At 54.1% G+C, this 132,244-nt stretch overlaps 1 protein-coding gene across 1 annotated transcript; it reads left to right on the plus strand.

The window, feature by feature from the left end:
* The first annotated feature begins 12,864 nt into the window (after positions 1-12,864).
* Positions 12,865-118,769, plus strand: Cacng2 (calcium voltage-gated channel auxiliary subunit gamma 2). The gene is made up of 4 exons (XM_027929643.2): positions 12,865-13,075; positions 102,415-102,498; positions 117,057-117,197; positions 118,234-118,769. Exons 1-4 carry the CDS (start codon positions 12,865-12,867, stop codon positions 118,767-118,769), a joined length of 972 nt encoding a protein of 323 aa, XP_027785444.1.
* The last annotated feature ends 13,475 nt before the right edge of the window (positions 118,770-132,244 follow it).

Consider the following 132,244-nt stretch of genomic DNA (forward strand, 5'->3'; position numbering starts at 1 on the left):
GAATTAAGTTATGCAAAAAGAAAAAGAAACATCAAAAGAGGGTGACTTTGCAAGAGGCAAAGACCCGTCATGTGGCGTCAGAACTGAATTCATCACAGATGAAGTTGCGCCGCAGAGCGCGGGAAACTGCGCTTCAGTGATCTCTGAGCCTCTAAATCCAATAAACGTCATGAAGCGACGGAGACATCTTAGTTCACTTGTTTAAACCTCGAACACCTTCCTGCGTCATGCAGGGAGAGCTGGGACGTCCACACGGCTCACGCCTCTCTGTCCTCGTCCACGTGCTCCGCCCGCTGGGCTTTTGATCTCAGGGCTCTTGCACATACCGGTTCCTCTGCCTGAAGGACGCCCCCAGACCCACGCAGCCGCCTCATCTTCACACAGGTCTCAGCTCCTGGGAGGGGACTTCTCTGATCACCCTCACCTTCCGCCCCACCTTCTCCCATGTCCTAGTCCCTTTCCTGTTGCTATAACAGAATAACCAAGACCAGGGAATTTGTAAAGGAAAGAGGTTTTGCTCGTGTACAGTTCCAGAGGCTGGGAAGTTCAGGATCTGGAGACTGCCTCTGGTGAGGGGCTCGTGCAGGAGTTGGAAGGACAAGTGGGTGCAGTCACAAGAGGAAAAGAGGGGCTCAGACCCCATGCGAGTGAACCTGTCCCCCTGAGAACACCATTCATCCATTCATGAGGGCCCCACCCCAGGACCCAGCACCTTCCACCAAGACCCACCTTCCAGTGCCGTGGCCCTGAGGAATTCAGACTGCAACCTAGCCAGGCACGGTGGTCCACACCTGTAACCCCAGTGCCTCGGGAGGCTGAGGCAGGAGGATGGCAAGTTCAAAGCCAGCCTCAGTGGTGGTGAGGCACTAAGCAACTCAGTGAGACCCTGTCTCTAAATAAAGTACGAAAACTGTCTGGGGAGGGGCTCGGTGGCCGAGTGACCCTGAGTTCAATCCCGGTAACTCTCAGGGACACCCCCACACCATGGTATCCCTCGGCTATAGTCCTGCCCTGTGTCCTTCATGGCCTTTCTCCAGGTGACACCACTCTCTTCTGAGCCACTCTCCACCTAGAGCTCATGGGGACGAGAGGTAGAGGCCCAAGACAGCGGAGGTCCACGGCGCCGGAGCCCCCGCCACTGACCGTGGCCTGCGGGTCCTGGATCCCGGGGCCTGTCCTATCTGCCGGGCAGGAATGACAGTTCCCACCCACGCGGCTCTGCTGAGGACTGGGCGGATCCGGGGCGCAGGGCAAGGGGGGCTGTGCTTGTGCGCATTTTAAGAACTTTTTTATTATGGAATATTTCAAACACAGACCACAGCAGAGGAAGCAGGATCCTAAGTCCCCTCCAACCCTCCTCGGAGCTTCCACAGTTACTGAATCAACCACATGCTGTGCCTGTGTCCCCACCCCAGGCCACTTAGAGGCAAATTGCTACTTCCTAGATCTGCATCCCTAGCATTTCACCAGGGACTAGAGGGGACTCTTTCAATACGTCACCACAACATCATTATCACACCAAGAATAATTAACACAGGACCACTGTCACACCCTGACAGCGAGCCTCTGTCTGCCTGGGCCACCCTGTACCCCTGACCCCAGCTCAAGGCCTAGCCCAGGACAGGTCTCCATAAATAAGTGTCCTGTAAGAACGTGGGTCATCTCTCTGCCTCGGGCCTCACATGTGACAACCCTCTAAGGTCTCAGGCCTCTGAAGCGTCCTCCATCCGGGTCCGTGCTCTGTAGACCTTTTCATGCTAACTCCATTATTAATATAGTCCCGGGTGGAGGCATAGAGGGACAGGGGAGGGGAAAGGCTGGCGTCACTGTTCCAGAAACCTCCACTGACAACTGAAGGCTTGACCCCGTCTTAGGCCCTGGGATCAGCAATAACTAAGATCCTCTTGAAGAAAATAACCTAAAGTTCATGCAGAAGAAAGAAGAACGTGGGACTTCTAGATCATAAGGAAAAGAATTTGGGGAAGAGCTTGGATGAGGACGTGTTGAGGCGTCCCCAGCCACTAAGAGCTGAGTTGGAAGCGGCACACAGACCAGGGAACAGACAGAGCACTCAGAGCTGGATCCGAGGATGCTTGAGAACTCGTTCTGTGGCAGAGATCACATTTCAATTCAGTTGGAAAAGGAGCAATCGTTTTATTGATGGTGCCAGTACAAGAAGCTATCTTGAAAGAAAAGTTGAAACCTCATCTTACATCAGACGTATAAATAAACCCAGATGGATTGAAGAGTCAACAGTCAAAGAAATTAAAGCAAGAAATATCTTGAAAGACCAATCTCTGGCATTTTTGTAAAAAAATCATATTTAAAAGGCATATTTTATTGCACAAAAATGACTTCTGTGACAACAGATACTGTTCACAAAGTCAGTATAAAAACAGATGATTGGAGTGTAAAACCATTTGCAAAGCAGGTGTCAAACAAAAGGTTAATATTTACATATACAAAGCTGCTACAAAAGAATAAATGGACAAAAAGGTCCATTTATTTGCCTCCTAGTTGGGCAAAGGTAATGGGCGACATGGCACAAATACTGGTCAACCAACATGAGAAGAGGCCACTGGTTGTAAAGGCTACTGAAGTTATAGTTCCTATGAGGTTTCCTTTTGTCCCCATCGGACAAGCAAAAATTAAAAATAATGCTGACACCTATTGCTGGAGTTGATGCAGGGAAACAGTAGGCTTGTGAATCGCTGGAGAAACTCAGAGTGTCACAACACTCTGGGAAAGCAATCTGGCAACAGCAGCTAAAATCAAAAGTACATATGCCCTTCAATGGAGCAGTCCCACTCCTGGGAATGTATCCCACCAAAACCAAACTCCAACTGGAAAGATGCGTGTTCGAGGGTGTTGACTGCAGCACTGTTTAGAGCAGAGGGGGGAAAATACAGGAAACGAAGGGACGAAGCTGTCACCGCACGTCCTCGCCGTGAAATATGAAGCTGCCACTCAGAGACTCGGTCAGAGCTACTGCAACCAACTTGGAGGGTTTCCCGGGTGCCGAGGTCTGAGTGAGTCCGATAGGCTGCGGGGAGCTGCTCCCAGAACCCCACTTTGTAAAACAACGGCAGGAGAAAGGGGTGCGGCAGGACCTCGATGTGGGGTGCCGGGGAGAAGCTGGGCATGGCAGGCAGGGGGACATGAGGGGTGAGCTTGGGGCCACAGGCAGGGTGCGGGGGCTGTGCAGCCACGGGCTGGAGGCGGGGAAGGTGCCACCTCCGACCTCCCCAAGCACCTGCGCTGCCTCCAGGTGCTGGGTCAGATCCACCCACCTGCCCGATGAAGAAACTGAGCCCTGAGAGGGGGACACAGCGTCCATCCCTGAGGTCGCTGGGACAGTGACCCAGTCTTTGGGCTCCAGACCCCGCTCTCTTTCCACTATGTCACTGGCTGCGGCGTCTGTAGGGGACACACTCCCCTGGGCAGCAGGACCGGGCCTGGGTGCAGCCCGGGGCAGGCTGGCGAGGAGGCCAGGGCTCCCACCTGCTGTCACAGAGTCACTGGAAGAAGAGGAGCAGGTGACCCCCACCGCTCCTCCCCTCTCTGGAACCTGGATCGTGAATTGGCCGGGACTTGGCCAAGCTGTAAGTTGTGGCTCTACCATCTGCTGGCCGTTTAGCTCGGCGTGGTCACTCCCCAAGTCTCTGTGTCCCCGGGTTTAGGCAGCATTAAAGGAGAAACTATCCAGCACCCAGAAGGTGATCCATTAACATGAAGCTCCATGGCGCACGCGCCTCAGGACTGGAATCTTGACTATCACAAACTAGCTGTGTGACCTTGGGCACACTGTTTAACCTCTCTGTGCTTTAGGTTCTCCATCTGTAAAATGAGCGAGATGATGGACTCTCCCTCGGGGCTGCTGTGAAGATCCAGTGAGTTCATACGTGGTGAAGCGTTCCTGGCACAGTCTGTGCCCCGCGAATGCCCTGGTACCTGGTCAATAAGGTTCTCCTATCGTTAAAGAGAATGTGAGGTCATCACCAATTTTTTCTCTCCCTCCTCCCAGCCACTCCGACCCCATTATGAGTGACGGGTGGAGGCCTGCTCTGTGTCAAGCTCTACACCTGCAAATAGTTCTCGGGAACTATTTGCAGCTCAAGGGAGGGACGGAGACCTCGCCGGGCCCTGGAGCGGGGGCGGGCGCTCCCCTTGGAGCACCTGGAAGCTCTGTGCATCCCGAGGTAGCAGTGGCTCTGCCACCAGTGGGCACATTCTGGCCCCTGTGTGTCACGGGAAGCCACCTCAGGAAAGAGGACCAGACCTCCCAACCCAGCAGGGACCAGGAGTCGGGTCCTCGTCCACGCGCTACGGCTGTTCCTTCTCAGGCCTGGCGGAGACAGGAGGCTGGGCTGGTCCCCCCATGGGTGCTCAGAACTGATGATAATGACCACTCCTGCAGGTCAGCTGGGGTGTGGGGCTGGCCACACTCGGCAGACCTGGCCCTGAAGCACCCCACGTGAAAACTCACCAGGGAAAGCCCTCGTCCAGGCCCCGTCATGACAGCCCCCAACACGGCCACCACACCCATTTGACAGATGGACAGACTGAGGCACTGAGAAGTGGAATAGCCCATCCCCATCTCTACTGTCTTGGGAGAGAGGGGCAGACATCACTATGTATGATGTCCAGGGCCCTGGGCCCTCCCACCACCTGGGCCCAGGAGGAGCTGACGGTCCCCCGCACACTGGCCTTTGGGTCCACATCTCCACAGGAGGCCAGTGCCTCCTGCACTGTGTCCAGGGCTGGAGGAGGGACTCTGCCAGGCTCAGGACTCTTTGCTACTGAACCTTCAGCCTGGAAGCCTTTGGGCAGGGCAGATGGCCCTGGAGAGCAGGAGCAGGCAGTGGGTTTGCCCTTCAGTTGGAGGGGATGGCGAAGGTCACCTCCTCCACGCAGCCCTCCCTGCTGTGCCCCGACCTCCTGCAGCAGTCCTTGGACCTGCTGATGGCAGACTTGGTTTGTTTTTCTCTGTGTCGATGGCACAGAGCTTGGCACACAGCAGGCGCTGGGCTGGATTCGAGTCCCCCCGACCAGGTCTCACACAGAGCACTGGCCACCACCACCCTCCAGCGCCTTAGAGACAGAATCGTCACAGACTCCCTGAGCTTCCATGGTCGCCACTGAACAATCCATCATGCAGGCGATTTAGCGTCTCCTCCCTCTCAAGTCCTGGAGGCAGAGATGCCGCCCGTCTCAGGCGCTGGTGTGACTTCAGCACATAGTAGGTGCTCAACATATTTTAGTTCCACACCCCATATCTTTGGACCCACTGGTCACTGTGCCCAGAAGATCCTCCCCTGGCCTTCTCTGCCTCCTTGGCCTGGGCTCACCCATAAAACCCCAGCTCGGCTGTCACCAGTCCTTCCTGAGCCCCCAGTGGTGTCCCCTGCCCTCCAGGTGCACCCGCCATGGCCTCCCGCCACCCCCCACGCTGGGCTGAGCTCCCTTGCTGTCCCTCTCCACATCCTTCTCACTTTTGCATTTTATTCCTGTCACATAGCCCCCAAGAGCAGCTCGACATGCAGCTAATATTTACTCAGGCTTACTGTGGAGTAGTCGCTGGAAGTATGTGTCCCACGTCACTTTATTTAATTATCAGAACAGCACCTCAAGGTAGGTGACGCTACCCCCATTGTCAACAGCCTCCCTTGAGGTCACCTCCTGGGGCCACACTGCCTGGGTGCACCAGGGCTGGACCCTGATCCCCAGGGTCCCCTCCCCAGCCTGTGTGTCACCGAGCCCCGCACCCCGGGGGTCACCACCTTGTTGATGTGCTGGAACGCACACGGAGGGGTCCCCTCTGTCACCTCCTATGTGACACTCTCCAGGCCCCACGTTGCCCAGGGACCTCCAGAGCCTCAAAGAGGCTGGTCTGGCTGGAGGACAGAAAGGGAGGAGGGGGGCTGTGGGTACCGAGCTGGCCCCAGGCCATCGGGACCGTCTCTGTCCCCCCTCAGTTGCTCTCCCGGGGCTGCTGCTGGCCTCGCTTGCCCCGCCTGCTTGGGTTTCTTCTCCCCTTCCAGCCAGGGGACCCTCTCCTCCTGCCCTTCTCCCCTCAATGTCCTCTACGTGACATGGAAGGTGGTGTTTTCTGCTCTGGAACCTGGTCCTTCATCTTCTATCATCACTTTCATGGGGCAGCTGGTTCCTGCAGAAACGCCGCACCAGCCTGCTGGGCAGCGTGTGGCCACGCAGAGCTGACGGGAGGTGGCAGCCCTGGGGGGACAGTGACTTCTCTGCAGGAATTCTTGACACTCTGCCCGTGGGGCTTTGCTACCTGTTCGCACCTGGCTCAGAGCTAGCCACTCCCCCCCAAAACAGGGCACCCTTCCTGGGCTGGGCCAGCCCTGCTCTATGGTCCACGCCCCTTGCCACACACACCGGGGGCTTCCTGAGGCTTCTCGGGCTGCGTCAAGGAGGGAGACCCACATCTCCCACCATCTCCTTCCTCCTGGCCTGTGGCTGAAAGCCCCACTCAGACCTCTGTGCCCCAGAGGTTCCAGGATGGGGCTGAGCGCTCTGTACACGGCCGATTAGGGCCTTTCCTACTGCACCTGCCTCCCTCAGCCGATGATGGCCGGCTCCTCTGACTTCCACTTGCTGACGCAGGCCTCCCTTTGCTTCATCCCAATGATCTGATTCGTGCATTCAGAAAACACCCACAGAGCCCCTGTGGTGTGCCAGGAACTCTCCAGGTACTGGGGTCCCTGCAGTGAACGAGAGAGAGCTCTGACATCCCCGGGGAGGCAGGTGGGTGTGAGAGACTTCAGATAATCCACAAGAGAACATCAGGCTTCAACCAGCGCCACAGAGAAAACTCAGCAGGCCGATGCCATCTAGAGTGACCACTGCAGTTGTGTGGGCAGAGACGCCCTTCTGGAAGCCATACTGACACCAAACTCATTGATGAGCTCACAAGGACTGCACTGGGGCAGGGAAATGGCACAAACAAAGGAACAAACAAGGCACCATTCCCACATTTACAGTTGAGTAAGTTGAGTCCAGAGAGGTCAAATCGCTGCCTAAGGTCACACTGTGAGTGAGCGGCCAAGCTGGATTCAAACCCAGGTGCACATCCCTCCACAAGCTTTTACCCTTCCCTCATTGCTACGGCCCAGGCAAAAGCCACCAAGCAGTAAGGCCAATGCCCGCCCCACAGCCACAGGCCCAGCAGTCTCTCTGGCCTCAGCTCAGCCTCCCTTCCATCTCCTCCAGCCGTTCCAGATCCTCAAGGCTCCCCATGTACAGCTCCATGCCTCTGCATCTGCAGGGCACACCTATTCACTGTCCATTCATTCATCAAAAACATACCACAGACCTACTATGTGCCAGACAAGCTCAGACATCAAAGAGCAGCTCCAAAGACAGGGAAAAGTGCCACAAGAGGAAAGCACAAGGTCCCCAGGAGCACACAGCGGGGACTGTCAGCCTCCACAGCTCTCTCCCAGGCTGGCCAGAGGGTCCTGGATTAGCTGTCTGCTTGTCGCCCTCCACCATGTGGGTATTTTGACCGCATTTGCATCCCCAGCACCTCAGCCCAATGCCTGGCCCAGAGAAAACATGCATTTGGGCTTTTATAGCAGTAAAGTAATCCATTTTTATTAAGCACCTATTATGTGCCAGGCATTGTTCTGAGGGCTGCAAATATGAATGAAGCAGACCAAAATCTCTGCCTTCAAGATGCTTGCATTCTAGGGGCACCAGAATGCAATGGCATGAATTAGATCCATTCCTAATTACTTAGCTAGCACCCCAAAAGTGAGAGACAGGAACAGGGCAGGAAGGGGACAGCATGTGGCAGACACTGGCTAAATGACCAAAGCAGAGTTCTTGGCTCTTTCCGGCTCCCTGCAGCGCCCACGTGCCGGCCTACGCCTTCCTCACAGTTGCTCATCCCGCCTGGATCAATTCTTCCTAAACGCCTCTGACCACCCCCCCTCCCCCTCCCCACTGCCCACACCGGCCCCAGGCCTGACCCTCTGGAGCGTGGAGACACAGCACCCGCCTGACAGCCTCCCTGCCTCCGGGTTTGGTTCTCAAGCCTCCGATCCCCACCCGCCTCCCCCAGGTTGCCCCAGCCTCCACTCTACGGCCTCCAGGTGCTTAGTCTAGAACATTCTCATCCTCGTCTCAGGATCCACCTGACTTAGTATTTTGTCCCCAAACTGCCAGTCATCTTTCCCACACCTCTGAGCCTTTGCACCGGCAGCTCTCCCAGCCTGGAGCCCCCTCCCGCCCACCTACCCAACCCCCCTTGACCTGGCTACCTCTTCCTCATTCCCACGCGGCAGTTTAAATGTCCCCTCCTAAAAAGAAAAAAAAAAAGATGTCCTCCCCACTGCGGTTGGTGTGGCCCCACAACATCCCGCACCGGTTCCGTCTCCTGGGCGTGGACTCCCAACTCTCTGCTCCTCCTGCTCCTCTGCAGAGCCTGGAGGCAGTGACCATGTCTGCCCTATCACCCTCTTGGGCATTGACACACAGTAGGTGCTCAATTCTCTGAATGAATAATGAATAAAAGGATCAACTTTGGACTTGGTGCTAACAGAACTTGAAACCCTGCAGTGTTCATATCTCTGCCGTTGCAGGACTTGATGTATGACCTTGGGATTTGGGATGTGACCTCACCGAGCCTTTGTTTATTCAGCTATAGGAAAAGTCATTACCGAGCGTTTGCAGGATGGTTTGAGAGTCAAGTGTGAACATCTGTGTGAAAATGCCTGGCACCTGGAAGTCACTCCATAAATGCTTGCAAATCTGTGGGTGCAAAGTAAACAGCCCTGTGTAACGTGGAGAGCTTGTCTCCGGGGCCAGGCTCTTGAGTCAGGCTGCTGGACAAGGCGCCCCACTCCTCCGGTCACTAACAACACAACCACGTGCCAGATACGTGAACCCTTATGCAACTCAGTTTTCTCATCTGTAAAATGGGAATGATGAGGGTACCTTCCTTACAGGACTGCTGTGGGGTCCAACTCAGGTGAGGGCCTGGCGACTGCCCGTGCCCACTGAACACTAGCTGGTGTCATCGCTACCCACATGGAGCACTGACCACCGCATCCTGACACCCTTATCCATGCTGCTCCTCGATAGGCAAAGAGGCCAATTTCCAGAGGGGTTAAGTGAGGGCCCAAGGTCAAACAGGAAACGGCAGACTTGTGCTTCAAGGCCAGGTCCGCTGCGCCCAAATCCCCTGTTATTTCCACTCCATCAGAGAAGCGGCTCAAAATAGGCCTGTGGCATTTCGGCTAATTTCCTCTAAGCCCTTCCCAAGTAACGAACCGTGGGCTCACAAAGCTGCTCCCCCAGAGCATCCATTCAGCAGCACTAAGTACGTGTGCCTGGCGGGTCCCAACCTTCTGACGGGCCCATGCCAAGCCAAGTCTTGCCGGGTGGCCTTGCCTTCTCTGCAGAAGGGACCTACAGGGGACAGCTGGATGGGGAGGGGGAGGTGCGTGGCACCAGCGTTCCATCAAAGAAACTGAAGACGCTCTGCATGTAAAGTGGGGGGAAGAGGAAAGCTGCCCTTGCTGAGCATCCGCATGTGCCGAAGCCGTCACTGTCTTCTACCACCCGGTCCTCACTGTCACCAGCCAGCTTCCACTGGGACCAGCCCTGCGTTAGGGCCCAAAGATGAGATAGAGGAGGAGACCCAGACTTGACCTCCAAGGTGATGAGGGACCACACCCCCCCAATAAAGAGCCGCAGACGTGATCACAGAGGTCTCAACGGGTGGCCGTGATGGGAAGCCGGGAGCCATTTCAGAACAGGGTGGGCAGGTTCTACGGTACCCATTTCACACACGGTGAGACTGAAGCTCCGGAGGGCCAACTTGTTGGGAGCCCTGCGGGCACCGAGCAGCGGGGTGAAGCTGTGCTCCAGGGCCTGCCCGGTCTCCAGAAGTCTCTGCTCTCTCCCTGCAGGCAGCTGAAGAGCTGTCCCCCCCCCCCCCCCGTGCTTTTCTCAATGATGATCTGGCCAGAAGATTAATCAAATGCTGCTAAAGCTGCAGCCAGCATCGGTGGCTTGGGGCGAGCTGTTTCTACAGACAAATGGAGGTTTCAGAGCTCCTGGTTCCTTTTAAGCAGAAGGTTCAGGGGTAGGGGATGAGAAGAAGGGCCCTACCCCCAGTGTGAAGGGACTTCCTGACGGTCAAAGGCATCCAAGGTGACAGGCATGAGTGAGGGCGAGCCTCCCAGGCCATGTGACCTCACCCAAGGCTCTCTCCACCCCCCAAACAGCCCAGGCGACCTCAGAGGCCTGGGTGCCTGCCCCTCCTGTTTTCCTCAAGGACAGCAACCAAGGAAAATGGCCCACTGGGGCCACTGGTGAACTGCTAGGTCCCCTGCCTGGTGGGATCCGCAGACCAGCCCCTCCCCTCCCAGCTCCCAGCTCGTCCTCACAGGACAGAAACCAAATTGGAGCAATCTTTACCCTCAGCCTGCAGGCACTGGGCAGAGCTGAGAGAGTCCCGGTTCTTGTCTCCTCTTCCTGTACCAGAAGCAAAGCCACGGCCCCTCCTAGGAGTCCTTCCCAGGAGGAGGGTGGAAGAAAGGAAAGTTCTGTGCAAGGTGGAGAAACAGGTAGTTTTTCCACACTGAAAAGAACGCACGGGCCCTACCTGCCAATCGGCTTGGAGTCAGGCAAAGGGCTTTCCACGCTGAAGAATCGGATTTTAATTCAGTCATTTTATTCATCTACTCTTCCATAACCACCAGACCACTGAGAACTTATCAGGCAAATGATCTCAACACAAAAAGTGGGGAGAAAGGAAAGAAAATAGGGAAGGGTTGAGCTTTGAGATGGAAACATCTCGAACCCTCCCCCAACTGACCCATCAAACTCACCGCTTCTCTCCAAGCTCCCCCCACCAAAAATAAATAAAAGGCACGCACCCACGTCACACCCCATGTGCTCTCATTCACTTAACTATGAAACTGATGGGGGGGGGGGATGTCATCACCAGCAGCAGGAATCAGTGTGCTGCTTTTTCCCAGGGTCACATCAGAGGAAAGTTGCACATAGAGAAACAAGCGGTGATGCTGGAGACCAACCCAGGGACACGATTCCGCTGAGCAGGGGGAGGGGCGCTGAGGTGCTCAGCTGTTCTAGCTGCGAGATGCTTTCTCTCTTCCAAGCCCCGTTTATGAATGACAGAGGAAACTTGGAAAGACACGCATCTCGCCCACTCCCCCTGCAAACATGTTTATCCTCGAAATGAAAATCATGGCCCAAACCCCAGTTACCAGTCACCCTTTCGCACCCTGATCCATGAATAATCTTTCCAAAATGTCTGCTCGTAGAAGCAAGATTCGGGATTTCACGGGAAACTGCCGAGAGACACAGACAGTACAATGCGCACCCCCTGATCGCCGGGGAAAGACAAAGAGGGGAGAGGGGACCGACCAAGAGGAGGTGCATCTACCAAGCCCATAAACCCAAACAGGTCCACCGAAAAGCCGCGAGGACAGAGGCTCTAGAACAACACGGGGCGCGGGTCGGTAATTACCATGCGGGTCCCATTGCCACCACTTCCAGGCAGAGGAACGGCTGGCTGAAGTTTGGTGCCCGTCTGCTGGTGCTGGGAGGGTTGTATTTGAAGCTCTGGGCACGTAGGGATGGCATGAGAAGGAGGCTGAGCTGGAAGGAACACCAAGGGGGGAGGGCAGGGAGAGTGCGAGCGAGGGAGAGGGCGAGGGAGCTAGCGATCTCTGGCTACGCCTTCCTCTGAGCTCCGCGAGCCCGGGAAGCGCTCATTCGAGGCCGGGGGAGAGGAGCAGGAGCAGGCGCGCGGCCCCGCTCGGCCCTGGCCCGGCTGCCCCGCGGGAGGGAGGACTCGGGCCGGCGCCCCCCTCCTGGCCGGCCGCCCTCGGGCCGCGGAGCGCGGCGCGCGCAGGGAGCTGTCCAGTTCAGCACCGCGGGGAATGCAGTAGGTGGCCGCGCCTCCGCCGGGGGCCGCGCGGGCAGCGAGGGGGCAGGCGGCGGCCCATCCTGCAGCAAGACGCCGGCTCCCCGGCTTCCAGGAGCTTTGCAGATAGGGGGAGGGAAGCCCGCCTCGACTCTCCGGGAGAAACCCCCTCCCTCCCCCACTTCGCCAACACTGCCCCCGCCACCAACAACAATACCCGCCGCCGCTGCTCGTCCTGCCGCCGCCGCCGCCGCGCCTGCCCGCCCTGCCGCCGCCGCCGCCGCCGCCGCCGGGGCCGAGCCATGGAAGGCGAGACCCCCGCACCTGTGCCGCTGAGATCAAGGGCTTACCGAATACTGGGCAGCCGGGTCTGAAACGCCAGCGCCCGGGACCCCCCAAGGAAGAGAACTGGCGAAGCCAAGGATTTTCATGGCGCAGGCCGCAGAGCCGAGAACCAAGAGCGAAGGTTGCATCTGGGCTCTTCGGATCTCTAACTGTCCAGGTCCCGACCATGAGAGATGGTGTTGAGCCCTCGGCCGCTGCCTGGTTCACTGTGGAAGCCATCTCCAAATTAGCTATCACATATGGAAACTGGAGACCAGAATTTTAGGAAAAGAGATTAAGGCATCTCACTTGGGGGGGTGGGGGGTGTCTTTTTATTTTTATTTTTTCTTTTTTTTTTTTTAATCACTGCAACTGGAACAGTTTCTGATCTCAAAAGGCAAGCCTCTCTTCCCGTGTGATCTTTATAATTTACACTCTTCCGTGAGCTTTCTTACCTTCCTTTTTTTTTAATCTCTCCACACTCAATTCATACATCTATCCATTTTATTATCAGTGGAATTATCTTTAATTTTTTTTTTTTGGCGTTGGTACTCGCACCCTCACACACACTCTCCTGAGAACCCGAAGTCGGTTGGGTGTTTATATAATGAAGAATTATGGGGCTGTTTGATCGAGGTGTTCAGATGCTTTTAACCACCGTTGGTGCTTTCGCTGCCTTCAGCCTGATGACTATAGCTGTGGGGACGGACTATTGGCTGTACTCCAGGGGGGTTTGCAAGACGAAAAGTGTCAGTGAGAATGAAACCAGCAAAAAGAACGAGGAAGTTATGACCCATTCTGGGTTATGGAGAACCTGCTGCTTAGAAGGTATTTGATTTCCCATTTCCTCCTCCCCCGCCCCTCCCCTCCCCATTCCCCCTCCCCACCCTCCTCCAAATAAGTCCCCTTTACATTCCACCATTTTCTTACTTCCCTCCCTTCCACCACGGATCAAGGTTGGTCGGGTTAGTTTCAGAGGAAAGAAAATCAATAAGCAAAAACCGTACTCCACTCTCTCCCCTCCACCGCCCCCTTCCCCGACCTCTTCATTGGCACCATCCATGATATGATGGAAACCAGAGAATGTCTTTAAAAGTCAAATGGGCTCTGCCTGCACCGGAATCATTAGGATTTGCTTTGGGTTTAGCCCTCCATCTATGAGGAGGGGAAATAATTGCTTCCCTCATTGATGCTCATCTGCTGGCAATGAAGAATTCAAAAACGTCCTCCTTCTCCTCTCCCCTGACTCTCCGAAAGTCTCAGACGCATCGCCCTCTTTAAATCTCTTTCTTTTTTAAAAAGAAAAAAACCTGCTATTTCTAAGAATCCTTATTTGGTAAATCCTAATTATTCCAGGATCTCAGGCTGAGTTCAAGAGCATTTCGTAATGTCTATGAGCCACACAGATCGTTCGAGGCGGCTGGCTGCGTGTGCATGTGTGTGTGTTAACGTTTACAAAGTCTAAAAATACATACGTCTCTCACAGGAAACAAGCCCAAGTTCTAATAAACAGCAATTCACTTGCGGGTTAGGCTGAGGACCAATTCCCTTTCACACAGAGTGACATGTCTGTCATCCAGCAGCGAGTGGAGTCAGCATTGTGCAGGGAGGGAGGGGGAGGGAGGGAGGGAGGCGCGGGCATGGGGAGGTTGAGGGGAATGGGGGAGCAGTGAGGCCGGGGAGGGGGTCAGTAGTTGGCGCTGACCACTGAGGCGTGTGTGCAGGGTTCTGTCGGCCAGGGGGGCCCTCATGGTGTCGAGGCTGTGAGACCAGGGTGTGCATGAAGGCGTGTGCCGTGGGACACACAGAAAAAACTCTGCGGGTCATACGAGCTGCATTTAGCAACAGACTTTCATGTGAGCGAGGGCATTTGCATAGCTGTATGTCTGTGTGCATGAGCCACCCATAGGGAGACGTGCACCAAGGTGCATATGTGTCTGCGTGGAAAGCGGGGTTTATGTGCTCTGCTTCTGATGTGAACCAAGACTGGAGGCCAGGTCTGGGAAGCAGGCACCGCAGGATTGTTTGCTAAGCTGGACATGGGATGGCGATGCAGGGAGGGAGGCCAGGAGGTGGGGGAGAAGAGGGAGAATCGGACGGCAGAGGCAGAAACTAATGTGGCCCCAGGGTCTGACCCAAACTGAGCCAAAGCTGCTCTTTGGGAAATGGTTACGTCTGGGAGAGAGCACAAATTCCATGTCCCCTTCCCAACATTCTTGGTGAGAATGGTTGAGTGACGGCTGAACATGTTTTGAATAGCTAAGTGACTTCATTGAGCCATGGTCTGTTTGACGCATACTGCATTTGGTGCCCTCTCTCCATCCAAGCCGCTGCCTTTAACATATTCTGCAGAGGACCTCTATGCTGAATGCCACACGCTCTCCCAGCCAGAGTCGGTTTCAGGAAATTAATAGAGACTGTTTTAAACACACTCATACACACCCCACCTTACCAAAGGAAAAGCCTGCATACCGCTGGTCGTCGGCAGTGAAAAGACTGTTTTCCTCTTAATGAAACATTCATGGCAGACTTTTATTCCCGAAGAGAAGGGAAGGGAAGTCAACGAGGAGTGCTTTAGGGAAGTGATCTTAGCGCCGATTTGCCTCTCTTGGATTTTAGTTAGATGGATGGAGATAGGTGGGCAAGAGATTAGAGGAAAGACAGGATATTATTTTAGGTGAAGTATCATCAGATATTGGTGACTTGGTATAAACAGACTTTTTTAAATCAGGGTTTTATTTACAAATGCTCAACACTGTGATCTTTGAAACATCTTCTAATTCCCAGAAAGCGAGGGGTCTAGAGGTGGCTGTGGGCCACTTGTGCATTGTAAGGCTTAAGTATGTTCATTGAAATTCTGTCTGGTTGGCGTCCGATCTCCAAATGTGCTGGCCACCCACTTTAACTCGCTCCAAACCGCACCCCCTCCTCCAGCCTGGACCAGCTGAAGGGTTAGAGTCGCAATCCTTCCCAAAGGTCTTGTGATGCTCACAGAAGCTGTGGGTTTGGCACTGTCCAGTGGTCTTCCCGGGTGCCCAGCCCCAGGCACTTGCCTCCAGGTGGCGAGGGGGGGGCTGGCCAGGTCTCTTTAGGGCTGATGTTTCCTGTCCACGTGGATCCAAGGCCTGCCCAGGGAGGGCTGGTGCTCAGGGCCCAGTTCACCTGGCCCTTATTTTCCAAAGCTTCTGTCCGTATTTGGGGCTTTGCGGGCCTGGGACCATCTTAGGAAACTGGATCGTGGCCACTCGGTGAGTCATATTTTCAGGCTGCAATGATTTCCAAAGATTGTAAGTTCACTTATTTCCAGAAGTTGGCGTAGACGGTTCTTGGAGATGGTTGGTGTGATTGCTTTTCGGACCAAGCATTCAAGACAGAGCCGGCCTCTGGGGAGGTCAAGTTACCAGCGCTTCGGGTTCTCCGACCTGTGATTTTTTGTAGGTAACTAGACTTGCCAAAAAGGTCCCTCCATGGCCTCTTTAATTATGTGTTCTGCCCACACCTGAGAAGTTGTGAATGGATTTCAAATCGTCTCTCCGAGACGCTGCTAATAACTGCAGATGAAAAACAAGCCCGTCTCCCTCTGATCTCTTTACCCTTTGGCTCCTACCAGGGCTTTGTTTTTATCTCCCAAGATGATATTTTCATTCACCTCTGAATGAAAATAAGAATTAGGAAATATTTCCTTGCTTCTGTTGCTGCTTTTGAAGTTCATTAGTCTACAGAAGAATCAGAAGGGACACGGCCACCTGTTAGGACAAACGGGGGGGGGGGGAGGGACAAGAATCAAGAGAAAACAACCTTGGCCCTTACCTTTCCCCCTGCAGAGTAGATACTGAAATGTGAGCGTGAACTTGAACTTCCAGCAGGCGGTGTCCTGAGTGGGACTTGAGGAAGGGGGTGAGGCTGGGGGCAGGTGTACATGGGTACAAAGGGGCTGCCGAGGGACAGGAGGAGTTCTCAGACTTTTCAAGAATGCTGCAGTAGGTGTCTAGGTGGGGGGACGTATCAGTGTTTCAGGGAGGAGCTTGGTGCAATCCACAAGAGGACACTGGGACCGGCTGCTCCGAGGGAGGCGTCTCTGGGCCTGTGGTGGCTTGCTGATCAGGGCATTAACCTCTGTTAACCCCTAAAGGAAACTTGGTGTCCAGGGGACAGCAGGTTCACTCGGTTAACTCTCCTGGCCCCTCTCCCCTCTGCCCTGCAGAGGAGGAGCTGGTCACTGGGCAGCAGGGTCCGGAACAGGAACACACCTCCGGGGCCCTATTCTCTCCTGCCCCTTTGCCTTATGGTCTGAGGGGCAGCAGGAATCATGCTGCCCGTCCAGGCTGACTGGGTCCCTCTGCCCACTTCTCTAGCTCCTGTTCCCTCGGCACTGCCACCGTGTCCCCTTCACAGCTGACAGCCATTCTAGGTCCTCCCTCTCGTCGAGCAAGCAGTGTCTCCATCGTCCCACACGCTCTTTCCCAAGTTCATAGCTGCACAGCCCTGGAGCAGCCTGCACGGGGTGGAGTGTTCTAGACTCTGCTCGGCCCTGGCTCTGCCGCTCCGCAGAGGAAAAGGAAACGGCCTTGGTGTAGGAGAGCCGGCAGCCTCTCCCGGACACTCTGGCCTCCAAGCGTGGACGAGCTTACAGACGGCCCTGCTGGGCCTCCACGCGGCGTGCGAACTGCTTCATGATCCCTGAGCTAATGGGACTTTCTTTAGCAACTCCACACACAGTAGGTGCATCAGAAATAGTGATCAATGGATGGGCTCAGAAATTCTTTTAATTACTGAAATGAATGCAAACATCAAGTGAGAGAGAGAGGGAGAAAGAGAGAGGGGAGGGAAGAAGTCAGAATGATTTGTTTGTTCTTCCTGGAACATCTTTTATTTAAAAAAATAATAATAATGAGTCATGAGACTATTATTACAAAATAAGAAAATTCAAAAGGAGCTAGCCACCGGTGCTTCACGGATCCTAACTGGTTAAAGTAGAGACCAATTATTCAAGGAAAGTTAAAGAACGCCCAGCCTCCGCAGCAAGGAAGACAGCACTAGCCCATCATCCTCCGGTTTCTGCTTTTACACTCACCAAAGCTGGGTTTCATCTCATCAGTACCAGGCGCCTCTGGGCAGAGAGCAGGCATTGTCACGGACCAGGCTTATTCAGCTTTTCCAGAACCTTCTATGTCCTAGTGAACCTCCCATCTAATTCTCAGGACCCTGAAACTTTCCCCAGGCCTGTCTGGTTCTAAGTGGCATTTCCCATACAGCCAGGTGGGGACCCCACCCTTCTCACCCCCACCTGGGCCCGACCTGCCCCTTACTTACCTGTGGGTCCCAGGGTTGGCACCCAGGCCGGCCCTCGCTGCCTCTCCACGTGTGAGTGGGCTGCCGGCTGAGGTCGCAGGCCCAAAGTGTCTGAGCCAGACTTTATGGGGCCCTTGGGACCCCGGACTGTATTTCCCTGGAGACTTCGAGGGCTCTGCGCCATCCACCTGGCCGGTGACTGGGATTCTGCTCTGGGTGCACCCCCTGCACCCCATCCCCCAGCTGCCATCTCGAGCACCGGCACCTTTCGGGGTGATGCCCTCTGTCCTAACTCCTCTGTCCCGCGAGCTGAGGCCCAGAGGCTGAGGGAGGCAGCACCCCATCCCTCCCACCGAGCTCAGGTGAACACACCCTCCGCCCCTTCATTTTCTGCCCTTCAGTCTGGACCCGGCCTCGGTGTGAACGATCCGTTGGTTTGGGGTTGGCAAGTGTTTTTAAAACAGCAAATTTACGTCCCCGTAACTCATGGAAGTGTGCAGAGAATGTCCTGGGGCGTAGTTGAAGGGATGTCCCAGCCCCACAGACCCGGGCTCACCTGAGGCACCATAGCCTTCTGAGCCATGTGACGTGGGACAGCTGGACCTCTCCAGGCCTTGGTCTCCTTTTCTATTAAAAGAGAGGAAGTATCCTAGTCTCCTCCCAGGGTGGCTGGTGGTTTAGGGATCAGATGAATAGATGTCCTCGCTTCCTGTCCCCAACCATCTTATTTGAAATTGCTCTCAATCCCCCAACCACCCCTCCTACATCTCCTTACCCATTCTGGTGTCTAGCAGGCACCTGCCACCTCCTCAGCCTCTACCTTTGCTCATCGAGCCTGTCTCTCACCACTAGACACCAGCCCTGTGAGAGCCAGGTTTTTCCTTTCCTGCCCATGGCTGGGGTCCCAGCATTCAAGACATCGCAAGATGGAAACCACCTTTGTTGGTGACCAAGCACATGCCCACTGCCTGCCACAGGGTGTCGTTCAGAAATGGTGGCCCCTCTGGTGCTCAGGGAGGGTTCTTTGAGTGAGAAATGGTGGAAAGATTTCTTTTTTTTTTTTTTCCTGATATTCTGAAAACTAGCAGAGCTCAACACAGGGGAGGGAGGGAACATGGAGGGGAGAGAGAGCTCAGCACACAAGGGGCCAGAATAAAGAGTGACAAATATAGAATGTGCTTGGAGAGAAAACAAGGGCCCGGGGAGGAAGAGCTGGGGGTCCAGGCGTCCCCCCAGGGCAGATCCCGGCCACGCTGTCCTTCCCCACCCAGGGCCTCCACAGACTCTCAGGGACGTCCTCCCAGGACTGTCCACCTTCTGGTGGTGGCAGTGGGGAGAGAAAAGACCTAGGCAGACTGAGATTTTTTAATGTATCAAAATTCAATGACTCTTTTTAGCTTCAAATACCTTTTTTGCCCCTAAAGCCAAATTCACATGAAACCCGCCCGCGAGTTTCCGCCTGGTTTCAAGCTGCCATCCGGCAAGGCCTGTCCCGCGCTCAAGGAGTTGCAAGTGCTAGGCCAGGGACGGAGACGTCACAGGCAGCAGCGTGGTTCAGGGGCCACTGACTCGGGACCCCAGAGCCTGCTGGAGGCCACAGACCCCGGCTCCAACGCGTCTCCTGCGCTTGTGAAGTGAACTGTGGCCGCCGCGGCACAGGCTGGGAGGGGCTGGGAGGGGGTGGCATTGGGTTAGGGTCTTCCCTGAGGAGGAGGGACGGGCATGGAGAGCTGGAGGGCCGCCTGGAGTTAACGGTGACAGAGAAAGAAAGAATGTTCCAAGTGGGGGGACATCCAGTGCAGAAGTGAGACCAGTGGTGGGAAGCCAGGCGCTGGAGCCGGGTGTCCTCGGCTGGGGCTGGATGGTGGGAAGGGGATGTGAACGTGATCTGAACCCCCGAGACCTTGTTAGTCTTGCTGAAGGCTTAGACTTTCTGTCTCTGGCTTCTGGTGTCTAGCTGTGTGACCTTGGACTACTTAATTCAGTCTCTGTGCCTTCCTCTCACCATCTATTCACTGGGGATGGTAACGCCTGTCTGCAGGTTGCTTTGGGGGTAGGACAGCCCTTCTCTCGCCTTTGCCTGGCGCTCTCCTCTTGTGCCCCAGGCTGAATGCAGGGATCTTTCTGCCTCCCAGCTTCCCGGGGCCACCGTGCAGAGGGCGGGACAAGGGACTCCACTGAATTCACTGAATTTCCTCTCACTAAGTGCAAAGAGTGGGGGCGAGGACGGGGACCTGGTGCCAACTCTGGGAAACACAGGAAGGCAGTGGCGACCGCTCCCCACCTCCGGGACCCTGGGAGGGAGCCCAGCGGGGATCCTAAGAGCAGGCCGGGGGACCTTCCTCGTTGTCCTCTGCCACCTGTGGCCTCTCCTTATCACCCTCCCACGAATTCCAAGGGTCCCTGGCTCCTTTTACAGCCAGATAGGATCTTGGAGATTTGAGCAGGAATCTGGATGAAGCTCAGTTACAACCTGGAGACTTTTTTCTTTTAATATTTACTTTTTAGTTGACGTTGGACGCAGTACCTTTATTTCATTCATTTATTTTTATGTGGTGCTGAGGATCGAACCCAGGGCCTCGCAGGCGAGAGCTCCTCCGCTGGGCCACACCCTCAGCCCCATCACCTGGAGACTTTTTGAAAATAGGAACGGGGTGGAGAAGGGCCCTGGCTCCTTCTCCCGGGTGCAGAAGTGGCCGTCTCCTCCCTGTTCCGTCACCTCTGGGTTCTGAGGCACCGCTGATCATAAAATTAAGATCTACCTAAAAACAGCCTGGGGGGGCAGGTTTAATGTTCACGTTGATTACAAGACACATCCTGATTTCAGAAACCTTGAAATTTAAACTGCGGGTCTTAGAACCGAAGGAAGATGGAAAGCCCATTGCGGGCAGGGAGACCCCAGGCAGGTGCAGAGGGAGCCCCGGGGTCTCTCCAGCTTGCTGGGGCCCAGCCTCGGCCTCGGGAAGCAGCCTGGGGCAGAGGAACCTGGTTTCCCCGCAAGTCTCCTACAGGGGCGGGGTGACGGTGCTCTCTGCTCAACAGCGTGTCCCTGAGCGCTGCCAGGTGCTGTGAGTAGAAGGCTCAGCCGCCGTCCTGGAGGAACTCAGCTGTGGAGGAGCTCTACCAGTGGACAGAGACGTCGGCCGGCACACCCCGAAACCGGCACAGAGGGCTCTGGGGACTGGGGGCACAGAGATTGGGGAACGTGGTACAGGGAATCCGGTTCTGAAGGGTGCAAAGTGTGGATGAGCAGGCTCAGGAAAGGAGGGGCACTTCAGACCGAGGAGTGGCATGCCCCGTCACACAGGAGCCCAGGAGGAAGCCCTGGAAGGCAGAAGGCTGAGGAGGGCCGGGAGGTGACAGGGGACAGGGAGCGCGCACAGAGCAGTTCTGCATTTCAGCGTGGAAGAAAGGGAAGCCCAGAGGGTGGTGAGCCAGGAGGGCCACACCGGGCTTTCCCATTCTCTGGGATGAGAGATTTCCTGGGCAGGCGCTGGACACAGAGAGCAGGCCGCCCGGGGAACTGGGTGGCTTCATGTGAGTTACAGTAAACAGAGGGTCAGGAGAGGGGAGGAGGTAAGAGTGGTCAACCACAGGAGCCCATCCAGACCCCCCCAGTCTACCTAGCTTTACTGAACTACTACTATGTGACAGGTGCTTCAGCTACCAACACGCACGCAGACAGCCAGTGCCCGGACGCCCCTCCCTCAGGAGGCCTCCTGACCACCTTAGCTGCAGCAGGCCTCAATCCTGTGGCCCTCTTTTCATTTTTTCTTTGATTTTTCTTTTTATTTGTCTTCTTTCTGAGCATCCGCTTGCTCAGATTCGAGTCCCCTGTAGGACTGCATGCTCCACGAGGGCGGGACCTGTCTGCCCAGCTACCACGGTCCCCAAAGCCTGGTCTAGAACCCGGCATGGACAGAGTGCTCAGGGATGTGACAGTAAAGGCCAGGGGGCTCCCAGTCTAGCCCAGGGGACTGACCAGCTTGGGAAGGGAGCCTCCCAGCCACCTCTGACCAGCCTCTTTTCCCGCTCGGCTGGGACAGCCACCGTCTGCAGAGCCCGTGAGACCAGCAGGGCTTCCCCCGGGCATCCTGCAGGGCCCCCAGGCCACCGCCTTGCCCTAAAGCTTCAGGAAGTAGCCAGGCTGGTCTCCCAGACACCAGGCCCGTTCCCCTGGATGAAACCCTGGTCGGTGGCCGCCTGGCCCAGGGACTGGCTTCACAGCCTGGTGTGGCTGAGGAGCGCCACCCTTGCTCCTGACACTCGGTTGGTCTTCCAGCTGCTACGAAGGTGCCGAGGCCTCACCCTCCGGGGACTGGACCCTTGCTTCACCTCCACAGTCACCCACAGCTCAGGACCCAGCGGGCCTCACTTGGCCACGGCCAGGCAGAGCTCCTTGGAGACCTGAGTCCTGGCCCCAGACCCTCCTGCAGCCCGGCTTTGCCCCATGGCACTTCCCCCTGGCTGTCCCTGCTTACAGTGTCACTTACTCCCATGTCACCTCTCCCCCGCCCTGGGCTCTGTCTTCCCCTCCTGAGGGCAGGTCTCATCCTTTATCCTTGTTGAATTTTCCCTAAGATTGAAAACTCTCCCACCCCCATTTCTTTTTTCTTTTTTGTTTCTTGGTTTTTTTTTTCTTTTTTCCTGCGGTGCTGGGATTGAACCCAGGGCCTCGAGCCTGCGAGGCCAGCACTCTACCAGCTGAGCTGTATCCCCAGCCCACCCCCCATTTCTTTTTGCCCTACAGGACAGCCATTCTGCAGAGGTTGGTGGTAGTGACAACGAGAAGAGTCACTCACTGAGTCCTTCTTTTGTGCTAAGCGCTGGTTTAGGTGCTCTCCAGAGGTTAGCGCTCATCTAATCTCCACATTTCCTCAGATACCCATTGTCTCCATCGGAAGGGGATCAGAAAAGTTAACCATCATGCCCAAGGTCACACAGCAAAGTGACAAAGCTGGAATTCCAACCCAGGTCTTTCAAATCCCAGAACCTGAATAAGGCTTCTGTTACACTGATTATGTTTACAATTCTTCCTTGAACCCCAAATCTCTAAACACTTTTTTTTTTGGCGTAGTTGAGGGTGTGCTGGGTGGAAGTCACTGTTTCTACTCCTGTGCACGATGAACTAGTCGACAGTTAGAAAGTTCAATTGGGACATGCTCCTTGCCCAGAGGGAGGGGGACATCAGAGGGGTGGACAGATTTTCTCATTGCTGTGAACACAGAGGGGGACCTCACAACCTAGGGACATTTGCAGCTTGTGGGGTGGGGGTGAACCTTGCTGCTCTCCTGCCTGCTGCCCAGGGGAGGACCCGCCATGCCGCTCTGACCCATGGTCCCAGGGTGTGCGCAGCAACCTCACGCTCTCCCCAGCCCCCTCCCCAGCACCCTGCGCTCCACCCCAGCCAGGCCCCTCCTGTCAGCTCCGCCTCCAACAGCTGGGTCCCAGCCCTGCTCACCAGCTCTGTGCCTGAGGCAGGACTCTGACCTTCCAGGTCCATCTCTCACCTGGGAAGGGGGCGAACCCTGCATCTCCCTGGGAGTGGGCACGAGGTGCTGCGGGGTTATTATTTGTCATCCTCGCGGGTGCAAAGAGCGGTGGGGAGGGAGTTGTGCGGGGCCCTCGAATGCTCATCAGCTCCAGAACTTTCCTGCCAAAGACTCTGTAACCCCAGGCCCAGGCCTGCTGGGCAGCAAGAAGGGGAGCTGGGCACAGATGTCCCTTCGTGCAGGCCTGCATGTCCCCGAGTCCCCACACTCCAGAGCGTCCCGAGTGGCTGCTTGGCTGGGTGGCCTTTGCCTGGCTCCGTGGGCGTCTGAGTTTGCAAACTCGACTCCGCGCCGGTGGCAAATTGAAGGCAGAGTCTTTGTCTCGACAGCTGAAAGTGTCACTAGAGCCACACCAGGCTGCAGGGGCTGGTGTCACGGAGGAAGGCAGGAAGCCGGGCAGCCGTAGATAAGTGCCCATGTCCACCCTCCTCCGCGGGGCGAGCCTCCTCCACTCCCCTCCTGGGTGTCCCCCGAGCTGGCACTTCAGACAGACGAGTCTCGCCTCTTGGGTCTCTCGGGAGCTGCTCTTCCAGAGGGTGACATTTTCTAACCTTGACCCCAGCCTGGGAAGAGCTCCCTGTTGTACCGACCAACCCCCTGCCAGGCGCCGTTCAATAACCAAATGCCAGGTGCCTGGGAGGCAGTCCCCGCGGCCACTATCCCCGGAGGTGGGGGACTTGCTGGGGGACCCTGGGCTTCAGAGAGAAGGGGGAACTCAAGGGTTTCTGAGTAGGAGAACATTGCCCAGCAATGGCCCAGGAGACACTCGAACCTCAAGACACACCGCGTGGTCGGGGAGAGCGCCCAGGTCCAAGCTGAAAGCTGGCGGCTCTGTGCTGCGTCCTGGGTCATAGATGGGCCAGTCCCCGGGGGGACGGCTGCCCCCTCCAGCCTCTCCTCCCTGTTTGATTTTTCTCATTATATTTATGTTCTCTGGATCCGTCTGTCTTCGGTACCTAGTAACCAGGGCTGAGATCAGCACCTGGGACATAGTAGGTGCTTCATAAATGTTTGCTAGGTGTCAACAGATGTGCCCCAGCTCTGAAGGAGTCAGTGAGCGGGAATATTGGCAAAAGCACATGTGAGGCCACATAGAGTGGTGCACACCCGTAATCCCAGGGACTCCAGAGGCCGGGGGAGGAGGATCACAAGTTCAAGGCCAGCCTCAGCAACTTAGTGAGACCCTGCCTCAAAATAAAACAGAGAAAGGGCTGAGGATACAGCTCAGTGGTAGAACACACACACACACATACACACACACACACACACACACACAGGCCAAGGAAGAGAGTGACTCCGTGTGAGAAAGTCAGGAAAGGGATCCTAAAGGAAGCGCCGTAGGCAGTGGGCTCTGCAGGGTGAATAGGAGTTTGCCAAACAGGACAGAAAAGGCCCTAAGCAGAGGAGGAGAATGGCATCGCCCAAAGCTGCCCAGAGGGTGGGGTCAAGGAGAGAGTGCAGTTCTGGCCCAGGGCAGCAGACTCCCCAGGGACCTTGCTGGCCGATGCTGACTCAGGGCAGGGTGGATGCTGAGGTGCTGCGTTCCCAGCTCCCGGGTGGGGCTGGTGTCGAGAAGCCAGGCTGCGGGGCACGGCCAGCGGGGCCTGGGGACGTGGACCTAAATCCCACGCAGCCTCTGGCGAGCGGCCTGTTTCTTGGCCTCGACCCTGAGGACAAGGACCTCCCTCCCAGGCCCAGCCCGTCGCACCAGCGCCTCAGCTTCCCTCTCCCTGGCGGGCAGGGGTGGACCAGAGGTGCGAGAGGAAGGAGGCCTTTCCCCACGAGGGCCGGCCATCCACGGCTCGGGGGCTGCTGTCAGTGTCCCTTACCAGGAGGGAGGGGGAGGGGGCTCTCCTCCGAGCACTGCTGGACCCAGGGACGGTCGCTTAGTGACGTCCAGCGAGGCAAACGTAGGCGCTTGCAGTTCTGGAGGTCAGAGGTCCGAGCGGGGCCCTGGGCTGCAGTCGGGGTGTCAGGGCCGTGTGCTCTCTGGGGTCTCTCAGGAGAACCTGCCTGCGTGGCGGGGGGGGGGGGGCTCCATTACCTTCACAACCAGCCACCTGCCCAAGCCAGCGGCCTCCAGTCCTCTCAGCCTCCCCTCCATGCCCAGGGGCCCTCGAGGTTACACGGGCCCCCCAAGATCACCCAGGATGATCTGGCTCAAGGTCAGACGACGAGAGGGCTGATTCCGTCTGTGACCGTCACTCACCTTTGCTGTAGAGCATGACCCAGGCACTGGTTACAGCGACTGGGATGTGGCCATCCCTCTCCTCCCACGGGGAGCGGGTCCTTCAATAGCTCCCGAATGCCACAGCACACCTGGAGGGAATCAGAGCTTGCATCAGGAAAGATTAGACATGACTAACAGTGACAGAAAAATAGAATTGGCAGTGGCTTAAACACGAGGAGAGATTCATTCTCTTTCGAGTAAATGGATCTGGAGGTGTGTAGTATAAGGCTGGTCTTGGGGACCCACCAACTGGTCAGCAGTGCAGATTTCTACAGTATCCAGCTCCACCACCTCTACAGTGTAGCTTTCAACCTCACAGCACAGCATGGCTGCCAGAGTTCCAGTCACTGCCTTCACATCTCACACATCAAGGTAGAGGATGGCACAGAAGGACAAGGGCAAAGGGCACCTGTCACCTGGCTCCTACGGAGGCTTCCTGGAAGACATCACGCAACATTTTTACTTTAGTCCCAAGGGCCACAGGTTTCCAACATGACCCTACCCTAGCCACAGCCTTTATTCCAGGTGACCACATGCCCATGAAACACTGGAGAGTCTGTGGCTACAGGGAAGGAACGCAGGGAGGGAACCAGCCGAGGGTCCACAGAGCTCCCCTCGCCCAGCCCTTCATCTGACCCTCCAAGACCTCGAGGCCCAGGAGGGAAAGGGCCGGCCATGCCACCGAGGAGCCAAGAGCCCAAGTGCCCAGCCCTGGGCAGCTGGTGGCACAGAGCCTGCGCGGGGACTTTGCCACTCCACCACACCCTGGGGGTCACTCTGGACCACAGGGTCTGTTGCGGCCTCTCTGGGGGCGGATGAAAGCCCCACCTTCGGGAGGCCCTGTCCTCCCGAGGCTCCTCAGCCTCCTTCCTCCTGCGCCTCTGTTGCTTCTGCCCTTGGTGAGCTCGAGGCTCCTCCGTGTGTCCACAGAGTCATCGACTGCAGGGGCCTGTCCATGCCGAGGGGCAGCAGGTCTGGCACTGAGCAGAGAAGGCCTGTCCCTTTCCCTCTGTGACAGGGGACGTCTCCTTGGAGATGAGGCTTTCTATCTGAAGCGGGTTGTGACAGGGACTTTCGATCGCCTGGACTCTCTGCGGGGTTTGTTTTGACTTGGGACAGCCGGGGGCAGGAGCAGCGCCGCCTTCTCCTGTCAGCAGCAAAACCCAAGCGCAGCCGCCCGGGCACCCACTGCCCCCAGGCACCAACCCGCGTGGAGAGCTGGGTGCTGCCTTGAACTTCCTCTGTGGCTTCAACCAGGCGAGAAAGCTCCGGAGACAGGGATGTGTCAGATGGGGCTCTTCCCCTGCCTGTCACGGTGCCAGGCACACGGCGGGCACATGGTCCTCCAGTGGGGGACCAGCCGGGGTGAGGTAGCCAGGCGGCATCTGGCATGCAGTAGGTGCTCAGCAGAAGTTTTTTGATGAAAGAAAGAAGGAGCGGAGGGAAGGAAGGGAGAGAGGACGGAGATGGCCGGGAGACCCAGCTGGTCTGGGCCCCGGCTTCCCGGGAACCGGCGGAAGCTCAGAGCTCGGGCAGCTTCCCGGCCGCGGTCCTGGAACAGCAGAAGCCTCCCCCGCGGCCTGCAGGAGGACAAGGACCTGCCCTGGTGCCTGCTTCACAGAGCACTGAGCCTCTGTGGCTTCTGACAGGCCTCCTTGGCCGGGGCCTGGCACCAGGGCTGCAAGCCGAGCCAGAGGGGTGGGGGGACAATGGGAGGGGCACAGGGCGGCCGTACCTGGCCACCCTGTCTCACTGGGTGGCCTTCAGGTCTTGGGAGGACAAGAGCCCCTAAGGATGGCAGAGGCTGCCCCGGGGCAGGAGGCCTGGGCCCCAGGGCCTCTCAGAGCAGATGAACAGGCCGCTAGAGCCCAGAGGGTCTGTGACAGTTGGTTGGAGCTGGGGCAAGTGGCACCATGATTCAGGGAGGGCCTGCCTCCCCCCAGGCAGGGACAGTCACCCCTGCCCCACAGATGCACGGCCCAGGGAGCACCCTCTGCCCACAGAGGACACAGAAATGCCAGGCCGGGAGGAAAGGGGTGTGCACTGAGTGACCAGGAGCAGCCTCAAAGCCTGTGGCTGGGACCCAGGCGAAAATCACCCCAGGGCCACACCCACAGCTGCCTGGGACCAATAGATTTTCCCTGGAACCCAACCACTTCCTGGCCTAGTTTCTCTCTGCATTGATTGGGCGGCACCAACCCAGCGGAAAGAGCGGGTCTGAGCCTCAGGCGGGCCTGGGTTTGGATCCAGACGTCCTGAGCCCCAGGCAGGACGCTCCTGAGCCTCGGACTCCTGTCAGCCAGGGAACGGAGTGTGCTAGAAAATCCACTTATGTCAGGGGCTCGCGGAGCAGAGGCCGCGGAGATGGTCGATGTGTTAAAGCCAGACTTGCCTCCCGCCAGTCCTGGGGACCCGGGGGGTGTTCCCACGTGTCCAGACGCTGCCCCTTCTGCTGCTCCCGAACACCTTCTCCACGCACCCAGCTTTGGCCTCCACCTGAGTCGCAGTGTCCCAGGAATCCCGGACCCCATACCCTAGGGATATTTTTAACACACATTTAAGACATTCAGCTTCAATGTGATCAAACGTCCATCCCAGCACCCCTTAAATTCATCCCGGACACACAGCGGCCACTTCAACAGCTCATTATGACTCCCAGGACACCCCTGCGCAGAGGAGAGAACGGTGGCCTTCTATTCCTACCACGGGGCAGCTTTTCCCTTTGGGTGGTAAAAGGGCTCTGGGGGAGAAAGGGCAAAGGTCAGAGGCCAACCCACAGAATCGCCTGGACTCCAAGAGCCTTCCTGAGGCATGGGGGACACTTGGGGCACAGGTACCCCGCGACCTGTTCTCCACGGAGAAAGGACAGTGGTGCAGGCGGCCGCCCTGGGAGAGATGGTGGTGTCCTCTGGTGTGTGCTGGGGGCTTTCCCTTCGGCCTCCTGCAGCACCCTTAGGTGATGTCCCCTTCTCAAGACTCCTTCAGGGCAAGGGGAATCAGCTTTTTTCTCTCCAACCCAGCGGTAAAGGGATTTCTTTGCCCACCTGTGAGTCTTTGAAATACAGATGATTCCCCCTAGTCTGAGAAGTACAGTCACCCCGGGCATCCTCAGGAGACTGGCCCCTGTGGACATAACCAAATAAGCAGAGCCACTCAACTCCCCTCCGTGAGATGGCACAGTATGTGCACATCACACGCACAGCCTCCCGTCTCTAGACCTCTTACAATACCTGGACCACGTCGATGCTCTGTGAGCAGTTGTCGTACTGTGTCGTTACAACTAGAGACAGGAAAAGGGTCTGCCGTGTTCAGTACAGACACAATTTTTTTTAAAAAAGAAATAGTTTTGATCCACGCATGGCCCACTAAGATGGCCCGCCAACAGCTTTGGCTTAAAAGAGACTTCAGAACTTCTCAGCAATGACGGCACCACGGCGGGAGAGCAAGAGCGGCCGTCTAGCAATCATAGTAGAAAGCACTCAGAGAAACCAGGGCTTGGGAACGTGCCTCCAAGTCTAATAACGATGGTCCAGGTGACCAGAATCCAGGTGTCGAGTCCAGAGGGGCACAGGTTACCCCTTCCCTAGCCAGGCTTTGCCACTTCGACCCGTGGGCCTGTCCCCACCCGTTATGTGTGCAGCGAGTGCTGGACCTGGGCCTCGGGCTTCACCCCAGGAGTCTCCATCCTAAAGATCCAGCACAGTCTGGTTAGACCCTCGCCCGCTGAGAGGAGGCGTCGTTATGTCTTACACAGTCGAACGGATCAACACATTACTAAGCAGATAAACTAATTTCTGGACACTAATGTGGGGCCTGGAAATAAATCACAGAGTCTCCTGTCTAGCAACAGTGAGGGACCAAGCTGGGGTGCAGGATGACCCCCAGGAGGAGCAGAGAGCCCTGTGCCCTCCTCTGGGAGAGGCCTGGGCTGCCGCAGGCTGGTTGGCCCCCAGGACCCCCTCTGGGCAGCAGGCGTGGGGAAGCGCGTGTTCTCGAAATGAAGCTGATGGGATTTTAATAGGCAGACAGATGGCCTGGGAAAAACGGGAGATTTTTTTAAATGAGGGAAAACACTCCACTTTCCTTCCATTAAAACAAAGTGAGAGCCACCCAGGCCGGGAAGCTCTATCACCATCATTTGTATTGTCAGTTTGGATGTCTTCTTTTTAATAATTGCACGTGGAGACTTGATACTCAACTAGGGCAGTGTTTTAAAAGAATTAGAGGCGGGAACTGTCTGTGAACTCTCCATGTGATTCTTACTATTTTGTCTTCATCTGATTTTACAGTTTCATAAATGATCCTAAATAGCGTTCCTTAATTCCTCCCTGTGCACACGGTTTCCACTAATTCAATTCCTTAGTGACTGTCGTGCCCAGATCTTCGGTTCTATACCACTGGTCCTGGAGCAGCAGCACCTTCTGACAGTCTTTATCAAGAGAGCTGGGAAGAAGGAGGGAATGCAAGGAGAAAGGGGCAGACAGAGAAGGAAAGGGAGGGAAGGACATCTAGGCAGGGTCCTCCTGGGGGCCAAGAGTTTCACTTCATCCTCGCTGCAATCGTGCAATATCTGCTTTAGGATCCCCAGTTGGTAGATGAGGAAACCGAGAGGGGGGAGAGATTCAGTAACCAGGGCAGGGGTGAGTGGGTCTCAGGTGCCCTCTTCTCACTTTCTTTGCTCCATCTCGAGCTCTGAGCCCAGCATCTTCTCCTCCAGTCATCAGCCAGATGTGGGAACCGCCCATCCATTCCTGCAATTAGTAAAAGAACAGCCCGGGACGTGGGAACCCTGCAGAGGAGGGGAGAGCAGGTCTCCCAGGAAGTGTCCAAGTGCTCTGCACACACCTCCCTTGGAGACCTAATTTCATCTGATTCCCATGTAGCCCCAGGTGGCAGGGATTCCCACTGCAGAAGCAAGACCAAAAGAGCTTAAGTGACCTTCTCAGGTTAAGTCACCAGTGGAGCTGGAATTTAAATCCTGGTCCACCCAGTGGTGAGCACAGTGACCCATTTATTTCAGCTTCAGTGTCACGGATTTTAATAAAAAACAAAAGGAAGGAGTGGGAGAGATTAGGGGTGTGGCCTGAGAAGAGGTTTAGAATAAAGATGAGTGTCCAAAGGGCCGTGGACCCAAGTCCTTTCCTGTCTGAATGCTGACGCTCAACTTTAATTCAGCAACGGCAGGTGCAGATCACGGTGTGGCAGCCCAGGTGCTGGCTCGAGATCTGCATTTGCTGTGTTGTTTTTTAAAACCTTTGACTCTGAGTAAAGAGATAAACTCCTGAACGTAGGTGCCCTTCTCCAGGCGGTTTCCAGAGGAGAGGTCTGGTCTCTACGAGGCACTTGGAAGCATCCTCTGTACCCTAAAGTGCTGCACCCGTCACTTTGAACCCTCAGTGCTGATCCAGCTGAAATGGGTCAATGAGAACTTGAGAACTTGAAAGGAAACAACAGATAGATACATAGATAGATGACAGGTAGGTAGGAAAACGGATCTTTAGTATCTAACATAAAGAAAACAAAATTCTTATATAAAGATAGGGATTTTCTAGTTTTTATTTTATTCTTTTTAAAGGATAAATAAAGAAGTTGACAGGAAGAAAGTAATTTGAGGGGTAAAAGTCAGGATCAGAATTGCTCAGATAAGATGACCAAGATGAAGCTGGGGATGAAGGTGGAGGTGGAGGTGGTGGTGGAGTTGAAGGTGGTGGTGGAGGTGGAGGTGGAGGGGGAGGGGGAGGTAGAGGTGGAGTTGAAGGTGGAGGTGGAGGTGGAGTTGAAAGTGGAGGTGGAGATGGAGGTAAAGGTGGAGGTGGAGGTGGAGGTGGAGGTGGAGGTGAAGGTGGAGGTGGAGGTGGAGGTGAAGCTGGAGGTGGAGGTGGAGGTGGAGGTGGAGCTGAGGCTGGAGGTGGAGGTGGAGGTGAAGCTGGAGGTGGAGGTGGAGGTGAGGCTGGAGGTGGAGGTGGAGCTGGAGGTGGAGGTGGAGCTGGAGGTGGAGGTGGAGGTGGAGGTGGAGGTGGAGATGGAGGTGAAGGTGGAGGTAGAGGTGGAGGTGGAGGTGGAGCTGGAGGTGGAGCTGGAGGTGGAGGTGGAGGTGGAGGTGGAGGTGAAGCTGGAGGTGGAGGTGAAGCTGCAGGTGGAGGTGGAGCTGGAGGTGGAGATGGAGGTGGAGCTGGAGGTGGAGGTGGAGATGGAGGTGAAGCTGGAGTTGGAGGTGAAGCTGGAGGTGGAGGTAGAGGTGGAGGTGGAGGTGAAGCTGCAGGTGGAGGTGGAGGTGGAGATGGAGGTGGAGCTGGAGGTAGAGGTGGAGATGGAGATGGAGGTGAAGCTGGAGGTGGAGGTAGAGGTGGAGGTGGAGGTGAAGCTGGAGGTGGAGGTGGAGCTGGAGGTGGAGGTGGAGCTGGAGGTAGAGGTGGAGATGGAGGTGAAGCTGGAGGTGGAGGTAGAGGTGGAGGTGGAGGTGGAGGTGAAGGTGGAGGTGAAGGTGGAGGTGAAGGTGGAGGTGAAGCTGGAGGTGGAGGTGGAGGTGGAGGTGAAGCTGGAGGTGGAGGTGGAGGTGGAGGTGGAGCTGGAGATAGAGGTGGAGGTGGAGCTGGAGGTGGAGGTGGAGGTGGAGCTGGAGGTGGAGGTAGAGGTGGAGTTGAAGGTGGAGGTGGAGTTGAAGGTGGAGGTGGAGGTGGAGGTGGAGGTGAAGTTGAAGGTGGAGGTGGAGCTGAGGCTGGAGGTGGAGGTGGAGGTGGAGGTGAAGGTGGAGGTGGAGGTGGAGCTGGAGGTGGAGGTGGAGGTGGAGGTGGAGATGGAGGTGAAGGTGGAGGTGGAGGTGAAGCTGGAGGTGGAGGTGGAGGTGGAGCTGGAGGTGGAGGTGGAGGTGGAGCTGGAGATAGAGGTGGAGGTGGAGGTGGAGCTGGAGGTGGAGGTGGAGGTGGAGGTGGAGGTGGAGGTGGAGGTGAAGCTGGAGTTGGAGGTGAAGCTGGAGGTGGAGGTAGAGGTGGAGGTGGAGGTGGAGGTGGAGGTGGAGGTGGAGGTGAAGCTGGAGGTGGAGGTGGAGGTGGAGGTGAAGCTGGAGGTGGAGGTGGAGGTGGAGGTGGAGGTGGAGGTGGAGGTGAAGCTGGAGGTGGAGGTAGATATAGTAATGGGGATGGAGGTGAAAGTGGTGGTGGAGGTGATGTTGGAGGGGAAAGTGGAGTTGGAAGTAAAGCGGGAGCTGGAGGTGAAGATGGAGGTGAAGATGGAGGTGCAGGTGGATGTAGTAATGGGGATGGAGGTGGAAGTGGTGGTGGAGGTGATGGTGGAGCTGGAGGTGAAGCTGGAAGTAAAGGTAGAGGGGGAGGTGAAGCTGGAGGTGGAGGTGGAGGTGGTGGTGACACAGACCGTGATGAGGCTGGTGACAATTCCAATGACAACAGGGATTCTCATGGTAACTCACGTTTGGAACAATTCTTTGCTGTGCCCCAAACCTCTAACTTGCATTTCTTCACATCAGAAGAAAAACACGATTTTCCCAGACAACCACTGTTTCAATCTGGTGTCGCCCGTGCAGCCGCGTTCAGGGGAGGGAGGACTATAGGGGCTCCCTGCACCACCCCCTGGGCAGGAGAGAGGGATGAGTGGACTGCTAGGGAAACCAGGGCCCTGCTACCTACGCCCCTCCATCTTCCCACATCCGATTGTCCCCACCCCAAGGTCATTCACCCAAATCAGTCCCAAAAACTGACAGTGCTTAATGCCCTTGTCATCTGAAATACACAAATAATTACAGTCCATTTCTGGTGGATAAATAAAATTACCACTGCCATCATTGAAACATATTTACTTTTTAATTAGGCAGCAGCCAAGTAGGAGGCACCTGCGGGAAGCCATCTCCCATCACCTCCCGGGGAGTCACACTGTAGTGGCCAGCGGACTGGGTGGCCTCCACACCCCTGACAGGCTGCTGTTCTGCCTCGGAATAATCACATCACTTTTTTAAAAAAGAGAATCCAAAATGCTGACAGATAGGCTGCTAACGAAATGGCTTCTTTAAAACTAACCTGATAACTGAACAGAAGATGCGGCCGCCCAGCTGCGCGCTCGGGCCTCGCCAGGTGCCGCAATCATCGCGGTGCGGGCCTGGCTGGGGCTGTGATCAGGATGTGGCTGTGTCGAGGGCTGGGTGCGCCTGCAGTGACCCCAGCACGTCCTTGGGAAGGGGACGGTGGTGAGGTGGATGATCCTCTGATCCTCACTGGGGAGGGAGAAGCGGGAGGCCAGGGTCAAAGCCCGGACGCACCTGTCGGGGGAGAGGGTGGCTCACAGGTGCGCTGTTCCTCACAGCGTTTGGGGAAGGGCCTGGTTCCATTGCAGGGACGAGGAGGAACAGGTGCGAGGGAGCAGCCTGGGGGCAGAAACGAGGTCAGGTCTGTAGTGTGGGAGCTGTGGGGGGAACTCGTGGGGGGAAGGATGGAGGCAAAGTGGGTCACGTCTTTGTGGAAATGATGAGAGAATTGGGTCAGAACTGTGGGGGAGAAGGCTTGAGAATTGGGTCGAGTCTTTGGATAGAAGGGGGAAGTGGGTCAAATATGGACGCGTGTGGAAGGGGACAGGGGAAGGTGATCTTGAGAGTGGGCTGCTTGCCTGACATCAGAGGGCAGCACGAGTGGCTTTGGTCCCCACAGGGGCTCAACAAGGAGCTGCCGGGTTCTGGCCCTTTCCTCCTGATTCCGTCGACCTGCTGGCTCAGGTCATATTAGAGTTCAAGTCCATGTCCCTACTCCTACCCCAAGTTGCGTGACATAAATCTCAGGCAGGACAGGGTGTGCTTCACTCTCCTGGCACTCCGCAAGCCAACCCAAATTGGCATTTGAGGAGGTCACGATTCCATAACTTTATGTGGCCTCATTTTACGCAGGCTGTCAGTCCAGCCAGAGGTCCACCCGCTGTGGTCCCAGCAGACCAACCAATTCAGCACTGTTTCTCTCCCCTCTCTGACCGCCAGCATGGCTGGGCGACTTGGAGCCTCAAAATACATGTTGTCAAAAAGAGCCAAAAAATAAGTTCATTTTCACGCCTTCCAAACTGGCTTTGTTCAGATCCGCGCCACCACAACAATACTCAAAATTACACTTAAAAGGAGTGTATGGTCCTTAATCAGCTCCTATTGGCCACCCAGCTGAATGGAAGGACTCTCAAAGCAGACACAGAATGCGCGATTGACAGATGTGCTAAACCCACAGAACTTCGGCAGCAGCTGGGGTCAGCACGTGCCAGCGCACATCTCTCTGGGGATTTCAGCCCGTGTGGGTTAAAGAGGATTTCTATGAGAGCATATGCTCATGACCTCCCGGCTCCTCTTGAGACCTATGTATGGAGTTATAATGAATCTGATCAGATAAAGCCACATTGATTAAATGTGCATTTGGGCTTCTTCCGAGAATTCCCTTCTACTGACATGAATCACAGTAATTAATGAGATCAACGCGTACTTGGCATCTGGGGTGTGTGGCCCTCTCTGAGAAGCACATGAGACAGTGCGGTTTAGGAAACCCACGTCGTTTCTTGCACACCGAAGAATGCCTCCGTCTCCTTGGAGAGGAAATGACCAACCAGAACAGCAACGCGCCTTATTCTCCAGGTGACATTGGTTAATGTGCTGGAATTACTGGGATATATGCTGGTAAATAGACTTTCAGATCAAGTAATCGGCTCTGGCTTTTTCTAGACTCTCAGAATCTTTGAATGTAGAAGAATCTGGTAGACGCAAAAACCTTCTCCAGGAAATGCAGGGAGAGGGGCACTAAGCAGGCGTCGTTGCCTCTGCAATTCAAATCAGACCTTCATTTCCTTCCACAGAGTTATTTTGAGCCATTCATTATTACCTTCCCTCTGAAGCGGGGGCTGTTTGATACTGTAAGATTTTGAGAATCAAAGAGAGTAAAAAGAACACTGAAGAATTATTCTTGCTGCAATTTCAGATGAATTTGGTGCTGACAAAAGATTTTTTCAACACACACACTTTGTATTAGAAGCAGGAGAGAGAGAGAGAGAGAGAGAGAGAGAGAGAGAGAGAGACACAGCTCCTCAGGCAGCTCAGGGAGATTTGATCCCTGCCATTTTTCCAGGGCATTCTTGGAGGCCAGACCTGCAGATGTTCCCAGGCGGTGGGGTGGACTAAACAGCCCCAGATGTGGAGGAAGAGAATCTGGGCTGGAGGCTTTCTGTGTCTTCCACTTCTGAGCTCTGTGACCTTGGCTGAGGCTCTTAACCTCTCTGAGCCTTCCTTTCATCCTCCACAAAATAGAGGCAGCAGATAACACCTCACACTTCAACAGCAAGGTGCGGCTCACAGCCCGGGGAGGAAAGCAGTTTATGCTCAGTGCTCCACGGCCGGTCGGCCAGTGCTCCACAGGGAGGTTCCAACTATCCAGTGAGTTCAAATAGAAGTCAGCTGAGGAGCTTAGGCAGAGCTTTAGCCTCTCTGAGCCTCACATTTCTCGTCTGCAAAATGAACGATGTTGCTTTTCAATGAGATCCTCAGTGGAGACATCTGCCCAATGCACAGGAGGATTCCAGACCTGGTAGCCACTTGCCTGTGTCCCAGGTGGTAAATAGAGCTCCCCTAAAGACAGTCCCCACCAGAGAAGCCGATTCTGCCTCCAAGTTTCTGGCGAATCTCAGTAGTAATTAAGGAAAGGTTAAAAGTGTCATCACAGGCGGGGCACGATCGGGTGTCTGTGGACACTCCTGTTGGGACAGCAACATAGCCTACAGCTGGCCTCGCCAGCAGGGAGTGGGGAGCCCTCGCTGGGTGTGGAGGAGCTGGTGCACCCCACCACTTACCAGCCCTGTGTCTCTGCACCTCCAAGTTAGGAGTGGCACCAGGATGCCACTCAGCAGTCCCGACAGAGCCCTCAAGGACCCGCCGTACCACAGGCTGCTCCTGACCTCTTGCTATTACTGATAGGCACTGTTGGGCGGGGGGCGGGGCAGGGGGGTAAAGAAGAGCAAACCCAGATTTTTTTTTCCTTCCTCCTTCCCAAATATCTCCCCACAGAAAGTGAAAGGGGAGGGAACATCAAGTTCCAGTAACAAGGAGACGGGTTGAAGGCAGGAGGAGGGTACAGCACAGGGCACTTAGGAGCCAGGACACTGACCGGGCAGGCCAGGCCTTCAAGGCACAGGGTGGCGTGGAAATGCAACCTGGCCGGCAGGCCCCCAGTGATAGAACCCAATTCCAGGACGTCATCTTGGAAGTCCTCCAGGCTGGCGGGAAAAGTCAACACAAAAGGAGGACTATGTGTAGGGCAGGGTGGACGTCAGTCCCTTGTGGCTTAGAAAATGACCAGAGGCCACCTGTTGAGTCAGGAAAGAAGAGGGGAGGGACTAATATTTCTCGGTGATGACCCGCCTTGTGTATTACCTCATTTCATCTTGCCAACTTCATGAATAATAAGAGCCAGGATTTAATGAGCACTTATTATGCGCCAGCTGTTCTAAACAACTTATTTGTATTATCTCATTTGGATCCTCACGATGACCCTTTGGGCAGCTCCTATAATCAATAAAGTCAAAACTGAGGCTCAGGGATGTTTGGCCACTTGTTCAAGGACACACAGCCAATTAGCAGAAAGCTGGGGTTTCAGTCAGGCTCAGAGCCCACACTGAGCCCCTTCCTCTCCTGCAGTGTGGCGCAGCGGGTGACAACATGGTCCCCGACTCACACTGCCTGTGTTCAGCCCAGCTCTCTCAGTGGTCTCCAGTAGGCCTCAGTTTCCTCGCTGTAAGAGGGAGTGTAAGAATTCTCGTCTCTGGCAATAGTTAAATTAAAAGAACATGAAGTGAATTTGCCCCCAGTTCCATGCTGAGGGTGGGGGAGCAGGGAGAGGTGAATAGTCGCCCCAAATTTCCCACTCCCAGTGGTCACCCCTCTCCCTGGAGAGAGGCAAATAGAGCAAGATGGCGGCCTGGGTTTGAGCCGCCGTGTGGCCCCTGAGCCAGGACGGTCCCCCTGCAGGGAGCAGCTGCAGGGAGGACGTCCAGTGGGCCACCTAGGGCTGGTTGGCCAAGCTTGGTCACCCCAGGCCTGTCTTGCCATCATGATGGCTGCCAGCTGCCCTAAGCCCCCAGTGATCCTGTGCAATAGACGGAGGTGACGCAGGCCCTGTGACCAGGTGGCTCTGGCCCTCCCTTCCCCACTCGCACTCCTACCTGTCTAGAGAATTTTCACTCCAGGAAGAACAAGCGTTGTGAACTGTGAAGTGGTCTCCACGAGAGGTGGAGGCCCCACACAGAGGCTGGAACTTGTGCAGAGAGGCCAAAGCCCTCCTCCCCAGCCTGTGGTCACCTGCTCTGACTCTCGTGGCAGTGGTGGTGGCGGGAGGTGGCTGGCTCCCATTTGCTCTCTCCCACGACGGCGATCCACACCTTCTTGACTCTGCCCCTCCCCCAGAGCCTCCCGGTGCCCGCAGTTGCCTCCGTGTTTCCTTCCCCTGGAGCGACCCCATCCACAGAGACCCATCTCCACATCAGAAAAGAGGGCACTGTGTGTGTCCTGGGGGCTTCCCCGTGGGCAGGCCGCTGTCCACATAAAGCTCTTACCGAGTTCTGACATGACGAGGGTCCAGAGGCCTGGCTTGCAGACTCTTCCACCCCCTCCTGGCCCCCTGCCACTCAGACGGATGGACTGGCCCTTTCCCTTCTCTGGACCCCTCCTGCCCACATCGAGTCTGTTCTCCCAGAGACTCTTTCTTCTCTCCCATGCGTGTCTCTGAAGGCCCATGGGGCGTCCAGCCGGAGCTTAGGGATACAAACTCAGCATGATGGGCGCCGTCCCCGGCCCTGGCCTCCAGCCCTCAAGTCTGCTTCCTAAACGTCCATGCGCACAGGGCAGCTGGGTCTGGAGAGAGCACAGATGCGGTTCAGGAGGTCCAGGGTGGGCATCACGACGGGGAGCCCACACGGAGAAGAGTCTCGTCTAGACAATGACAGGGACCACGGGAGCCGGAGAAGGACTGGCCGAGTGAACTGGGAACTGGAAGAGAACTGCTCCCAGGTTCAAGGTCACCCCAGAACAGGCGGGGCGGGGAGTCTAGCACCCCAAGACCCAGCTACATAGAGTGGCCACTCTGCAGAGCCGAGCTGGCCGGGGGTCAGGAAAACTTGCTGCCTGAAGTTCCTCAGTCCACACCACCCTGGCCTTCCCCCCACCCTGCCGAAGGTGGCCCGCCTGGCCCGTACCTGGCTCTCTCCATCGCACGTCACTGTGACCGCCCGGTGCCCCAAGCTCTGCGTTTACCTGATCTCTCCTGCTCTGGTTCCCCAGAAATGTTTGACCCTGTTTGAGAATGTGACCCGATTCTCTCTTCCCATCACTCCTAATCTGCCCTCTTTTTATTGATTGATTGATTGATTGATTGATTTTTTGGTGCTGGGGATTGGACCCTGCAGTGCTTAACCACTGAGCCACATCCCCAGCCCTTTTTTATATTTTTAATTTTGAGATGGGGGTCTTGCTAAGTTGCTGAGGCTGGCCTTGAACTTGGGATCCTCCTGCCTGGGCCTCCCAAGCTGCTGGGATTAGGGGTGTGGCCACTGCGCCTGGCTCTAATCTGCCCTCTTGACTGCCTTCTATTGAAGTGGTCCGTCTTATCTCGCCTATCCTCATTCCATCCCTAAACTCTTAGTCACAGGAATATATCACTTCTCTCCTCTCTTTAAGGGCCGCTGCTTTGCCCAACTAGAAGGAGAGGCTGAAGCACCCTTTGCTCTGGGTCCCCAATGGATCTGGAAGGGTAACGGTGACAGGCCCAGGCAGGGGCTCTGCCAGACCTCCCAGCCGGCAGCTTCGGCCCAGGCCTGTCACTGAGAAGCCAGGCGCCTCCCGACCAGGTCCCAGAACCGCGGTCAGGCCACTCCCTTTGTCAGTAGATACCTGGGGTGCAGGAGATCTTGAGCACCCCAGAAGCAGCCCACCGAGGATTCAGGGCTCTGCAGAAGGTTGGAGGCCTGAGGGCCCTGGGGGTGTCCGTGTGGGCCTGTCTCTATTGCACTGGGGACTGTCACAGCCCGTAATCACCCGTCCGTCACAGCCCATCAAGCCAAGGCCAATGGGAAGCAATAGGCTCACAGAAGGGCATGAGTTATCGAGGCCAATCAGCTGTCGATGGGGAACAACTGTGGGGTCAAATTCAAGGGGAACACAGAGTGGCATTTTTCAGGCTGCTTGGACATTGTCAGTTTAATTTTTACTTATTTATTTCTGACCTTACAGAAAATGCATTACCACAAGGTCAAAACATTTCTCTCTATATATATAATTTTGGAACTTCAGAAATAGAGAGAGAGAAAGCCACTGAGTAAAGACTGTAGGTTTGGACCTGGCCTGCGGTTCCAGCTGCTCTGCCCTTTGGGCAAATGACTTGCGCACTCCAAGTTTAACAGTTTGTCAGTTGAAAGGAGGGGGACTGGGGAATGACATTGATCAAATCACATACATGCAGGAGAGTGTCACGATGAACCCACATTATGTACGGTCCTAATGCAGCGATTGAGAAAGATTGTATCAGTTTCCCCTTCAGAAAAATTCCGTATAATGAGGCCTTTCCTGCAAGGGCGTTGGGGACATTAAACAAATTGCAAGTGAAGTCTGAGACAAAGACTCAATTATCTGGCTACAATGATAATCATTATTTTCATAACGACCCAGCAAGATTGTCACATTATAAAGACAATAGCTTAAAAATAGACCCCTCCACACTAGCCAACGGTGACAAGATGCTCAGCTGTATCTATGTTTACATTTTAGATTTATTTGTAACTGACATCTTAATTTGTTAAGTCAAATATTGGAATTATGCAGCTGTGGGTTTGGGAAGGTGACCCAGCCAGGTCCACTGGTCTCCCCTTGATTCTCTTCCACATCTGCCCGAAACCAGCAGTCCGTCGGCAGCTAGCCCAGCGGCCAGAGCTGTCTCGGAACCTGGTACACAGGGGGTGATTGATACATGATTGCTGTCGATGTTTTGAATGAATGAGGTTTGCGAGCAGAATCTTATGGTTAGATGGATGCTCTGTGGAACTGAGAGACAGACAGAGAGGGGCCGAGAGAGGGAGAGAAACTTGACCCCTGCATTCAAATAATCTATCATCTAAGTATGGGAAGGAAGAAGCCTCTGGAGCACACACACCCGTGCAAATCCGTGCTCGTGTAAATGTGGCCGCTAGATGTTCAAGCGGGCAGCTTGGGCTTGGGGTGCGCCAGGATTCAGGGAGAACCTCCTCGCAGAGTCTGGGCCTAGCCAGTACCAGGGTGTGGGGATCAGACCCAGGTGGGCAGGCGGCAGGGGGGCGATGTTGTGGTTCATTTCTGTGTCCCCTGGCCTGGGCTAGGGGACTCCCAGAGAGCTGCAAAGACGTCCCTTCTGGATGTGTCTGTGAGGTGGTTTCTGGAAGAGACTAGCATCTGAATCAGCAGATGGAGGAAGGTCTGCCCGCTTCAGTGTAGGTGAGCTCCCTGTCCACAGGGGGCCCAGAGGGCGAAAAGCTGGGGAGACGTCCCTGGCTCTCTCCTGGGTGGACCTGGGACACCCATCTCCTGCCCTGGGACCTGGGGCTGCTGGTACTCGGGCTTCAGACTCAGACCAAGACTCGGCCTCCGCTCTCCTGCTCAGACCAGGTCCTCCTCCGGCTGCAAACGCAGATTGGCAGCTCGTGGGACTTTGCGGCCCCATAATCCCATGAGCATTCCCATAACAATCTCCTCTCATAGCTGTGTGCGCCCGTGTGTCCCCGTCCCGTCATTCTGTTTCTCTGGGGACCCCGACGGATGCCAGTGGGCAAGAGCCCGGGAGGAGACAGGCCCCTGGTCACCTGGAGCTCCCGCCTGTCCTGGGATCCAGGGAGCTGGAGGCCCCCCTCGGACCTGGGGCTGAAGCTTCATCTGCTGAGGGTGGTGGAGGGTCCAGGGGGTCGCTGCGGCGCAGGTGCCCAGAGCCACGCGGGCCGCAGGCAGGCCAGGCGGGCGCCGTCGGAGGCGGTGGCGACCCCAGAGGAGCTGGATGAGCTGCTCCGGGAGGCCGAGTCTAGCAAGGCAAAAAACCAAGATAATTACCAGATATTTAGGCCAGGGAGACTGATGAGCATCGCTCCGTGGGGCACACTTAACGACACCCAGTGACCTAATTTCTCGAAAGAGAACCGCAGATCCTTGCTTTATACCTCCCCGTCCAGAGGCCACGGGGGCAGAAGGGAGCAGCCCCTCCCCTGCTCCCCGACGCCACAGTTGTCACCAGGGGAACAAACAGCCTTCCAGGGTCCTGCAGGGACCTAGTACGTCCCCACTGTCTGGACATGACAATCACAGGTCATGAGAGCCCCTCCCGCTGGCCTGCTCTCCTTTATTTTATTTCTATTTTCTTATTGTCATTATCTTTAGGAGTCAGGACCTCGAGAGACCCCCCTGCCTCAGCCTCTCGAGAGGCAGGGTCCTCAGGTTCACGCCACAAGCCCAGCTCCTGTTCCCCTTGATCCCCTCCACACTGGGCCAGCCTGAGGTGGTCAAGAAGATAAGGCCCCGACAGTCCAGTGGGCAGACTGGCCACATAAGCCATCCTGAGTGATAGGTGACGAGGGGATGGGACCGAAATCCAGCAAGGGGCTCTGTGGGGGCAGGAGCAGGGGAATGGAGCATCCAGGCCAACAGAGGGCTCGGGAAGTTCTCCCCAGGATGGGACTGAATTTGCAATCCAGTCCCACGTCACACGCACAGGAAGGAGGTGGCCGCGCAGAGGAGGGCGAGGACCAGAGGGGCGGGGCCTGGTCCTCCGGTCCATGGGCAGCATGGGGCTGGGGATGACAGCCATGGTGCAGAAAACCAGGGGGCCCAGCCAGACGAGGCAATGAGGCTTCCTAGGACAGTGGAGAGCCCTCGTGGGATTTGGGGGTGTCTTCCTCAAGGTTTTATCATAGTAAATACAAAGAATGTAAAATTCACCCCCTCAACCACCCCTGAGTGTCTAGGTCAGGCGCATTAGAGAGCTTCATGTGTAGCTTTCACCTTCATCTCCAGAACTCTGTAGAACTAAAACTCTACACCACTAAACACCAACTCCCCCTCCCCCTCCCCAGCCTTTGGCCACCATTTTGCTTCCTGCCTCTGTGAATGTGACAATTGTAGGCACTTCATAGAAGGGGAATCACACTGTATTTATCTTTTAGTATCTGGCATAATGTCATCCAGGTCCACCCATGTTGTATCGTGGGATGGGATTCCTCCCTTTTCAATGCTGACTAATATTCCACTGTATATGGACATATCACATTTTGCTTAGATGTTCCTCTTTTGAAGGACACTTGGGTTGCTTTGGGGTTTTAGCCATTGTGAATAATGCATTGTGAATAATGCTGCTGAGAACACAGGTATAGAGATATCTCTCTGAGACTCTTTTGATTCTTCTAGAAACACAAAATGAAATGGTTAACTCATATAGTAATTCTATTTTAAATCCTTTGAATAACAGCACATTGTTTCCCCCAGTGGCTGTACCACTTTACATTCACACTAATTGTATAAAACACAGGGTTCCAATTTCCCCCTTCCTTGCCAACACTTGTTACTTTCTGTTTTTTCAACAGAAGCTATCCTAAGGGGTGTGAGGTGATATCTCATTGTGGTTTTGACTTGCATTTCTCTGATGTTAATGACGTCCAACATCTTTCCTGTGCTTATTGGCTATTTAGGTATCTTCCTTGGAGACATGCCTGTTCAAGTCCTTTGCTCATTTTTGAAATGAGTTTATTTTTCATACTCATGGAAGTTAAAAAAGGGGAGTAGTATGAGCCAATTTAAAATAATGGCAGCTGCTCCCATTAATTGAGCATCTACTATACTCCTATACTCCAGGCACTGAAATAAGTGCTTGGTGCACACTGGCTCACGGATTTGGATGCTCCCGACACCCCTGAGTCTGGCACGACTTTGGTCCTCACTTAGAGAAGAGGAGGAAGCCAAGTGGCTAAGTAAGCTGCCCAGCAGAGAAACAGTCTTCCAATCCAGGCAGCTTGGCTTGGTTAGAAGCCCATCAACAGGCTCTATTTTGCTAGAAAAATCCCTCTGGCTGCATGTGAGGGTGACCCAGGAGTGATAATCTGGAGGCTTGGAGAGGAGAGGGGAGGCGTTGGAAAAATCCAGTGGCCTGCCAAGTCCTCTCTACCACCGGCCACCAACTCTTCTTCCTTTAAACAAGACTCTTTCCTCGACCTCCCTCCCCCATCCTGGTGTCCTTCACGCAGGATCTTCCAGCCTCACCAGCACCCTGTGGGTGCCAGACTGGCCTTTCATGGGAGCCAGGGCCACTCTCCCAGGGCCCCAGGCATCCCTCATCCGAGCCAAGTTACAAAACCAGGGATCGATTTCTTCTGGGTCTGTTCTCTTTGCATTTCGGCCTTGAACACATGCTTTTCTACCTGGAAATTACTGTCTTAATTTTGCTTCCTGGTTCTGTCCACACTAGAGACGAGGCTTCTCGGAGAGAACTCTGTTTTATGACCCTGTAGTCTAGCAGCCCTAATGGAATCAGGCAGTGTCTTCGAGCCGGTCCCCCTCCCCGGATGCACCATCCCTCTCAGCTTGGGGCGTGGGGTTGGCTTTGAGCAGTGAGTAGAAAGAAAGTCGGCCTCACATCTCCTTCAGATCCCAGGTCCGCGTCCTAGCATGAGGCCTTGGACGGGCTGTTCTCCCTGCAACTCCAGAGGGAGGGAACAGGGAGGGGGACAGGGAGGGTGGCGTCCTGTCCACTTTAATCACGTGGCTTTCAAGCAGGGCCTCTGTGAGATCAGCCCCCGTGACTGGCCTGGCACCCGGGAGTGCGGAGTAGATGATCAATAAGCACTTTGAGTGGATAATGAATGAGCCACCACTGAACACTTCCTCAGCCTCGGGCCTGTGCGCGAGACCCTGCGATCTGGGCATGTTGTCCTTCCTGTAAAGCCGTTAGTGCTATGGCCCTCTCCCTCACCTACCTTACAAGTGCTGGGGCACCGCGTCAGTGGAAAGCGAGCTGCTGACAGCAAGTTCTAGATTTTCCTGGCCACTCTCCTGCATGTCCAGCCTCCAGGAAAGAGACCAAAAGAGGCCCTCAGCCAGGCGGGGGGAGGAGGGCGCCGCGAATGGGAAGCTGGGCCCTGGTGACCCAGGGTTCTCCTCAGTGAACTCAGGTGGGACCCCTCCCAGGCATGATCTGTGCTTGTCCCTGAGACCGCCAACCACCAGCCGGGTCCCTTCTGAGCCTCTTCAGGGCATCAGTGCCCTTGGTTGGAAGCGGGCCCACGTGACCGAGGCTGTGTCCTGAATTTCCCTGCCTTCCAGCCCCCCGCAGATGGGAGCCGGGTTAGGGCGGCCTTGTTCTTGCCCAGGACACAGCAGGTCCCCGTGACGCGCGGCCCTGCTCCACTCTGAGGGGCCTGAGGACGCAGAGGACTCGCAGGCCGTGTCAGCCCTTTGGTCGCCTGCCTCTGGCAGCGTGTGGGAGAGGCCCCCTCGCGACGCGTTAATACGGATTAAAGGTCCCTTCAGTCCCTGTGATCTTCGCCGTGTCACAGGGAAAGAGTCGTTTCTCTGGTCTCCTCTCTGTCGCTTATTAATATTACAGGGTTTTGCTCTAGAAAGCAGAGGTGCGGTGGGTCCTCCGAGGGCTCTGACTCCAATATCGCTTTGTCATTTCTTGCTTACGCTCGCAGCAGTCACCCGAGATCCAACCTCCCCAAGTCTGGGGGTAGGGACAGCCCTTGCCTCTGGGCAGCCCTTGGTGTAAATCAAAGACGCTCGGGGGCCCCCGAGGAAGCCTGGGCTCATCAAGAGCAGCGCAGCCCGGGTGACCAGGACACAGGGGGGAAGCACCCGCCAGGGCACTCTGGATTTTCTGGGCACGTCTTCATGGCAGGACTGGGACGGGCCCCGGCGGCCACACGTGGGCAGGCTGTCCTCTCAACAGGCTCCTGCTCGGGATGAGAACAGGTCTTGGACCACGGCGGAGGCTGGGAGCCCGGGAGACCTCACTGAGCGCTTTTTGCTTCTGTTTAACTATTACTTTTACATGTCATGAGAGCTCCGGATTCATTCAGCAATGAGTGTTGGAATCCCTACCTGCAGGGCCCTGGGGATCAGAGGTAAGTAAGCAGGATGCAGAAGACAAGGAGCAGGAGAGCGGGAAGCCCCGTGGTAGGACAGAGTTCAGATCCCAGCTCCTCAGCTGAGAGCGGAGACACACAGGGCAGAGTGGGAGGATGAATTGCAGATGCAGTGGCAAAGGACCTAGCACTGTGCCTGGGAGACAGAGCAGGGTCTGTGTGTTCCACCTTGACTGCTCCGCCGTGCATGCTGGGTAGAGGCGCGACCGGGCTAAAGCGTCCAGGAGGGAAGGCTCCCTGGAGAAGGAGGTGCCTGGGGCACAAAAGATACACCCCTTGAGTTAGGCAGAGGCCAGGAGGGGGATGCTCCAGGCAAGGGAAGCACACAGGCAGAGACACAGATGGGCCTGGTGAGTTTGAGGTTCGGTCACTGTCCCTGTGCAGGTGGGTGGAGAGAAGGGAGCAGAGGCCGACCCCGGATGAATGGGCAGGTGACTGGCCTCTCTGTGCCTCCTTTTCCTCACCTGCCAAGTGAGGTTGTGACAGCTGTAACCACTTCTCCAGGTGACTTAGACAGCACCTGGTCTGGGGGGAGTGGGAGCTGTGCTAATCTCTAGGCTCCCAAGTCACCTGCGAGACGTGACGGTGGCCCCCTTCTCCAGGTGAAGAAACTGAGGCTGGAGACGCTCAGGAACTTGCCTGAGGCCCCACGAGCAGTGAGGGTGGGAGCAGCCCACAGTCCGCTGTGTCCAGGCCCCTCAGGCCACCCCGACTGTAACCCCACAGGTTTTTGTTCTATGACAAGTTCTGGACCAGAGTCCCCACAGCTGGGGACTGTCAATCCCCGTATCCCTTCCATAGGTGACATACAGAAGAGCTAGTTACAGAACAACTCTGTCTTCCACGGTGGACACTGTGGTCTCTGACAAGACCCTGGACATGGAGCAAGGCAGGACCCTCCCTTGGGAACAGAACTCTGACTTCAGTGGCAGGCCTCGGCCCACGCAAGCCCCCTGCCCCGTGGCCCACCCAGGACGCCTTTGAGAAGGTGCCTTATCAACGCCGTTCTGTGATGTGGACGAGGGCACGAGACGCGTGGCTCGGCCAGGAAGGGGAAGTGCGAGAGCCAGCCCACACTCTGTCCCCTTCACCAGCCTGAGGAGTAAATAGGTCTCGGTCTAAAATGCGTCCTCAGGAACCTGATGCTTAAGTTTGGCCCAGCGGCCTGTGCAAGGGACCAAAGGGCCACACTTAGGCCAGCAATGCATCCGCCCCATGCCATTTCCTGACCTGGGGGGACAGGGCATGTCTGCTCCCCTGCGGTGCCCACCGGGGCCGATTTCACAGTCCTGGGGCTGATGAGAGGGCACATCGCCCAGGGAAGGCTGAGCCCAGGGGGCGTGCACATGCTGCTGTGATCCCCAACAAGGTGGTCAGAGGCACTGACCGCTCGCTCTCACCAAGCACCGCGCTGGGCACCTGACTCTGTCTCATTTCATCTTCCTAAAGGTCCTTGCCAGTGTCACTTCCATTTTCCAGATTTGAAACTGAGGCCAGAGAGAGTCAGTGACCTCCCCGAAACCCCATGGCTGATAAGCTGGGCAGAGGCCATGATGTGGCCACGCTCAGCGAGCAGGGAGTTGGCAGGGACTTGGTGCAGGACAGGCCCAGGCCATCCCACCCCACGCCCACGTGCGCCCCAGGCACCCTGTGGGGGACACCACCCCCGAAGTGGGTGGCCCTGTGGCCCCCACACCAGCCCCGCCAGACACACATGCGGCCCTCCTCTCACCCGGGCAGGGAGGGGACCCAGGCTGGCGGGAGGAAGGAGGCCACCGTGCTGAAGTAGGTGACAGGGCCACGTGCTCCACCCAGCTTGGATGGTGCTGGCAACGGCTCCGGAGCAGCGTGGGGTTCCCTTGTGATTCTCCCAGGCGGGAAGTGAGAATGGGCTGGAAGGAACCCAGCACCCCAAGCACCTGGAGGAGAGCGACTCTGGAATGTGACAGATGCCCTGTGCGCAGGGGGGGCACGGCCGTGAAAGCCACCGCAGGGTCACGGCCCGGCACGCGACGGGCCTCGGGCAGGGCGGGGGCTCCCGTTCCGTCTGGAAAGGAATTGAGCAGATATCTGCTGAGCAGCCCCTGGGTTGTGCCAAGGCCCGTCACGAGCACTGGGGACAGGAGATGACTCAGGCAATCCCTGCCCTGCAGGAGCTCTCGGGAGTAATGACACAAACACGCAACTCACACAAGAGAGCAGCCGGGCCCACACTGGGGACAGAGCGGGGCCTGGGAGGCTGAGGCTTCTGCAGGTACCAACAGCAGAGTCATGACAGGAGCGTCCCCATCTGTTCCCAGAGGAGGCTGGGCAGTCAGACGAGCGGGGAGGTAGCAGGCCACTGGGCCACTGTCCTCCTGCAGCTCCAGTGGCCGGGAGCCAGGGCAGATGAGTCAGGGCTTCTGGGGGACGCACACTCAGGCTGCCCGCTGCAGGCGGGCCGAGGGGCCTCCCAGGGGGCGGCATGGGAGTGGGACGGCGCAGGGTTCCATCTGCTGCTCGGATCCTAGCAGGTGGCAAGGCCGGCCTCAGCACCCAGGCTCTCCATCTCACACACGACCTTTGCTCCTTCGCCATCCCAGCCCTGCTGTCCCCTCCCTCTTCCAGGTCCTGCTTTCTCCCCCACCCCTTCCGGTCCTACCTCAGGTGCTGCCACTCAGCCAGGTTGACAGGAAGGAAGGAGGGTGGGGGAATCAGGGAGACACTGCGCATGCTCACCAGCTGAGCCATCTTGGGCAGGTGCCTTGACCTCTCTGAGCCTCAGTTTCCCCATTTGTAAGGTGGAGAGGGGAATTGGCCTCCGTGAGGTGAAGCATGTCAAACACGCAGTGTTCATTGCACAGATGGCCCCGAACTGAGGTCAGCTGCCTGCCCCCTCGCCTCCTCCTCCCTGAGAAATAACATCAGGTTGGCCATGGGGGAGTCCGGCCGCCCTCTTCCCCTCCCCAGCCCCCTCATGGCCCACCCCAGCCTTCGTGATGATTAGGAATCTCCCAGAGGCCTGGCCTGTCCTCATGGGAAGCGGTGCTGTCCCCGCCTGTGCTGTCTGGACTCCGTGTATAAAGTAGACCTCCTCCCCGCTACGCTGCCCACACGCCCCTCCCCTCTGCCGGCACCTTGTACGCTAACCCTGCAAACCCCTTCCCTCCCTGGGACCTGGCTGTCCCCACCCTTCCCACAGGGACTCCATCTCCTCCATCTCTACACAGAGCCTGTGCGGCCCGCACCTCCCAGCCCCGCCTCACTCACCCCGGCCCCGGCCCGCCAGGTCCACCCGCTGAGAACTCCCAGCTTTGTTACTTTTCCCTTGTGCAGGACCCCCAGAGCCTGGGCGCTCCAGGAGGGTGGGAAGACCCCTGCTGTGGTCACTGGGCAGGGCGCAGAGGCGGGCAGTGGGTCCCAGGTCCACACCTAGAAGCCACGGGATGGTCCAGAACTCTCCATCTGGCTTCCGAGCCTCATTTTCCACATCTAGAAAGTGGGACTAAGGGCAACCCTGCAGGAGCTATGTTGAAGGTCTCTCACCGTGAAGCACCCAGCAGGTGGTGAGCGCTCCTGTCTGCCCCTCATAACCACCTCCAAGTCCGCCCTTCAGGGCCCATCACTCCCCTGGCCTTTGGCGAGGGCACAACTGTGACTTAGCGTGAAGATTCAGTGTGCCCTGGCCTTAGGGCTTGGAAGGCACAGTTCAGGGCCTGTCTTCCTCCAAAACAAGGTCAGGCTACTTCCCCTGCGCCTGCCCACTCCAAGTCCACAGGCCGTTCTTCACCTGTTTGCCCCAGTGGCCTTATAAGGTCTTGTCCATTATCTGTCTCCCCGGATTTGTTCCTTAAGGAGTCCCACAAACCACACAGCAGCCCTAACACAAGCGGGTGTGCGCTGTGCTACTTCAAGGCCACACTCCGTGTCTGCCAAGTCCGTAGGCACATCCCCCAAATGGAGTCTGGGCCACCCCAGGTCAGGGCTCTCCTCAGGCCCTCAGAGCAGCCTGGAGGCGGATGTGGGCTTGAGGTCGGCTGTGTGCAAAGCCTCAGGGGTGATACCAGGAGCACCTCAGGAGCCTCCACAGCCTGACTCCCAGGGCCAGGCCCTGTGCCAGGCCCACGTTCTGGAACCAGAAGCCTCCTCTCCCTGGGTCACGGCAGGAGAAATGCGCAAGCCTCAGGACCTCCTCACCACACCACTGTCCACTCAGGCCAACTCACTGTCCCCAGTTAAAAAGAATTAATAGCTGGGCGAGGTGGCACAGGCCTGTAATCCCAGTGGCTAGGGAAGCTGAGGCAGGAAGATCACAAGTTCAAAGCCAGCCTCAGCAACTTAGCGAGACCCTGTCTCAAAATAAAAAATATAAAAAGGAATGTGGCTCAGTGGTTAAGCCCCCGTGGATTTAACCCTTGGTACAAATAATAATGATAATAATGACAATTTATAAAAATGAAAATGGTACAGGTTAAAGAATTGTAAGAATTGAGAGTAAATCCTTGAGATTTAGGAAGGGAAGCTTTAAGATAAATCCTCGGTTCAGAGGACACTTCACCACATAAAGGCCGCTCCAGCCCCCGGGACCTGTAGCTGGCTCCAGAGCAGCCCTCACGCCGCCCTCCCCCCCACACCCGCTCCCTGCGAGGCTCCCAAGGCCCCTCTGTCCTGGCTCTGGGGGTGCAGCGTGTCTTCCAGGTCTGAGGCGCTTTCCTTCAAGGCGAGCTTCCCCGTCCTCCCAAGTCCACCCAGGAAACATCCTCCACAGGGTTTCTCCTTCCGTTGACTGCAGACTGGTCCCTCTCCCTTTGGTCCCTTGTCCTTCCACATCCAAAGCCCCCGACCTCTCCTGAAGAAGGAAAAAAGGCAAGACATGTCATTACTCCTCAACAGCTGAGCCCCAGATGTTCCGTCCTCACCGGATCCTCTCGACGCCGTCCCAACAGACATTAGGAGCAGAATCACAGGCCCCGCGAAGCCACCACCCAATGCCCAAGAGTCCCCAGTGTTGACACCACGAATCACCACGGAGCATTAGGAAAAGAGCTAATAATAATAATAATAATAAGTTCTTACTGCTCTGGGGCCAGAGCAACAGGGGTGAGCTGGGTGCACGGAGGCTAGTGTCCCCGGAGAAGGGCAGTAGGGACCAGCTTGGAAAGACTGGCATTTTGCTCTGGGCATGGCGGAGCCACTGGAGGACATGAGGAGAGGGAGGTCATGATCTAGCTGGGGGATGGACAACAGGCCACAGGGACTGGGGTGGAAGCGAGAGCCCAAGTACAGGCCACTCCAACAGCCTGGGTACGAGAGGGTGCAGCCTGCCCTTGGGGTGGCGGAGGAGGGCCTGAGGAGCGGTCAGGTTGGGTTTGCATGTTGAGGGTAGAGCCAACAGGATTTGTTTGTGGCTTGGTTGTGGGTCATTAGGGAAGGACAGAAACCAAAGATGAGTGTGACTTTAGGGACCCACTTAGCATGTGTCATCCACAAACTTGCCAGTGCTCAGTCTTTCCCTTCCCTGAATCATTTATAAGAAAGATAACTACAGGAGCCGAATACAATTTCCTGGGAACATTCATTTCCTAACTTACGCGGTTCCCAGAAGCAGTGAAGCAGTCTCGCTGTGGGACGGCTCCAGCCTAGGCGGCCGGAACGTCTCCAGGAGCCCTGGGTAGAACCTGGCTAAAGAAATCTGCGAGTCCTAATCCCACCCTCGGTAGCTCATTCATTCATTCAACAAACATTGACTGGGTCCTCATTCGGGCCAGCCACCGTGGTCTTAGTCCTGGGATGAATCGAGAAAGAGCAACAAAACACCTTTGATCCTATTCCACAGAACCTTGTGGCCAAGGAAGAGCGATGAACCTCTAAATAGGCAAATTGCCACAGGACGGACGGTGTGGCATGGTGTGGGGACATCCAGAAGCTAGAAGGGCTGGAGGGTGGAGGGAGGCTTCACCAGCGAGGTGACACCTGGTCCAACTCCATTTCTCAACCAGGACCTCGGGTGGGACAAGAGCTATTGTGCATCTGCTGAAGGCTGACCTTGTGTAACCCTAACACAACGTGCAGCTCCAAGTGGCTCCGTTGGTCACATACTAAGAAGCCAGTCAAAGAGTAAGGAGGAAGCACTTCCAGTCCAGACTCTACTTTTGATCCTTAAAACAAGGTTCAAAAGGACCCCATTCATGGCCCACAGAAGCATGTCTCCCTTCCGGGGTCCCCCTCCACCAGTGTGGGGATTCCCCAGCCGTCCCCAGTGTCCTGTTGCCATCCGTCCCGACCACAGCTCCCCGCAGTCGTGACGCTGTCTGTTTCCTCCTCATCTGTCCCCGTTCATCCTCCCTCTGCTCTTCTCAGCCCTTTTCCTGGTTCCACACAACAGCGATCCAGAGACCAGCTTGGCCAAAACTAAGTCGGGATGGGGTCGCGTTAGGATGGGGAAGAGACGGGTCACGTCCAGGGTCATGTGGTGACACTAGGTTGCCTACCATGGAAAAGAATCTCAGTAGCCAGAACTTCTGGAAGATCCTCTTGAAACTCTTGTCCACAAAGATCCCTCTGACATCCTAACGGGGGTGACTTAAATTGAAGCATTTCCCAGAGGCTGACATTGGGCTGTGTCTCTTGCTGGACTGGCACATGGGGCTCCTGACCTTGAAAGGCTCGCCTCTCCCAGGGTCTCTCCAATCGCTGCAACCGTGAGCAGCGTGAACTGCGAGAGCCGGGCTTGAAAAGAAGAAAGGGTACAGACAGAATGGGCATGTGCCTCTGCCCCGAGTCCTGCTGCAGTAGGTTGGGACCAGCAGAGAAGGTCTTCCCAAGAGAAAGAGGGACTCTTGAGAATATGGGAAAGCTCACTAATGGGAGGCAGGTATGAATTTTGTCCACAGTTCTTGTATGTAGGACCTTATTTATTCTCAAAAGAATTAAATTCAACTCTGAAAATGTGCACCCCCTCCAGTGCACATGTGTGTGTGTGTGTGTGTGTGCGCGCACATGCACACGTGCATTCACACACACACACACACACACACACACACACATATACACTTCTTATTGGGGTAGCCAAGAAAAATAACCTAACCTTTGTCGGGTTCTTGGAGCCTCTTTCTCTTCCCATTTCGTGTAAGAATCCTGGCCATCTTACAACAAACCCTAGAGAGGAGCCTGTAGTCTTGAGACCATCTCCTGCCCATGTCCTCCTGGTCCTGAAGCGGGGTAGCTCCATTCCTTCTGCAAGCTTGGCCACAGGGAGCCGAGCTAGGGTACCCCACAGAGCCCAGCACCTTTAGGGTGTGCAGAGACCTCTGGCCTCTCCAGATGGCTCTCCCTGACCTCTCCCTGCCCCCCCCCAAGTCCTTCTTATTTTAGATAATCTCCCTCTTTTGTCACCATGGTCAAGGCTGGACATCAGAGCCCCTGTGCCCAGAGTGGCCGGGTAGCAGATGAAGGAAGGAGCATTCCATGTGGACAGCGGGAGCCCAGGCCCCGGTGGGCAGCCCCATCCACTCCCACAACTCACACTGCAGGCTAAGGCAGCTGGATGCTTCCATTTTTCAAAAGAAGCAAAAGATTCAAAGTTTTATGTGAATCCTCCCACTTTTTCAATGTTAGCAACTCATCCAAATTAAAAAACAAAAAATATCATGTGGGCCAACTCTGTATTTACCAAACAAAACATCTCTGGTGGTGCACGCAGCCCAGGCCCTTCAGCTTGGGGACTGTCCTCTGACACCTGGTCCTTTACATCTTGGTCTTTCTGCCCTCATGCCACTAAAGTACCTGCCTGCCTGGGGGCAGGGGTTGGTAAATAACCATCAAGGCAAAGGTGAGGCCTAAATTAACTGCTCAGCAGGGGGGCTGCCCCACGGGCTCACCCAAGCAGCAGTACCCAGTACCTTATGTGCTTGGTGGCCACTTGCTGAATAATGGCTCAAAGATCTCAGAGTTGCTGTCCTGCCCTCTGACCTTAGAGTCCCACAGGCAAGAAGTGTCAATCAAAATGACACCTGGTAACCACGCCGGGAAGAGGCGCAGGAGCTGCTATACAGACGAACCGAGGGAGATTTAGTTCTGGGGGTCAGGAGAGGGGCTGAGGTTGAGAGTGAGCAAGAATCAGAGGCTGCAAACAGTGTCTGAAAACAGGACAGGCAGGTCACATGCGAAAACCACAAAATACGTTGGTCAAGTCTGCAGGAGGCCAGAGGGGGCTCGGCTGCAGAGAGGGGGCGGGAGGTGGCAGAAGGGCCAGCTGGGCAGGCCTTGAAGCCTCCTTCAGGACCGTGACCTTCATCCTGGGCTCTGCAGATAGGAGGCCGGGGCTGTGGGAGATGGCTGAATGGGCAAACGGGGGACATTCAGGAGGCAGGTGATGAGGAGGCACCAAGTAGCTCCGCCGAGGTGGTGAGAAGACGGGGAGTAGGGGGAGCAGGTTGAAACGCACTTGAGAACCTCCCGGAGGAGGGGGGAGACCCTGGTGATGACCGTATTAACCCCTAAATTAACATGTCCCAAAGGGACAGAGGAACAGACCCAGGGGACGAGGAATCAATGATAATACCTGGGAGAGGGAGGAACTAAAGCAAACTCCAGGGGAGCTGCAAGGGGGCGGGGGGGGGGCTGGAGGCGGAGCAAAGCAGGAAAGGGGGTGACGGAGACATGTCACATGGGCCAGGACCTTGGGTGAGGCGGGAGCCCCAGAGGCTTTCAGGAGGCCTGGCCTGACTCAGGGCCGACCTCAGCTGGGCCGAGAGCTGGGGGCGGGGACGGTGGCGCTGGGCGAGAACCAGAGCAGCCGCACAAGGGCAGGTTAGGCCACTGCCACCTGCGGGCAGGAGCTGGGCGGCTTGGGCCCTGTGCTGCAGGGAGGTGGTGGCTCCAGATTCGGGGCACATTCTGGAAGCGGAGCTGACAGGATTTGCTGGCTGCCTGGGAAGGAGCGGGCGTGGACTGGGGAGGAGTCAGGGTGACCGAGTCTCACTGCCCCTGCAGCTGCTCTTCCCTGGGAGGGAGAGGCCAGGGTGGGGGGCGCCCAGGAGCTCATCTGAGCACATGTGACATGTGAGATGCCCCGAGGGAAGATGTCCAGTGGGGAAGATGGAATGAGCGTGGCAAGAGGCACTCGTGTGGGGCCCGCAGGTCCTGCAGGGCTGGGATATGCCCGGCCTGTGAATAAGGAAAGACGGGCGCAGAGGCCCATCTGATCTCCTTCTGGAAGGTCGCACAGCCACAAGGGGAAAAAGGCCAGCTGCAGGAAGACCCTGGGGAGGGCGAGTCAGGGAGGCAGGGCCAGGAGTAGGGTGGGCCCATTGGAGAAAAGGGACAGATGGGGACAAGACTTGCTGGTGGTGGGATGTGAGCGGGGGGAAGGCATGGGGGGCCACCTACTGAGATGGCAAAGGGAAAATGGAAACGTCAAGCAGGTGAAGGAACGCTGTCGGGTAAGGCCAAGTGGGGACAAGGTGGGGACAGCAGGAGGAGAGAGGTTGGGAGTTCAAGGCAGAGAGAAGCTCATGTTCCCAGGGTAGACACACTTGGGACACTCTGAGGAGGGTGGCGCTGGCCTGGGCGACCTGAGGGTCAGGCAGCGGGGCAAGCTGGAGGTGCAGCAGGAGCTCAGTCACTTCAGGGACAGCAGCAGGTGTCGAGGACCCGCCAGGCTGATGGAGTCCGGCTTGTTCATTTCACTGATGAAGAGTCAGCAGGGGCAGACACGTCACACAGCCTGTCTGTGGCTAGACTCTGGGCCTCTGGGACACTCGCCACAGGCTGATGGGATCGTTTCATAAAGGGCTGAACTTAACACTGGGGGAAGGACAATGGCGTCGTTTCTCGGGTTGTAACCCAGCGTTTCCCGTGGCAGAGCTGGGGGATGCTGTTGACCAGCACGTGCCTGCTCCGTGGCTGGAATGCAGAGGTTTGGGCATAAGGGCCCTTGGTGCTTGCTTCAGTAGACAAAGATCTTAGTTCTTCCTCAGGGTCATTCACTGATGCAACAGTATTTTTAAATGTCTGTTTTGTGCCTGACATGCCTAAGGGATTAGAGTGGGAAACTATGGCCCAGTTCCTGCCTGTGTTCATGGAACTTACACACACTCACACACACACACACACAGAGTACAAACTGTGCTAAACATTGTGAAGAAAACACGTGGAGAGCCAGGAGAGTGTAACGAGAGGCTTAACACCCTGGAGGAAGACACTGGCATGGTAACTCAGTGAAAGATGAGTGGATAGAGTGGTCCAGGCTGAAGGAACATCATATGCAAAGGTCCAGGGGCAGGAAAGCAAGTTGAGATAATTAAAAGCCCCCCCAAAAAAAGAAACCTGGAGTTGAAGTCATCAGATTTGCATTTTAAAAGACCCCTCTGTCTATAGTGCAAACAGTGAAATAAGAATAAATTAGAGGAATTGAGGATGGACCTCTGAGGAGGCCACTACTGCTATCCAGGTGAGAGAAGGAGGTAGCCTAGACTAGGTGAGGACAGAGGGAAAGAAGTAGAAGGTTTTAAGAGGGTCATCAAGAGGCCTGACACAGCTAAGTAAATGTTGGAATCCATCAGAGTTTAACAAGATATGTCAGGGTCATTGTCTTATTGATGGGGTGCGGTATGACCAGCCCACGAGGAGCAAAAACCCCCCGGAGTCGCTGTGAGCTGACGGCAACCAGATGATTTGAGTAAAGAGTATCACTGCCTGTCCCCTGCCATCAGACCACCACACCACCACAGGAAGGAAATGTAAAATAGGGGTCCCCACCCATGATAAGCAAGCTCCACTCATCCATTCATTCTCTCCTTATTCACTATCACATGAGAAACCTCATCCCATGTGAGAGATGGTGGGAGACAGCATCAGAGGCTGCGTCTGGGAAGGGTGGGGCAGCCGACACGGACCCCCAGCCGAATCAAGAGCATCCATCTAGAAAATCCAGGTGCTGTGTGGTGTGGCTGGAGCTCCCAAGAGCTGGTGGGAGATTCAAAGACGGCCATTATCCCAGGTCTGGGTTTTACTGTTATTTGTATAAAAGAGGCAAGTGTCTGCTCAACTTGACAGACTAAAATAGGCTTCTTAGATTTTCAGGGATTTTAAAAACAAACATAGCTTGATTGCAAATCAATTTTTTGTGCAGCTCTCGATAAAACCAGGCTGAGAATCTGCTGGCGGTAGCAGTGATTGCATTCTGATCTCACACCAACTCTGGCTCCACGGAGCAATCGGAGAGGCTGGCCTTTCTCCTCTGTGTGGGGCTACATTTTAATTCCAGCACACAGTGTTTCCAGAATGCCAGGATCAGTGTCATTATTTCAAACCTGGGCTGAAAAACAGGCATGTTAAAGGAAAGAGGCTAAGTCTCATCCAATAGTGGTCCAGCAGACCCGGAAGATAGGCGTTTCCCTACAGAACTGGGGAAAGTAGATAGTAAGAGAAAACAAAACTAAAAAATAAAAGAAATGTGTAACCACAGAAGATATTTCCCAAACGTAGGATTCTACTAATCATTTTTTAATAAAATCTGTCCTTTTTTTTTTTTTTTTAGCAGCAAAGTACTGGGGATTGAATTCAGGGGCACTCGACCACTGAGCCACATCCCCAGCCCTGTTTTGTATAGACAGGGTCCCACTGAGTTGCTTATCGCCTCACTTTTGTTGAGACTGGTTTTGAACTCGCAATCCTCCTGTCTCAGCCTCCCAAACTGCTGAGATTACAGGCGTGTGCCACCATGTCCAGCTCTAGTAATCATTTTGCACAAATTTTTACAAAATTAAGCTAAGCCAAGATTTTTGGTGGCTTTTTAGGTAGAGGAGTTCAAATATCCTTTTAATTATTTCTAGACCTACCTTCCTTTGTCTCTGCTTTGAATTTTGATTTTTGACCTCAAGTTGCTAATTTTTTGTATAAATTAATAGATGGGTTCTAGCCAAACACATCGAGTCTGTGTAGGAAATTTCATACTGAAATATGCATTTGGGCTTTTGAGGCTGGGTTGTACATGGCTGTCGTTGTAATGTTTCTTTTCACATTTGTTTGTGGGAATCAGAGTGGAATGAAGGGGAGGGCGGAGAGTAAAAGAAAAAACCTTCAGGAGATCCCTGTATCTCTGGAGATACAATGTCTCCAGAAAGTGATTTAACATCCATAAATGCCAACTTACAGGATGTCATCCATTACCATCCAGGAAGAAAACATATTCTCCCTCTTTCCTGCCCAATGAGTAAACTTTGAACACAATTACAAACACATGCAATAATAATACATCCACCTGCATTTCTATCGCAACTTGCACTAGAAGATTTCTCAGTTGCTTTGCAAACAATAATTAATTAGACCCTCTGACATCCCTGAGAGGGAGCTGAGATGTGGGTGACACCAACTTGCTGTCACCTCTGGGGTTGTTTAACAGCTGTTGTTTAAAGACTGCACAGCACACAGAATTCAAAATTCTAGAACATGATTGAAAGACTTAGGATACTGACAGGCAACAGAAGATTGGACGTGGGGCAGGCTTCTGTCTCAGCATGTAAATGTGATAGAGGGGGAGAAGAGGGAGCTTCTATTTTCTATGTCACCGGCCATCGCTCACCCCCTCGGGCTCAATTTACCCTGTGACATGACATAATTCTTCTGGGCTCATCATCCTGGAGCTGACCCCATTACCAAGTGATTTTTCCTTAAGGAATGTAACCAAATTTTTTTAGATATTTACTTATAGGTGGACACATATCTTTTTTATTTTATTTTATTTTATTTTATGCAGTGCTGAGGATCAAACCCAGGGCTTCACGAATGCTAGGCGAGCACTCTACCTCTGAGCCACAATCCCAGCCCCATGTAACCAAATTTTTTAACAAACACACAAATATATAGGACCTATTGTTTCCCAGGCACCATTAAAGTGCTCAGTAACTTGTAACTCATTTGATGCCCTTATCGACTCTTTTCGGAATGGTATTGTTATTATTGTTGCCTATTATAGTTATTATTATTGTCTATTATTATTATTATTATTATTTCCCTTTTACAGGTGAGGAAAGTGAGGCCTAGATGCATTAAAGTCACTCGGCTACACTACCTCCCCGGGTTCCATTACTGTTAATAAATTTGAAAGCTTGCAAATTGGTACCTGGCCTCCACTTGGCCACGCAGGTTGTTTCCCTTTTCAACCTGCTAGAATGCTAACCTGGTTACTAGGAGCAGAAAGCAAGGGCCAGGAGCCAATCTGAAAAGATAGGGGGTTGGGAGAGCGCCATCTGCTTCAGCACCCTGGACAGCACCCGTGGCCGAGTGGCCCAGCACCAGGGCGGCCCTGAGGGTCCCAACCAGGATCCACCTGACCTGGAGGGAGGCTGAGGACAAGGGGAGCCGGCCTGGCAGGGACTGTTCCCACTCCTTCCTTTTACTAAGGCTGTGCCCCTATGACTGCGGGATTTCCAGGCCCACTTAGGCCAGGACAGCTCCAGCTTTCCCACTGTATTGTCCCACGCCATTGGGATGCCATCGGCCTAAAATCTGACCAGCTTTGTACTGTGTGCTTAGTGCCCCCACTGGATAGGGATGGGCCTCTCTCTTATTATTTTTCCCCAGGTCCCTGGCAGGAGACTGTCTTCCAGGACAATTAGGCTTTCACCCAGGGACCATGAGGGCACTTTCTGGGTTCGCCCTGCAACAGTCCTGGCGAACATGCCACGGAGCACAGGCTCTGAGATCAGACCACCAACAATCCCTCCAGCTCAGCCACTGTTCAGATGTGACCTTGAGCAAGGCGCTTAACCTTTTTAAAGACCTGGTTTATTTCTGTGTGTAAAATAGGGCCACCAATGGTAACTGAACCATGAGATTGCTTTAAGGCTTAAATAAGGTAATATGATTGGATAGCACAACTTATCCTGAGAAAAATCAGGGGAGGCAGTGATATCACCTTATGAACAGGAAGACTCGTGCTCCTGCCCTTTCTGCCCCTCTGCTTTGACCATCAGCAAGCTTTGGGCCAAAGCTCAACTTGGCATTATCGACCCCTTGGTGTCTGCACTGCGGCCTGCCCCCCCCCCCGCCCCCCGAGTGCCTGCCTTCTCCTGTGGCCCAGCCTTCTCTCCTGATGGCTTATCCTTTGATCCTGACTCTTGTGACTTTTGTTGCCTGTGTCATTTCAGGTCACTGCCTGAGATGGAGAGACAGATGCAAAGCATTAGAATCTAGTCCCAAGTCAGGAAAAGTTCTGTCTGTCTTCTTTGTTGCTGTCCCCAAATGACTAGGGCAGCACAAGGCATGTGAGAAAGGGGCATGGGAAGTATTTATTGTAAAGTCTAAAAGTTGAGGAGAAGGAGGAGGAAAATAGATGGCAGAAAGACAGGTGTAGATAGAGGAAAGAGAAATAGAGGAAGAGAACAAGGGTAGAAGAGAGGGGGAAGGAAGGAAGGGAGGAGAGGGGAGGAGGAGAGGGAGGGAAACCTCTCTTGCCAGTTCTTTCTGAGTTCTGACCACACTCCTGTCTCACAGCTCACTTTGCAAAGGTCGCCCTGGACACCCCATCTCCCTTCTGACAGCTGCCCATCAATGATGCTCAGAAGAATCCCTTTCCTTGGACTCGCTCCACGCTCTCACCCAGTACCTTTGGGCAGGTGCCCAGCAAGCTGGCCGCCCCTCTCCACTCATCACCCGTGACAGTGCGACCCTTTCTGGCAGGAGGGTGGCAGTGGCAGTTTCTGAGCCGGGTGCCTCGAGGGCAGTCTGTCTTGCCCCTGTTCTCCGAGGACAGGAGCTGAGGCGTCGGGGTAGAGGCTGGCAGGAGCCATTCCGGTTTTCAGGATAAGCAATCTGGAGCTCTCAGCTGTGCCCACCCCTTCCCTAAAGATCTCACAGGGTTTCACCATGTGGTGGGAAGAGAGTAGCACGATTAGTGGGAGCCAAAGCGTGGCCCTGTGACTCAGAGCCAGCGTGGGGGCGGAGCTGCGCCACATCCGACAAGGAGGTTCCCCGGGAGGGCTGGAGCCTTCCCTGTGACACAGCCAAAGGCGTGGACGCTGCTGGGTATCAGTGACAAATTATTAGGCAATATGACTGCCCTGGTGCGGGGCGGGGGTAGCTGGGCAAAGACTGGTCACACCCCATCCAGAACGTGGCAGTGATTGCGGCTCCCAGCCCTCTCCAGCTGTCTTCAGCTCCAACGGCTCTTGGGTTGGAGTGTGTGCTGTGTGCTGAGGAAGAGAGACCTGGGAAAGGTGCCCCCACGTGCCCCCTTGGTCCCCACCGGTCTGTCTGTCAGCCTCGGTCTTAGGATTTTAACACCCGCCCGAGTCAGAGTCAGCCTCCTTGGGATTTCTGGAAGGAGTCCAATCTCGCCTCCTCTCTCTCCCAGCAGGGGCGGCACAAACAGCAATTGCAAGCAGCCAGGGAGCGGGGTCTCCTCCCCCTGCAGGAGACCTTGCGGCTCTGGTCTGGTCATGAGAATCCCGCATCTGAAGTCTCCCTGGGAATAAACACACATTTCTGATACCTCTCAAGATTAAGCCAATGAAATAAAAATTCATTTTTGAGACATAAACCGTACATGGCCAGGATTTTCCAGGGAAGCTTGGCACTTCGGTGGTGGCACAGAGGCCCTTGGGTTGACAGTAATTTGCTGCAGTGAGCCAGGCAGACGTGAGCCACTCAATAGACAAGACATCATCAAACGCCACATCTGAGTTCTGTTCATAGCATTAGAATGAAAGGGTAAAGCGATCCCACCGCCTGGAGGATCGGGGACCCCAGGCACACACAGAGCGGGCCAGAGGCAAAGCTGCTCAGGAGCAGTTGGTCTTCCAACCGGCTCCTCCCTTCTACAGGAAACCCAGTGAATTAAATCAACCTGTTGCCCCTCCCAAGGGGGTGTGCTTTTTCAAAGTATTGACAACGAGGGACTTAAAACACAATTATAGAACACCCATCCCCGGAGCAGGCACGTTTCACCAACATTGTTAATCCCGACGGCACACCGTGTGTGTTCATTCATTGGAAAATATTTGTGACTGTCTACTCTGAGCCCAGAACAGTTCTAGGTACTAGAAATCAGCAGATTCGAAGAGACACAGACCCTCCCGCCTGAGCTCTACAGACAGAGGAGAGAAGGAGGCATCCACAAACGCCTACATGTTTGTCAGGTGATGAGCACTCTGCAGAAAAATAAACCAGGGCGAGGGGACAGAGAGTGACAGGAAGGGGACACCATACAAGACAAGGTGGCCAGGTAGGGCGTCTCACAGGGGATCATGGTTGAGCAGCGTCCCCCAAGGAAATGAGTGAGCAAGCCATCGTGATACCTGGGGAGAGCATTTCTGGTGGAAGGAATGGCCGTGCAAAGGCCCTGAGAGCACCCGGTTGTATCAAGGAGGTGAGTGGAAGGGAGCACAGGGAATGAAGGGAGAAGTGGAGGGGACAGGGACAGAGAAGACATGGAGGAGACACAGAAGTGCACACAGGCTGGTGAGGACTCTGGAAATGACACTGAGGGACGTCAGGAGCCATTCAATGTCCAAGCAAAAGAGTGACGTGGGTGGCTTGGGTTTCCAAAGCTGCGCTGGCTGTGCCACTCAACGCTCCGAGGCCAGGGCGGGGGCTGAGACCCCACCCCCAGGGGGAAACACTGAGGCAGGGACAGGGATGGAGGCTAACCAAGGCCCGCAGAGCTGACAGCCTGCTCTGCAGCGGCCCTGGCTCTGTCCTCTGCCACAGCTTGGTGGCTCTTCTGTCCCCATGGGATGAAAGCCACTGGTGCTCAGGGAAGGAATGTCACTCCTGAGGGAGCAGGAAGTGGGTTCCCGGAGACTGGGTTTTCCTGGCTCCTTAATCTCACTCCAACCCTTCTACAGAAAGAGCGTCACCAGCAGTGGGACGACTGTCAACCCTCACCAGCTGGCCCATGGTGCCCAGCCTTGCAAGGGTTCCCACTGGGTCCTGCAGCCACCCTAACCCGGCTGTGACCCGGTTCTCCTGCACAAGCTCCTCAAAAGCTGCCCGTCCTGGCTGTGCCACACGGGGCAGGCACACTGACACTCACGTGACTGGCACCCACTTCAACTGGCACTGACGTGAACAAGGGGGCCGCGGAGAGCCCATGCGGGGGTGGGCAGCCTCTGCTCAACGTGCTATGCTGCCTCCTCCCGGGTGGAAGCAGCCGAGAGGGCCTGCGGCTCCCCATCCATCTTGAGCAGCCAAGGACACCCTCAGAGTATGCGGCAGCCTGTCCGTCCTGGGCACCAGATTCCCGGATGCAGGGAGAGAACGGAGCTGTCATTAATAAAACCACGGCTGCCAACTCCCGATTGGATTTGATGGATGACAGGGACATCCCCAACCTTTCATCCTTCCCAGCTTCGAGGAAGAAAGGGTGACCAGAGGCACAGGCTTATATGGGAAGGAACAGGAACGAGATCTGGAGAGAAGGAGAGGGCAAAGGGATCAGGGTCCCCAAAAGACACGCCGGACCATTCTGGAAAGGAGAGGAGTGCCTGTCCCTGGAGGGAGAGAGAAAAACGGGGAGGACAGAGTCTCAGAACACCACAGTCCCAGATCCCACACACAAGTCCCCGAAGGCCTGCCCTTCCCGCTCCGCCTGCCTCAGTTGGGGGCTCACCCAACTTCATGCCCCACTCAAGGAATAAGTAAGAAAACCACAGTGTCTTCTCTCCACAGAGTGCTGCTTTCACAACCTTCTCATTCCGTCAGCATCAAGTTGACCCTGAAAGATGAGTATCATCGTTTTCATTGTATGGATGAGATGCCCAGAGCTCAGAGAAGTGAGGTGACTGGCTCAAGGTCACACAGTGCAGCGCTGGAGGGTCAGTGTCGGAACCTGGGGTGACCAGCTTTGCCCTACCTATTTCCATGTCTCCCCCGCCCGCCCCACCCGAGTTACTGGAGGGCTGGGGCGCCCTCACCCACTCTGCCTCCTCACACCCAGTCGGTACTTAGTAAACACCCATGCAATGCGTCACGGAGGAACACGGAGCCAGGCTCTATAAACACACGCAAAACACGCTCACACACACTTACCCCGACACAGTGAACACGGCAGACCTTGAGAGCCACTTATTCCCTTGGCGAACTTACCAAGTGCTTTGACTAAAAACCCACTGTGTGCAGGGCAGACAGAGGTGAGGTGCTGGGGATCCACCTGATCTGTCACCTTGAGCTGATCATAATACAGGGGAGAAGAAAGACCAAAAAGAAACAGCCAGTCATGTCGCAAAGGAAGGGATCGTTGCGCGTCATTGAAGGGCGACGGGGGCTGGGGGTGGAGTTCAGAGGTCAGGCACCTGCTTAGCCGTGCAAAGCCCTGGATTCTCTCCCCAGAAACAAACAAACAAAAAAAATGATGACATAGGTAAAATATAGGATACAGAGGAGCAGGGTATGATTCAACAGCAAGCCCAGAACATTCTTTGAGGAAGAAATATTTCAGGTTGAACAGAAATCATCCAGGTGAAAACTGGTGGGGAGTATTGCAGGCAGAGGTAACAGCATATCTCTGAGGCCCTGAGGTAGGACCAAGAAACTAGAGACTTCCGGAAAGTACCAGAAGACAGGTGTGCTTAGAGCTAAAGTGGGGGACATGGAAGGACAGGCCCAGAGGCATGGGCAGCAGATGCAGAGCCTCGTTAAACATGGAGCACTCGGGCCTAATACACTGGGGAGCCTTCAAGGGCATGAGGCAGGGAAGGGCCCCAGTTGGGTCTGTTCCTGCTTAGGGACATGGGAAGCCATGGAGGAAACACGAGGCAGGGACACTAGCTCCAGGGTAGTGTCAGGAAATGCCCAGTTTTGAGATCTCTTTTGGAAACAGGGTATTAAGTACATACTGTGACGATGGCTCAGCCACATCCACCAGTGGACCTGGGATCAGATAAAGACTGTGGGGACTGAGAATGGAGAGATCCTAACCCACCGTCTATCTTCAGGACAAAGTGGCTTTAGGCAGGTCCCCCAGCCTCATCTAGAAATAAGCTTCAGAGAATCGGCCTCCCTGGCCATGTGGGTGACGATGTGGCACATCGTCAGCCTCCCCCAACAAGCCAGCATCCTCTGCCACCACCGGGTCCCTGCAGACCCGCTTCCCCTCTGCTCTCTGCGCCACTGGGCTCTCTCTCCCGCCTCAGGACACACTTTAAAAGAAAATTAACTCCTATGACTGCGCCAAAGAGGAAATGCAGAGTGACCTGCTGCCACCTGCCAACCTCGCACCGCTAATACTTGTCTCTGGCCACAGCCTCTCGTCACCTTAGCAGTAACTCAATTACCAGTCCCCAGGAACCTCCAGGCAGGGCGTCTTTCCCGTGGGTCTCACTGCTTTCCCGAGAAGCCCAGGTGCAGGTCAACGTCTCAGCTCTAAGGGGGCTTTTCTGGACCTGACTTCACTCTTGCAGTGTGCTAACTGCAGCCTTCGCGCCACCCACACTGCCTCCCAACCAGAGGTCCCAGCCCGCCAGGAGGTGCCGCGTGGGCTTTGGCACGGGAGCCTCCGTAGCAGATGTTGCCACCTTCAGCGCTGGCCCAATTATGATGTTAACACCCTGGACGCTAATCCCTGGGCCCTTGCCAGCCAGGACCTGCTCTGCTCTCTGCTTTAACAACGCGAGTCCTCTGGGGGATCAAGCAAGAGTCTTGGGAATGGCACACTTTTAACTGCTCAGATTCAAAGCCTGGCTTATCCCCCGTATCACATCCAGGCTGGAGATCTCCAAGCATCTGAGCAGCATGGAGCCACCCAAGTCAGCACAGGACAGCCAGGAAGGACTGGTCGTGTGGCCGAGACCCAGAAAATTAAATGTCTCACCCAAGAAATGAAACCCACTGTTTCAGGAGCACCTTGAATACAGAGATGCTCTCCTGGTCCCCAGGGCTTTGCCACTTGTTAAATAAGTGGCGAGTTCCACCAGAGTAGGGGAGATAGCCCAGTGTCTGGCAGAGCGAAGAATTTTGGTAAGAAAGATGAGTCCTGATTCAAATTCAGCATCCCATCTATGACCTGCAGTCCCAGGCCCAGACTCTGAAGGTGGAATGTCCACTCTGTATGATCAGTGACTTTGTGAGCATGTGACCCCTCCCTACCCAGAACGAGCCTCAGCCACCTTTGCCCGATCCATGCTGGGAGTAGAGGTCCTAAAGAAGGTCCTGGCTTCCTGCAGGACCACAGAGGGCTTCCCCGGGTGGTCAAGCTGGGAGAGTCAGGATACACAGGTGTGGACCTGGCATTGGTGCATTTGCTGGTGGGAAGAAGAACAGGCCTTGGAAACGCCTTCTGAGCAGAGAGAAGAGCTGAGAAGTGTCCTGTGGGTTGTGCAGGAGGAGAAGGAAAGGAACAGGATGAGATCAGGGTGGAGAGAGGCGGGGCTCAGGCAGAGGCTCAGTGGTCACCTTAAGAATGTAGGTCGTTGTTCTCAAAGCAGTAGGAAGCCACCAGACAGTTTTGGAGGTAAGGAACAGCAGGGGTAAAGTGATCAGATGTAATGTAATCTGTCCTCTGATCTCGTACTGACAGCAGAGGAGCCCAGCATGCTCACAGGAAGCCCCACTGGGAAGCTAAGTCCTGACTTGGCAAAATAAGATGGCGGCATAGACCAAGGAGGCAGCTAACAGGGTGAAGAGAATGGATTTAAAAGATGTGGGACCTAATGGATCATCCACGGGGATGGAGGAAAGGGAAATATCAAGGAGAGTTCTGGAACCCTGACTCCCAACTAGAAGGTGTTGGGGGGCCACATAGGAGGGATGGGAGGTGGTCTGGGGAGCAGAGTCCGTCAGAAGCTCAGATCTGAAGTGGCTGAGGCTGAGATGCCCTGGAGACATCCAGGTGGTGACATCCTGTGGGGAGATGGAGTGTGAGAGTGGAGTCTGGAAAAATCAGAGCCTGAGTAACCAATGTGGGGATCAAGAACCTGAGGTGGAAACAGAAGCTGTGGACTTCGCCGGGATCTCTTAGGGACGCATTACATCTATCGCATGTGCCGTGAGTTGCTGAAGCATTCTCTCACTATTGGATATTTGGGTTGTTTCTGTCTATTGACATTATAAAATGGCCCAGAAATGAACATCCTTGCCCTAATTTATATAGCTTTTTCCATATTCTAGGTTAATTTTCTAAGCAGCCTACATTGCTAACGTGGTTAGCAACGAATGTCTGCTACAAAGATGAATACATCATGTTCTTCCGCCCCAAAATGAATCAGAAATTCTTTTTTGATTGCCCATAATTCGTAGTGGCCTGGGTACTGCTGTCTTCTAATATCTGAGTGATTTATTGTCTCCCCTAACTAGCCAAAGGAACCTCCTTCCTTTGAATTCTAAATGCTAACCCGAGGACACTGGCTCTGATCTCAGGATCTGTCCACACAGGGAGGACAGTTGTCCTCCTACCATAAGGATCTGGAACTCAAAAGCTGAGACTATGTTTTCTTTTCTTTGAATCTCCCTCAGAGTGTGGCAAAAAACCCCGCAAAATTCCATGTGTAATGATTATTTTTTTAAATTTTTTATTTGTTCTAGTTAGTTATACATGACACCCCCCTCTACCTAATCTAAAGTACCTCTATTCTCCCATAGTCCCCTCCCACTTATTGTGAATGGGCACCTGTGTATCAGAGAAAACATTCCACCTTTGTTTTTTGGGGATTGGCTTATTTCACTTAGCGAATTCTCCAACTCCATCCATTTACCGGTAAATGCCGTGATTTCATTCTTCTTTAAAGCTGAGTTATTTCATCGTGTATATATATGCACCACATTGTCTTTATCCACTCATCTGATGAAGTACACCTAGGTTGGTTCCGTAGTTTATCTATTGTGAGTTGAGCTGCTATAAATATTGATGTGGCTGTGTCCCTGTAGTATGCTGATTTTAAGTCCTTTGGGTATAAACCAAGGAGAGGGATAGCTGGGTCAAATGGTGGTTCAATTCCAAATTTTTAAAGGAATCTCCATACTGCTTTCTAGATTGGTCGCACCAATTTGCAGTCCCACCAGCAATGTATGAGTGGACTTTTTTTCCCACATACTTGCCAACACTTATTGTTGCTTGTATTCTTGGTAATTGCCATTCTGACTGGAGTGAGATAAAATCTTACAGTAGTTTTTATTTGCATTTCTCTAGTTGCTAGAGATGTTGAACATTTTTTCATGTATTTGTTGATTGACTGTATTTCTTCTTCTGTGAAGTGTCTGTTCAGTTCCTTAGCCCATTTATTGATTGGGTTATTTGGGAGGGGGGGGGGGTTAAGTTTTTAGAGTTCTTATATATCCTGGAAATTAATGCTTTATTTGAGGTGCCTGTGGTAAAGATTTTCTCCCAATCTGTAGGCGCTCTCTCCAGATTGTTGATTGTTTCTTTTGCTGAGAAGATTTTTAGTGTGAATCCATCCCATTTATTGATTCTTGATTTTACTTCTTATACTTTAGAGGTCTTGTTAAGGAAGTCCGATCCTAGACCCACACGGTGAAGATTTGGATCTACTTTTTCTTCTATTATGTGCAGGGTTTCTTTTCTACTGCATAAGTTTTTTTATCCACTTTGAGTTAAGTTTCATGCAGGATGAGAGATAGAGGTTTAATTTCATTTCGTTACATATGGCTTTCCAGTTTTCCCAGCACCATTTGTTGAAGAGGCTAACTTTTCTCCAGTGAATGTTCCTGGCACCTTTGTCTAGTATGAGATGAGATAACTGTATTCATGTGGGTTTGTCTCTGTGTCCTCTATTCTGTACCATTGGTTGACATGTCTATTTTGATACCAATACCATGCTGTTTTTGTTACTATGGCTCCATAGTATAGTTTAAGGCCTGGGATTGTGATGCCTCCAGTTTCACTTTTCTTGCTAAGGATTGCTTTGGCTATTCTGGGTCTCTTATCTTTCCAAATGAATTTCATGATTGCTTTTCCTCGTTCTAGAATGAAGAATGTGGTTGGGATTTTAATAGGAATCGGCATTCAATCTGTATAACCTTTTTGGTAGTACGGCTATTTTGACAATATTAATTCTGCCTATCCAGGAGCAGGGAGGTCTTGCAGACTAGCTAATTGGATAAGAGGAGATATTTAAGCCGATATTTAATAAACCCTGGCTACACAGCGAGACCTGTGGCAGGAGCCTCAAATGCAGTGTATTTCAACCTTTCAAAAAGGTTTTGGAAGCCCATTTTGCAGAGCTCTCAGAGTCACGCTGTCTGATGAGGCAGCTGAACTCCCAGCCCCAGGGGCCCAACACACACGTGTATTTCCCACTCCTTTTAAGTCCACGTGGACGGCGCCTTTCTAAACGCTGTTGCAGGAACTCGACTTACCAGTCTGATGGCTCCACTACCTTTAGCACGGGGCTTCTAAAGCCACCATGGTCCTCTGACCCTAGCCAGGAAGAGGTTCTCACTGACTAGGCACAGGGGTGGCACAGGTTGCCTTCGTCAGACCAGGTTTGTGCCCCGCGTTTCACTGTCTCCTCCCACGGCCAGAACTCAGTCACGTGATCTTACCTCGCTGTAAGGAAAGTCGCGAGATGTAGTCCTGCTGAGCGCCAGACCCCAGGTTTGGTGGACTCATAAAAGTCTCTAAAGGCAGAAACCAAAGCCGAGAAGTTAAGTAACTTACCTGGCGCTGCTCAGCTGAACACTGCAGAGTTAGGATTCACTCCCAAATGCGCAATTGAACGCCTCTGCTTTTCCACTACATCCTGGGGATGGGCAACCCCTGGGGGGGTCCCGTCCTTCGGGGGGCCTCTGAGAGGCATCTCTGAATCACCTTGGCAATTGCTTAATTTCACAAATCACCCAGCTTCAAACGGCAGTGAGTGACAGATCCACCCTACGCCAAGCTCCCGATGCAGTTTGCAGACTCGGCTCCTGGAGGAGCCCATCAGCTCCCCATGTGCCCCCGCATCAGGCCGGTGCGCGCTCCTGTTCGAGTCTGTGCCTCCCGCACCGGACATATTCAGATGTACCGCTTTTATCGTGAGTGAATTAAAGCTCTTAAAATGTCAGAATGTTTTTGTTTCATTTGACATTCTCACCACAGGTCAAACTACCTGCGAAACAGACAAGTCTAAGTGGATATCTAACTGTGTGGCTCAGGGTGGCGCCTTAGGAGGTCGGGGATGCCCAGGAGCATCCGTGATCCTGTTAGGATCCGTTCCCGTGGATGCCATGGGCATTCCTTCCCTGTGTTTCGGACCCAGGCTTTGGAAAACCCAAAGGATCCTGGAGGTCACCGACGCTGCCTCCTGCTTTGTAAGCCCCGACCGCAGAGCCTTAAAGTTGGAGAAAGCAATGGCCTGAGTGCTGACAAGAGCCGGTGGCACAGTGAGCGCACTCATTCCGCAGCTCCTTAGGAGTCCCACTCTGCGCCCGACGCCATGTCAGAGACGGAAGGCACAACTGTGCACAAAACAAGGTCCCCCGTGGAGCTGGCACTTCAGTGGGGACAGGGGAAGAGCTCGCACAAATGAACACACACAGCATCACGTGGAGACGAGAGCCATGAAGACAGAACAGCAAGGGGACGGGCTGGGGCACTGCTGGGTCAGCAGGGTGGCCGGCACGGGGGTGTCCCTGTGACATTAGGAAAAGACCTGAAGAAGGGAGATGGTGCCACCCCGATGGCTCTAGTCAGTGGGAATGGTGAAGAGAGGTTTGAGGGCCGCGTCTCGGCTGCTCCCCCACATTAGGGGGGAGGTAGGGGGCGAGAGGGTGAGAAGGAGCTAGACCAGCTGAGAGGGCAGAGCCCATGAGGGGGAGGAGACCAAGGAGGCGGCCATCAACCAAATTAGATGCCACCAGTTGGTCAAAAAAGATGACAGAAAATGGACCATCAGATCCAGAGGTCACGGGTAACCACATGAGCTGAGGACGCTGGAGACGGCAGGCTGGGGAAAGAGAGAGCTTGGGAGGGGTGGAGAGAGGGGAAGAGAAGGGATCTCTCTCTCTCTCTCTCTCTCTCTCCCCCTCCCCCCTCTCTCTCTCTCTCTCTCTCTCTCTCTCTCTCTCTCTCTCTCTCCCTCCCTCTCCCTCCCTCTCTCTCTCTCTCTCTCCCTCTCGCATTTGGTAGAGTCTCTCATACAACTTCCCCATGTAACCAGGGCACCACCCTCCGGGGCCTGGTTGTCTCCTCTGTTTTATAAACGAGGTCCAGGGAGATGCCACAGCCCAGGTGTGAAAGCCAGTGCCACCCTCTCGTGTGCCAGCCCCGGAGCTCCCTCTTCTCTCCCGAAGCTGGTCTCTGTCTCTTAGAGGTCACCTGGGCAAACAAAATGAATTCCTACTTTTAAAAAATCTCGGAAAATAGGTCACTCAGCTTCTCTTTGAACAGCGGCCGGCTCCTTCTAAAGATGAGCATCTTCTTTGATTTTAATTATGGGGGCTCCATAAGCCACCCCCAGACACCAGCACCAGGTAGCACGTTCTCCAAGAGACTTCTTCCTCCCGGTGCTCCCCTTCCCTCCTCTCTTCAAAACAGAAAGGCACATTTAAATAGGAAAAAGATCCTGTTGGCACCAAGGAAAGTGTTGAGACTTTCCTCTCTGTGTGAGCGACAGAGGTCTTTCCCCTCTTGGATCCCACCCGAGCTGCAGCCCCAAGGGGACAGAAACCCTGGCAGCTGCTGGAAAGGGCCCCTTTGGGCGGTTCCACTGGTCCCAGGATCTGTTGAGCTGCCTGGAGAGAAAACAGCTGGAGCTGGCAGGAAGGAAGGAAGGAAGGAAGGAAGGAAGGAAGGAAGGAAGGAAGGAAGGAAGGAAGGAAGGAAAAGGCCCGCACAGGAAGCCAGCCAGCGGCTCCCACACGTGTGTGGCCTGTTCCTCTTGCTGCCCTCGGGGAAAGCACATGCAGGGCTTTGGGCTGCACCCCCAAGAACCAGAGGTGTCCCCAGAAGCCTCCAGAAAAAACTCCTCTGGTCCTCTTGGCATGACCACTCACACTAGTCATTGGCCAGGGCGAGATCGGCAGCCTGAACAGCAGACCAGCCCCAGAGCCAGGATGGGGTCAGCTTCCCCTGAAGGACGTGGCATAGGAAGGGGCAGGGAGGCGGTCGCTGAACAAGAACAGGGTTCTGTGAGGAGGGAGGAGGTGCCACTCTGTGCCTGTGGATGCCAAGGCAGCAACACTGTTAGTGCCACACCCAGGAGCGCCTCGGCGTTGCCTCCCACCCTGCCCCGCGCCAGGCTGTGCCAGGTGAAAGACGCGCCTGGGGACTCGCAGGCCCTAGAAGCAAGGGTCATCTCTCGTGAGCCGCCCACACTGCACTTGGCCTTCCCCCTAGGAAGCAGCCCGGGAATGTGTCCACCCCTCTCTGTCCCACCCTCCCCAGGCCATGGCCACTCTGCCAGGCTCACCCGGGGCACCTTCATCTGTGGCTGTAGTTCCTCACACCCACTTCCAAATACGTGCCCTGGAAGCTCATGCCCCAAAGAAGACCCAAGGGTTGTGCCCTGCTCCCTGCGAGCACTGGCAGGACCCTACTGCCTCTGCCTGGCCCCCGGGCACCTCCCGCCCCTCACTGTAGCCACCATGCTGAGCCAGCTGTGGGCCCCCAGGGGCTTGGTTTCCCCCTCCAAGCAAAACTCCTCTCCCAAAATTCCTGAGTGATCCTCGAGTCTGCTCCCCCTCTCATCACATCTAGTCCCTCCACTGACAATGCTGACTCGACAACAGAGCACAGTCCCAGACTGTCACCCCCTGTCCCCAGCCACAGCTCCCACCTCAGCCCGAGCCAGCTTGGGTCTGCTGCAGCAGCTGGCCTGCCTGCTCCTGCCCCTCTCCAGCCAGCCCGCAGGGACCGCAGGAGCTGGCCTGCCTGTCCGGCCACGTCACCCATCTGTGTCTCCTGCCTTGCTGAAGCCTTCTGATCCCATGGATGCCAAGCTTGCTCCTGGCTCACACTCCCCGGTCTCCTTCCCCAGGTCCTGGCTTTGCTGGCCCATGCCCTCTCTGCCCAGCGCCCTCAGTTCCCAGCGTCCTCTCTGATGGCCCAGCACTGTGGGAACCTCCCCTTCACCAACGCCGTGCCCACTCGCTCATCGACTGCTCCCCTAGACACAAGCCCTGGGAAGCCAAGGGCCTTCCCTGTTTCATCCGCTTGGCCCTGTGGACCCTGGGAACTTGTGAGTGGTACACAGCAGGCACTCAATATATGTGTAGAATGAATGAGGGGACAAATGACTGCTCTGTTTGTCAGGTTTGTGAGCTTCTGGGAACCTCTGGCTTTCATCTGCCTGTCTCCTTCACATCCTCACGCCAGCTCTGCCCACTACCATCCCAGGCAGGCGAGGGCACGGGCACAGGTAGTCCCTCTCCACCTCCACAACGACACCCAGCGTTGCTCTTATCCCTGGACGTCACATGCTGCATTATTGCTACGGCCCCTCCCCCATGCTCTGAGCTCCCTGGGGACGGGCTGTGTCCTTCCCTGCCCCGGGGAAGGCAGGGGTGGTGCGGAGCCATTAAGGGAGTGGGTGAGCCTGTGGACACTTCCGGCTCCGGTTCTGCCTCAGGAGACAGAATTAGATCCAGTTCTCCCCATCGGCCTCCACGTTGGAGATTCGAAAGGCGTCCTGCTTCCCTCTCCGTGTCCCTTTAAGTCCTTACTCTCGTTGTAACGAGCTGACCCCACTCTGAATTGTCTGGAACCAGAGCTTCCCTCACCGTCGTATTTCTGATGGGCTGCTATTTGTTTTGACAGTTGTCGGATATTTTTTTTTATTTATACCAAGCTCTCCCTGGGGCTTAGTTGACTGGATGCTCTCAATCTCACACCTAGAAAGGAGAGGAAATGACTCCCTGTAAATCTCCTTTATTGAGGTGCTCTATAAAACAGGCCCGCTCTCCCCTCTCGCTCTCCCCTGAGATTTAAGGATCCTGGGCTTTCCGCTTGTCTTTACCACTCGTTCCTACAGACAGAGCAGCAGGGGACGGGAAAGGCTTCTAGCCCCACCCAGGAGGACCCCTAGGATCCGCACTTTCTGCCAGGGGACCCAGATGACAGGAGCTTTCAGGAGGGTTCTTGACAGTTTCATAGCATCCACACACACGGAGCTGAAGACTTTGATTTAATGGCGCACAGCCACACAGCCGAAAATGCGGGCAGTTTTCTCCTACCTGTCCCTTCTGTTTGATTTCTGGCTGATGTCCCCTGGGTGAAACTGCCAATTTCCCCTGGGAAAGCAGAACCCTAAATAGAAATAAGAGGATTCCAGAGGCTGCTAACAGAGAAATGCCCCCTGGCTCACTTCAACCATGCGCCCAACTCTAAGGGTTAGTACCGAACTGCGGCTTTGGCAGGAAAGGAACATTCCAGAAACACAAGCGCTCTGCCCTCCCGGTGCTCCCCCGCCCCACTCCAGCCAGGCTAGATTGTTGGTTAAGGTCGACAGGAGATGGCTTCCTGTCCTGTTTTGCTGTGCCTGCCCACACTAGCCACCGTCCACCTTTCAAACAATCTCATCCTCAAGTATCCATCCATCAAATATCCAATAAATAGTGTGTATTATTCTCTGATTGTATAGGCAGGATACGCTCGTTATTCAAACTGTAATCAATACAGGTAAAACAATTCACAGCATTCTCGCCTAGAAATAAATAGTGATAACACTTTTGGAGAAATACCGGAAGTTTTCTCTTTTTTTTCCTATGGATTTCTATTTTAAGATTTAGATCCTATTGGATCCATAGTTGGATGTTCTCTTTCTTAGTGTCACATCAAAATTTTCCATGGCCTGTGGCACACACCTGTAATCCCAGCAGCTCGGGAGGCTAAGGCAGGAGGATCTTGAGTTTGAGGCCAGTCTCAGCAACTTAGTGAGGCCCTAATAAAAAAATAAAAAGGGCTGGGGATGTGGCTCAGTGGTTGAGCACCCCGGGTTTAATCCCAGATACAATAAAAAAAAATCCCATGCCCTTAGTCTTGGAAAATATGACTTCAAAATTGTCATATGTTGATACACTTAAAATCCATCTAATATACAATAGACCCAAAGAATCCTCAGATGACAACAACCCAGCTACCCTGAAGGGACCAGGGAGCCCAAACTTTGCAAATGAGTAGCTCCTGGTCACTGCTGTTGGGTTGTCTCCATGGCAACTGGCCAACAGGCAGGACTGAGTTTCAGGTGGGGGCTGAGGACCGAAAACCCCCAGCCCAGCTAAGGATCACCCTTCCCTCCAGACGGTAGACGATGGTGGTTTTCACTTCCTCTATGATCCCTTTCTGTGCTGCCTAAATCTGTCGCCATGAGCACGCCTTGCTTTACAATCAGAAATAACCATAATGCTATTTTCATTTTGGAAGCAAACGACACCTAATTATATATTTATCCTGGTTTTCTCTCTCCCCCTCTCACGTCTCCTATGCACACACACACACATGCACACGTGTCCCCACCCTGAGCCCATTTCCCATGCCACCCCCGCTATCCAGGCACACAGCCTCCCCTCCCCCGCCTTGGTCCTGGGCGAGCGAGGTGGGAGTGGGGGCCTCTGCCCCCATCCTCTTCCGGCCTGGCTCTCGTCCATCTGTCTCAAGCCAGGAGAGGACATTGCTCAGCAGAAAACAGGTGAAACTTTAGTGGAAATAGACTTTGACATCAGAAGAGCTGCGTCACTTCCTATCTGTGTGGCTCTGGCCAAGTCACTGAACCTCTCGGAACCTCAGCGTCCTCATCTGTAAAATAAGGACAAAGATACCCAACTTGCAGGTTTATAACTGATGAACTGTGGTCAGCTGGCCCCACGTGAGTGCCTGGGGACACCCTCTCACTGGCCGTTTGAGGCCTCTGGCAGTGTAGAGGTCAGGCCGAGCTCCCCTTAGCCACAGCTGAGGCTGGACCTCTCTGTTTGTATGAAGCTGCCTTTTACTGTGAGAACCAGATGCACCCGCAGAGGCTTCCAGAGCAGTCCACTGAGTAGCCGGGAGTGAACTATTCCTGGGAGTCCTGAGGGAGGCCCCCCCGGTCAGCGGAAACACAAAGACCCTCCCTCCATGGTGTCTTCACTGATAGAAGGAACTAGACCCACGAGAGCCCAAGGGTCCCCACCTCTGAGCCCAGGTCCCACCAGCTATAAAATGAAGAGGAAGAGGAGGGAGGGAGAGGAGGTTACAAGTGGGAAGAGTGGCCTGGGTCAGGTGACACTGTCTCAAAGGAAAGGAGCCGCAAGGCGGGTGCAGGATGAATTAGGTCACTGCTGCTGTCATCCTTGGCCAGAGAAGCAAGCTGGGGTAGAGCAGGGAGGTGACTCTTTCGGAAGCTGAAGCAAGACAGCGTCCAAAATAGGACTGGAACTTGGAGCTGGTGGTCAGTCCGCCACCGATCCTCACGTGGATGGTTCCAACGTGACCCGGAGCCGGGGTCTAGGGGACTAGCTTGGCAGCTGTGTTTTTCGTGCCTGTGCCTTTAAATTCCCGAGCGGCCTTGCCTGTGCTGAGTAGTATTTTTTTTTCTTTTTTCCAAGAAAATGACTAGAGGTAGAAAAACCCATATAGTCAAATTACTGTCGGAAGGTTTTACTAAAAATTAGTGTTTTTTTTTAAACTGCAGTTAAAGATAAACACGGCTGAGCTCTTATATCAAGTCAGACAAAACATAATACAGTTTCTTTTCTTAAACCCAGATTAGCTGCTATCGGCGGCGATTATCTGGGAGTCTTGCGTTACCGTTTGCAGAACTGAGCAGCCTGCCACATGCTTGGCGGCATTGCTCATTCATTCAACAAACCCAGAGTTTGTGAGAGGTGCAGTCTAGACCCTGGGGACACCAGTCAAAGTACACAGAGGTGCCAGTCCTGAAGGATTCCACCCTCCAGCAAGGGCCTGGGCAGACACACAGCAGCCTTGAAACAGTGTAATCTCCAAATTCTAAAGGCAAGAAAGAGCATCTCAGCTAAAAGTAATTAAAAATGAGGCCCAGAGAGGGGATGGACTTGTCCAAGTTCACAGCAAGTTGGTGCGAGAACCAAAATGAGTTTTCAGACTCCACACCTGGTGTTCTTTCCTTGGCATGGAGAGTCAATTTGGTTTAATTTTTATATGGCCCACTGTCCCCACGCCTGGCACCATGCAAGGCCGTGTGGAGCTACAAGATGTTTTTTAGCACATTCTAGGACACTCAGTTCAAAGAACAGTACATCTGGAAGGGAACCCCAGAGTCACCTGGTCCTTTGGTTCTTAATCAAGTGGCCGTTTTGCCCGAGAGACACAGAATCAGTCCCGGGGTGCCTGAACCACTTGGTCACCTGAAGGCATCTGTCTAGACCAACGGTACGAGGAGCGGGCCTGGAGGGGCCAGCAAGACCGAGGGACAACTGGGAATCCAGAAGAAGGAAGAAACATTGACACAGTCCAAGACGGTCTTTACTGGCATAGGTCTGGGGGACAGAGAAACTCAGGTCAAGACCTGGCCTGGCCGTCTAGCTGGGTGGCCTGAGTGGGCAGCCTGACCCCTCCGGGCCTGTTTCCTCATTTACACAAGGAAACTGCGCATTCCGAGCTCCCAGGTTTGCTTCTGGGCTCAGGGAGCTCAGGAGCAAGCCCTGCGACTCCGGTCAAGGCCAGCGCTGTCTCCAGGAGTGGCCTGAGGGAAGCCCCTGGCTCCCGGCTTGGCTGGGCCCCTCTGCCTCCCACGCAGACCCACAGGGTTTGCAGCCTCGGTGGTTTGCAGCCTCGGTGGTTTGGGCGTGGCCCGTGGGTGCCTGGAATCCCAGGGAGCCTGGTTCACTTGACATCTGAAGCTCAAGGGCAAGAAGGCCCTCATGCTGGGGATCCCCAAGGCCCTAAGACCTGATCCTGTCCCCAGACCATCAGCCCTTGGGAACTCATTAGGCAAATCCTCTGGCTTCACACTAAACCAGTGAAGCAGGAATATCGGGGGCAGAGCCCCCCAATCTGTGTTTCCACAAGCGCTGCGGGAGGCCTGGGCACACTCACCAGGAGACCTGCTGGTTTTCTATTTTGTGCCACACCTAGCATGTACCTAGCGCATAGTGGGGCTCAGAAAATGTTGGTTGATCCAACTGGCCAGTTCTGATTCCTACCCCGCCACTCAGTAGCTGAGCAACCTCAGGCAGGTCACTTAACCTATCTGTTTGAGTTTCCTCATCTGCAGACAGCGAACGATGGCAGCACCTGCTCTGCGGTTGTTGAGGGTTAAATGAGACCTCAGGCAGAAGATAGTGAGCAGGGGACAGCAGGCATTTAGAGGTCATCTGCTGTCCAATTGTCATTGTCATGGGCCAATACATAAACCAACGCATGGACCTAACAGGGTCTGCAAGGCAAGCCATGCCCCATCGGTAGCTCTCCTGGCAAACCCGGAAGTGTGTCTAAAATGACTGAAGCTCTGGTTGTTCGTTTGTTTGTTTGTACATTTTGTGGTCCTGGGGATTGAACCCAGGGGCACTTTACCACTGAGTCCATCCCCGGCCCTTTGTATATTTTGGGACAAGTTCTCACTAAGTTGTTGAGGCTGGCCTCAAACTTGCCGTCCTCTCTCCTTAGCCTCCCAAGTCGCTGGGATTACAGGCGTGCGCCCCACACCCGGCTTCTGGTTATCTTCTTAATTCAAGAAATATCTACTGAGCAGCTGCTGTTGGCCAGTGCCCTTCTCATTCTGTGACGCCAGGACATATAAGACTCTGCCTGCCGAGCGGCAGAGGTGGGGAAAGGAACGTACCGTGTCACGGAACCTGTGTGAAAGACTCTGGAGGTGTGTGAGCGCACACGTGCGCATACACACACCCTGATGTATGCACTCACACTCTCTACCTAATCTTTGAATTTTTTTTTTTAAGTAAAAAGCTCATCTGGGTTTTAGGGATGGAATTCATTCTATTCTCCTAATTTCTTTATCGGCTTCAAGATCAAGTTCAATGCCTGGAGATATCTGTTAGTCGTTCATCCAGGCACCAAGCTCATCCAAAACAAGGCATCTTGGCTCTCAGCCGGCTCCGGTCTTGTAAAACGTAAGATGACTGAAGACGAAATTCAGGACCAGAACAGTCAGACTTGGGCGAGTGGCAAACCAGACAGCCAGGGGCGGCTGCCCAGAGGAAGGTGGCCTGCTCCAGACACCCGGATGTGGGGAAGGCTCCCGGAGGAGGCACAAGCCAAGCCAGCCAGGAAGGCCAGGACCCGGTTGGTAAATACACATTCCTACCGAGCCCCACCGGCCTCAGGCAAGATGCAGGAGGGAGGGTTGACCCCGCACGATCCCACACAGGCTCTGGACTCTGCAAGGCCCCACATGGGTATTTAATATATGCATCACATGCCAGCCCCACAATGAACCCAGTAGGAGGCCACACATTACCGCCAGCACCGTTTTACAGATGAGCACGAAGAGGCACAGAAAGGTTCACTGATCCATCCAAGGTCACACAGCTAAGTGCTATTCCAATCTGGGAAGCCTAATTCCTAAGTCTATGCTCTTAAACACTCTGCTGTATCACAGACCAAGTGAACAGACAGAAGGGACCAGAAGTGGTTTTCTATGTGGCAAATGTTTATTTAAAAGAAAAGGCAGAAAACATTAGGATCCTTTTTCTTCAAATGCATCTGCGCGAACACATTTCCTTCCCTACTGTAAGCCTCACTCCTGAGCGTGGATTTTGCTATCACTTATTTGAGAGTCATTCAATTGCATCCCAGAGGACTTCCTGCCTTAAGCTCTCCTGCCATAAAGGAATGCGTCTCTGAGCCACTTTCCTTCTGCAGACAGATTCGGAAGATTGGTTCTGAAAGGTGAGAGTCCAATTACTGGTCTTTTCTGGCCTGCTCGGCTTTAATCTGAGCGAAGTCACAGAAGACAGGCAGGATTTCCCAGTCTCTTCGTCCTCCCAGACCCGGCGGTACCAGCCCCGTGTGTGTGTGTGCACGCGCCTGTGTGTTTTCTAGTTGATGATAATCTTTTAAAATCCACTTAAGCATAACTGGCTTATAAGGATCTGTAGAGGCGCCATCCGACCCGGCTCGGCTGCGCCACCTCAGTGCTGGAGTCTGTCTTTGTGTTTACACAAAGCAGTGACCCCCAAGTGACAGCATTTAACTTTTAACAGATTGATAAACATGTCCAGCTGCCAGGAGGGTGGCACGCACTTTCTAGTGATGACAATCGGCCCTCAGATTGAAACCCGCTGCCTTATAAAGGCGACACTTCTCTCGCGCCGTCTGTGTCTCTGCAAAGTCGAACTCAGAGGAGACGCTTCCTCTCCCGAAATTGTTGCGCTGAATCGAGACTTTGATTTTCCACCACGAAAGTAGCATCACGGAGCGGGAAATGTACATGGGTCCCCAGCTAATGAGAAAAAAAAAAAAAACAGGGACAAATGCAGAGATGGGACCACTTTCCTCTGAGGGCAAATGACATTGTGGCAATCTCCATGTGGGCGGGTCTTGCGTTATCTCCAAGTAAACACAGAAATTCCAGCAAAACAGCATCTCCGCCCCGTGTGGTGGCGCACACCTGTAACCCCAGTGACTCTGGAGGCTGAGGCAGGAGGATCTCGAGTTCAAAGCCAGCCTCAGCAAAAACAAGACACTAAGCAACTCAGTGAGACCCTGTCTCTAAATAAAATACAAAATAGGGCTGGGGGTGTGGCTCAGTGGTTAAGCGCCCCTGTGCCCTGAGTGCAATCCCCCGTATGGGAAAAAAATAAAAATAAAACACCAGCATCGCCCATTGCTTTAGCTGCTGCTGCTCATTTGAGTTGGTGTGACAGCTCCGAGGCTCCACAGTAATTCTGTTTACATTCCACAATGCATGAGAGCTATAAACATAAGGAATTTGTACCTAGTGATGTATTTGCATTTTGAACATCAGAATCTTATCTGTCACCCTGCAGTGCCATGATCATCCTCTTCCCTCGACATGTCCCTACCCCTCTTGGTTGTGAGCAAGCCCAGTCGGAAGGCTGAGCAGGGAGTTGGGCACCTGGTGGAGCAGAGCTGAGATTCTGCCCCTGCCATAGAGACACTGTGATCTCGAGCAAGCCCTTAACCTTCAGCAGCCTCCATTTCCTTGTCCAAGTGCGAATAATAACCTGGCTTCTCGAGTGAGCTGAGAGGGTTTCAAAAGCTCTCTGATGGACAGTGCCAGGCACACAGTAGGCATCACAACGAGACCATGTCCTGCCCTCTCCTCTGGGCTCCCCCCCACCATAGGACGCCTGTGTCCCTCCTTCCTTTCAAATGTGGAGAAGGGCCAGCAGCAGCTGCAGCCCTTGCCCGTCGTGATCATCTCCTCCTTGCTGGTTGAGGACCTGGGCGGGCGGCGCTCCAGGCCAGCAGGAAGGCAGCGATGGGGGTGTTCAGCTGCCACAGGCTCCCCAGGAAAGGGACAGCCATGGCTCCTGAGAGGGCAGCAAGAGGACCTGGCAGCAGATTGGGGCCACTTCTGCCACCGGGCTGTTCCAGAGGAGCAGCTGCCTCCAGGGCCCCCGCAGGCACACTTGGCTGCTCCTCTGGGCTTCACCCAGTCTCAGTCCAGCCACAGACATGGCCATATGGCAGCAAGCTCCCCCTTGGGAAGAAAGTGGAGGTCAGTCTCACCAAGATCCAAGGGGCAAAGCCACAGAGGGGAGGGCAGCAGCCTCCTGGACCCATCCAAAAGCTACCAGGTGTCACCAGCAGCCAGCTCAAAGTTCACACCTGTCCTTCCCACCTCACCCCACTCCACCTAGGACGGAGTGTAGCCACAGAGAAGAAGTCATTCTGTGCATGTTTATTGATCAGCTACTACAACCAGGAAGACACCACAGGGCCCTCTTGCTCACTCTCTTGGCAAGCAGCTGAAGCTACAGGGCTTTTCTGCTTTAGATGGATGGCTAACAGTTACCAGCCCTGAGAAGGTGGCAGGTGCTCGACATAAATTATCTCAACTAATCTTCCCAGAAATCTTCAGAAGCTATTACCCCATTCTGCTCAGAAAGGTGAAGCCCAGAGATGATAGAGCCAGAGTCTAATCCCTGGACCTCCTGATTCTAGAGCCCAGGACATCTTACCAGACCATATCACCTTTTGAATTTCAGATGGGAAACAATGACTGGTGTTTTATTGAACACCTACTAGGTGCCAGGGATAAGGATTTACATAATTTCTTCTTATTTTCATAAAAAGCCTATGAGAGGGCTGGGGTTGTGGCTCAAGTGGTAGAGTACTCGCCTAGCATGCATGAGGCACTGGGCTCGATCCTCAGCACCACATAAAAATAAAATAAAGATATTGTGTCCACCTAAAAACCTAAAAAAGTAAAATTTTTTAAAAAGCCTATATGAGATTAATACAATTATACATCCTCTTCAGATGAAGAAATGGAGGCTCAAATGGCTTGAGTGTAAACCCTGGTATGTGACAAAGTCAAGGCCCACATCAGTTCCACCTTCGTCCAGAAGGTGGGTATTTCCAAGGTCTCAGCTTCCACATGGATCCCTCTGGAAAGACTTCGCTAAACACCCAGACTAGGTTACACCTGAGCTACTCATCTCCAGGAGTCCTGGGCTTCTCCTTTCTAATCCCCACCACAGAAATGAATAATGAATGAGTCAGGAAGGATCTCAGGATGGAGGGGTTTCAGTTGTGCCTTGAAGAACTTGGGAGACTCCAGAGGATCATGAGAAGGTAGAGGGCAGTCGGGGAAGGGAAGGCTTCTGGGACAAACAGAATAAAAGGGCATGGGGCCAACTGGCTACTCTTGTGGGGAACAAAACGTATCTCGCTCCCTGCCTCACACCATACAGAAAAAAATCAACTCCTGATGGATTGCAAGTACAATGAGAAGAACCCCAAAGCTTTGCCCAGATCTCTGCTAGCAATACTCTCTCATCTCCAGGGTCTCATGCCCTCAGGGTGGGGACAGATCCATGAGCAAGTGGAGTCAGGAAGGCCCAGTGATCCTGAGGCCCTAGACTAGGGGGTGCAGGCTTCCCGGGGCCAATCTCAATATAAAAGATGGATGTTTAACGAAAGTCCTACTTCAAAAGGCAATCCCATGAAAAAACTCAAGGATAGAGTTCCAAAGAAGGCAGATTTCCATCATCATTCAGTATTTAAATGATCCAACAATAGCTGACACTTACAGAGTTCTTCAAACATGCCGGCCCTTGTCCAAGTGCTTCACCAAAGTACACTTACCTCCACATCACAAAGGAGGAAACCAAGGAAACAAGAAGTTAAGTAATCAAGGACATTGTCACTTGAAGGACACCAGACCTGGAGTCAGAGTACCTGAGTTTCTTAGTTGGGAGTCTTTTTGGCAAATGATTTTATTTCTCTGGGCCTTGGTTTTGAAAGATGGGGGCGGGGGGGGGGGGGAAATGAGGATTTTACCCATGGTGCCTGTGGTTGGGAGGAATAAGTGGGGGGGGAGGGGGGGACATAAATACACTCTCCTACCTTGAAATGCAAGACATCTTTCTTTATTTTAACTAACATGACGGTGACATCAGTTCTTTGAAGCAGAAGCTGAATCAGACAGTGTTCAAGAGATGTACTCACACACTGTACAAATATTTACTGAGCACCTGCTAGTGCCAGCCATCGCTGAGAACACTGGTGCTGTCAGCGGTGAGCAAAGCCAAGCCCTGGCCCTTGTGGCTCTTCCATTCTAGTGGCAGGGATGAGAGAAGGCACCCAAGGAAACTGTGGCCCAACATCAGCCAATGATGAGAAGCCATGAAGACCAGCTGAGGAAGTAAAGGATCACAGTGGCTTTTTATTTCTAAATAAATACTAACCTGTGTGAGATCAGCTGATTTAAATAAAAGCATCCATAGCAGCGGCAGTTCTGTAAATGATCAGATGGTTTTTTATCCGAGACTTGAAGGAAGAAGGAGACAGGTGGATTCAGGGCAAGAGTAAAGGCGCAGAGACCGCCGCTGCCTTGGGGTGTTGATGGGGAGACAGGAACCTGGCACCGCAGGCTGAAGTAGGAAGACCTGTATGAAGGTGCGGCTCCCACACCCCTGGGGCTCCCCGTCGACTCCAGCCAATCACTGCCTACACTTTCCCTCCTGGCCAATCAGAGCAGCCTTGTATGCCGTAGCCTGACTGCGAGTGCGTTCATTCAGTCCGTTCCCTCCCTGACGTCGCACCTGGCTGGGCGACGGAGACACGTGTGGTCCAAAGACACATAGTGAGTCTCCTTTCCCAAAGCAGGTGTCCCCTAGAGAGGAAGACAGGGAGTCCACGGAGGCATGGGACCTGCTGACAGGGGCCGGGAGATGCTGGAGAGGAGAAAGTGGTTCTGCCTCCAGACTCCATGGCCTCCTCCTCCTCGGGCAGCAGGCTCAGGACAAGGGTCACAGCTGGTGCCAGCGAATGGGTCACTGCAAACTGCGGCAAACGTCTGACCCACGTTTCAGTCCATAGGCGCCACCTCCTCCCGCCACCGCCTTTCTCCAACTCTGCTAAATCAGCCCAACTGATGGTGGCATCTGGTCCCCGCACTGAGGGCTCCCACCGCCCCGCCGCTCTCTGTGGACACGGTGGTGAGGGCTGAAGGGGACCAGGAGGAGGCAGGCAAGGAGACAGACCACCAGGGCATTCCACTGTGTCGTGGGACACCTCACGGGAGGTGGGGTGCTGTGGGAAGCAGTGCAGGCCAGCACCTTCTTTGGGGTGATGTGGGGGGAGCACTCTCCGGGGAAGCACCCTGGAGGAAATCTGCGCAGAGAGGAGAGAATGGAAGGAAGGACAGACTGGAGCACATGGAAAGGTTGGAAGATGGGGTAGAAAATGATGGGGCCCGGGGCTCAGCTTCTGAAGAGCAGGGCATCAAACTGTGATGGGTCCTGGGGGCCTTGCCACAGTTTGCACCCATCCTGTAGGAATGGAGGCAGCTCAGATCTTGCCTTTTATAAGTCATGACTAGCCAGGTGCAGTGGTGCACGCCTGTAATCCCAGTAGCTTGGGAGGCTGAGGCAGGAGGATCGTGGGTTCAAAGCCAGCCTCAGCAACTTAGTGAGGCCCTAAGCAACTCAGCAATACCCTGTCTCATAAAATAAAATACAAAAAGGGGCTGGGGATGAGGCTCAGTGGTTAAGCACCCCTGAGTCCCCCCCCAAAAAAAAAAAATAAGTTATAACTGGTGCGCATGGCTGGTCGAGGTTGGAGGTTGTTACAATAAAACAGAGAAACTGAACAGTAATCCAGACTAAAGAGTGGATGGTTTGGAGCAGGGAGAGTGGAAATGGGAAGAGAGAAATCGAGGACAGCCTCCAGACTCGTAAGCTTGGAAATGGCTGGATGAGGCATGGTGTGAAGAAAGCCTATGGGAGGACAATCTGTGGGGCAAACAGACATCAAGCCCAGGTGGAGGTTCAGACATCTGGGCTGTCCACGGGGAACGGCCGGTGCACTCAGGAGTCTGAGGCGGAAGAGCAGCCTGGTTGGATATAAAGGCAGGGGGGTCATCGGTACACAGGAGAAGACTGAAGCCAGCAAATGGGATTCTCCAAAGTACATGGTGCAGAAGGGGACGAGGGCCAAGGGGAAGCCCCAGGACACAAATTACTCGATAGTCAGAGGAAGAGGAGCTCGCACAGGACTCGGAAAATGAGCAGGAGGAACTAGGCAATAATGGGGTCCCAGCTGCTCAGGGAAGAGGGCACAGGAGGAAGCCAAGGGGGCAAGCGGGTCAACTGATGTCAACTGTAGAAGCAAGCGGCTGTAGTCGTAAGGACCTGTGTGGCAGTGCCGCCCTCTCTGTGCTCAAGGGGAAAAGGTTAGAAACCTTCATACCGACTTTTTCATTACCCTCTGCTCTGCGTGAAAGTACAGGTGCGAAACCCGAAATTCATTTAGTGCGTGTTTACCAAAGGGTGATTAAGGAATTGTGCTCCATGAGATGAAAGACACACATACACACACACACACACACACACACACACATGCATGCACAGAGTCTGTGGCAAAACGAATTTTTGGAGAGACTGTGCAATGTATTCCCATGTTAGAGTTTGATAATGCAATTAGCAAAGTCAAAGCCCAGCCCCAAGGAACCCTGTTTAACCTCATTTAACCTAGCATTGCCCAAACTCATTTGGCAATGGAATCCCTTCATGATATATCTCCTACCAGCATCTCCCGGGGCTGGCACCAGCAAAACACACTTTGGAACTCGCAGGGTTAGTGGGAGGGGAGAGTCTAACTGGTGAGGTGTCTGCAGCTATTAAGTCTCTGGCAAAGCCATCCCTGCCAACCTTGAGAGAAAGCTTTCCTTGGGTTGGGTTCCTTCATTCATTGATGTAAAATTTATGAGGTACCCATTAGGTGGTGGTATAGCCTGGAGTTTCAAAGGTGGCACATTTGAGGAAAAGAGAATTGCAGAGACTGAGGAGATCATTCTTTGGACATATGTGTCTGTTCGTGGTGGAGAATATGGTTAGCCAAATAACCAGCCAGATGCTGGCCTCTTGGAAGGGAGAGGGAAGAAGCATCACCATGAGGCAGACTTCTCTTCTCTAGGAAGTTGGAAGATTCGGAAGGACTTTAAACTGTAAGCAAAACACTGGGGGATAAGGGCTATAAAGAATCCTGGGACTTAGGGTCCCAAGGACTTAGGAGCCTGGGGGCTCCTACTTGCTGGCAGAGTGGAAGACCATTCTCAGTGTGGTTGCAACCATTTATTTAGTACCTACTATATGCCAGACAATTTATATACTGATAATAAGAATAATAAAGCAATAGCTAAAACTTACTGAGTTCCTACTAGGCACCACATTCTCTTCTAAATCTTTTACAAATGCAAATTACTGACTTATTTAACCTTCTAACAACCCAGTAGATATTTATATTAGATTTCCATCGTCATAACAAAAATACTTGATATAAATTACTTCAAAGGAGGAAGGTCTGTTTGGGGTCATGGCTTCAGAGTTTCAGGGCTTGGTCCCTTGTATATGTGGTTTGGGGCCTGTGGAGGGGCAGAGCATCATAGTGAGGAGTCCGTGATGAAGGAGGCTGCTCGCCTCACAGCAGCCAGGAAGAGAGAGTTGGGGGCTGGGGTCCCAATGCCCCAGTGACCTGATTCCTCCCACTAGGCCCCACCTCTGAAAGGCTTCACCCCCTCCCAATAGTGCCACAGGCTGGTCACCAAGAGCATGGTCTCTGGGGGACATTCAAGGCCAAAACTGTAACAATACTAACCATCTCAAGAAAAGTGAGGCACTGAGAAGTGATGTTCTCGCCCAAGATCATGACTAGTAAGTGACAAAGTTGAGATCTGAATCCTGCCTGGTTCCTCCAGATATTACACCCTTAAACCTGACACTTCCTGCCCCTTAAAAATGTCCTACTGGTACTTAATTTGGATTGCTGGAGTCTGAACCTAATCTGATCACTCCTAACCTGATCACTCCCTGCCATCACCCACAGTGTTCATGTTCTTTAATCTTCTCGTGTTGATGTGTTGTTAACCCAGTTTACAGAGGAGGCTTGGTGTGTTGTTCACACAGCCCGCAGAGGGCAGCACTAAGACCCCTAAACCCGGGGAATCTGAGTTCCCAGGTCTGCACTTTCCCATCACACAGACGGCTTCATTTTTCAAGCCAGAATTGAGGGAATTGGGGTCAACAGATTTCATGGTTGCTGAGGCCTGGGACCCACTCACTGGGAGAGGGAGGGGCACAGGCGCTGGCCGTGGTGCTGACCCAACCAGGGGGGCTGAGCACTGGCCGAGGTGCTGAAACTGCTTCCCAGCGACACCCTGCTGGGCAGACTCAGTCCTCTAGGTGATGGAGAAGGCCAAAAGAGTTCAGGCAGGGGACTGGGTTGAACCAGCAGTGGGAAGGAGGAGGTTTGGGGTGTGTGGCCAACAGGCATCTTACCAACCCACCTCTGACAACTGGCGTAGCCATAGCTGTACAACCTGTGGGACGTCAGTCTGGCTGGAAGTGAAAACAGTTATTTTGCAGTTTGCAGCAGCCTTGACCTTTAAGGACTGGACTCAAGGCCGAGTAGACTTAGAGACAGTTCCCCTGTCCAAGGTTGGCCTCTGGGAACCCTCACCCGACCCAGGGTCATGGTCTTGAACCTTAAGTAGGTCAGGACCATTTGCATCATGCTGCAGTCACAAGCCGCAGCCCCAACGCTAGTGAATGCAGATTTCCAAGCACAGAATGGGCCAGGACCCTCCGCCTCCACTGCCAGGACTGCCAAAAAGCAGTGTCCTTGAGCCAGAATCTGCAGAGGACAGGCCTCCAGGCCAGGAGGCTCCATCCCAGCCCCCACACCTCTCAACAGAGCTGAAGATCCTCACACTCAAGACCCTTAAGTAGCTCCTAATTGAAGGGCTTGCCAAGCCCTCTGTGCATTGTGGATCTAATTAAGTTCCGACATCATATCAAATTGAATCCTTTTATTAAACGTTTATCTTCAGATTCCAGAGTGTCACAACACCATTGTTTTAAATGACAGAAATGCAAACAGCATTTGCCTTTTCAACAGCCGGCAAAGTGCAGACCAGGGCAGTGACAGGGTGCCTCTTCCCAGAGCCACGCTTCCCCAGCAAGGGTGGCAGAGACCTGGGCCCCAAGAGCTTGCCTCCAACTCTTCCAAACATGCAATTACCCATACAGCCAGCTCAGCCCCCTGGCTTTGCAATTTCTCACAGTGACTTTTCTCATCTCTTGGGAACTCCTTTTATCTTGGGGGCTTTGGTAGGGAGGTGGGAGATGATCCTGCTCTCTCATCTGCTCCCATCTGGGCATTGGATCCACAGATCCTTGGGTCCACCCCTCTGTCCTCCCCTCTGGGATGGTGAAGCCTTCAGAAAGGATCCTGACATTCTCACCTCATCTGCCTCCCTAGCCAGTGACTGGCACAGAGACAGCTGCCAAAGTGCATTGAATCAAATAATTAATTAATAATTAAAGACCAAGTCTTGTTCTCCTCTTTGTAGTCCCTAGCACGTGTCCCAAAGATGACCAAGTCCTGAGGGACCAATTCCTGCCAACTAGACTCATAAGAGACCCACATTTCTGTGTGTACAAATAGCTGCTAAGGCAGAACACTCTCTCCTGGGGAGGGGACAATACTTAGGGCATCAGATGTTCTGCAAGTGAAGAGTCCTTCTCCCTTCCATATGACCAAACTGGGTCTTGCCAAACACCTAGAAATGCTAAGGCTTACATTCTGTTTGTTCTTTTTTTTTTAATTCAACAAAGTCCCCATTCTTGCCATAGCACAAGGATCATGAGAGCCTATCTTGAGAGCTTTACACGTACAGTAACTTCTTCACCCTTCACAAGAAATCACAAAATATCTAATGGCATCCCACTTTACAGTAAGGAAACTGAGGCTCCAAGGGGGTACACAACCTGCCAAGACCATGTGCCCAGACAATCGGATAGTATTGGTCCTGGGTCTCTATTAAAAATAGTAGCCAACGTGCTGGGGTTGCGGTTCAGTGATAGAGCGCTCACCAGGCACTTGCGAGACCCTGGGTTTGATCCTCAGCACCACATAAAAATAAATAAATAAAATAAAGGTATCGTGTCCAACTACAACTAAAAAATAAATATTAAAAAAATAGTAGCTAACATGCATCGACCCATATGGGCCTCCAATTCTTCCCCTACAGCATGGGCTCATGAATAGAATCTACCTGAGGGATTGATGTGATAATTAAATCAGGTGATAAGTGAAGTATTGGCACAGAGAGGGTTTTTAATAAACATTAGAGTCTTACAAACCCGCTGAGAGAGAGAGAACAAAAACTCTGTAGTTCAATTCCTGTCCTCGATGCAATTCTATTAGGGAAATGACACATGAAACTTGAAATAACAAGACAAGACAGCAATACAAGAACTGTCATGAGGTCGCCGGTGGTTAATTGCCAGATGAGTGATCTTGGAGGTAAAATCAGAGATGAGAGGAGGAGGAGGCAGCCCTGGACTGTGGGGACCTGGGAAGGCCTCTTAGAATCCCAGCTTCTATGGGATAGAAGAACCTTGCAGGCCCAGCCCCTGTGGAAATGCCTTCTTCAGCGTCTGTGAGAAGCAGCCAACGCTCTGCTGGAACCGCTCCCGGGTGGGTGGCTCCCTGTGGTGGGAGCCGTTCACTGCACTCACCCAAGTCCTGGCCGGGCATCTCCTCCCTACCCACCGCCAGGCTAGGGTGACATTACAACTGGAAGGTGTTCACTGCACCCCTTGAAGTGGGCACCCAAGGGCCCCTCGCCTGGTCCCAGCCCTGCCTGTGTATTCCCACCCACAGCCCCCATCTCTGCTCCTCCAGAATGAAATGGGCATTGTCTTAGATGGAGAAGAGGGCACACTTCACCAGCTGGGAGAGAAGGTGCTGGAAGAGGCAGAGCAGAGCAGACGGAAAGCTCTAGGCCTGGCTGGGCTGCCTGGCTCTGTGAGGCAGGCCACAGGAATCCTGAGGGCCTGGGAGCAGGAGTCTCTGGCTCAGCAAGGAGGGTGGCTAAATGGGCATCCCCAGGACCCTGCGCCTCCTGCGTGAGACAGTTCTGCCTGCGTGGTTCAGGCAGAGGTGGTGTTTGAGGGCCCTGTCCAGCTCTCTGCAGCCAAACCACCTGGGACCAAGCAATGAACACGACCCAGCAGGGGTGGGCATCTGTGGCCGGGAATCTGGGCGGATCGGGCCAAGCAGTAAAAGCCACTGGTGTCTCCTCACTTCATAGAGGAGCCTGGACTAATGGCTCCTGGTCTTGTCCCTCCAACCCGTTCCCCAGTCAGGCACCAGGATGTCATCCTAAAGCACAGATGAGGTCACATTAGCCTCCCACTTACCACCCCTCAGTGGTTGGTCCAAAGTTACACTTTGAATGACTCCTCAGGCCCAGAACAAACCACCACTGCTAGCTCTCCCTACTAACACAGACACATGCGTGTGCACACACATGCACACTCATGCAATGCACCAAGCCAATCTTCTGGTTCCAGACCTTCAAACAGGCCAAGACACTGGCCCCAGCCCTGTCCTCCCCTGGGCTGGCCCTTGCTCTCCTCCCCAGGGCCTTCCTGCCCCCACCTTCATCTGCCAATTTCGCCTTCCTTTCCTGGCCATCTGACATGGTGCTTCCTCCAGGAAGCCCTCCTGGCAACCCACCACCCCCCAGGCTGGGCCATGTCCCCTCCCCACTCCCAGCAGCCTCTACCCTGCTGGATAGCAGAGGAGTACCCTGGAAGCCCCCGCCCAGCAGGCCTGGCATCAGGACCCAGCTCTGCACTGGCCCTAGCAGGGGGTTCTTAGGGGGTCCTTCGCCTAGCTGAAGCTCCACTGCATGTCTCTAGAGTGGAGGGCACTAGAACCTTCCCAGCAGGCTTCTGGGGACTCAAGGGCTGTGCTGAGCCCTGGCTCGTGGCAGCGGCTCCGGGGCTACACTGCCGTGGCCTTGTGGTTTTCACCTCAGGTCGTGTGCACTTATTATTTGTCCAGGGCCCTCATCTGACCCCAGTTCTCAGGGACAGGGACTCCTTCTGCAGCCCCTCTCTATTTTGGAACCTAGCTCAACGACACCCACCGAGTAGGCCTCAGAGAAAATCCAGGACTAGTTGAAAGACTGAACTGAAAGACGAACAACTAGTCCAAGAATAAGGGTCACAAGCCAACAGGAAGAGGACTCTAGCTCCAGCTATCTTATGAGGGGCAGTCACTACACGCCGGGATGATGAATTTAGAACACATGACAGCATTTCTCCATTATCCACCCACCCCCGGGACTCGGTACACAGAGTCCTTTGGACAATTCTGTTCGTAGGATCCAAGTATCGACAGCTGCTGTAACTGCCTGGTGTGGTCTCTGGAGTGTGACCCTGGTCTCTCCCCTGCCCATCAGTGCGCTCCTCTGTGGGGACTGTATGTGATCTATCTGTCCCAAGCATGGGACCCTGCAAAGGGCAAGGACATGTGCCACTCACAGGGTATCTGCTAGTGGCAGGCAGGGCACTCGGCCCTCACAGTGCTGGGGTTTATGCAGTTCTACCAGCCCTCCCAGGTAGGTCGCACTCTCCCCCCGTCTGACAGCTGAGGAGACCGAGGCCCAGAGAGTGTCCCTAGTAGGCCTGCATGAAGCCAGGCAGCGGTCTCCACACCCGTGACGCTGACCTCAGATTGTCACTGCTCTCTAACACTAGGAGTTGAGCTGAATCAACTGTGTTCCCTCGTGGCCCAAGACCACCCCCAGGCTTTAGGCTTGCTTCATGGGTTCCAGCTGGGGTTGGCCTGTACCCTGCGCAGAGGCCACCAACCTCGTCAGTAGAGCTTTGGCTTCCACTGCAGTGTGGACCGATCTGAGTTTTTCCTGGTTACCGTGAAACTGCACAGGGTGTATGTTCACTTCTGCCCCTCGGGGGCCTGCTCTAGTGTTAGTTCTACCCCCCCCCCCCGGGGGGGAGTGAGCTGTGAGGTTGTGACAAGAAAGACCTGAAGTTCAGAACCCAGAGCGAAGTCCTCAGTCTTGGTGAGGTCAGGCACACGTCAACCCACCAACCAGGGAGAGCAAAGCTGACTGAGGCCAGACACTGCAGCCCCCTGCCCAGCCCCATGGTGTGGCCCTGACCACCTTCTCTGGGACCACACCACAATGGCTGACACCCACAGATCTTGGTCCATTGACCTTTTCTGGGAGCTAGATGTTCTTCCTTCGGCTGAGGTCAAACCCACCATCTTGAGCCCCTTCCTGGCTCCCTGGTTCCCTGGGTCGAGGCCGCCCCCCCACTTAGCCTGTCTCTTTCTCAGACACACCCCTCCTGCCTCTTCCCGCCTTCATAGCGACAGCTGGCACTGAACACAAGTAAACTTTATCCAGAACAAGAGGTCATGAGGAATACTGGGACCCCTTTTATTCATTTCATTGTCAAATAGTCAGTAGACATTAGTGAGCACCTACTACACGCCAAGCATTGAGGGGTCAACTGATCATCTTCTTAAGAATGTTTTTTAAAATGTCTTAATATTCAATACACACAAAAAGGCTGTTTTAACCATCAACAAAATGAAAAGGCAATCTAAAGACTGGGGAAAATATTTGCAAAGTATCTATTTCATAATATCCAAGGCTGTAAAGAAAATCCAGGGTTAATATCCAACATTAATATCAAACTCATATAACTCAATAGCGAGAAAACACACAACCTGATTTAAAAGCGGGCAAAGGACTTAAATATACATTTCTCTAAATATGACATAAAAATTTCCAATAGATACATTAAATAGCGCTCAGCATCACTAGCCATCAAGGAAATGCAAATCAAAACCACTCTGCAACACCACCTCACACCTTTAGGGTGGCTGTTCCCATTAGCTGTTTCACTGCTGTGACTAAAAGACCCAACCAGGACAATGGAGAGGAGGAAATGGTTATCTGAGGGCTCACAGTCTCAGAGGTCTTAGTCCATAGAAGGCTGGCTCCATTCTTCGGGCGCCAAGGTGAGGCTGAACCTCATGGTGGGAGAGTGTGGCAGAGGGAAGCAGCCCACAGGGCAATCAGGAAGCAGACAGAGGCTCCACCCTCCAGATACAAAATATATACCCATAGCCACGCCTCCAGTGAACCACCTTCCCAGCCATACCCCACCAGCCTCCAGTTACCGCCCACCTACTCCCACCAGGGATTAACTCACTGATTAGGTTAAGGTTATAGCCCAATCATTTCTCCTCCAAACCTTCTTCCTTTGTCTCATACGTGAGCTTTTGGGGGACACCACATCTAAACCATAACAGTGGCCATTACAAGAAATCATAAGAGACAAGACACAATGATTGTGCGTGGACGCAGAGGAAAGGGAATCCTGGTGCGCTGGTGCGCTGTAGCTGGGAAGTAGACTGGCACAGCAATCCCTGAAAACATCACAAAGGCCCCTAAAGAAATTAAACACAGGACTACTACAAAGCCAGCAATGCCTTTGGATATCCCCCAGAGGAAAGGAAATTAGCACCTCATAGAGGTATCTGCCCCCTCGTTCATTACAGCAACAGCAATATGCAGAAACAACCTGGGTGTGCGTCCATGCGTGGACCATAAAGAAACTGAGGGATGCGCGCACGCACACACACACACACACACACACACACACACACACACACTGGAATAGTATCCAGCCTTTACAAAGGAAGAAATCCTGCCTTCCATAATGCAGTGAATCTGGAGGACATCATGTTAAGTGAAATAAGCCAGACACAAGGGGGAAAATATATATAAATATAAATATAAATATATCACATGCTTTCACTAAATGTATAATTTAAATTTTAAAAAATGTTAAATATATAGAGAGAATAGAATAGAGATTATTAGAGTGGGAGGGGATGGGGAGGTGTAGACAGAAGGATACCAAGTAGCAAATATGTAGTAGGAACTAGTGGAAAGATCTAATTGGCAACAGGAGGGCTGTCCTTGGGAACAGTGTGTTGCATTCTGGATTTTTGTTAAATAAGTAGGGCATGGCTGCTCTTGCCACAAAGCCTGAGAAACGGGTCATGGTGAGATGATGGGTATGCTCATTTGTTCTGCTATAGTAGCTGTTTTCCTGCAAATAGGCATGCATCCTACAACAACACATTGTAGACCTTAAATATACACAACAAAAATTTATTTTAAAAATATATAAGATGAAAGACTATTTTACAATAGAAATGGGGAGAAACGGTGGGCCCTCCACATCTGTAGAAGTCACATCTGCAGTTGGCTGAAGGGAGTAGAGCACCCTCAGATTCTGGTACCCTCAGAAGACCCTGGAACATCAGTTCCCCATGAGTAATGAGGAACAACCTATATTTCTAAATGATCTATAATCTGGTTGAGGGCCAGGGGTACAGCTCAGTTGGTAGAGTGCTTGCCTCGCATGCATAAGGCCCTGGGTTCAATCCCCAGCACCACACACACACACACACACACACGTTTCCTCAGTCAATATAATCTGGTTGCATCTGTTCTTAATTTCATAAAAATGAAGTCATGCTGTGTGTATTTTTCTGCAGTTTGATTTGTTGGTTCAATGTTATGTTTTGGGAATTCATCTGTGTTGAACAGGTGTACCTGTTCATATACCAAAAGTAGCTATCACTTTTCTGGCGATAGAAATGTGGCTGATTCCCAGTACGATGCTGTTACAAGCTTTCTCATGTACATCTTCTTATGCATGTGGGTAAAGGTTTCTCTAAGATACATTTCCAAGAGAAATTGCTGAGTGGTTGCATATACATATATCTTGATGTTGTCAAATTACTTTTTTGTTGTTGTTTTGTTACTGGGGATTGTACTCAGGGGCACTCAACCACGGAGCCACGTTCCCAGCCCTACTGTGTATTTTATTTAGAGATAGAGACTCTTAGCACTTCACTGTTGCTGAGGCTGGCTTTGAACTTGCAATCCTCCTGCCTCAGTCTCCTGAGACACTGAGATTACAGGCGTGCCCCACCATGCCCAGCTTCAAATAACTTTTAATAAGAGAAGTACAGAAGATTCTGGTGCCCAAGGGATTCTAATATTTGAGTTCATCTAATATTTGATGTTTGGAAGCATGGAAACATGTAGCACACTCTGCCCTCACGTGTGTGTGTACATACACACTGACTAGTGTACTTGTTCAATAAACTTTTGTCAGGTAGCCATTATCATTGATTAAAAGGCATAGCATCAATGTAATAATGATTTTTCAGGACAAGAGACATACACCGCTGTAAATGAATAAATCAATAATAAGACAAATGCCAATTTCAGAAACATTGAAGTGTGCATCTAAGATTAGAACTGGGGAAAGTGTGGTATCTTCAGGACACTCTCTAGAAGAAATTCTATCTTTGAGGAGTTTGCAGACTTGCAGTTGTTTGTTCTCAATCAACAATACCAGGAGGAAATGGCATCACAGGCAATGCAAAGTGCAGGACAGCCTTGCTGACCCAACCCAAAGCAGGGTCCATGGAGGAGCCTGGAACTTATGAGAAATGCAGAGCCCTTGGGCCTTCTCCAGACACATTGACCCAGAGTCCAGCTTAGCATGATTCCCAAGCACTTCTGTGCCCAGGAAAATCTGAGAAGGCCTGCACAGGAGCACGGGGAAGAAAGAGTCTTTCCAGCTGAGGCAATCCAGAAAGCCTTCCTGCAAGAAGTGTCCATTAAGCTGGGTGCAGTGGTGCATGCCTGTAATCCGAGCAGCTCAGGAGGCTGAGGCAGGAGGATCTCGAGTTCAAAGCCAGTCTCAGCAACTCAGCAGACCCTGTCTCCAAATAAAATATTTAAAAGGGCTGGGGATACGGCTTAGTGGTAAATCACTCCTGGGTTTAAATCTCTGGTACAAAAAAAAAAAAGTGTCTATTGAAAAAAGAAATAGAACTACATTTATTGAGTACCTGTTCTGGGTTAGGAACCCATTGGGCCATTGGGACCTTCACTTCTGTTATCTGATTGAGTCTTCAGAATTAACCCCTTGTCAACCCTGTGCAAGGATTAATACCATTTTCTTACCCAAAGGACACCAAGGCAAAGAGAGGCCTGTAACTTGCTCAGAGCCACACAGCCAATAGCGAATAGCCAGACTCAGATGTCATATATTTTTTAGTTTGGAGCCCATCTCTTCCCTGGCAGCAAATGAAAAGAACTAACATCACTATGGGGACAAAGATCAGGAGCAGATACATCTGAACATTGCATGAGCAGGTGCTCCTGGTGGTCAGCCCCAGCACCAAGGACTTCTGAGAGGTCAGAGGGTGGAGCACAGAGGAAAGGGCAGATTCAGGGAAGGCAGGTGGAACAGAATGCCACCCGCTCCAACCCTACCTGGCGATTGTGCGGTACCTGGAACCCAGTAGGCATTCAGAACTAGCCGCAGAAGGAAGGAAGGGAGAAGCAAACTTACACACTGCCATGGAGCTGTCCTTCCAAACACCCAGACCAGCTGGTGGCAGGCGGTGCTGGGGCTGGGGTTCCTGCCAGGACAGAGGCAGGCGTGGCCCATCCTCCGCAGGTCTCTGGAATCCCCGCAGTCAGGGAGGGCCCTGCCAGGAAAGCAGAAAGCCAGGAGCAGAGGAGGTTTAAAACACAGAGAAAGCAGCTCCCACCAAACCCTTCATTTGCTTCACTTAAAAAATTACTTAGACAACGTCCTCCCTGCGGCTCCGCGCTCCGCGTGCCCCCCCTGGCTCCAAAGCTGCGCTTTCAGCTTCTCTGAATGTGTGGAAAATAAACAGAGGCTGTGCAGCCCCTAATGACCAGGTTTACGAGGAGCTTATTGTATCTAAAGAAACAAGGCCGCTGTTGGTGTTGTGAGATATTAATGTGCCTTTGACAAAGCTGATGAACCGCCTTTTAAGCTACTTAATACCTGCAGGCCCAAGTTCCCAGGCTGAACCAGGAAATTCCTGGAGGCTGAACTCCAACAGCCACGGGCGCAGTCATTGGCCTTTTCAATTCCTGGTGGCTGGCCTGCAGTCCCCAGGCTTTGGGGCTGGGGCTGGTGACACAACTGCCCTGCTGGGATGGGCGGGTCAATGGACAGTCAAAGTGGTCAGCGGACAGTTGGACAGTCGAGGTGATCACATTTGTTGGAGAATAATCCTTCCTAGTTCCTGGTGGGCGTGCCTCCACCCCACATTTCTCCAAGCTCAAAGCCCTTGACTGTGGGGGGGAGTGGACAGAGAGACCCTGCTTGGTTCGGCCTGGCCGCTGTGGGATCTGGCCCCTGCCCCTCTCCAGCTGCCCCCTCCTTCAATTCCACCCTGCAAGTCCTGTAAATGGGACAGATCCTTTTGAAGATCTCCAAAACCACAACTCGTTGTGACTTTGCACTGCTGATCCGTCACATAGGCTTGCCCTCCCTGCAGTGGTGTGCTGGTAAAGCTCAACAACCGGCTCTCCGGGGCAGCAGGTGGGTGGGGGCCAGACTCGGTTTGTAGCCTTTGCTCATCCCTGTGGCATATTTCAAGTTAGCAATGTCAGCCAGGAAGAACCCTCTGCCTTCCGCTCCCGTTCAGGCCCTGTGGCCCCGCAGTCTGCTCCGGGGAAACTTCTCTAACCCCAGACTGTTCTCTCCTGTGGCCAGTGTTTCCTTGGCCGCCCGGTTGATCTCTCTCCTTAGAAAGCGCTTCTCACCCCTCCACCATTTTCTCATCATAGCCCAACAGATGTGGGTGTGAGCGTGGGCAATGCACACAGTGCACACGCGCAAGCTGCTGGCTCCTGCTCCAAGTCCTGCCGGGCTCTGCCGCCTCCTCTGCAGGAGGACCCCGTAACATCCACGAACTCACAGACCCGGATGTGCGCTGTGCTCCAGCGCCCTGTCTCCCTGTCCCCGCAGCCTGCCTCCCCGGCAGCGGCTCTGTCTCCACCTGAGAGAGGTGAGCTCCTGGAGGACAGGCAGGGTGGTATTTTTCCTCTGTGTCCTCAGCAGGTTGCACAGCGTGGCATACAGTTGGTGCCACATAAACGTTAGCTGGACTGTGCTCCCATAAGGCCTTGCACATCCCTCTATATGGCATGTGAGACCTTGAACTCGTCATCACCTCGGTCAACCTAAGGGACTGCTGGGACCCATCTCATCATGACCAAGTCTCACCTCACCCCCGTCACACACCACTACTTGCTTGTCCCTGGGGGCTGTGTTCATCCCCTAGGCTGACCCAGTCTCCCGACCCCGTGCCCTGGAGCCCTCTGGAATTTGTTTTCCAAGGTCAGCAGAATTCCCCGCACTCCCAACCTCCTCTCCTCCTGCTGGAATGGAGGCCTGGCTCTGCCCCGGGACACTTCCAGCCCCGCCACCTCTCCTAGGAGGGCCTCCTCCCTAGCCCTGCCCTCTCTGAAACTCACCCCCCAGGTCTGCCCCAGCCCCCTGGGTGCCTTCATTCACAGATCCCTGGCTCCCTCCAGGGCGCCCCCTCATCCTCTGGCTCGCTGCCTCTGCCTCCTCCTGTAGTCATCCTTGGAGATGCCACAGCAGCCAGGCAAGGAACAAGTTAGAAATCCTGCACTCCAGGACCCAATGGCTGTTCCTCCCATAGGGAAGCTGGGGAAGCATCTGGTGCCGCTCCCCTGTCAAATCGTGGCCAGACAGGGCCATCATTTAGTTTGTGCGGCCTCATCATCAAACGATCACACCAATAATTTCTAAAAACCAACCAATGATTTGGGGCTTATTAGAATAATTTGATGAATCATTTGCACTTCAACTTTTTAACTGGGTAGGAGAGTCCTAATTCATTCTTGATGTACGGGGAGCGTAAGAGCGAATGTTTCAGTCTCGTCTTTATATTGATTTGTACAACCTTTCTGGTTGCCAGATACTTTCAATACCACCCCTGCCTCCACCTGAGCCCCCACGTTCATGGTCTTGCCTTGACCTTGGCATTGCCAACAGCCACAGCCCCCCACAGTCTCTTTCACCTCCCGCTCTCTGAACATTACATCCCACTTCTGGCCTTCTCCCCGAGCCTGACAATTCCTCAGCCCCCACCCACCCAAGATTCCCAGTGCATGGACACCCCTCCCTGGCTGTTCAGCACCCACTTGCCCCTCGGGTCCTGTCTCCCGCTGCCCAGCTCAGAGGCTGCCGTCCATCTCCTTACTGCTCCCTGCCCCTCCCATCTGGCCTCACCTCCCAGCCGCCTCTTGGCCACACTGCAGCTGCACCCCGAAAGGGCTGGAGGAAACCACAGAATCTCAGAAGGACCTCAGGCCACCAACACACACACCTCATGTCATGCACACACATGAGCGTGTGCCCGGCCCTCTCCCTCACCCTCCACTTCCTTTCCTCCCCTCCTCGCTCTCAGCTAAAGGCCCTGCTTCCCACTGTGTGAGGGAAAGGAAAGCAACGAGAAGAGCTGTGTCAGTGAGGGCCACCGTCATGGGTGCCCCAGGGCTGCCCGCCCTCCCTCCCCACACCAGCCTCCACCCTTGCTCTCTGCAGGTCATCCCTCCTTCCCTCTCCACTGGAACCACCCCGTGAGCGTCACAATGCCTTCCCCTGACACAGAGCAGCCAGCACCAGCCAGCGAGCCATGGACACCCCTGAACACAGTACAGGAGGCTGGAGGGAGGTTAGGAAAGGGAGACCGCAAAGGAGGTGGTGCAGCCCAGAAAGGAACACCAAAGGTCCTGTGGTAGGAGGGAGTATAGCTGGAGAAGGAAGAAATGTAAAGAGGGGGACAAGGTGGTTGGGAAGTGAGGCCAAAGATAGAGAGGGCAGCTGGCTGAAGGTGCTAGAGATGTTGAGATTTCCCCTAAAACCTGGGACGCTGCAGCATTTGAAGCTGGAGCTCGCATGATCAGACAGGGACAGCTTCGAGGGATGCTGAGGCCCTAAAACAGGAAAGCTGTGGTGATGGATGGGAGCGGCAGTTGGGGGAGATGGCGGGGTGATGAGCTCACTGGTACCTCTGAGGACCAGGCTCCAGGGAGACCCGTGAGTTGGGGCTCAGAAAAGTCAGGAAAGTCACCAGACTGAGAATGGCAGCCCCCACCCAGGTACGGGCCTCTGAGGTAAGACCTGAGCTGCTCATGACTTCCACAGCCTCTCCACGCACATCTCCTGGGCCCCTCTGTGCCAGGAGCCACCTACCCAGGCACGAGTAGGGCACACTGGGTCCCGGGAGCAGCTAGGATGGGTGGGGAGCAGGTGTGGGTGGTGCCACCCACCAGGATGGAGGTGGGGCCCTGGAGAGAGATGGAGGCGCCACCCTCCAGCCCTCGGTTCCAGAGCTCTGTCCCCAATTTGCTGGGCGCCTCGGGGCACATCAGTGCCGCTGTTCGCCTGCTGCGCCCGATTCCTTATAAAGACGCCTGGCACCGAGCTGGTGCTGACGGAAGATTTGTCAGACTGAATTGAAAGAAAATGAAAGTGCTTTGCAAAGTGCTTTTCAACTACGCTGATTTGTAATTTCAACAATCAGGGGAATTTTTTATCTTCTTAACAGCTGGTAGGAGGACTCTTCTCCTGGGGGGCGGGGGACCAGATGCGGACATGGAGGGAATAGGTGCTGGGGGTGGCCAGGCCTCCTGTCCATGCCCAGATGCCAAGGGCAGAGGGCTGCAGCAGGGGGTGAGCAGTTGTGCCAGAGGATGGACTGCCCCAAATACTTACACAAGAGATCTGCCCCTGGGGTCCATTTTGACCCCACAAAGCTTCAGTACAGTGACTGGAAGTCCCAGCATGCTCTGGGGAACTGTTTTTCTTGAAGTCAGAAAAGAAGGTGAATTTGGTATGGGGACAGCCCATGTGTGAATGGGGTCCAGGGGGTCTTCTCTGTAACAGGTAGCACATACTAAGAACCAGAAAGACCTCAAATGCTGCTCTTCCTGTCTGAAGCATGACACGCCTGAACACCGCGTTTTAAAGTACAGGCTAAGTGTCCCCTACCCAAGACACTCAGCCCCTGAGGTGTTTTGGATTTCAGACTTCTTCAGATTTGGGGATATTGGCATATACATAATGAGATCCCTCTGGGTGTCATCTGCACCACGAACACGTAACCTAGAGGTAACTGTGTACATAAGATGCTTTCTGTGGCCAGTGCTTTGGCCTTGACCTCTCACAGGAGGTCAGGTGTGGAGTGCCACTCAGGGTGTCATGTGGGTACTCCAAAAGTTTTGGATTTGGGAGTCTTTGGGATTTGGATTAGGAAGGTCCGAGCTGTATGGATTCGATGTACAGGGCTAGATACCACCGTCTGAAAATTCTTGGATGCGTGGCACATGATGAAACCTGCACCCACCTAGTCAGATATGGAATCTCAGGAATCTAAAAGAGTGAACCACTGACGGCTTCTGAGGACTGTTCTCATTAGGTAACACTGGCTCCTGTCATAGGAGACCCTCCTCAGTGGCTGAACAGTTAAACTTTGTTGCTCTCTCACACCTGTGTCCCCAGGACTGGATAAATGCCCCAGGCATGGTTCCGAGCCCCGTGTGTACCTTCAGACAAGAAAACAGTCAGGTCCAGGAAGCTGGGCTTGACCAGACAGTTGGACCACTGAGCCTGCATCTGGCCCTGGCCATCCACCCCAGCTCGGGTCTGTTCTTTTCTCATTCAGAGGACATTAACAGGCATTAGTGGCCCCCGCTGATGCTGAGAGACCACACGCATGCAGCAGACCAAAGCTCCTGCTGTCCGGAAGCTGACACTCTGGTGATTATAAATTGGATTCTATTCATTGCTTCAATGGTTTGCTGATTCACTCAGTGAACCCTGATGAGAGCCCACTGGGGCCTTGCCTTGGAGTTTGGCCCTGGGCAGGTTCTCAACTGCTCAGCAATCACCGTGGAAATATTTAGAGTCAAAAGACCTTTGTTTGGACCCTGATTGCAGCTTCTTCTGGACACAAGTACTTATTCAGATGAGGGAGCGTCCCTGAGCCTCAACCTTTACATCTGGAAAATGGAGTGGCAACATTCCTCTTTAGAATGAGCCAAATGAGCTATAGTTTAAGAAGGTGAGGGGAGCCCAGCCCCCAGCGGGGCCTCAACCCCTGGATGCCTCAGAGCTGCTGGGGCCCAGGGTGAATTTCACATAATTACAGATGGGAATGTGCTCGAAGCTCCGGGGAAGGGCCAAGGGAACGTCTCCACATCACTCTGGGCTCTGCCTTCTTTGGAGAGCTGTCTACGTGCGGCCTTCTCACATACAAAATGCAGGCTGACTCCCCGCTGAGCCGGGACATCAAGTCAGGCCACTAAGCAACCAGCAGCATCCCCAGCACAGTCCCCAGCCCAGAATCAAGCCCCCCGCCACTGCCAAGCTCCAGCTAATCCCCAGAAGCTGCATCGCAGGGACCAGGGATGGAAGGCAGGGTTTTGAAGTTTAGCTTTAGATCCTCTCCGCAGAGCTACGGGTGGGTGTGTTTTGATCCACCAGGCCAATGTCCAAAACGACAAAGCAGCGATACCTTCCTTGGAAGGAGGGGGAGGCTTGGGTGAGCTTCAGAAGAGCAAGAAGTCGGAAGGGGCAGGGGCTGAGCCCGCACACTCTGTTCTCATGCGCTCCTTCCCCTTGCTTTGCAGGGAACTTCAAAGGCCTGTGCAAGCAGATCGATCACTTCCCAGAGGATGCAGATTACGAAGCTGACACAGCAGAATATTTCCTCCGTGAGTCACACAATTTTTCAATCTCCCTCCAGGTGGTGGTCCTGTGCTTTGAGCCGTCAGAGAGCCAAAGGTCTATCTAGAGGCCCTGGTTACAGCAGAAAGCAAAAAAAAAGATCTGCACCTGGCTCCTTTCCAGCTTTTAGGAGGGCAAAGTTTTGTGCATGCTGTTCCCTGTGCCCACAACACCCTTCCCTCCCCTTCTTTGTCTGGCAAACTCCTACTCAATAATCTCCAGGTCTCAAGGGAAACACCACCTTCACTAGGAAGTTCCCCTGGGCCTCTCCCCAGGGGTTCCCAGAGCAAGCACTTTATCAAGCTGTAGGTTCCTTTATGTGAGTAACAATCCCCCAGGTCCCCAGGAGGAGGGACCCTCCCTTCTTGTCCACCTTTATAGTCTCAACCCAGTGCAATGCGCACATTAAGAATTCAGTAAATATTTCTTGCATAATTGAATGCGGAAATCAGACCGTGCCAGATTGGAACTTCTACAAAAAGAAAAAAAAAAGCAAAAGAGAGACATTTTTTTTCTTCCCCCGCAAGTCAAATCAAAGTTAAATCCTGATGTAACAGCTGTGATCTTAAATCCACCTGAGACATATTATCAAGAGAAAGCATTTTGAGGCCCCAAGGGGCCTCCAAAGCTTCAAGCATCAGCTAAAACTAACAAGGCTGCCAACTTCCCGAGAAAGGGATTTCCCGGAGAGGAGCTGAGGGTCCTTGAGACCTGGGACGGCAGAGCCAGAGGCTCTCACACCAGCTCTGAGGTTTGGTGTCCTCCCCGGGAGTGACCTGCCTCTGCCTCCCAGGCCTGGCCTCCTCCCCTCCCCCACAGCAGAGTGGTGACCTTCCCCCTCGGATCCCTTTTATGAAAAATGCAGGAAACATTTGATAATGTGATCGGCCCTGTCTCTTTCAATAATGACTCCTTGCATCAAGCCCAGCTCACAGGTGAGCCTGGAATCGGGTTTCATTGGAACACTGTCAGCCAGGAAGCTGGGGACAGGGAGGAAGGGAACACCCGGAGATTTATGGATTTTATTTTTTTAAAGGGGAAAAAGAAAACCTCATACCACACTCGCCACTTCCTTTTCTGAATTCCCTCAAGACAGTATTCTTAAATGGAAGTCCCAAAAGGGCCACTTGGTCATTGTTACCTGTTACACCTCTGGAGCTCTTGCCAAGCCTGATCTTAGCAGAGGAGCCCAGGGGGTGTAGTAAATGTGGATTGAGCACCTGCTGTATGCCAGACCCAGTGCTCAGTAATGAGGAGACGGAGATGGACAAAAAAAGACAGTCCCTGGCCCAGGAAGAGCAGAACCAACAGGGAGGATCCTCAGAAACAGCTCGACTAGGAGACACAGCCTGGCACAGACGTAGAGGTGACCCAGGGCCCGAGCCACAGTGCTGGACCCAGCCTCACCTGGTGGAGCACAGTACCCTGTGACACTCTATTCACCAGGAAGTACCTTGAGGTAGGAAATTTGTCTCATTCATTACAGCACCTAGAACCAACCCTGGAATCTAGTAGGTGCTCAATAAATGCTTTTTATTAAAAGAAAAATAAAGATTCAGGAGTCTTTCCATAGCAATTCCGGCCAGCTCTATGCCTCAGTTTCCTTAAAGAGAGAAGAGCTTCGAGTTTGGTTTATCTGGGTATATAGACTGCACTCTCATTAGCCACGTGGGATCCCCAAGGTCCCATTGGACTTAGCTCAACAATACTTCTTGAGCATTTATAACAGGGGTCAGCGTACTTTTTCTGTAAAGGACCACACAGCAAACATGTCTGACTTTCCAAGTCACACAGTCACCTCCCCATCACTCAATCACTCAGCTCTGGCAAAAGCAGCCATAGGCAACACAGAAGCAAATAAGCATGGCGTGTTCCAGCTGAACTTTATTTACAACGATGGGCAGCAGCCTGTGTTTGACAGTTTGCTGACACCTGATCTATAATATGCTGGTGTTGGACTAGATGACAAAAATGATTTTTTTTTGGGGGGGGGGGCGGGGCGGGTACCAGCGATTGAACCCAGGGGCGCTTAACCACTGAGCTGCATCCCCAGCCCTTTTTAATTTTTATTCTGAGACAGGATCTTGCCAAGTTGCTTAGGGTCTCGCTAAGTTGCTGAGGCTGACTTTGAACTTTCGATCCTCCTGATCCTCCTGCCTCAGCCTCCCAAGTCGCTGGGATTACAGGCATGCACCACCGCGCCCGGCAACAATAATTTTTTAAAGCCGAAAGTTCCTATCATTCTCCAAAACTCTAACCTGATTGGCAAGAGAAGAGGGAAGAATGGCATCATTTTTCCTGGAGAACCCCGATCCCGCTGTTTATGCAGACCCTATCCGACCCCCCACTTTGATTTGGAAGCCCGTCTGTGGGCTTCCCCTGCACATGACTCCATTCCACATTTGGCTGCAGTATTGCTGGCTCCAGTTCATCACCCCCTAAGACTCTGAGCACAGAGCCCAGCAAGGAACTGGGGCCCAATAAAGCACTTTGTTGCTGAGCAAGGAAGTAAATGTTTGAGTGAATAAGTAAGTCAAGGTCAAATGCCATGCGTACAATGCAGGTAACAAGGGCTTCCAGAGGAAGAAGCAGATGGCCCAGAGGTAGGCGGGGTTTCTCCCGAGGTGGGTGGGGTTTGGCACAAGGAGGTGGGTGGGGCTGCTCCTAGAGGTGGGCGGAGCCTGAGTCAGCCCTGTGTTCAGGTGTGTCAAACCCAGGGGCACAGTACACCTGCCCTGCCTGAGGCCGCGAAAGGGACAGAAGCAGCCACTGCCCCTGAGCCATAACCTTCTGGAAACAGATCCTTGGATCTAATTATGTTTCACACAGGAATTAGAGGGAGCCTGCCCCCCAACTCTCTCGGAAGAGGTCTTTCTAAAAGGGCTCTCTAAGAAGATGTCACCAGAGCTGAGAGTTAGACCCCAAAAGATTCACTCATTTATTCACCCACTCACAAGGTATTCAGCAAGCAGTTACTATGAGCTGACACCATTGTCAGTACTGGGGATCCCAGGGTAAGCCAAAAAAGCAAGCTGGTGCCTCCCGGAATGTTGCAGTCCCAAGGCAGAGACACAGTAGGCGAAGTGCAGGCACAGCTCCCCCGAGGTGGCTCACCTAGACAAGGCGGCCAAGACTGCTTCCCTGAATAAAGAAAGAGGGCAAGGTAAAAGGACTTTGGGGAAGGAGTGCTGGAGGAAGGCAGGGGCAGAGGCCTTAGAGAGGAGCCATGCACCCCATTTGCGGCCAGAGAGGAGCCAGGCTGATCGGAGCACAGCCCAGGCACTCGAGGGCCTGGGGACAAAATCAGACCCCCTTCTAGGTGTTGATGGGGATGGATGTAGCAAGCGCAGCCTGGCCGCCCTGGAGGAGGGGGTGATAAGAGCAAGTGAACCCTCAGGGAGGCTGGAGTGCTGTTCAGTGGTCCGAGCAAGAGGCAAAGGTGGCGTGGACCAGACGCTGGCCATGGCAATGGTGAGCCCAGGCAAAGCTGGCGGGAGCGGGGATGGCCACCAGTCAGGGTAGGTGGTAGGCAAGGAACTGCTGGCAGAGGGCAGTGCATTGGGTTCCAGAGGACAGTAGAGGACTGGGAGGAGGACAGGGGCCAGGAAGGCAGGGACCCAGTACAGTGGAAAGGATTTCAACCGAGAGACCCTGTCTGCCCACAGCTCCACCTTTGACCTTCCGTGAGTAGCCTGCCTCTGACTCAGAGGGGCTGCAGGCTGGCGGGTGGGCTCAGAAAGGCCGCTAGAGCTCCTGCTGCTACCAAGGTCAGGGATGACCTTCAGTGTGACCTGCGAAAATTCCAACCCCTGTGCCCTGGGGGCTATCACCCTCTGAAATGGCCCAAGGCCTGAGGTGTGCAGGCATGGGACATTAGGCCTTGCCAAATGTTCTGTGGCTCCTAGGACCCCTTGGCTCCTTGGGGCCCAGCGTCCTGGTGCTGGAGAGGGAGAGGGAAGTCTAAGTAGAGTGAGCCCAGCCCTGAGCTGCTGCCCCTGCCCCTCTCTGAACCTAGTCTCCCTGACTGGAAAAAGTGGGACATCACCCACCAAATAGCATCATCATGAGAAAGAAGGTCAAGGGCCTGGCACAGGATCTGCATACCCGCTCCTCCCGCCCCTGCCCACTGTGTCTGACCTCAAGTTTGAAAGTCCACTAGAAGCAGAATATATGTAGTTTTAAAAACAAAATTGTGATTTTCCCAGGAATTCCCAGGCCTGTGTTCTTTCATTCACCCGCCACATGCTCACTGAGTCCGCACCATGCATCAGGCGCTGTTCTAGATGCCCAGGATTGAGGAGCCACAAAGTAGATCAAGTACACACTCAAATGCAAGGAGACAGAAAATAAATAAATCAGCAAACATAAAACCTCTCAGGTGGTGCTAAATGCTCTGGTGAGATGGAGCAGGGGCAGAGAGGGCCGGTGGATGCTGACGTTTGTACGTAGGACAGCCAGAGAGAAATCTCGAAAGACATGACATTCATTCCCCCCAAGATGTTGAATTCTGTGGCTGTGCACAAAGGTGTGGGTTTCAGGATAGGGAGGAGCCATCAGGCCACCTTCTGTCTCCCCAAAGAGCCGGGCTCAGTCCGTGCACAGCTTCCGAGGGGAGTTGGGCCCATTTCCCATGTTCCCCAATGTCTCCGGAGCTTCTCCTCCCAGAGAAGCGGAGGTGTGACATGCCTGTGGCCCCCATTGCTGGCCTCTGGGGTGGTCCCAAGCTCTGTTAAAAGAAAAAAAAATGGACAAAACAAATGGACCAGGCCAAGTCAGGCCAGGAGTGCAGACCCAGGGCCCTTCAACTTCTGATGAAGTCTGGCGTCTGTGAAGGGCACAGCCTCTTCCTGCCCTAGCACTTTCCTCATGGAGTGGCCTCCTGCATGTCAGGCCCTCTTCTGGCTGAGGACAATAACAAAGCCTGTCCTCCAGACATGTCAGTCTACAACGAATGAAATGACCAAGTTCATCATATAGTATGTTAGACCATGAGGAGTGATCGTCGAGAATCAGGCAGGAGAGGTGTGCAGAATTCTGCGTGGAAGTGGGGTCGAGAAGGTTTGAGCAAAGATCTGAAGGAGGTAGAGGAGTGAGCCAGGTAGATGAGGGGGGCCGAATGTTCCAGGCAGAAGGAACGAGGGTGCAGATGCGGGCCTGAAATGCTTGAGGGACAGGACCAAGGGAGGTCCTAAGACAAGAGTGAAGTGAGCGAGCCTTTCCCAAGTGTTAGCAGGAAGAAGAGCAAGTGCTGTAACAAAGAAGTAGAGGTTCCTCCGAGGAGGGACCCATCTCACTTGAGCAGGGCGCTGGTTGCTGCATTCAGAAGACACCGCAATAGGATGAAGGTAGAAGCAGACAGGAGCCTGCTGTGGCCATAACCCAGACGAGACCCTGAAAGGGTGGACCCAGGTGGCAGCAGTGACGGATGGCAGGGGACAGATGCTGGAAGCCCTGTGGGGGGCCTGTGATCAGGACTTCCAGAAGCCTGGTGTGTGGGCCAAGGGCAAGGGCAGAGTCAAGGATGACTCCCAGGAAGTGCCCTTGGGTGCCTCAGGTGGAGACTGGAGCTATGTTCTGGCCACCTCAAGGGAGAGGGGCGTGGAGACGGTCCAGGGAGGTGTCAGGCCCTCAGGGCAGGCTGCATCTGGGGCTCACAGGGGAGGTCCCAGCCAGAGATCTGGACTTACAAGTTGTCAGCACACACAGGTGCCATTTAAAGCCAGAGATGCCACAGACCCACCAAGGGAGTGTCACCGCGAGAACAGAGGAGGCCACACACTGAGCCCCAGGATGCCAAGACTTAGAGGCCAGGAAGAGGAGGAGGCCAAGCAGGCATACCCATGCGTGCGGTGTCCTGATGACCTTGCCCTCCTTGTTTCCCCAGTGGGACTGGGGAGGTGGGGCAGATGGCAGGAAAGAGAACCAGGCGGGCACCCAGGGTGGCAAAGAAAGGGGGGCTCACTTGCTCTCGAGCCTCAGGCACTGCACGGTGCATCCTGGAGGACCTGGAAGGAAGGTCCCCAGCTTGTATCCCATGGACGAGGGAAGGAGTGAGCTCCCCTCCGCGTCCCCCAATGCAGGAGTCCCACGTAGGGTCCTAGGGCAGGGAGGACAGCCACAGCATCCCTTGGTCACCACCCTGAGGCCCCGAGACTGGAGCCCAACAAAGGTGTGGCTGGTGGGGTCTCCATCTACTGCTGCCCACCTAGAAAGGGACGGTGACCACACCTTGTCCCCTCCCAGGGCTGTGCCTGTCACGGCCCTTCCCTCATTCACCAAGGCTTAAGGAGCAGAGACAGTGGGGACCAGGAGCGCCTTCACGCCAGCATGCGTGTCTCTGAGGAGTCTGTGCTGCTCTGCTTTCTGTCCCTGCCTGTCCATGTGTCTGTCCGCCCCAGGTGTGTTTTCACGTGTCTGCGCGTGTGTACGTAGGTTGCCGTATGTCGCGTGTGGTTTTTGCCCAGGAGATGGGAGTTGGTATTTCTTAACTGTCCTAATGTGATTTGGAGTCAGAGGGGAAGGTTCAGAGGAATTCCGTTCCTTTCCACAGCCATATATTAAGCATCTGCTGTATGCTAGACCCCCAAATCCACTGCCTTGTGGCCATTTGTGTTGATCAACTTTCCATCTCTGTGACAAAGTGCCTGAGAAAATCACCTCAAAGGAGGAAAGATGTATTTTGGCTCATGATGTAAAAGCTTCAGGCCGTGGTCGCTGGCCCCATCACTGTGGGCTTGGGGTGGGACAGGGCATCGTGGCAGGGACCATGTGGGAGAGTAAAACTCTCACCTCAGGGCGGCTGGGCAGCCAGGGAGAGTGGGGATAAATACACCCCTCCAAGCACAGGCCCAGTGACTGCCTCTTCCCTACAGGCTCCCCCTCCCAATGCCGCTACCAACTAGTGCCCAGACTTCAGCACATGAGCCCTGGGGACACTCCAGGTCCAAACCATGCGCAGTGCAGAGGGCAGGGTGGGCTTGGCCTCCACCCCACCGCCTTCAGAGCCTGGAGCTAGAGGATTGGTAGGGGCCGTACTCCCTCCCAAGGGACCTCACACAGAGCCACCACACAGGCCTGCTCTGCAGGTCACACACTTGGGTCACATTTTCTCCAGAAAAAGAAGTGAGCAGATGGCGGGAGGGAGGGAGGACACAGCCTATCCCCCAGCCCACCCCAGGCCCCCAGGAGGGAGACCCTGATCACCCTGGAGCCGCCCCTTCTCAGGGACTCACAGACCAACTGGCAACAAGGACAGGTGACCAACGCAACAGGTGTTCCCTGGGGAAGCCACAGAGACACCTGTGAGAGAGAGAGGTCGTGGCCGGCTGCCACCTGTCTGGGGGCTCCTGGGGTGAACCCACAAAACCTAGCCACCCATCAGAGACTGGAGGACATGATGTGGGGCTTGGCACCCCTGCAGGGACTCGGATCCAGCCCCGCCACCTCCTAGTTAAGGCCCCTGGCCTCCGTGTGCTCCCAGGGAGGCAGCCATCAGGTTATCCTCCCAGGTCACAGGTAGAGGGAGCCAGCTCTCAGCAGGCGTCACCATTGTCCTCACCTGGTGCTGCGTGTGTAACAGCAAGGAGCCCGCGGGGCGAGGAGCAGGCGGGAAAGGACAGGGGCACCAGGATGGGGGCAGCCAGGTCCTCCCGGCAAAAGTGGCAGACACCCGACGGGGCGAGGGGCAGAGGGCAGGGCATTGCAGGTGGGGGACAGTAGTGTGAGGTGTGGCAGGCTGGGGACAGCCAGGGGCCTGGTCTCCCTGAGGTAGGAAGTCCCCACAGGGTGACGAGCAGAGGACAGATGGGGTCTTACATCCAGGCTAGCAGTGTCACTCTGGCGTCTGCTGGACACCTGACCACAGGGCCTGGGCAGCAGGGAGACCAGTCCAGAGACTGACTTGAGAAGGGGCCAGATTTGGGATGCTCTGACGGTGCAGCAGCAGGATTCACTCACAGCCTAGAGGGGTGCAAGAGAAAGAGAACCCTGGGGTGTCCGGAAGTTGGCTGGGAGGATGGAGGACCGTGCTGACCCTCTCTGAGTCCACGAATGTAGGGCAAGGCTGGATAGGCGGGGAGGTGACCGCTCTGTAGCCCTGTTTTATCTTGGTTTCTGTTATGGATTCTTCTCCCCACTGGACCGTGAACAGCTCGAGGACAGTCTACAAATAGAGTGTCCTCCCCCAACCCCATCCAGGGCAGAGCCGTCCCCAGCTCAGGCCAGGGAGTTGGCTGGGAGAACACACTAGGTGCTGCCCTCCCTGGGCCACCCAGAGGGTTCTCCTCCCTCTCAGAACGAGGGCAGCAGCGAATACCACGTCCCAGTGAGGAGGCATCCTCTGCGCTGGTGCAGCCACAGAACAGAGCAGAACATTCCCCAGAAGGCGCCGCTTCCTGCCCTCCCGGCCTCAGGTGCTGGCCCTGCCCGTCTGTTTACTGCTGGCCGGTCGCTGCCACTCCGCTGGGTTCAGGGATGAGTGGAAACGTGTCCTTGAAGACACACCAACCTCGGCCCAAAGCCAGCGGAAACAGCGACACCAAGCTCTGCTGTCCTGATAAGGGACACCTCCTGGGCTCCTCAGGGGCCAGGCCCGTCCTAGCGGCTCAGCAGTTAACTGTCCCTCCCCACAGGAGGCCGGGAGCTGGCCGCGCTCATGACTTCCAAACAGCAGAGGGGAAACTGAGGCACAGGGACTAGGCAGCACCACTGGGAAGGGCGCTCGGGTGGCTCCCTCCTGAGCCTGTCACCGCAGACAGCAGGGAACGGCGAGCATTGGGCACCCTGCACAGCTGGGGCTCCCAAAGCCAGGCACTTTCCATATGCAACAGCAGAGCCACAAAGGCTGGCGGGCCCTTGACCTGCGCCCAGCCCCATGCCTGAGACACCATCTGACTTCACCCTCACCACTGCCCTCTGAGGTTCAGATGGCCTGTGTCCCCCTTATGCAGATGGGAAAGGTGAGGCACAGAGGCCACGCAGTCAGTGGGGGACCAGGACCCCACCCCAGCAGTCCATCTCCGAGCCCAGGATCCTGGCAATCACCTCTGTCTTCCTTTTGGTTTTTGTGGTGCTGGGGATGGAACCCAGGGCCTCGCGCACACGAAGTCAGCCCTCTCCCAGGAGCCCTGTCGCGTCCCTGAGGACCGCCTCCCTCTCTCTCCCTCCCTCTCCTCTCCTTTCTTTTCCTTCCCTCTCCCTCCCTCTCTCTCTCTCTCTCTCTCTCTCTCTCTCTCTCTCTCACACACACACACACACACACACACACACAGTGTGGCTACACCATTCAGCAGAGCAGGACTGAAGGGAGGGTGCGAAGCCCAACAGTCTAGAAAGGTCCTCCCGCCCAGCCCATCTGCGATTCTGTCCCATTGGAATGGATCAAATCCCAAATGGGACAACAGACATAAAGAACAGAACACGGTGCCCAGGACTCAGGACCTCCCTCCCGTGCTGTTGAGGCCGCGGAGCTCAGGGTGGGGTGAGACACAGGTCGTTCTGGAGCACTAGTCTGAGGACACAGGACCACCCAATGAACAGGGCCCTAGAAATCCCCTCGGCCAGCTCCCCTGGAGTGAAGACCAGAGGCCAGAGAGGGGGAAGCACAACTCCTGTCGCACGGAGAGCCATCCCAACCCAGGTCTGCTGACCTCCCCATGCCCACCCCACTGGCCACACCCACCTCCTCTGCCAGACAGAGAGCAAGAACAGGGTGGCCTCGTCCCTGTGGTGTAGCCGTCTACCAACTGTGCCCACCCTGAAGAGCAGTGTCACAGCCTGGTGGCCACAGGGGCTGGACCTCCTGGGACACAGATCCCATGATTTGCCAATGGAACTGGACAAGAACAGGATCAGCAAGGAATGTGTGGCCCTGGCCACCCCTTTCAAAGGGCAAGAGGTCACTTCCTTCCTTCCTGGGCACTCTGCCTACTCCTCATTTTGGTTCCCAACAGAGAGAATCATAAATCCCAGTTTACCAACATTCTACACTCTCAAAACTTCCTCGTTCTTATTTAAATACTACAACCCCATAAGGAAAACCCGGGTTAAGATTTTCACCCCCATTTTGCAGAAAAGGAAGAGGAGGCCAAGGGACACTACATGACTTGTCCACAGTCTTCCTGAGCCAGTCACCAAATATGGGGGCTTCCTAAGCCTCAGGCCTAACCCGCTCCTCCCTGGGCAAGCCTTCAGGGCTCACTGTGTGCCCCTGAGTCCCAATGTCCAGCCTCAGCCCAGACCACAGCTCTGTGCCCACCCCCGACACTCAGTGCCTCTCCACACTCCGTGGGTGCATCCCCAGAGCATCTCCAACTCCCATGTGCCAAGCTGCCCCCCACCTGCCCCCACTCCTGGCCTGAAGCTCTTCTAGTCTCAAAAACTGCTTTACCCTCCAGCTTGCAAGTCCAAGATCTAGAAGTCATCCCTGCGGCCACCTCTTCTCTCTCCATTCTCCATCCACAGACCTTAAGCCGCCTCCTAACACCTCCCAGACCCGCCCGGCTCTGCCCATAGCCTTGCGCCCCCTGGACCCAGCACAGTCATCTCTCAGCTCCAACATCTCTGCCTCGGGGAAGCCCTCCCTGATCCCACAGGAGCTCAGAGGATTGCTAAAGACAGCAGAGCACTGTGATCAGACACGGACCTGAGTTCACAAACCCTGGATAAAAGGCTCTCTGTGCCTCAGTTTTAATCTCTGTATAATGGATGCGATTGAAGGACTTATTTCACAGGGCTGTAACGAGAACGAGCGAATTGATGTACGTACAGTGCTTAAAAGTCCCTGGAATACACTAATTCTCTGTACCAAATACACAGGGGAGTGTCACACGGAGCTCCTTGGGAATTTGTGGGGGAGTGATATTTGGAGGAGCCTGAGAAATAATCAAAATTGTTGCCTGTCACTGTCCACCTCCAGCGTTGTTCATGGTCCCAGTATTTCCCGGTTTGATCCTTACAAAGGCATCTCTCGCACTTTTATGCATGTACAAACCTTGTCATGAGCATATCCTGAAAACAGATTCTGTGGGGCATGGTGGCACATGCCTGAAATACCAGCAGCTCGGGAGGCTGAGGCAGGAGGATTGCGAGTTCAAAGCCTGCCTCCCTCAGCAACTTAGCAAGGTTCTGAGCAACTTAGCAGACCGTAAATTTAAAAAAAAAAAAATTTAATGGCTGGGGTGCAGCTCCGTGGTTATATACCTCTGGGTTCAGTCCCTGATACCCACCAGACCTGGGATCTGCATTTCCCCAGCCCCACAGGGACGCAGATGCTGCTGGTCCACAGCCTGCGCTTGCGGGGCGCGGCTCTCCAGCGCTCCCGGGAGCTGGATACTATTATTCCCACTATTGCCATTTTACAGGATGGGAAACTGAGGCTCAGACAGGTAAAGACCCTTGTCCGAGGGTCACCCAGTGAGTGAAAATCCAGGGTTTAAATTCAGGTGTGACACTCCCCAAGCAGAAAGACCTGGCTCGAGAGGCTCCTCCACACAGAGGTCCCCAGGCACTAGCTCCAGCCCCTGCCCAGCCTGGGTCTGAGCCCTGGGCACAGTGCTGTTTACTGGCTGCTCCGGCCTCCTCTTTCCTGGTGAAGAGGCCTCTCTGAGAGAGGCTGGCCTGGCTGGATCTTCCGTGTTCCCTGCTGGCCGCCACTATTTAGAGCTAGCTTCCTGCCTCCCAACGCAGGTCCGTGTCCTCTACATTGTCCTCTGCTGGCTGCAACACAACCTTCTACCTCTGCCTCCCTCCATCTTTACCCACACATCTGTGCCCTCACTGCACACGTGCACACACGCACACACACGCACACACCCATGCATACACACAGGCAGCACCCCGGCTCCCTCCTCTGCTGGCAGGAGGGCCCAATTGGGACCTCTGGATCCCACAGCAGAAGCAGCTGAGCTGGAAAGGTCGGCCTGGGCTGCTGCGAGGTCCTCTGCACTCCCAGTGCCGTCCAGCCTGCCAGACACAGGCCCACCACGGGCAGGAAGAGCCTGCTTTCCTGCAGGGCTCTGGCCTCCCTCTGCCCTGCTCATCTGAGCAGGCACTGCTGCCCCTCAGAAGTCATGCCATGTCCTCCTCTTTGTCCTCCTCTTTCTTCTCCCCAGCCAGAAGTCATATCTACATGCAGAGAGAAGAACCATTGGAAATCACCTAATCATTCACACCACATCTCACATATGAGAAAAACAGAGAGGGTGAGGTACCTGCCTTAGCCACACAGCAAGTGAGCAGCACAACTAAAATCAAAACATGGCTCTCCAGACCCTTCGGCACCTTTTCCATGTTCCTTAGAAGTCATATAGGGAGAGCCCAGAGGTCATCTAGATTGGAATCCAGTCTCACTGGCTGGGTAGTCTCGGACAAGTTACTTCACCTCTCTGAACCTCAGTTTTGTCATCTCACGTTGGGACAAAAAACACATTCTGAGGGTTGTTATAAGATGAAAATACAGAATATGTGTTTGATGACTGCTCAAGACCCCACATAGAACGGGTGCTTAACAAATATTCCACCTCTTCTCCTGCCATCGCCACATGCTCGTAAAGGTGAGCGCGTCTCTGCCTGTGTGGGGTGCGGGGGTGCTTGTGCTGGGGATCAGGCTGGGGGCAGAGCACACTGTCTTAGAAATGACCTGCAGGACAGACCATCCCACTAGGACCTGGGGTGCAAGCAGCCACGCCCCTGCAGGCACCAAGACTGCTCCACAGGCCAGCTGCCCGCACACCTGGCCTCACACTAGCTTCCACAGGTGCTGCTGGGTTCTGCCCTTTGCAGATCTGAGTGCAGAGCTCCACCCTCCTTCAAGTCTCCCCCCTCAACAAACAGTCACACAAACACACACACACACACACACACATTCTCTCTCTCTCTCACCAATAGCAGTAGTGAGCAGCGTAGACTTCACTGTAGACGGAAGGGAGGGGATGGAGGGTCTTCACAGCACGTGTCACATAAAACTACCTAAAGCCATCTTTGAAAAGTCTGGATAGGCTGGGCGTGGTGGCACATGCCTGTCATCCCAGCTCCTCAGGAGGCTAAGGCAGGAGGATGGCAAGTTTGAGGCCAGCCTCAGCAACTGAGCAAGACCCTAGCTCAAAATTAAAAATAAAAAGGGCTGGGGATGCAGCTCAGTGGTAGAGCGCCTCTTGGTTCAATTTCAGGATGGAGGGAGGGAGGGAGGAAGGAAGTCCGTCCATCAGTCAGTCTAGATAGATGTGGTCTTTCACGGATCCCTCTTGATCATTTTGCCACCCACAGAGGGGATGGGGGGAGTTCTTGTCACTGTGGCCTGGGCTTGGCCAAGAGCCCTATGCCTAACATGACTCAGTGTCCCCAGAAGCCATGGAAGCCACAGAGGCATCTGAAGCAGATCCTTCCCCACACCATAGCCTCGGGTGGGCTGGGATCGGCTCTGCCCTGCCTGGCCACAGCCCCAGGACAGGGAGTCAGCCACCATCCTGTGGTCCCTCACTGCCTATTTGAATTTGGATAATATATATAGTTGATTTTGCAGAGACACTTTGTGGAGGTCCCCACACTCCGGCCCTCAGTCAGACACTGGTCCTGCCAGGGCACCCCAACCTGGCCACCAGCCACTGTCCCCTCCACCTCAGCATCGGCACCCTCTTCCCACAGGAGCTGTGGCCTTTGCCCTCTGTCGTTTCTCCCTTTTTATTGAAATATTCTTTGGGGGCTGGGGTGCAGCTCAGTGGTGGAGGGCCTGCTGAGCCTGAGAAAGCCCCTGGCTCAATCCCAGCGCCTCAAAATAAACACAGAACTAAATATCCTTTTCTTCCCCATCCTGTCTACCAGCCCTTCCTTCTTACCTTATCCCCAAGGATTTGCATTTTGGGTGTTACTCCTCTTTTCTTGAAATGTGTCTGTTTCCTCCTCTTTCTGGACCATCCCACCTTTATTCACTTGACCAGCTTTTTCTGAGAGCCTGCTTTGCCCTTGGGTGGACAGAAAAGTACTGGGAAAACAAGCCAGGGTAGTCGCTTTGTGAGGCCTGTGGCTGAGGGCGGGGCGTCAGTGGTTATGGTCACAACTGTCACTGTTTTCCCAGGGACTTTCTCTCATAAATGAATTACCCGAATCAGCTCATTTAATCTTCACAACCACCTCAGGAGGCCAGTGCTCTTACCATCACTGTTTTATAGACAAGAAAACTGAGGCACAAGAGGCCAGCTCCCTCACTTACACAAGGCTAGCAAGTGCCTCAGCCAGATTCCAGACCCAGCCACGTGGTCACCTAACCCTACCTCATTGCCCCTCAGTGTGCCCACGTGCCCCAGAGCACAGAGGAAAAGACTAATGACTTGGCCTAAGGAAGTCAGGGAAGGCTTCATGGAGGAGGGACTTGGAGCTGGGTTTTGATGGATGAATAGAAGTTCACAAAATAAAGACCAGGAGAGACCTGGGGACTGGCCAGCGCTCACTCTCCTTCCCACTCCCTGGTGTGGCCGCCCTCCCACGGCTCCCCACGGTCCCCAGACTCACAGCCTGGCCTATCTCCCCCCATGACCCTCCTGTTCCGCAGGGGCTGTGAGGGCCTCGAGCATCTTCCCAATCCTGAGCGTGATCCTGCTCTTCATGGGTGGCCTCTGCATCGCAGCCAGCGAGTTCTACAAGACCCGGCACAACATCATCCTCAGCGCCGGCATCTTCTTCGTGTCTGCAGGTAATGGCCAACGAGCCAGGCAGGCGGGAGCCTGGGCCCAATGGAGGGGAGAGGACCCCCCAGCCCGGGATGGGAGGACCTGGCAGAGGCACTGAGAGGGCAGGGCACCTCGAGGCCTCGCTCAGGGGAAGGCCCGGCTGGGCACCACCTCCAGCCCCTCGGAGTCCCACAGGAACACCCCCTCCCTTGGCCCAGAGGCCATCGTCCTCCCACCATTTTCCAGCTCAAATCCTGGGCCCTCTCAAATACTGAGCCTGTCCCCACCTGTCCTCTGCCCTCCAGTACCAGCAAACTGAAAAGGCCATCCACGTGATGCCCAGCTCCAGCCTAGAAGTGAAGGGAGGACCGGCCCTCACGGTCCCAGCCAGGTGGTAGCAGGCAGGTCCCCAAATCCGACTTCTAACCAGTCACACTCGCCTCAGAGGCCAGAAAAGGAGCATGTCATGAGCCACTTAGTAGAACTGACTAACATCTGAGGAGCATTTACCATGTCCCAGGAGCCAAGAGCATCCTCGAGTGTTCCTTTATGTAACCCTCCCCACGGCCCCTCAGGGGTCAGGTCTGCTATCACCCCCAGTTTACAGAGGGGGAAACTGAGACAAAGCTTCACTTGCCAAAGGCTTTGAACGCAAGCAATGGTTCCCAGAGCCAGTCAACCTCCTGTTATACCAGCTTCAAATCCCTGTGCTGCCTTGAGCAAGTGGCTTAACCTCTCTGACTCCTCATCTGTCAACTGTTCACGAAGCACTAAGCAGAGAAGGCTGCTCAATAAACAGCATCTATTGTCATTCCCGATCCGATGACCAGCACCTCTCTCCTCTCCACTCTTTCCACGTGTCTGTCTCTCCGTCCTTCCCCTCTAGATGGTACAATATTAAAGTGAAGTCCGCCAGTGTCCCTCTCTACCCATCCACCTGTGCATCACTGAAAGGGAAGGCTACCCAGCTGTCCCTGCCTTGTGATCCTGCCTGGTGGCCCACATCCTCCGGAACTAACCCATCCTCTCTGGTCCCCCGCCCACCCCTGGTGCCCGCAGGTCTTAGTAACATCATCGGCATCATAGTGTACATATCTGCCAATGCCGGGGACCCCTCCAAGAGCGACTCCAAAAAGAATAGTTACTCCTACGGCTGGTCCTTCTACTTCGGGGCCCTGTCCTTTATCATCGCCGAGATGGTCGGGGTGCTGGCGGTGCACATGTTCATCGACCGCCACAAACAGCTGCGGGCCACCGCCCGCGCCACGGACTACCTCCAGGCCTCGGCCATCACCCGCATCCCCAGCTACCGCTACCGCTACCAGCGCCGCAGCCGCTCCAGCTCGCGCTCCACCGAGCCCTCGCCCTCCAGGGACGCCTCGCCCGTGGGCGTCAAGGGCTTCAACACCCTGCCGTCCACGGAGATCTCCATGTACACCCTCAGCCGCGACCCCCTGAAGGCCGCCACCACGCCCACCGCCACCTACAACTCGGACAGGGACAACAGCTTCCTCCAGGTCCACAACTGTATCCAGAAGGAGAACAAGGACTCGCTCCACTCCAACACAGCCAACCGCCGGACCACGCCCGTGTGAAGGGCCAGGCGGCGGCGGGCGGGAGGACGGGCGGGCGGAGGGGCCGCGGGTGGGGAGGGCCCCGGGAGACCTCGGCAAAAAACACAAACAAAACAAAACAAAAAAAGAGAAAAAAGAGCAAGTAAATTAAAAAAAAAAAAAAAGAACAAAATACAAGAGGAACAAAGAAGCAAAACAAAGGCAAAAAGATAAACGAGGAAAGACAGACTCTAACCTAAAGCGTGAGGGATACACAATTAAAACTAGAAATAAATCTAAAAGAAAATGCATGATTTCCCATGTACCATTATTTTAACATTTAATAAAACCAATTTAAATGAAAAAATAAAAGGGAACCAAGATAACATTAAAGCAAAGAGAGAGACAGACAGAGAGAGAGGAGCGGAAGGAAAAGGAATGCCCTTTGTATTTATTAGGGGTTTTTGTTACCTTCTTCTTTTTCTTTTTAACTGCAGGAGAATTTAAAAAATCAAAAGTATTCAGTTCCCTTTAACCCCAGCGGGCCCTGCCTCCCTAGGAGAGTGCGGGGTGGAGACTCAGGGGCCCCCAGGGGCCAGGGGAGCCTGTGGTCACTGCCAGGTCCCTGGAGCCCCTGGGAGTGTGCCCTGGGGACGCTGGGAATGCTCAGTGGCTCAAGAGCCGGCTCCGCCCAGCACTGATGGGGCAATTGTAGGCCTCCAGGTGACCAGAGCCCTTGGTCCCTCCTGTCCGTTAGGTGCCTGGAGGGGGTGCGCTAGGGGCTCGCCCAGCCCCAGGTTCCCAGTCCTTAATGGTCCTTAACCCACTGTGATGACTTCTAGCCTCGAGGAAAGGGAAAGAGAAGGGACGGCTGCCTCCTACCGAGACACCGAAACCCCGGAACCCTCAGGGTGAGCCTTTTGGGGTCACCACCCCCAAGCTCCTGTCATTGGGGTCAGGAGACACCCACCCCCCGGGGGATATAAAGCAGCTCTCCCTCCTCGCCCCTCCCCTCAGGGCCACCCTGTGACCCTGGGGCGATAGTGAACCCCCAACTCATAGGCCTCCAGACCCCTGGGAAAGGGGCTCTTTGACCCTTGGGGGTCCTTAGACTCACTGGCGCCCCCTTGGGGCCCAGCGGGTCCAACAGTGACACTGCAAAAAGGTTTCTTTTTACAAAAGAAAAAGGAAAAACAAGTGGTGATTTTTTTTTAATAAAAAAACCACAAACTATAAATAAATGTAAATATATAATAAGTGGATTTACTTGCAAGAAAATCAGATAGTATTTTTCTTTTAATTCTTTTCCAGCTTTAAACTGTGAAAACAAAAATGGGGTGGGTGGGGGACTTAAAATTTAGCAGGGAACTTGTAAAGACAAAACAGAAAACAAATATACAAATCCATTAAAAATACAAAACTGTTGTGTGAGATGTGAGCTGGGCTTAAAGCCACGGGAGGAGGAGAAAGGCCCCAGTGAGCGTCAGGGAGTTTGCTGGAAAGATCTCTTCCTTCCACCAGGAAGTGCTGCTAATGTGGGAGAGAATGAGGCCCCACCCCACACCTCCTCACACACCCATCCAGTCCAGTTGGCTAAGCCTGGCACAGCCCCTGTGCACAGGGACACACACTCAGACCACACCCTCCCAATCTGCACACAGCCAGGGAGAAAACCAGCCCCCTCACACACAGAGCCATGGACAATGACACCAGAACCCCACGCTGGCCTCTGTGCTTCTGCATGCCCACCCACTGCACACACACCACACACACACACACACGCTCACATGCATGGAAAGGGCACTGGTCTGGAACCCAGGACTGGATTCTGGACTTCCTTGTTCTGTGGCCTCTCTGGGCCTTCACTTCCCCTGAGTAAGCGTGTACACTGACCAATGAGCTCCAAAGACCCGTTCTTGTCCCATGTATCTGACTTTTAAGATCGTTCCAGAGGAACACGCCAGGGATGATAAAACAGCTACCACTGTGTTCCAGTGACATTGAGAACATTCCCAAATTGTCAGTCAGTCTCTCTCTCTCTCCCATCCCCTGCACACGTGCATGCGCGCGCGCGCACACACACACACACACACACACACACACACCATATGCCTCCTCACTGTGCTCCCCAGCCCCCTATCCCACATCCAATGTCAAAGCAAAAATATATACACGAGAGCCAATGTATCCTGCCATTCAATGAGAGAAAAGACAAAGAGGTCCCCAAAGCCACTCTTCATCTTGTGTCCCTTTTCTTTAATGCCATAGCCCCTTTGTAGAGAGTGAAGAGACTCCCTTGAGGGAAGAAGTCAGCCACCAGAGTCCTCCAGTGTCTTTGGGAGTCAGTAAAAAAGAGGATCTCTGAGGTTTGCCAGGAGGGGACAAGAATCTCCCTCTATGGAGACAGTTTCAACAGAGTGCCATCCCTGTCCCCGGGAGAGCCCCAGACCAAGCTTAAACTTCACTACCCACTACAGCGGGGGGACACCCAGATTTCTCCCTTTTCTTGCCCAAAGCAACAAGGGCCAGTTCAGACTGAGCAGAATCCAATAGCTTTTCCATGCTAGAAACTTACTTCCAACCAGCCTGTGAGCCAGTCCACAGACTGTGGCCCCTGCCGCCTGCAGCAGCCACCTCTGTCTGCACGTTCCCCACTGGCTGCCCCGAGGTCTCCCAGGTGGATCTCTGAGGAGCAGGAGGGGAGGCTGGACGGGTCCTTGAGCTTCACACTCCTAGCTGCCCTTCCTGCCTTTTGTCTGTAAGAGAAGGTTCTTGCCCCAGCTCAGCAGCTGGAGCTTACAACCCAGCCCCAGCACAAGGCAGACCATCTGCCAGCTTAGCCCAGAGTGCAGGGGGCAGCCATGGGCCCCAGGCCCCGCAGTGGGGGCCACTTAGTTTGTGATGACAACAGAGTATCTCTCAGAGTGGGCAGGAATGGCAGTCTATCCCTTCCCCACCCCACTTGCAACCACCCCACCAGATTCCAAAGCAGTACAGATCAAGGCCTGGAGAGAAGGAGGGGCCCAGGGCGCACGGCCAACCAGTGGGCACAGTCCAGCCAGAGAGGCGAACTGGCCCTGGTTCTCAGAGTTCTGTGGAGGACTGGGGCTGGCGATCACACTTCTCTCCTGGCCAGGCGGCAAGGCCTGGGGCCTGAGGCTGCTTGGAGAAGGCCATGGGGGTGGGGGCGTGGGAGACACCAGAGTGGCCAAGAAAGGGCTAGGGGGCCAGGAGGGAAGGAGCTGGGACTCGGACTGCCAGGGCACTGCTTCCCAGGGTGGATGACTGCTCGTGTCCAGCTCCAACCAGTCCAAGAAATCAACCTCCATTTTATTTTCTTGGTGGGTCCTTTTTTTTTTTTTTTTTCAGACTGTTAACAGAAAAAAATTTTAAAAATCAGAAAACTCAAAAAAAAAAAAAAAAATCCTGGTACATGAAATAAAGATTTTTTTTTATAGCTTGGTCCTCACTTCAGTGGATTTCTTTCATTGGTTTCCCAGTTCTTGGCATTCCATTTGCAGCAATCCAAGGCCACGGATTCTCAGAGCTGGGGGATGGGAGGCTTAGATGCCATCATCATGAGCCCTCTCTGAAATATCCCTTACTGAATCTGCATGCCTCCAGGGACAAGGGGCTCACCTCCCCGAAAGGCAGCACCAGCCAATGCTGGGCAGCACCCAGCAGCAGCCTCCTCTGCATGGCCAAGGTCAAGGCCAATCCATATCTTCCCTCACACTCCAACAACTCGAGCAAACCTCCCCAGTTTCAGCATGGCAGCCCAGGTGGGCCCATGACATCCTTCAGCTTCCTCTTTCAGAATAAAGGAGCCCCACTCAACATCCCAGGCATGGCCTTGGGTTTCTGTTTTCCCTTGGAGAGCTGCACCCCGGAGTGGACATGACCTTGACCTTGCCAACTTATTCTGCATCCTGCCTAAAGAGAGAGATTGCTCAAGGGGACCATGAGGTGGCAGAGAGTGGAGAGGGTCTTGTGGGACCATCTGGAGCTCTCTCAACTTGAAGAGATGGGACACCAACGAGAGAATCTGACCCTTGACATTGGAAAAAGGCCCTATTCGAGAGCAGTTAAAGAACTAGGCCACCACCACCCAGCTGGACCAGCAGACTGCCAGGGCCAGTGATTTGAAGGAGGGCTTAGCACCTCTGAAAATGCTCTGAATACATTTCATTAATTCATTTGATCCTTAAAAAGCTGTCATGCTGAAGAGGATGGGGGTGGAAAGCCAGTGTTTCAAAATCAAATCAACACGTAAGCAAACAAAAACTTGATGCATCTGTTGGCAAAAAATTTTTTTTCTTGGTATCAGGGATTGAACTCAGGGACACTCAACCACTGAGTCACATCCCCAGGCCTATTTTGTATTTTATTTAGAGACAGGGTCTCACTGAGTTGCTTAGTACCTCACAGTTGCAGAGGCTGGCTTTGAACTCGGATCCTCTTGTCTCAGCCTCCCCAGCTGCTGGGATTACAGGCAAACATCACCATGCTCGGCCTGTTGGTAAATCTTAAAACACCCACCTGCCCTCCTTCCAGTGCTTTCTTCACCCACCTCCCCATTTCCTTACTGAATTTATCATCCTGGGTCTTGAAGGTCAGGTAGGAGCTCACCACAGATGCCATGGTGAACCACAGGGAAGAGAGCAGCCCAGCGGCACTGTCAGGGCACAGTGCTCAGGACAGAGGAACAGGTTGCCTCCCGCCCAGCAGACATCAATTGGCACACACCAAAAAGGCTCTGAGGTCTCGTTAGTTAGGATGATTGGGACTCACTGACCTGGTTATTTTAATATTGTCATTTGGAGGTCCAGAAAAGTGACCAATGGAGGGCACCAAGTCACCTTAGAAATAGCCAGGGTCAACTGCCTAGTAGCAGGGCCTGGGGAGTACCACACGCTACAGTCCCAACCCTGACGCCAGGGCTGCATCAGAAGCCTGAGGGAGTAGGGGTCTTGGGGAGGGGAGAGGTTGTCTGAGGTTAGGGAAGGAAGCTCGGCCACCATTCAGCTGTCCTGGGGCTGAAGAGGAAGGAGATGGCCTTGGGTGAGACCTGAGAGAGGAAGCTCAAACCACAAAGCCCTGAAACAGTGTACCCTAGAACTGACCAATGTTCAAATCTCTCTGCTCAATTCAGACCCAGTCTCTGGGGGGTCACAGTGCCAAGCCCTCCCTCCCCAAATCCCAATCACCTCTTTTTTGGGCTCACCAGAAACAATTGCAAGGCCCAGAACAAGAGGCCAGTGGAAGCTCAAAGATCCCGAGTCTAAACACTAACAGCAATGAAACAAATTAGCAGTATGTTCTATCCTCTGTCCTGACACTGTTTCTTTGTGACAACCTCAGATGCTAGTTTTGGATTTCGAGTTCTCAGCCTCCTCTGAATTCTGCCCTGAGACTGACAGCACAGCACAAGCCCACCATGGTAGCCTGGACCCTAGCTTCTCACCCCCAGCCTGTTCCTTCCCTCCCTGCCCCAGCCGCATTCAGCATGTGAGGGGCATCTCCCAAAAAGGGAGCACACCCCAACAGCATAGCCAAGTTCCCCAAACAGCACTCGTTTGTCAGCCCTTGGGCCTGTCTACCACAAATGGTGGCCAATCGTGGAAGCTGGCTTGGTGGAACCCTTTGGGCAGAAATCTAGAGTAGGCAACAGAGCAAGGTCCAAAAGGGCAGGGGTTGGGGGAGCCCACCCCCTTGGCCTTGGTCTATTCCTCCTATGGTCTGTGGAGGGCCACAGCAGGGTGCCCTAAGACCCAGGGTCCATCACAGGCCTCTCTCCATCTAGTGACAATAGAGCCTTTCTCTGTCTGGCTTTTGAATATAGATTTCAATACTCAGAGCCCAGCCTTAGGTCTCTGTTCCCATAGAATCAGATAAGAGACCATGGAGCTCCGAAGACCTGTCCCTTCATGGAAGGAACTCGAAATCGGAGTCCAGAGAGGGCAAGTGATGTATGTGCCCTGAAAAATCCCTCAGGAAGCTCAGGACCCCAGCCTCAGCCGTTGTTCACAGCCACACCCCCTGCTGGAGCCTGGAAGTTCATTCCTCCTTCATTCAGTTCCGGGATGAGTCCTGCTGTCCTGCTGTCCTCACCCAACTCCATGAACTCTCAAAGCATCTGCAGGGTGAGGCAGGTGGGCCTCTCAGAGAGCATTTAGACCAGCCTAACAAGGAGCATCAGTTTGGACTGGTTTCCAAGTGACGCGAAAAAGCTGGCTGATGGCCAACAACTGCCTGCTCCCCTCATGCCCGGGTTCCCCAAAGAAGTGGCTCCCAGCCAGCTTGCAGCTTCTCCTCCCTGATAAGGACTTGCCCACCGCCCTCCCTACCGCTCTCTGTCACACATCCCAGTCCCAAGGTGCGCCAGGCTAGCTCCTAAGGGCCCCTGCGAGCCAACCATATGCCTTTCTTCCCAACTTCACGTTCAGGTACATCACATAGGCAACTTGAAGTGGCCATGGCTCAGATGCCCAAACGCTATGAACAGGGCGGGCTTGTTTTTTAACGAAGAGCCAGTGTTAGACATTCACCAGCACCCAGTGTGACTCTGCAGGCCTGTGTGTGCAAACAGTCTCACTCGTATGCACCTGAGAGAAGTATCCAAACTCCAGCATGTGTTCACATGCTCTGTCCACATGCCTCGTCCTATGTGCACACACATGCACACACCCCCTGACACACACACCCTCCTCTGGAATTAGATCCATTTACATAAACACATTCGTTCGGCCTCAGCACTTATTAACCATGTTTTCTCCACCAAGCCTTGATTTGCTCTGGAGAGCACACAGATGTCAAGGACATGGTATCCTGAGGACGCTCTCAGGAGAGGGAGAGACAGACACAGATGGGAACATGGAGACTCCCAGAGATTCCATAATGCCGGTGCAAGTGGAAAAAGGACTAACCCAGGGCGGAGCTCAGGAGAAGGACACCTGGCCCGGGGTGTGCCTGCCCTCCCCCTTCTCTCCCCTGCCCTCCTAAGGACACACAGAGCCACAGACACTCAAGTCCGTACTCCAGGGGTATTCCTGTGTGTGCAGCAAGACTGCACTCAAGCCCTGTCAGAGCAGAGGAGCACAGTGCCAGGTCAGATGGCCCAAATTTGTCACCAGGTGCACCAGCCCTGAAGCAATGAGTCCAGTCTTGCCCCACCCCCTCTCAATCCCTTCTTTCTCAGCTTCTCTCTCTCCCATCCCCCTCCTCCCTCCCTGAGGAACTACTGTCCCCTCAGTCCACCTTACCCACACCACTAGGGAAGCATTCCAAGGGACAAGAAGTGGATGGTGACAGGACCCCTGGCACCTCTGTCACTGGTGCTCAATGTAGAGAAGGAAATGAGGCCACGAATGGAACTCTGAAGTGACCCTCTGAGACTCGATGAGACTGGCAGGACCAAGAGGCCTCGAGGGAGAGAGGAGAGCTCCTGCCCTGCCCTCATCTCAGGAGCAGTGTCTGGGGGTGTGAGCCCAGACCCCAGCGTCAGGCCAGAGGCTAGTCACTGGTGGGGGTGGGAAGCAGAGGGGAAGGGGAGGGCTTGAACCGAACCACTGTTTCTTTATGTCACTCGGTCAGAAACCGTCAGAGGTTCTGCAGTGCCTCACAGTAGAGCCCGCAGAGCCCTCCCGAGTCGGGCCCTTGTTGATCTATCTTGCTACACAAACTGGGATTTACTGAGAACCTGCAACACACCAGGCGCTGCCAAAATATATTTTATCACAGTTCCATTAAGCAGATATCATCTTCCCCTTCACAGAGATGAAACCTGAGGCTCAGAGAGGCAGCATAGTGTGAGGGTTAAGAACAGGGGCTCTGGCGGGGCACAGAGGCACACGCCTATAATCCCAGCAGCTCTGGAGGCTGAGACAGGAGGATCACAGTTCAAAGCCAGCCTCGGCAACTTAGCATGGCCTTAAGTATCAGTGAAACCCTGTCTCAAAATACAAAATAAAAAGGGCTAGGGATGCAGCTCAGTGGTAAAGTGCCCAGGGTTCAATCCTTGGTACCAAAAAAATAAAAAGAAAAACAGGGGCTTTGGTACCACATCACCAGGGTTCAGACCCCAGCTCTTGTCACCCACTATCAGGAGTTCGGGCCAATAGTGAAGCATGAGTTGCCTCATCCATGAAAGAGGGGAAATAACAGAAGCCATCTGATGAGGTGACCACAGTAGTGCCCAGCATGCAGTCATAGTAGCACCAGCTCAAACTTATTTAGCACTTCCTCCCACCAAAGCGAACACTCAATAACTGTGACCATAGAACCAGGAGGGGCTGGGATTTCAGCACAGCTGGGGTCCAAAGGTGGGCATCTTTGAGTCCCAAGCCCTAACTGGTGCCACACTCTGTCCTGACCCCATCACCTATATACACACACCTCCCAGGTCCCCAAGAGAGGTACAGAGGGCAACAAGACAGGTGGGGAGGTTCTCCCAGGCAGGGGCTTGGCGGTCTAGGCACAGAGGCGGTGCCAGGATCACTCGGGGTTGCTGTGCTGTTGCGCCCCTGAGAGCGCAGACTAAGGTTGAGTCTAAGCTCACCAACCTCAAGCACAGTCCCTTCTGGGCTCCACCACCACACTGGCTCTCGAGAGTACTGCAAGACCACACTGATGCCATCCGTTCATTCACTGGGGAACTACGACATGCCCTCCTCCTTGGTCAGTGACGAGGGGCAGTGATCAAGATGAACATGTTCCCTGCCCTGTAACGCATGTCTAGAAAGGAACAGGGGAAATTAGCAAGTTAAGAACCAAACAATTAGCTGAGCGCAGTGGCACATGTCTGTAATCCCAACAACTCAGAAGACTGACACAGGAGGACTGCAAGTTCAATGCCAACCTCGGCAACTTAGTGAGACCCTGTCTCAAAATAAAAAATAAAGAGCTAGGATGTAGTAATCCCTACTACTGCAAAAAAAAAAAAAAAAAAATCAAACAATTATATAATTATAGATCATCATGAATGCAAAACATTGGGGCAATGTTTAAAAAAAAATAACAGGAGTTGCCCCCTTTAAGCTACCTTAGAACAACTTCATGCCTTAGAGCAACTGCCATTTTAGTATCTGTCACAATTCTGCAGGCTCAGTGGGGCAGTTCTCCTGTTCCACGTGATGGTGGCTGGGGCTGCAGTCATCCGGGGGATCCCAGAGCTTGAACCCCCAAGCTGGCTCTCGCACAGGGCCAGGGCTGATGTGAGTGCTGTTGGCTGGGAGCCTGTTGACCGGGACACCTAACTTTCCCCACTGTGGTCTCTCTGTGTGATGCAGGCCTCACACAGCACCTGGGTTCCAAGTGACAGAGAGTAGAAGCTGCCAGTCACCTGAAGGTCTAGTCTCAGAAGTCTCAGCACAATTTGTTGGTCAAAGCAAATGCAAGGCCCAGTCCAGTTCCAGGGGATGAGAAGTGGAGTCCAGCTCTGGATGGCACGCAGGAAGGACACGAGGGGAACCTCTCTGAAGCCCAACAGGACAGCTGCAGGGCCTCTCTGAGACGCAGCTGTTTACATGAAACTCAAGGGGTAAGGAGAACAGGCAGCAAAACAGGGGGTGACAGACAGCAGAAGGTTCCAGGCAGAGGTAACAATAAGTGCAAAGTTCCCTTTCCTGAGACATGGAAGACCTGGGCCTAGGAGCAGATCCAGACCACATGGCTATCCCGGTTAAAGGGACAAGCAAGACAGGATGAGGCAGAAGGGCTGGGGCAGGCCTTTGGGTTAGAGTCTAACAGGAAGCAACAGGACAAGAAGCATAAGCTTCCCAGCATGCAAGACAAAAAAGGAAACAAACGTGCATTGTGTGCCTTTCACGGCAAAGTCAATGCTTTAGGTACTGTAGGGAAGAAAGCATTTTTTCTTGCTTTCCGGCTCTCTGGGGAAGAAAAAAAACACACAAATAATAACTAACAACAACCCAATATGAAAAAACAGGGATGGCCAAAAGAGTGCAGCCCAGGCAGACCGTGGGACGGAAGTCTTAGAATCTTGGCATCTCAGAGTCCTCACCCTTGAGAGGCAGCGCAGAGGGCAGGCAGGAGAGAAGGGCCAGCCGAGGGGAAGGCCTGTCCTGGAGCCCAGACCTGCCTTTCTCCACTGTGTGGTTCAAGCCAAGGGCAGAATCCTTTGAGCCTCTGTTTCCTCATCTGCGAACTGGGCTCTGTGATACCCACACAGGATTGGTGGTTGGGATGCTCAGAGGAGACACAGCAAGTGGAAGCTCCCAGTGCAGCACCTGGACACAGCTGGCATGCCCAGAAAAGTGGTGATGATCCCAGCAAACCCATTCAGCTCTCCCCTCGCACAGGCATACACTGACAGCAACACTGAGACAGATCAATCATCTTTCCCATTTTAAAAATTAAGAAATTGAGCCCCAGAGAGGTTATGCTATGTGCCCGAGTCACATGGCAGAAATAAGTGGAGCTGGGAAAATAAGCCAGGCAGTGCACGACCCTGGAGCTCGCGTCTCCAGACCCACACTAACCCACCCCGTCACCCCTAATTCCCACCTGCTCAGTCCCTGCTAGAGCACCCACCGCTGAAGGGAAGCTCCTTCCCCACAGAGCCAAGCCCCTCCCTTGCCTCCTTCCCACCTCCCGCCTCTGCCCACCGTTGTCTCGGCTTTGTCCCTGGAGTTCACAAAAGCCAGACATAACTGTCTTCCACAGGAAGGCCCCTCACAGCCAGTGGTGTCTGCTGGAGGGACTGGCACAGTATGAACAGGGGTGAGACTCAAAGCCAGCCATGGAGGGTTGGGAGGAGGCCGGGCCCAGGCTCCTCGAGAGTCACTCACTTGGCACGTGGTGAGCCCCATAAGCCTGTGAATTGAATAAAGATGAACCAAACCAAACTGAATTGGGTTGAGACTGACTGGATTGGACTGAGACAAATTGCAAGATGGACATATGGATGGATGGATAGACAGATGGACAGACAGATGGAAAAATATAAATGGCTGATTGGATGGTAAGACGGATGGTTGCTGGGGTAAGTGAAGCAATGGATGATGTTGGTGGGTGGGTGGGTGGGTGGGAGGAGCCTGGTAGTCATACCTGACAGGGGATTCTGGTACCTGAAGGCACAGATGCAGGAATGCCCAGGTGTTGGGAAATAAGTCAGTGTGACAGGGGCAGAGGGCTCCCTTCGGGAGGAAGCAGGGAAGGTGACCATTCACATCTCCCCATAGGGAGATGGGTGCACACCCAGGGTGCTGCACAAGAACCGGGCTGGGTGGAAGGCGGCTGCTGGGAAGGGAGGAGTTAACAGCAGGATGGCTCCCGGGCCAGCTGCGACCAGGGTGACACTGACAGATTACAGCGTGTCCTCCGCACTAATAACACTGCAGCGTCCTACTCCCGCTGCTCCCCGCCAGCACCAGCCCAGCGGATCAATACCAAAGGCACGCACTGAAGAGCCTCAGCCCACTCCCTCCACAGCCTGACCCAGGGTGGAAGGGACTTCAAGTTCAGCTCTGCCCAGCCCAGGTACTCCTGAGGCCAGGGGTGGGATCCCATCCACCTTGTCACCCTGACCCCTCCCAGGCCAGTCTAGGACAGCCCTCTCCAAAAGTTTGCCAAATGAAAGATCAGCCCTGTGGCCAACGCAGAGTCCTCACGAAAACACCTCCATGGCACGTGGTCCCTCATCCCTCAGTAGTCTCCTGTGGCAGGAGGTCCTCAACCGCCCTGGGCAGCCAGCGTCTTCCCTGCTGGACAGCTCTGATGATCAAATCATCTTCTCTTCTCTGAGTTCATCTAATCCCTTTCTTTATTTCCCAGTTTCTTCCTCTTCCCTGGCCACCCTTCTCCCGTCCCAAGCCATCTAGTAATCCAGTCTTCATCTCCCGAGGTGCTGAAGCGCTTACAGATGAGGACCCGAGGCACAGAGAGATTACATAACAGCCACACAGCGGCAGAGCGAGGGCCTGGACCAAGCCCGTGGCTTCCACATGCCATTCCAGGCCACAGGCCATTCCAGGCCACACGCCATTCCAGGCCCCAGGCTCAGGGCACGGAGGTTCCCACATCTTCTTGGCCTCATGAGAGTCCAAAAAGGACATAAAGGGGTCCTCTAAGGTCCCACCCCCAAGGGAGGCAGAGGGACTTGCTTGAGGTCGCAGAACCAAGGAGCTACCTGATCCGGGGCTCTTCCCCTCCTCCCTGCCACCCACCCAGACAGCAGCCTCCAAGAAGCACTTCCCATGGAGGAGCCCAGGGCAGTTCCAGGCCCGGGGCCGCGAGAAGATAAGACAGGGCTAGAGCCTCTTGTTCCTCCAGGGAGCCAGGAGGCAGTCAGTGACTCTGCCACCAGGTCACAGGTATCTTTCTCACCTGTGTGAGAAAGAATGGGAGGCTGTCAGAGAGCCGACTCATTTTTTGAAAACTGATTTCAAAAATGGGAGGCAGGGATCGAGGAAGATTTCATATGTGTATCAATGCAACTGCTGCATTAGCCCTAGTCCTGACAGGAGACCGCTGCACACTGTGGGCATGCACTCACCTGGGGCACAGAAACCTCTGGGCCCCAGCCCGACCCAGCCCACGCACCTGCCTCCTAAGCCCTCCCCCACCCCGTCCTCCCCTGCAGTGTGCAGGAGTGGGTGATGGCCGCCACGAGGCCCTGACTGCACTGAAGCCTGAAGAGGGACATGCTTGCCCAGAATCCCCCACCACCACCCAGGCCAGACCTCCCAGCTCCTGAGCCCACAGCCACCCTCCCAGTCCAGTCCTGGGGCCTGTGGGCGGGAACTGTCCAGGAAGTCAGCATGCAGCCCAGATGAGAACTGGTCACTCCCAAGCCTGTGGACACCTATGCCCTCTGAGTGTACCTCCAACCCCAAATACCCAAGTGCCCTGGCCACCCCTAAAGGGCTCTCTTCCCTGATTCACCGCATTCATTCTCTCTCTAGGCCTCAGGGTCCCCCTTTCCTCGTCTCCACTGCTCACCCTCAGCACAGGCCTACACCACCACACGTGGGCATGGGACCTCTGAAAGTCCACAGTCCACCCCCCGCCACACGCGCCTAGCCCTCCCATTTCCTTTCTGAAACTATAATTTAGTGGTAACTCTTCAAGCTTGCCTAACAATCAAGATGGAAACTCCTGCTGATGTCCCCAAAGCCCAGCCTGCAACCAACATGTCCTTGTCTCTTCTTAGTATTGGGCTTGTTTCTGGATAAAACATCTCTATGAGAAAACACAAGAAATAGTAAGAGTGGTCACCCCTGGGGAGGGGGAGGGGGCTTGGGAGCCAGGAGGTGGGGGAGGTGGGACACCTTAAAGCCTTCTGGATTTTGTACCATGAACATGAAAATCTATGCAATGTTAATGACTTCACTTCAGTAAAGGAGACCATTAAAATCTGAAATAAAAGGGCCCAGGAATGCAGCTCAGGGGTAGAGCGCTTGCCCAGCATCGGGGAGGAGGCCCCAGGACCACCCCAGCACTACAAAGAAAGACCCTTCCTGACTCCACTGGCACTAATCTTCCGACCGTGGACCACT

The sequence above is a fragment of the Marmota flaviventris genome, chromosome 3 (assembly GCF_047511675.1).
Source record: "Marmota flaviventris isolate mMarFla1 chromosome 3, mMarFla1.hap1, whole genome shotgun sequence".
NCBI lineage: Eukaryota > Metazoa > Chordata > Mammalia > Rodentia > Sciuridae > Marmota > Marmota flaviventris.

Coding starts and splice junctions, on each gene's coding strand:
- Cacng2 (XM_027929643.2), top strand. CDS start 12,865: ATGGGGCTGTTTGATCGAGGTGTTCAGATGCTTTTAACCACCGTTGGT. Junction 13,076..102,414: donor GAGAACCTGCTGCTTAGAAG/GTATTTGATTTC, acceptor CTTGCTTTGCAG/GGAACTTCAAAGGCCTGTGC. Junction 102,499..117,056: donor CACAGCAGAATATTTCCTCC/GTGAGTCACACA, acceptor CCTGTTCCGCAG/GGGCTGTGAGGGCCTCGAGC.